The sequence below is a fragment of the Oncorhynchus gorbuscha genome, linkage group LG11 (assembly GCF_021184085.1).
Source record: "Oncorhynchus gorbuscha isolate QuinsamMale2020 ecotype Even-year linkage group LG11, OgorEven_v1.0, whole genome shotgun sequence".
In the NCBI taxonomy this organism is placed as follows: Eukaryota; Metazoa; Chordata; class Actinopteri; order Salmoniformes; family Salmonidae; genus Oncorhynchus; species Oncorhynchus gorbuscha.
In genome coordinates this window covers 49,443,766-49,578,593 of record NC_060183.1, presented here as the reverse complement: position 1 = coordinate 49,578,593, position 134,828 = coordinate 49,443,766, and the positions used below count along the sequence as shown (strand labels likewise).

General features: G+C 43.7%; 5 protein-coding genes across 11 annotated transcripts in view; all 5 read right to left on the bottom strand.

Moving 5' to 3' along the window:
• Positions 1-4,275, bottom strand: part of slc5a1 (solute carrier family 5 member 1) — a 16,043-nt gene extending 11,768 nt beyond the window's left edge. The window contains exons 1-5 of the mRNA XM_046370001.1: positions 4,039-4,275; positions 2,385-2,456; positions 1,732-1,836; positions 867-926; positions 639-743 (exon numbers count right to left, since the gene is read on the bottom strand). Coding sequence (XP_046225957.1) covers positions 639-743; positions 867-926; positions 1,732-1,836; positions 2,385-2,456; positions 4,039-4,170 — 474 coding nt within the window. The 5' untranslated portion in view covers positions 4,171-4,275. The remainder of the gene's footprint in view (positions 1-638; positions 744-866; positions 927-1,731; positions 1,837-2,384; positions 2,457-4,038) is intronic.
• A 5,718-nt stretch (positions 4,276-9,993) lies between these two features.
• ywhah (tyrosine 3-monooxygenase/tryptophan 5-monooxygenase activation protein, eta polypeptide) lies at positions 9,994-12,972 on the bottom strand. The gene is given in 3 exon segments (XM_046370000.1): positions 9,994-11,020; positions 11,022-11,498; positions 12,515-12,972. Coding segments are annotated over 3 exon segments (741 nt in total). The 5' UTR covers positions 12,602-12,972; the 3' UTR covers positions 9,994-10,843.
• A 3,835-nt stretch (positions 12,973-16,807) lies between these two features.
• depdc5 (DEP domain containing 5, GATOR1 subcomplex subunit) lies at positions 16,808-49,326 on the bottom strand. Of its 6 annotated transcripts, XM_046369994.1 has the most exons (43): positions 49,210-49,306; positions 48,861-48,925; positions 48,666-48,753; positions 48,533-48,579; positions 48,290-48,375; positions 48,103-48,186; positions 47,940-47,989; positions 47,758-47,827; positions 47,552-47,630; positions 47,314-47,375; positions 46,901-46,970; positions 46,730-46,802; positions 46,462-46,565; positions 46,275-46,349; positions 46,029-46,163; positions 44,301-44,362; positions 42,806-42,879; positions 42,535-42,604; positions 42,405-42,441; positions 42,189-42,306; positions 41,862-42,094; positions 41,511-41,711; positions 38,423-38,558; positions 38,224-38,327; positions 37,907-37,966; positions 36,130-36,313; positions 35,505-35,665; positions 35,156-35,276; positions 34,706-34,873; positions 33,184-33,421; positions 32,875-33,008; positions 32,649-32,748; positions 32,211-32,273; positions 24,915-25,045; positions 24,712-24,792; positions 24,271-24,403; positions 24,041-24,149; positions 23,427-23,666; positions 20,728-20,897; positions 19,814-19,985; positions 18,002-18,062; positions 17,569-17,651; positions 16,808-17,412 (listed from the first exon to the last, which is right to left on the bottom strand). In XM_046369994.1, exons 2-43 carry the CDS (start codon positions 48,913-48,915, stop codon positions 17,114-17,116), a joined length of 4,821 nt encoding a protein of 1,606 aa, XP_046225950.1. In that variant the 5' UTR covers positions 48,916-48,925; positions 49,210-49,306; the 3' UTR covers positions 16,808-17,113. The 6 variants fall into 6 exon arrangements, with proteins under 6 accessions (XP_046225950.1, XP_046225952.1, XP_046225951.1 ...); XM_046369996.1 differs by having other exon boundaries at positions 23,487-23,666; positions 48,861-49,325; XM_046369995.1 differs by having other exon boundaries at positions 36,130-36,286; positions 48,861-49,325.
• Positions 49,327-54,309: 4,983 nt separating this feature from the next.
• On the bottom strand, positions 54,310-58,654 carry rab36 (RAB36, member RAS oncogene family). The gene is made up of 11 exons (XM_046368178.1): positions 58,128-58,654; positions 57,474-57,593; positions 56,462-56,553; positions 56,267-56,341; positions 56,067-56,168; positions 55,883-55,947; positions 55,588-55,639; positions 55,402-55,483; positions 55,126-55,216; positions 54,586-54,702; positions 54,310-54,384 (listed from the first exon to the last, which is right to left on the bottom strand). Exons 2-11 carry the CDS (start codon positions 57,549-57,551, stop codon positions 54,323-54,325), a joined length of 816 nt encoding a protein of 271 aa, XP_046224134.1. The 5' UTR covers positions 57,552-57,593; positions 58,128-58,654; the 3' UTR covers positions 54,310-54,322.
• An 8,960-nt stretch (positions 58,655-67,614) lies between these two features.
• On the bottom strand, positions 67,615-117,730 carry gnaz (guanine nucleotide binding protein (G protein), alpha z polypeptide). 2 transcript variants are annotated; one of them, XM_046369992.1, is made up of 4 exons: positions 117,432-117,730; positions 83,332-83,565; positions 82,124-82,948; positions 67,615-69,693 (listed from the first exon to the last, which is right to left on the bottom strand). In XM_046369992.1, the coding sequence occupies exons 3-4, from the start codon at positions 82,844-82,846 to the stop codon at positions 69,349-69,351; spliced, it is 1,068 nt and encodes a 355-aa protein (XP_046225948.1). In that variant the 5' UTR covers positions 82,847-82,948; positions 83,332-83,565; positions 117,432-117,730; the 3' UTR covers positions 67,615-69,348. The 2 variants fall into 2 exon arrangements, with proteins under 2 accessions (XP_046225948.1, XP_046225949.1); XM_046369993.1 differs by lacking the exon at positions 117,432-117,730 and adding an exon at positions 83,768-84,100 and having other exon boundaries at positions 82,124-83,565.
• Positions 117,731-134,828: the final 17,098 nt, after the last annotated feature.

Here is a 134,828-nt window from a genome sequence, read left to right as displayed (position 1 = left end):
ACTGTCATAAACGAACAGCTGACTGGGACCAGATGGCCGAACATTCTTGAAGTTGAGTCAGTTTCTACGTACATAAATTAACATGGACTTTTAACAATGTGATGAAACTTTCTTGCCCCTTGCTGAAACAAGCAATAAAACTGGCCTTCTTTAGACTAGTTGAGTATCTGGGGCATCAGCATTTGTGGGTTCGATTACAGGCTCATAATGGCCAGAAACAAATAACTTTCTTCTGAAACTATTCTTATCCTGAGAAATGAAGGCTATTCCATGCGAGAAATTGCCAAGAAACTGAAGATCTGGTACAACGCTGTGTACTATTCCCTTCACAGAACAGCACAAACTGGCACAAACCAGAATAGAATGAGGAGTGGGAGGCCCCGGTGCACAACTGAGCAAGAGGACAAGTACATTAGATTGTCTAGTTTAAGAAACAGACACCTCACAAGTCCTCAAATGGCAGCTTCATTGAATATTACCCGCAAAACTGTTGTTTAAATGGACATATAATTAGCTTTTCTTTCAAAAACAAGAACATTTCTATGTGACCCCAAACTTTTGAACGGTAGTGTATATATACAGTGTACCTTGTTGTTTTCAACAGTAATATACAATGAACAGTGATATGAGTGACTCACTGAGATCTTAGTGAAGACATAGAGGAAGAGTGAGAGCACTGAGAGATAGATGCGGATGCGCTGGCCTCCGAACCTCTTCCTCAAGTACTCTGGCATGGTCACCACCTAAACAAATCCAGTAGACATGATTACATTGTGGAATAGCACTAGATTATATGCTACAGAAATGTACGAAATGGCATGGTATAATGGTAATTACACTGTAATAGCAGAAAAGGTTGTTCTCACCCCAGCTTTGATGTAAATGGGTACAAAGAGCCATCCAAGAATGATCACCACCACAAGGGCCTGAAAAACACACATCCTAAGGGTTCAGATGGGGAATTCATGAAATGACAGATTTATATTTTACTAGACGTTTTACTGCTTTCGCCCACTGCTGTTCTCTTGTATCGATCATATAGTGACATTTAACCTACACGCTTGATAATAAACGTGTATGAAAAAAGAGCACCTTTTATACAAATAATTGCAGAGTGCAATAGAAATAGAGATGAGATGATAACAGAGATAGAGATGAGATGATAATAGAGATAGAGATGAGATGATAATAGAGATGAGATTAGATGATTATAGAGATAGAGATTAGATGATAATAGAGAGAGAGATGCGATGATAATAGAGAGAAAGATGAGATGATAACAGAGCTCAAAATGAGATGATAACAGAGATAGAGATGAGATGATAATAGGGATAGAGATAAGATGATTTCAGAGATAAAGATGAGATGATGACAGAGATAGAGATGAGATAATGATAATAGAGATATAGATGAGATGATAATAGAGATTGAGATGAGATGACTACAGAGATAGAGATGAGATAATGATAATAGAGATATAGATGAGATGATAACAGAGATTGAGATGAGATGATAATAGAGATTGAGATGATTACAGAGATAGAGATGATAACAGAGATAGAGATGAGATGATTACAGATGTAGAGATGAGATGATAACAGAGATAGAGATGAGATGATAATAGAGATAGAGATGAGATGAGTGATAATATCAGGTACGTTTCAGAGGTTATGATGATGTTTGCAGGAGAGGTTATCATGGTATTTATTTACATTAGACGTGGCCACTCACATTCCATTCGAATCCGCCAATGGCAAGTCCACCTGCAGCCGCAGTCCCTGCGATGCCAACAAAATGCCCACTGCCAATGTTGCTCGCAAAGAGGGATGCCCCAATCTGGAGAGGAAGGACAGAGGAATGTTCATGATCAATTTATACAGAAAGTAATTATATTATTTCACAGTTTCTGGATATGGAAGGTCATTGAGAAGAACTTCATTCATAAAGGAACATTTACAACAACAACAACAGGTGTACCATGTAAGATAATGGGGCAAAGGTTGCCAAGTACATGGTCCATGGAAGGGATATATGCAATTAAGTTAGACACCTCATGTGTACGGGTACAATCAGCATCAGTCATTCTTGAGTCATTAGGAGCAGTCTCAAATGAAGGGCATATGATTTATGGGCTTCCAACACATCAAGATAAAAGATTATGACCTTGATTTAAGTATGAGCTGGACACTTCCATGGAATACAGGCACGGTTTAGGATAGTTCAGGGGAACAGGGTGTGTCTTTCCAAATATGTGTCATAAACAGTGGCCAGTAAATTAGAGCGAGTTCGATGCCTTTGAACGTAATAATGTATCAGCATTCAGGGCTCAAACCACCCAGTTTATAATATGTAATAGACTGTCCTGAGAGAAGACTTATACTCACTGGCCACCACACCATGCTTCTTCCTGCCAGGAAGAATCCACCTACGGTGGCTCGGTTTGTGCTCACCATAGCCTGCAAAGAGAGACTGGTTAGTTGAGTTGTTTTGAGATACCATATTCATGTATCAGGGATCATGTTGATCAATAACCTTGTTACATGATACGGTCATTTGCACCTTTTTCAGTTATATATATACATGGTCAATATACATTTTTGTTTATATGGTATTTAATTGGAGTCTGTTAGTTTCACACTGATGGTTTACTACATCTTGTAAACATTGTTTGGGTCAATCATCAATCAGCACTAACCACTGAGCACACACTGGTTGAATCAAAGTTGTTTCCACATCATTTCAATGAAACTACATGTACGTTGAACCAATGAGGAATAGATGTTAGTTTGACGTCTGTGCCCAGTGGGTGCTTAGTAGTTAGTATTGTATCGACTCTCCACACATCTGAAACAATATGACAAATGCAAATGTATTCCTCAGCAATTTAATTCAAACATACTTGGTGACTTGTTCTATAAATGTCTGTCAATATTATACATTTTGCAGCTGGGCATAAATTGAAGCAATCCAGGTACTTCAATGAGATGTCAGTACACTTGGTATTCATAGGCTACTTAACACTTGGTCTCCATAGGCTACTTAACACTTGGTCTTCATAGGCTACTTAACACTTGGTCTCCATAGGCTACTTAACACTTGGTCTTCATAGGCTACTTAACACTTGGTCTCCATAGGCTACTTAACACTTGGTCTTCATAGGCTACTTAACACTTGGTCTTCATAGGCTACTTAACACTTGGTCTTCATAGGCTACTTGACACTTGTCTTCACAGGTTACTTGACACTTGGTATTCATAGACTACTTGATATGTGGTATTCATAGGCTACTTGACACTGGGTATTCACAGGCTACTTGACACTTGGTATCCATAGGCAACTTGACACTGGGTATTCATAGGCTACTTGACACTGGGTATTCATTGGCTACTTGACACTTGGTATTCATAGGCTACTTGACACTTGTATTCATAGGCTACTTGTCACTTGGTATTCATAGGCTACTTGACACTTGTATTCATAGGCTACTTGACACTTGGTATTCATAGGTGACTTGACACTGGGTATTCACAGGCTACTTGACACTTGGTATCCATAGGCTACTTGACACTGGGTATCCATAGGCAACTTGACACTGGGTATTCATAGGCTACTTGACACTTGGTATTCATAGGCGACTTGACATACCCCTGAGGAGAATTTCTGCATAATGTACCTGGCACAGGTTGGATAATATCTGCAGCAACAAGTGTACTGCATGAGTCCAGCCATTAACCCATCAGTGATTATGTTTTTTGGAGGCCATCTGAATAACTTTGTATAGAAAGTGTAGAATATCATAATTCATATTTTATGTTTGTAAACATAAGGACATATTATCACTCAGAAGGAAACTCATCGAAACACTATGAAGATGCTTCTATTTTTTTATTTAAAAAATATAATATTCAGAATAGAGAAAACAGCTTTTTTCTAGATTCAACTAAAACATGCTCTCTGTTCCTTTCTGAGGGATTAACTATTCACAGACACAGAGTTGTTTTAGTGTCAATGTGTCAATGGAAAGATTAAGGAACTCACCCATACTCCGACTGCCAGGACAACCACAAAGTATACTACAATCACGGAGATATCCGCCGGGTTGTTGACTGCCACTGTGCCATTATTAGGCACACTTCTAACTAAGGAGAACCCAAAATAATCCTGTGTCATTTTGTCTGTTCTGAGCTGCAGAGGTGACCAGAGGACAGGTGTATTGTAGAAGCCTCTCTCCTTTACTGCTGTGCTACTGACTCCCCTGTCACCTGCAATGCTACTTATGTACTACTGACCCCACAGATAGGTATGTGTGTGCATGTGAGCACGCATGTACGTGTGCGTGTGGACCAGTGGAGGCTCCTCAGAGGAGAAAGGGGAGGATTGTCCTCAACAGTGAATTTCAGAAAAATGTAAATAGTGAAACATTTATAAAGTTATCATTTTTAGATGACATTATACTAACTATATTCACATCACCAAATGATTGATTAAAACACACCGCACTTGCAATGAAGGTCTACAGTAGCCGCAACATCACTCTGTAGGGTAGCACCATGGTGTAGCCGGAGGACAGCTAGTTCCGCCCTCCTCTGGTTACATTGACTTCAATACAAAACCTAGGAGGCTCATGGTTCTCACCCCCTTCCATAGACTTACATAGTAATTATGACAACCTCCAGAGGAATCCTCCAAATTGTCAGAGCTCTTGCAGCATGAACTGATATGTTGTCCACCCAATCAAAGAATCAGAGAATGAATCTAGTACTGAAAGCATAAGCTATAGCTAGCTAGCACTGAAGTTCATAAAATGTGGTGAGTAGTTGACTCAAGGAGAGAGAAAAACAATAGTTCAACAGTTTTGAACAAATTAATGTATTCATAAATGAACGAGAAGCAAGAGAGAGAGAGAAAGAGGGAGATGTTTTTTTTTTTTTTTTCATTTTCACTTACCTAGCTAGTTTAGCCTACTCAAACACCCTGCTCAAACAGAGATGAATGCTATGTTAGCTAGCTGGCTATGGTAGCTAGCTGGCTATTGCTATCCAACACTGGAACTTTTTGAAGTCAAGGTAAGCTTTTTGTTTTATTAATTTATTGCCTGCCAGTGTAACTACTAAACTCCTTGCTGACTGTACACTGTAATGCATGATCGTAGTGAGTTTACGAACACCTTAGTTCTAGTAGCTATGTTGACTATGACGTTATTTAATCTGGTGACAACGATGTAGGATCGGTGTAGCGGTTAGTGGTTATGATGTGAAGGTTTGGTTTGGAAAGGTTTTTCATTTGGTCACAGACAGCTGATGTGTTGTGCACGGAAGTCTACTAGCGCAGGAAAAAGGTGAGAAGAGGGGAGTGCGTAGATGCGAGAAGCAATTCTACAATGATCAAAAGGATGATGCTGTTTGTATGTGGCTGCAATGAAAGTGAACTCTGTTTGCGTGTGATCAGGGGTGTATTCATTCCGCCGATTCTGTTATAAAAACATATCTTAAACGGAAGCAAAAGGAACAAAATATGAGAAATGTACATTTAACATTTACATTTAAGTCATTTAGCAGACGCTCTTATCCAGAGCGACTTACAAATTGGTGCATTCACCTTATGACATCCAGTGGGACAGTCACTTAACAATAGTGCATCTAAAACTTAGGGGGGGTGGGGTGAGAGGGATTACTTATCCTATCCTAGGTATTCCTTAAAGAGGTGGGGTTTCAGGTGTCTCCGGAAGGTGGTGATTGACTCCGCTGACTCCGCTGTACCTGAATATGTCCTATAGAAAAATCTTGTTTGCAACTGTTGGACAAATGATTACACACTAGATCAGCTAGAGGCAACAAGAGTGTGCAAGGCAGTGTCGAATGTGTCAATGTCTGTCACCTTGATAACTCAAATTTCTCTCCACCTGTGCTCCTACATTGTAAGCTTTCATTCATAGGTTAGGTTGTAGCAAGCTCATGATGTGTATAGGTAAAATTCAACTATCATGTAGTAGCCTAAATCTGCCGATGTTACATTGAGCTGGGTTAATTGTATATGAATGACAGTCATCCAATGTGCTGTAGTAGAAATAAGGCCAAGCTCATAAAAAAAGATTGTTGTCCCTCATCTTAAACGGCACGAACCACCACTGGTGTGTTGGTTAATAGTATGTTTGAGACAATGCAAAGAATGTGCTTTATGGCAAACAAAGGGTAATTGAAAGGGAAATCAACAGTTGCTACATCCATTTTTGGACTTATAAATGAATTATATGTACCCATTGATTCTTGAAGAATGTACAGTAACTTATGCCTTATGAGCTTAGTTCAACTGTTGTACCCTATCAGAACCCCAAATATAATCTTGTTTTACTCGAATGTTTGTGAATAAACACAATATAGCATAAAAACGATCATTTTGATATCATGGTTGGTCAGTCCTTGCATCCATAGCTCTGTCTTGGAATTTGAGAATGGTTGCATTTCTCCAAACCCATCCCTCAGCTTTTTACCAAAACAGTGGCAGGCAGGCAGTAGCTTTGTTATTGTTTCTACTTCTGATTGACGCTTTAACGATCAGCTGAACCGAAAATACTAAGAAGGGAAAAAAAATCCTATGAAAGACAACTCGTAAGCCACTCCACTTTCAGAACTACACTAACCCCAGTCCTAATGGAAACGGCTGATTGATAAAACTCTGAAAGTAGGTGACTACTGTTGGTAGATACATCAACTGTGAAAGTGCTGTGGCAGCAGGTGAATTGTGGACTCCTGGGAGAAAGAGCACACCAAAGAGCATACAGGAAAAACACTATATTGGGTTTTTGATAGAACACAACCATTAGGAAGGTTTTTATTGGCTATAATGTTTAACGGGGAAATATAGTAATACTAGCATTAAATGTATGTTCATGGACATGGCTGTTGACTGTAAGCCCAGTCCATGAACTCTTCTGTCAATATTAAGACTTATTTCCACAAGGAAACAAATTCTGAATCAAGGTAACAGTCAATCAAAAAGGTACTTTCTTCACAAAACGACCTCACTCACAGAGTAAACACACAGATAGTGGGTTAATGATTACTCTGCCCCTCCTCCATTCCTCTTCAGGTTGCTGGTGAAGACTTGAGTGTGCGTGTGATAAGGGGCTATCCATAAAATTGTATTAATCTCTCTCATCACAGCTTCGAACAATCTTGTTCACATACATTTACATCAGCCATTAGTCTCTACGGGTATATAACATTTACAATGTCACTGTATGATCTTACCCTTGTACTGCTCCAAGGGTTGGGTAGGTTACTTTTTCAATGTAATCTGTTAGAGTTACTAGTTACCTGTCCAAAACTGTAATCAGTAACGTAACTTTTGGATTACCCAAACTCAGTAATGTAATCTGATTACATAAAGTTATTTTTAGATTACTTTCCCCTTAAGAGGCAATTGAACATCTATTGCAGGATAAATAAACGTTAAAGTTTACATAGCTGGCCATATATGGATGTACAATTTCACTTTATGGGCTGGTTATGTAGGCTTCTTCTAACCCATCGCTTTTTACTACCTATAATAATACAATTAAATTCTATCTTTACATTAAAAACCATTCTATCAGAATTCCAGTCATTCCAATAAATGTTATACCCCTTCATCTTCAAGAATAGGACTTGGAAATATGGTATATATAGATTAGCCAAGTTGTTTTACCTGAGTATATCCCCAAAACTAAGGATTTATTCATCTGTTATTTCTGATTTTGTTGTCATGGAAGACTGATTGGACTCATTGATTCGAGTTGAAAAATAAATGCTGCGCTCATGGAGTGGCATGCTTTGAGAACTACTGAAAAGTGCTATTAACATGTGAAAAATGTATGCCATATGCTGCATTTGCTATAGGCCTATTGTTGAACTTTTTTTTCATACCTATTTGATATCTTGATAATATGCAGCTGTTTAAAGGGTAAATCCAAAGATGAAACAATAACAAAACGGTCGCCCCGACCTCTGCTTTGGTAAAAAGCCAGGATGGGCCTGGAGAAATGTAGCCACTCTGAGATGAATAGACAGAGCTATAGATGCAAGGATCCATGATTTCAAAATGTTTGTTTTAACGTTATAAATTAGATATACACTACCGTTCAAAAGTTTAGGGTCAGTTAGAAATGTCCTAGTTTCTTAAAGAATAGCACATTTTTTGTCCATTAAAATAACATCAAATGTATCTGAAATACAGTGTAGACATTGTTAACGTTGTAAATTACTATTGTAGCTGGAAACGGCAGATTTTTTATGGAATATCTACATAGGCGTACAGAGGCCCATTATCAGCAACCATCACTCCTGTGTTTCAATGGCACGTTGTGTTAGCTAATCCAAGTTGATCATTTTAAAAGGCTTATTGAGCATTAGAAAACCCTTTTGCAATTATGTTAGCCTAGCTGAAAAATGTTGTCCTGATTAAAGAAGCAATACAACTGGCCTTCTTTAGACTAGTTGAGTATCTGGAGCATCAGCATTTGTGGGTTCGATTACAGGCTCAAAATGGCCAGAAACAAATAACTTTCTTCTGAAACTCAGTCTACTCGTCTTGAGAAATGAAGGCTATTCCATGCAAGAAATTGCCAAGAAACTGAAGATCTGGTACAACGCTGTGTACTACTCCCTTCACAGAACAGTGCAAACTGGCTCTAAACAGAATAGAAAGAGGAGTGGGAGGCCCAGGTGCACAACTGAGCAAGAAGGCAAGTACATTAGTGTCTAGTTTCAGAAACCTCACAAAATAGTACCCTCAAAACACCAATCTCAACAGTGAAAAGGCAACTCCAGGATGCTGGCTTTCTAGGCAGAGTTCCTCTGTCCAGTGTCTGTGTTCATTTTGCCCATCTTAATCTATTATTTTTATTGGCCAGTGTGAGATATGGCTTTTTCTTTGTAACTCTGCCAGCATCCCAGAGTCGCCTCTTTACTGTTGACGTTGAGACTGGTGTTTTGCGGGGACTACTTAATGAAGCTGCCAGTTGAGGACTCGTGAGGCATCTTGTTTCTCAAACTAGACACTATTGTACTTGTCCTCTTGCTCAGTTGTGCAATCTGATTACAATATTGTTGCTGGTAACGTAATGGATTACAGTTACACTTTTTTGTAATCCCTTACATGTAACAGATTACATTTTACTCCCCACCCTTGAATGCTCCTATATCATCATCACCTGATTCTTCTTCCTTGACCCTGAGCTTCTATCTCAGCAATTTCAAAGCCTGAACTATACCCAACCTCACTCCTCCCTGAGATGATCAAGATAAGCCTGTACCAATATAAAAGACTGACAATTTTAATTGATAGAACATGATTATTTTCTACTTCTTTCATCCTTGTATTCCTTGTAGTGGGATGTTTGTTATACCAGTCTCAGCATAGACCTATAAATCAATGATAAAGTCAAAAGATTGCAAAAAAAAAAATCCCTTTAATGGGGCTGTTACGTTATTATGGACCCTGTAGTCGGGAGGGTAAAAGTACCAAACAACCACCAGGCAAGTATCGGGTCTGGAGCTTAACATGGTCAAATGCAGCACAACAAAGAGCCAGGAAGGTTAAAGTTTTTTTTTAAGTGGTAAAACAAGCCAGGGTGGTGTTCAATTGGGCATATAGAATCAAAAACATTTGCAACAGAACACTAAAATGGGTCATATTACACCTACTACTAACCTACTGTCCATTTCACTTCAATAGAAGTGTGCAGCTAATTCATTGGAAATGTATACTGCACCAAGACCCCATTCTGACTTTGTCCATCAGGGGGGAGGAATACAATGAGAACATTCTCACAAAAAACACAATACAATCCTACACAGTGAACTAAATGTGTGTGTAATACAGAGATAATCTGAATAATTAAATACACGTACAGCAGGAAACATCATGACCGCAGGGCCACAGATTCACTCATGGCGACTGATGCGCATGCTGTTCATCCAAGCATTCACACAGAACAGGGTATAAACCCACAAGTTCCCAGGGTAGGTAATGTTTTAATGGCATTATTTTAATGACCACACATTATTCATAATAATAAACAAATGTACTTGCACAACTGAAAACTCCAGACACTGTCCCATCAACCTTCAAAAGGTGGACATTTCAAAATGGTATGATTGCTGGCACACACATTCACAGGGGCTAGCAATGCACACAGAGATCAGAGGGCAGAGTGGAAAGGGCAACAGACAGGAAATAGAGAGGAGGAACAACAGACAGACATTTTACAGTGACAGGGGGCATAGAAAGGGTTCAAGTCAAGGAGGAGATCACAACCACATTCTGGTCAATAGTAACATTTCCACTATGCTGTGTAACGTAATGAAATACATTTTCCCTAATTAGAATTAGACATCCACTCATGATCGATACTAAATTGTCCTCACGAGAACATCCTGTGGAAATGTCACTTGAATACCAACTAGTCAGTTAATTATCAGCAACTATGGAAGGGAGGGGATGGAATGGATCGAAGCAGAAAAAATACCACCTAGCGCACAGGAAGTGGGCCAGGGACAGAAAGCCTTGGAGGACAGAAAAGAGGGAGAGAGTTGAGGAGGACAGTATGAGAGGGTGAATGCAGCAATGGAAGAGGTGAGAATGTAGGACAAAAACGACAGGCCACTAGAGAACAGATTATTCCTGATGAGGCCTTAATTGAGCATGATAATGGCACAAAGAGACAAGCGATGAGGAAGAGATTAGAGAACAAAAGATCTGAAACTAGTAAAGAATGTGTGGGGGGTGGGGGGGGGGCAGTGGGAAGGGGAGTGGCTAACTCTAGCTAAAGACTATCAGGGGTTAGGAGTCTCAGGGTTGGGTCTCAGGGTTGGGCCTCTCCCCCCTCGCTGTCCTGCTGGTCGCTGGTCCACAGGGTCAGGTTGTCCCGCAGCAGTTGCATGATGAGGGTGGAGTCCTTATAGGAGTCCTCGTTCAGATTGTCCAGGTGTCCGATGGCCTCATCAAAGGCCTCCTTGGCCAGCTTGCAGGCCTCCTCGGGGGGCGTTTTGGATCTCGTAGTAGAACACAGAGAAGTTGAGGGCCAGACCTAGGCGGATGGGGTGGGTGGCCGCCATGCTCTTGCTGATCTCGTAGGCCTCCTTGTAGGCTCCCTCAGAGGACTCCACGGCAGAGGTCTTCTTCTCGGCCGTGGCCACCTCGGCCAGGTAGCGGTAGTAGTCGCCCTTCATCTTCAGGTAGAACACCTTGCTCTCCAGCTGGTCTTCTCCGCAGCTCTTGATGAGGAACTGGTCGAGCAGGTTGAGCACGTCCTGGCAGACCGTCTCCAGCTCCTTCTCGATGGTCTCCCGGTAGGCCTTCACCAGCTCCAGCTTCTTGTCATTGCCGTCAGCCATGGCCCTCTGCTCGATGCTGGAGGTGACACGCCAGGAGGACCGCCTGGCCCCCACCACGTTCTTGTAGGCCACGGAGAGCAGGTTGCGGTCGTCGTTACTCAGAGGCTCACTCAGCTCAGTCACCTGGTGAGGACATAGAAGTGTTGCAAAGAATGGTGTCAGGATGTGAAAATGCTACCGTATCATAAACCTTCCATTTATTAAAAAAAAATGTACCATTGACCTAACATTCCTATCCTGAATAAAACCTCTATAAATTGACCAATGACAAAGGTGTGACGTTACAGGGTGCATGCACGCCTAGCTGGAGAAAGCCTAGACTGTGCTGTGTTTGTGGCTGAAGCTGTGCTTGATTCTTAACTGTGAATATAAAACCCTATTTTTTTATATAAAGGTGCTTGTCTTATGCCTTATGAGAAACAGGCTACATTTAAGTCATAAGCAGAATATGTATCCATCATCGTCGATCCATCAAACTGCAGCCATTTCCACCCTTGCAGACAGGTTTGTGGGTACGTAAAAGGAGCAAAACCTGGTCGCCTATAAACTTCCTGCATCATATTTGTTCGTAAGTTAAGAAATTGTACCTCTGTCTAGCATACATTTGACGACTATTCTGTATATTAGTCTATTACAGGAAAGGTAAAACCAGCTTTCAAGCTTGGAATATCTAGTTTTATTCAATCGGCCCAAAGTGCTGTAGTGAACGAACGCACCCAACGTGTGTCCCTGTTCAGCCTCTAGGCTAGTGCTGCATCATAGACAAGCCGTAGCCACGAAACCAGACCACCACCAGTTTCATTGTTAGCTCAGCTAGCCCTTTAGCTACCACATTCACTTCTAAAAAATACATGGCAAAATAATATAGCAACAGAAGCGAAATAGCCAACCTTGGTATTGTGTGCACCAGGTTTCACATTGATTTATGATATTACACAGAATTCTGGAAATTATTTATTAGATTAAGACGATAATCCCAGTTACTATAGTTAGTTAGCTAGTTAGCAAGAGGCTACATTGTCTGACTAGTGAATAATGTAATAATATATTACTTTTGTTACAAACTGATATGAATTACTGTCACATTTGGCCATTCTTCCAAGTGAGCTGCATTGCACATTATGCAAAATGATGTCTACCTGTTTCATCGCTGAGGCCATGTCATCATACCGCTCCGCCTGCTCAGCCATACGGGCTCTCTGGATCAGTTGCTCTCTATCTGCCATTGTCGCTGTTGATGTGCCGAAGGTCGGGAAGTCAGTTCCAATATACGGGCTATTGACGATAGCTAGGTGTATTCGAAAGCAATGTGTATTTTCCCGATGACGTCCTACGATACACACAGCACATCAAATGTCACTGCGGATTATCTCTAAAAACCCACGTACAATACTAGCGAAACAATACGCTTTTTAATGCTGCCGAGGCGCAAATTAGAATTAAGATAATCAGTGGCTCCCCTCCAAACCTCGCTCCAACCCCGAACAGACTATCTCAACAACCGGTGGCTAACTAGCTACTGCGGCCTCCCACTGCTATCGACATGGGGTGCTGTTCCAAGAGTCCTGTCTATCCGGGGCGGGGGGTGAAGGCTGCTGCTGATATTTCAAGATGACGTCACTTTCTAAAAATAGAAACGTACGCTGCAGGCGTGCACCTGCGCAGTGCAACGTACTGCATCGGTTGCAGCAACTGAGAGCGCGTGCGTGTAGGGTTGCAGCTAGCGTGACCTCACAAATGGCATACAAGTAATGGTTCCAAGCATAGTAGGATGGAGATGTGAACATATAGGACATAAGCAGTGCCTTCCCTTACATCTACCCAGTCCCAAAGCCATGATAGTATTTATGCCAACCGCTGTAATGTACAAAACATGACACTGAAAGGTGCAGAAGACCTCTGTGTTGCTGACAAGTGTTCCCTCCCCTCATCCCAAAAAGAAAATCACTCCCCATTCCAGCGTTGCATCATCTCTTCCCGGTAACTGGGCAGGAGTGTGTGACACACTTCTGTATATTATCAGGAATGTGATATTATTTCAAGAATGTAGCAGAACATCTAGCTAGCAGCAGTGTTGGGGAGTCGTGAGCTAAATGTAACTAAAATATAAATGCAACATGTAAAGTTTTGGTCCTATGTTTCATGAGCTGAAATAAAAATATTGCAGAAATTTTACATACACACAAAAAATGTATTTCTCACAAATTTGTTACATCCGTTAGTGAGGATTTCTCATTTGCCAAGATAATCTACCTACCTGACAGATATGGCATATCAAGAAGCAGATTAAACAGCAAGATCATGGGCTCCTGAGTGGCGCAGCGGTTTAAGACACTGCATCTCAGTGCTAGAGGCATCCCTACAGACCCTGGTTTGATTCCAGGCTGTATCACATCCGGCCGTGATTGAGAGTCCCATAGGGCAGCGCACAATTGGCCCAGCGCTGTCCTGGTTTGGCCGTCTTTGTAAACAATAATTTATTCTTAACTGACTTGCCTAGTTTAAAAAATGAAACATTACACAGGTGCACCTTGTGCTGGGTACAATAAAAGGCTGCTCTAATAATGTGCTGTTTAGTCACGTGCCACATATGTCTACATTTTTGCAATTGGCATGCTGACTGCAGGAATGTCCACCTGAGCTGCTGCCAGAAAATGTAATGTTAATTTCTCTACCATAAGCAGACGTTTTCGAGAATTTGTCAGTAAGTCCAACCGGCCTCACAACCACAGACCACGTGTAACCACGCCAGCCCAGGACCTCCACATCTGTCTTTTTCACCTGTGGGATCATCTGACACCAGCCACCCGGATAGCTGATGAAACGGAGGAGTCTGAAATAAAGCCCCCCCCTGGCTCCCCAGTAGGTGGGCCTATGTACAATTTGCAGACTGCAGCAGCTTGGTGGTAGTTGAACTAAATTCAAATCTAGGTAGTGTTTATTACTTTTTTTGCCATGTAGCGGTGTAGCTAACTGAGATTCCCTCAAAATCTCAGTTAGTTTGTAGCAAGTTAGGAGAATTTAGGTTAAGGTTAGGACAAGGATTAGGGAAAATGGTCTCCTAACCTTTTACAAAGTAACTTTAGTTACACTAAAGCTACCCTTAAGAAAAATATAGTTTATCTTAACGTCTTCCAGTGTGAAGTAATTGGTAGCTTGGTAAACTATATTATCATAGTAGCTTCCCCAACATCAGCTACCAGTCACTGAGAAGGGAAACTAGCATTATATTATCCCCATGCAATAAAACATCCTGAACAAACCCCAAAACCTCTTGATATTTATTTTGTATTCATTTCTGCAACAAATTAATTCTCCTCAAAGTTTTACATTTCACTAGTATCACTGCCTGGTATGGCAACTGCACCGTCATCAACCGGAGGGCTCTGCAGAGGGTGGTGCAGTCTGCCCAACGCATCACCGGGCACAAACTACCTGCCCTCCAGGACACCAACAGCACCCGATCTCACAGGAAGGCCAAAAAGATCATCAAGGACATCAGCCACCTGAGCCACGGCTTGTTCACCCCGCTATCATCCAAAAGGTGAGGTCAGTACAGGTGCATCAAAGCAGGGACCGAGAGACTGAAAAACAGCTTCTATCTCAACTGTTAAATAGCCATCACTAGCCAGCTTCCACCCGGTTACGCAACCCTGAACATTAAAGGCTGTTGCCCTATATACAGTTGAAGTCGGACGTTTACACACACCTTAGCCAAATACATTTAAACTCTGTTTTTTCACAATTCCTGACATTTTGTCCGAGTAAGAATTCCCTGTCTTAGGTCAGTTAGGACCGTCACTTTATTTCAAGAATGTAAAATGTCAGAATAATAGTAGAGAGAATGATTTATTTCAGCTTTCATCACATTCCCAGTGGGTCAGAAGATTACATGCTAATGGAGTGTATCTGGTAGCGTTGCCTTTAAATTGTTGAACTTGGGACAAACTTTTCAGGTAGCCTTTCACAAACTTCCCACAATAAGTTGGGTGAATTTTTGCCCATTCCTCCTGACAGACCTGGTGTAACAGAGTCAGGTTTGTAGGCCTCCTTGCTCGCACACACTTTTTCAGTTCTGCCCACAAATTTTCTATATGATTGAGGTCAGGGCTTTGTGATGGCCACTCCAATTCCTTGACTTTGTTGTCCTTAAGCCATTTTGCCACATCTTTGGAAGTATGCTTGGGTCTTTGTCCATTTGGATGACCCATTTGCAACCAAGCTTTAACTTCCTGACTTATGTCTTGAGATCTTGCTTCAATATATCCACATAATTTTCCTACCTCATGATGTCATCTATTTTGCAAAGGGCACCAGTCCCTCCTGCAGCAAAGCAACCCCACAACATGATGCTGCCACCCCTGTGCTTCACGGTTGGGATGGTGTTCTTCGGCTTGCAAGCCTCCCGCTTTTTCCTCCAAACATTACAATGATCATTATGGCCAAACAGTTTCATCAGACCAGAGGACATTTCTCCAAAAAGTACCGTAGTCTGGCTTTTTATTGGTGGTTTTGGAGCAGTGACTTCTTCCTCGCTGAGCGGCGTTTCAGGTTATGTCGATATAGGACTCGTTTTACTGTGGATATCAATACTTTTGTACCGGTTTCCTCCAGCATCTTCACAAGGCACTTTTCACACCAAAGTACGTTCATCTCTAGGAGACAGAACGCATCTCCTTCCTGAGCGGTATGACGGTTGTGTGGTCCCATGGTGTTTCTGCTTGCGTACTATTGTTTGTTCAGATGAATGTGGTACCTTCAGTCGTTTGGAAATTGCTCCCAAGGATGAACCAGACTTGTGGAGGTCTACAATTGATTTTCTGCAATCTTGGCTGATTTCTGTTGACTTTCCCATGATGTCAAGCAAAGAGGCACTGAGTTCAAAGGTAGGCCTTGAAATACTTCCACAGGTACACCTCCAATTGATTCAAATTATGTCAATTAGCCTATCAGAAGCTTCTAAAGCCATGACATAATTTTCTGGAATTTCCCAAGCTGTTTAAAGGCAGTCAACTCAGTGTATGTAAACTTCTGACCCACTGGAATTGTGTCAGTGAATTATAAGTGAAATAATCTGTCTGTAAATAATTGTTGGGAAAATTACTTGTGTCATGCACAAAGTAGATGTCCTAACCGACTTGCCAAAACTATAGTTTGTTAACAAGACATTTGTGCAGTGGTTAAAAAAATAGTTTTAATGACTCCAACCTAAGTGTATGTAAACTTCCAACTACAACTGTACAGACTTGGAATTACCGGCCACTTTAATAATGGAACACTAGTCACTTTAATAATGTTTAAATAAAGTTTACATACTGCTTTACTCATCTCATATGTAAATACTGTATTCTATTCTACTGTATTTTATTCAATAACGTCTGCTAAATATGTGTATGTGACCAATAAAATGTGATTTGATGTAGAGGCGTATACCAGGTTCAGATTAGTTATTTTATTATTCACTTGATGTGAAGAAAAAGTAGCAGCTTAGTAGCAGGACCAGAGGAAGCAGAGTCTCTGCCCCTCATGCATAGTCTTCATGTTAACTGTCATAGCACTTGACCTGCCACCTTGACCTAGATGCAAAGCACAAGTCCTGCCACAGATGGGACATAGCACACTTATCAAGGTGTTGTTGAGGAGAATTCTTCCCAAAAACCTCAACACTGCAGCCACTGCATTCCCATGTCAATAGATTTGTCTGTCTCTCTTCTCAGTTTCACCTCTCCATCTCATCTTCATGGAGCACTAGCGTTCATTTTCTCCTGGCAGCTGTCCCAAAAGTTCACCAGCCTCTTGTCTTTGTTGGCGCAGAAGTCAGTGAAGTCTCTGAGCAGGCGGTCAGCCAGCTTCTCATCCCCAAGCACACCCGTCCTCCAAGCCTTGGTCAGCATGGTATTGTAGGCCCAGTAGTAACCCACCAGCTCTTCCGAGCCAAACAGGCCCTGACTGGCTGATGCTGTTGAATTCCTCCTCCTCCGCTGCTGCCCGCTAGAGTACTTCCTCTTGGAGTAGGGCAGCTGGAGGAACACTGTGCCTAGAGAGGGAGGTAGAAGGGGAGCAAGGAGGACAAAAATAGAGAAAGATGGGCAGGAGAACAGTACTGTGAGGGAGGGTGTTAGCAAAGGGCATATTGGAAAAAAAATGTGACAGAATTAGAAATTATGCTCATCTTATGTTAATATGTGCCTACCTGTTACGTGGATGTATTGGGGTTTGTTCTCTGACGGGAAGTTGAAAGCAGAGGCAGAAAACTTGTCTTGGACAAAACCGAATCTGAGCGAGAGAGGTAAGTGAGAGAATCTTTGGATAAATACCTAAACACCCTTTGCAGCACATATAGTGCCTCAGAGTTTATTTATAGACATCTCCATCCCATGTTTACAGAGAACAACAAAAAGTTTCACTGTCACACACCAGATAGGTGGAGTGAAATGTGTAGTTTTACAGGGTCAGTCATAGTAGTGCGTCGCCCCTAGAGCAAATTAGGATTAAGAGGCTTGCGCAATGGTTTTGCACCTTGTCGGCTCGGGTATTCGAACATGCAACCTTTCGGGTTACTGGTCTAACGCTCTAACCGCTAGGCTACCTGCTGGCCTCTAAACTATGTATAGAGAATCACCTACCGGTATAGTATGGCTTCCTGAAAGAGCTGCATTCTATCCCAATACGTCTCTGGTTCAAACCCTGTCAAACAATTATCACAGGGGAATAATATTGACAAGCATGAACACCCAGCAACACCCAATAAGTTGTTTATGCTTATGCCCCTGTACATTTACTTACAATCTATGTTAAAGACAGATGCTCTATAAAACGGAGACAAATTGTGTATAGTCGTGGCCAAATGTTTTGAGAATGACACAAATATTAATTTTCACAAAGTTTGCTGCTTCAGTGTCTTTAGATATTTTTGTCAGATGTTACTATGGAATACTGAAGTATAATTACAAGCATTTCATAAGTGTCAAAGGCTTTTATTGACAATTACATGAAGTTGATGCAAAGAGTCAATATTTACAGTGTTGACCCTTCTTTTTCAAGACCTCTGCAATCCGCCCTGCCATGCTGTCAATTAACTTCTGGGCCACATCCTGATTGATGGCAAACCATTCTTGCATAATCAATGCTTGGAGTCTGTCAGAATTAGTCGGTTTTTGTTTGTCCACCCGCCTCTTGAGGATTGACCACAAGTTCTCAATGGGATTACGGTCTGGGGAGTTTCCTGGCCATGGACCCAAAATATCGATGTTTTGTTCCCCGAGCCACTTAGTTATCACTTTTGCCTCATGGAAAAGTGCTCCATCATGCTGGAAAAGGCATTGTTCGTCACCAAACTGTTCCTGGATGGTTGGGAGAAGTTGCTCCCGGAGGATGTGTTGGTACCATTCTATATTCATGGCTGTGTTCTTAGCCAAAATTGTGCGTGAGCCCACTCCTTGGCTGAGAAGCAACCCCACACATGAATGGTCTCAGGATGCTTTACTGTTGGCATGACACAGGACTGATGGTAGCGCTCACCTTGTCTTCTCCAGACAAGTTTTTTCCGGATGCCCCAAACAATCGGAAAGGGGATTCATCAGAGAAAATGACTTTAACCCAGTTCTCAGCAGTCCAATCCCTGTACCTTTTTCAGAATATCAGTCTGCCCCTGATGTTTTTCCTGGAGAGAAGTGGCTTCTTTGCTGCCCTTCTTGACACAAGGCCATCCTCCAAAAGTATTTGCTCACTGTGCGTGCAGATGCACTCACTCCTCTTGCCTGCTGCCATTCCTGAGCAAGCTCTGTACTGGTGGTGCCCCGATCCTGCATCTGAATCAACTTTAGGATACGGTCCTGGCGCTTGCTGGACTTTCTTGGGCGCCCTGAAGCCTTCTTCACAACAATTGAACTGCTCTCCTTGAAGTTCTTGATGATCCGATAAATGGTTGATTTAGGTGCAATCTTACTGGCAGCAATATCCTTGCCTGTGAAGCCCTTTTTGTGCAAAGCAATGATGACGGCACGTGTTTCCTTGAAGGGAACCATGGATGACAGAGGAAGAACAATGATTCCAAGCACCACCCTCCTTTTGAAGTTTCCAGTCTGTTATTCGAACTCAATCAGCATGACAGAGTGATCTCCAGCCTCCTCGTCAACACTCACACCTGTGTTAACGAGATAATCACTGACATGATGTCAGCTGGTCCTTTTGTGGCAGGGCTGAAATGCAGTGGAAATGTTTTTGGGGGATTCAGTTCATTTGCATGGCAAAGAGGGACTTTGCAATTAATTGCAATTTATCTGATCACTCTTCATAACATTCTGGAGTATATGCAAATTTCCATCATACAAACTGAGGCAGCAGACTTTGTGAAAATTAATATTTGTGTCATTCTCAAAATTTTGGTCACAACTGTACAATGACAGTGGTGTAAAAAGCTCCTTGTGTTTCCTCACCCTCAAACAGGTTGTCGCTGCCGTCCCTCAGCAGACGGTGGATGTGGAGAGGAATGAAGAGCTGGGCCCGCAGCGGGTCACCATATAGGTAGGAGGGTAGGGCAAAGGGCACCTCCAGGACAGGCACCAACAGGAACCCACAGGAGGCAGCCTTTCTGTGCCAGCCTTGGACCTGTCGAGATGGGAGTATGGTGGAGAGTCCAAGATAGACATGGTGGAGAGTCAAGATAAAGATGGGTCTTGTTGTCAAACTCTCTCGTCCAAGCAAGCATACTGTCATGTGTAGTGTTGTGATGTCGGGAATTAGTGAGCTGTTTTGAGACCTTATGGTTTAATTATTAGCTGGCATGCCTTGTATGATATCCTGAAATATTTAATTCAGCCGTTTACTACATATCTGTGGCAACATCAAGAAATGTGTCAGTAGGTCTTAAAAAGATCTTACATTAAATCATTCTGACAGGAAGTCTTAGTCTTTGTCTTAATGTGTCGAGTGCTGGACTAACTTTTTCCACTGGTGGCACTACCAAAGTTTTCGGTCGATGGCACTAGCACATGATTTGGTCGCACCAATTAAAATTGGGCCGTTTTTTTGGGAAGCATTTAGAAATGTAAATTCAAACAGAGCATGATGAATGAACTGCGCATCGCAAACATTCAACCAAGACTTTGGACCAAACCTTTTGAATACCTGGTTTGCATACCCATTGCTGTTTGAATACATTTTTCTAAAAGCACATTGTGAACCAAAAACAAATGTGACCAGATAACAAAAACTTCACTGGCACCCTAGCGACCAATAAAACATTGTCAAGTCAAAGGGTCGCAAATGCGAGCATTTTGGTCACAGTTTGAAGCGCTGAGTGTCTCTAGTGAGTCAATGGACATTCCCCCTCTGTCTGTCTTTGTCTTACCATCTCAAAGAGAACAGCTGCAGTGACGGCCATCCAGTGCAGCTTGACCTCGAAGGCAGCGTTGAGGGAGAAGTTGCCATGGTAATAGCAGCTGCACCACTCGGTGCGGTCGCTACGATTGTTAACGTCCACATCCAAGGTGGCTGTCTTCTGCTCTGGTACAGTGGCAGCTGAGGAGAGAGACAAGGAGGGAGGGGAGCGAGAGAGCAAGGGAGTAGAGGGACAGGCCCAGAGATCAGGCCCAAAGGGAGAGATGGTTGTAGAGATGGACAGGCAGGAAGAGGACATTTACATGGATATTATGAGATTAAGAGGGTGCGAGTTGTTGGAGTATACGGCACAAATGTTTGTGATGGAGTTAGAAACGTCACAAAGAATGTTAGTAAGTTATCGAAAGTCAGTGAAGCCACAATATTCAACCATAGCATCCTCTCTTGCCCTGAAATACCTCTTATGCTCAGAATTTCTCTCCAGGGTTGGGTCAATTCCATGTCAATTCAGGAAGTACACTGAAATTCCAATTCAATTTCTCTTCAACACCTTTCAGTTAGGACAATTTGGAATTTGTTTTACCCTCTGAATTGACTGAAATTGAAATGGAATTGACCCCAAACCTGTTCTGTACTGATTATGTGCGAATGATGCATACATTTAGAATGCTACTCCAAATTACATCCTAATTCTTTAGAAATCACGATTTGTTTGTCCATATGGTTATTTTAATTCTGAAAAGGTGAGTGTGTTATTTAATAAAAATAGGCCTATAGGTTTTAAATGACCAGTACACTGTTAATCACTGGAGACAACACAAACATGGTCATCATGACAAACATACGCATACAATAAATTATGTCTACAGCTAGATTCTGGTGTCATTGTTTCATGATTTCCTGGAGAGGAACCATTGAGTTTATGTATAAATGACTTTATTTTAAGGTACTGCATTATGATTCACAACTCGTAATCTCACAGAAATGTGTCCAAATAAACCAGATTTTATGGGAGAAAAGTTTAGCATTTATGTTTTCAGCAATGTTGGGTATAATGACCATATCGGTTTTCTGAGCAGATGGGGGCATAGCCTACAGTTGGAGGTGTTTCTCTCCCAGTGTTAGACATTTTCATGGCAATAATCTGGTTTATATAAACCAGAAATCAATTCCAAACTCATCAGTAATTTAAAGGGGCAATCCTTATTTGAAACCATTACAAAGAGGTCACCCTGCTTTGGAAAAAGCTGAGGGATGGGCCTGGAGAAATGTAACCACTCTCAAATGAATAGATAGAACTATGGATGCAAGGATTGACCATCCAAGCTATACAAATGATAGTTTCAACCATATTTTGAGGCTATACAGTGTTTTTGACAAAACAAGCTTATATTTTGGTTTCTCATGGGGTATGACAGTTGAACTAAGCATGAGTCATTTAGAAGTGATATTCTTCCAGAATAAATGGGTATTTATCATTACAAAAGTGGCAGCATAAACAGCATAAAATCACAGTTAGAAAAATCACAGTGAGACAGAGAAAGAAGGATTGGTCAAGAATCCCTAAACGCATTAACATTCTCACAACATTTTATAGATGAAACGCATTAAACAGTATAGAGACAGAAAGCAAAGAGGACAGTGCACTGCACACCACTGCACTACTGTACACAGCCACTGCTACCACAGCATGCACTAAACACTACCACACCAACTAGTTCTCTAATTGGACGGAAAAGAGAACTACCACACCGATTACTGCTCTAATTGGAAGAAGTAGATGCAAATCACATCCATCAGCGATCTGATTGGATGGAGTTGTTTTCAAATCAGTCAACAGTGGCACGAGTACTACCATTAGATGTAATATGTACTGTACTTTACATACTGACATGCCAATTCAAGCTCCAATTGGAGGCAGAGGGGGTTTGGGATGCGAATGGGAAGAGGTTTAGGTGTGCCACCAACCCAAGCTCTGCAAGCTGGAGTAGATAGATCACCAGCAATCACATGCAGCCCTGTTGCTGCCCGTATGGGGGATGGGTACTGAGGTCCAATGCCTTGTGTCACACAGAAGGAACAATGTCACCAGGATAATTATTAGTTCAGATGGCAAGTCATTGATTCAATGATGTGAGAGCAACATTGTGATGGTGAGAAATTCAAGTCATGGAAAGTACTTAATGAGTCAAATTGGCATTAGTATATAATGAATCATAGGCCAATTATTCAAACCTAAGAATAAATGAGTGAGTTTGATGGTTTTGATGGATGTTTGTAAGTTCCCTGAATGCCTCAATCAACTAGAATAGAAGCTCCTCAGTTATGGAATGGTAAGTTAGAGATCAGCTTTTATTAACAAGTTGCTAATGATTTTTGGGAACTTATTGTCAACAATACAAACCAAGTTAATGGAGAAATGTCTAACCGGATCTCAACCAACCATGTCCCAATCTGATGACCAAGTTAGCACCACTTCATATTTGCATACAGAGGCATGCAGGAATCTTGTCTGGTGGCTCTGTGTGACACCTGCTATGGGACCCTCCCTCCCAAACCCCTGAGGGCCTGTTCCAGGGTGTGTGTCTGACTGGGAAGGGATGGGGGAGGCATGCTCATTCTGATTGTGGGGGGAGATGCCCATTTTGGGGTGGGGTTAAGGTGGGTGGGCTGAGGCTCAGCTCTGGGGGAGGAGCAGCCTGTGTGTACCTAGCAGTGCTGCGGCCTGGCTGCGTCCTCCAAAGCTGCGGCTGAAGGAGCTGTGCCTACTTGCATAGGAGGCGGGCCGGCTGGGCAGCCAGGGCAGAAGGAAGGCCGGGAGGTCACAAGTTCGACGCTCCTCCAGGACGAAAGCCACCTCAAACCACTTCCTCTGAAACAGGGCAAAGTCCTCCAGGGCTGCCGTTGACCAGCCCTGTGCCACAGGAGGGGGCAGCTGGGATGTAGGGCCTGGAGTACAGTAGAGATGGAGAGATAGTTGTATGGTTATTATTGAGTCTGGTTAGTTGTTCTCGAAATGAGAACAATCAATATCGGCATGACTGAGAATCAATGACTGGAAAGAAGTCAGTGTGTGGAGCAGGCAGGGTTGGGGTCAATTCTATTACTATTCAGAAAGTAAACCAAATTCCAAATTTGCTGCATTGAAAAGCAAAAAGAATTAGAATTTCAGTGCACTTCCTGAATTGGCTGGAATTGAAATGGAATTGACCCCATGTCTGGTGGGCAGCATGGAGGACTACCTTGTCCTAGGAGAGCAAACCAACGTTTTTAAAATGATACGTTTTCAGATTAGCTTTGTGCAGACTAAGTGTCGCTCGAACCTCGATCACCGTCTTTCTCTGCCACTATCCTGTAGAAGTAGAAGCCATAGACAAAGGTCCTCATGGCATCCCCCGATGCATGGGTAACCAGGCCCTCATCCAGCATCTTCTACAGAAACAGAGGGGACACAGCAATACTGTTAAAAACACAAACACACAAATGCTGGCTTCACTTCATACAGTGTGTATCCGGCACATGCTTTAACAAAACCAGATAAACATATACCTACCTGCATGATGTCAACAGCCATGCCTTGTGTGGCCACACCCTCTACGTTGTTGACCAGCCAATGGACGATCTCAGCACTGATGAAGCAGTTAGGGGGCAGGCCCTTCTGCTCAGGTAGAAGCTGCACACCTGTTCTATATATATCACATAACAGAACAGTAGCTCAAACACACCCATCTAACTGCAGGGACAACAACAAACCACAACTAAAACACTTGAGGTATGTGTTGTGGTGCACGCCAACACACACATGTTTTACCATCCTTGTGGGGACAAAACAATTGATTTCCACTCTCCTAACCTTAATTCTAAGCCTAAAAAAACTATTGTTTTCTTATGGGGACCAGCGAAATGTCCCCACTTGTCGGAATTTTCCTGGTTTTACTATCCTTGTAAACACCCACCCACCCACCCACCCACACATACACACACACATTCTTACGTGGGGTGTTTGATGGCCTCTAGTATTTCCATCAGGGTGGAGGATGAGGACAAACATAAGGCTCCAGTACCAGACTGTCCACTGTAAACTCACAGACATAAGTCTGGTTAACTATGACTAATGTCATCATCGTTAACATAACACTTTCCAATAAGAAACATTCTGAACACTATACATCTGAAAAACAATATTTCTTTCCTCACCTGGTTTCTGTGGCTAAGCTGGGTCCTGTATCCCCTGTTGTCTGGGCTGCAGCCCCACCGGTCGCCACCACCCCAGCCCCTACCTGACCACCTTTGTCTGTGGCCCCTCCTTCAGCAGGATCTGTAGAAACCTACAGGCCAATCACCAAAGGTTAGAATGAAGTCAATCTCAGGCAGTCACTATGCTGCCTTCTATTTATTTCATTACATTACATATCAATCACCTCTGGTCTCATGATAGTTAGATACTGAAGAGGATAACTCGCATCTGAGATTCATTACCTTGGTTGACTTGGCTTAAATCTGCCAGGTACTAGTGTAATGTGTGGTCTCTTCACAAACAACAATGATGTGTCTATGGTAGACACATGCAGACATGCAGATTTCATGCCAGAAGGACAGTGCAGGATGCAAGTTAACAAAATAGCTACAAGGACTGAGTTTACCTTGTATCTTTATTAACCTATGAATGTGCACACTCACAGGGCCCTACATAAACTTACACACGGTCATTCCAACACACACATAATATGCACATACATTTACACTGACTCTACAAACCCGCACACCCACTCACATGTCTGCTGCCACTTTGTTTATCTATTATCCTGATGCCTAGTCCCCTTACCCCAATACATATCTACCTTCATCACTCCAGTATCACTGCACATGTACAGTACATTCAGGCCACTTTAATTATTTCACATTTTGTTATGTTACAGCCTTATTTTAAAATTGATTAAATATTTTTTTCCCTCATCAATCTACAAACAATAACCCATAATGACAAAGCAAAAACAGGATTTTAGACAATTTTGCAAATGTATTAAAAACAAAACACAGAAATACATTATTTACCTACGTATTCAGACCCTTTGCTATGAGACTCAAAATTGAGCTCAGGTGCATCCTGTTTCCATTGAAACATCCTTGAGATGGAGTCCACCTGTGGTAAATTCAATTGATTGGACATTATTTGGAAAGACACATAGCTGGCAATATAAGCTCCCACAGTTGACAGTGCATGTAAGAGCAAAAACCAAGCCATAAGGTGGAAGGAATTGTCCATACGTACCAAAACATTCTGCAGCATTGAAAGTCCCCAAGAACACAGTGGCCGCCATCATTTTTAAATGGAAGAAGTTTGGAAGCACTAAGACTCGTCCTAGAGCTAGCCGCCCAGCCAAACTGAGCAATCGGGGGAGACGGGCGTTCGTCGGGGAGGTGACCAAGAACCCGATGGTCACTCTGACAGAGCTCCGATGGGAGAACTTTCCAGAAGGACAACCATCTCTGCAGCACTCCACCAATCAGGACTATATGGTAGACTGGCCAGATGGAAGCCGCATCTCAGTAAAAGGCGCATGACAGCCCGCTTGGAGTTTACCAAAACACACCTGAAGGACTCTCAGACCATGAGAAACTAGATTCTCTGGTCTGATGAAACCAAGATTCAACTCTTTGGCCTGAATGCCAAGAGTCACATCTGAAGGAAACCTGGCACCGTCCCTACGGTGAAGGATGATGGTGGCAGCATCATGCTGTGGGGATCTTTTTCAGCGGCAGGGCCTGGGAGACTAGTCAGGATTGAGGCAAAGATGAAAGGAGCATAGTACAGAGAGAGATCCTTGATTACAGGCAACATCCTGCCGCTAAAGCTGCCGCTTTCAAAGAGCGGGACACTAATCTGGGTGCTTATAAGAAATCCCGCTATGCCCTCAGATGAACCATCAAACAGGCAAAGCGTCAATACAGGATTAAGATTGAATCCTACTACACCGGCTCTGACGCTCGTTGGATGTGGCTGGGCTTGAAAACTATTATGACTACAAAGGGAAACTTAGCCGCGAGCTGCCCAGTGAAGTGAGCCAACCAGACAAGCTAAATGCCCTTTTTGCTCGCAAAGAGGCAAGTAACACTGAAGCATGCATGAGAGCACCAGCTATTCCAGACGACTATATGAACACACTCTCCGTAGCTGATGTGAGCTAGACCTTTCATCATTCAAAGCTGCGGGGCCAGACGGATTACCAGGATGTATACTCAAAGCATGCGCAAACCAATTGGCAAGTGCCTTCACTGACATTTTCAACCTCTCCCAAACAGAGTCTGTAATACCTACAAGTTTCAAACAGACCACCATAATCCCTGTGCCCAAGAAAGCAAAGGTAACTTGCCTAAATGATTACTGCCCCGTAGCACTCACGTCGGTAGCCATGAAGTGCTTTGAAAGGCTGAGCATGGCTCACAACACCATCATGCCAGAAACACTAGACCCACTCCAATTCGCATAGCACACCAACAGATCCACAGATGACGCAATCTCAATCCACACTGCTCTTTCCCACCTTGGCAAAAATAACACCTATGTGAGAATGCTGTTCATTAACTACAGCTCAGCTTTCAACACCATAGTGCCACCAAAGCACATCACTAAGTTAAGAAACCTGGGATTGAACACCTCCCTCTGCAACTGGATCCTGGACTTCCTGATGGGTCGCCCCCAGGTGGTAAGTGTAGGCAACAACACATTTGCCACGCTTATCCTCAACACCGAGGCCCCTCAAGGGTGCATACTTAGTCCCCTCCTGTACTCCATGTTTACTCATGACTCCAACACCATCACAGTGGAAGGCCTGATCACCGACAACAATGAGACAACCTATAGGGAGGTCAGAGACCTGGCAGTGTGGTGCCAGGACAACAACTTCTCCCGCAATGTGGGCAAGAGAAAGGAGCTGATTGTGGACTATAGGAAAAGGAGGGCCGAACAGGCCCCAATTAACATTAAAAGGGCTGAAGTGGAGCGGGTTGAGAGTTTCAAATTACTTGGTGTCTACATCACCGACAAACTATTATGGTTCAAACATACCAAGACAGTTGTGAAGAGGGCACGACAACACCTTTCCCCCTCAGGAGACTGAAACAGCTGCACCAGAGAGCATCACCGACATCTGACCGTAAGGTGCTACAGAGGGCATTGCGTATGGCCCAGTACATCACTGGGGCCAAGCTTACTGCCACCCAGGACCTAAATTCAGCAAAAGAAGGACCCTGTCGTTCAAAGATCATTTGTAAAAATCCAAATAACTTCACAGATCTTCATTGTAAAGAGTTGAAACACCGTTTCCCATGCTTGTTCAATGAACCATAAACAATTAATGAACATGCACCTGTGGAACGGTCGCTAAGACACTAACAGCTTACAGACGGTAGGCAATTAAGGTCATAGTTATGAAAACTTAGGACACTAAAGAGGCCTTTCTACGGACTCTGAAAAACACTAAAAGAAAGATGCCCAGGGTCCCTGCTCATCTGCGTGAACGTGCCTTATGCATGCTGCAAGGAGGCATGAGGACTGCAGACGTGGCCAGGGCAATAAACTGCAATGTCCGTACAGTGAGACACCTAAGAGACAGGCGCTACAGGGGACAGGACGGACAGTCGACTGTCCTCGCAGTGGCAGACCACGTGTAACAACACCTACACAGGATCGGTACATCCGATCATCACACCTGCAGGACAGGTACAGGATGGCAGCAACAACAACTGCCCGAGTTACACCAGGAACGCACAATCCCTCCATCCATCAGTGCTGACTGTCCGCAATGGGCTAAGTGAGGCTTGACTGAGGGCTTGTAGGCCTGTTGTAAGGCAGGTTCTCACCAGACATCACCGGCAACAACGTTGCCTATGGGTACAAACCCACCGTCGCTGGACCAGACAGGACTGGCAAAAAGTGCTCTTCAATGGCGGGTCAGGGTTTTGTCTCACCAGGAGTGAAGGTCAGATTCGAGTTTATCATCAAAGGAATGAGCTTTACACCGAGGCCTGTACTCTGGAGCGTGATCGATTTGGAGGTGGAAGGTCCATCATGGTCTGGGCCGGTGAGTCACAGCATCATCGGACTGAGCTTGTTGTCATTGCAGGTAATCTCAACACTGTGTGTTACAGGGAAGACATCCTCCTCCCTGATGTGGTACCCTTCCTGCAGGCTCATCCTGACATGACCCTCCAGCATGACAATGCCCCCAGCTATACTGCTCGTTGCGTATGTGATTTCCTGCGAGACAGGAATGTCAGTGTTCTGCCATGCCAGCGAATAGCCTGGATCTCAATCCCATTGAGCACATCTGGTAACTGTTGTATCTGAGGGTGAGGGCTAGGACCATTCCCCCCAGAAATGTCCAGAAAGGTGCAGGTGCCTTGGTGGAAGAGTGGGGTAACATCTCTGGTGCAGTCCATGAGGAGGAGATGGACGGCAGTACTTGCAGCTGGTGACCACACCAGATACTGACTGTAACTCATGATTTTGACACCCCCCCCCCTTTTGTTCAGAGGAAAGCCCATAAAATTGTTCTCTGCTACCGCACGGCAAGCTGTACCGGAGCACCAATTCTAGGACCAAAAGGCTCCTTAACAGCTTCTACCCCCAAGCCATAAGACTGCTGAACAATTCATCAAAAAGCCACACTGACTACTTACATTGACCCCCCTGTTTTTACACTGCTGCTACTCGCTGTTTATTATCTATACATAATCACTAAAGAAACTACCTCGACTAACCTGTACCCCCACACATTGACTTGGTACCGGCACCTCCTATATATAGCCTCGTTAATGTTATGTAAATATCTTATGTTAATTTGATATATTTTTACTTTAGTTTATTTATTAAATATTTTCTTAACTCTTATTTCTTGAACTGCATTGTTGGTTAAAGGCTTGTAAGTAAGCATTTCACTGTAAGGTCTACACCTATTGTATTTGGCACAGGTAACATAACATTTGATTTGATGAAAACCTGCTCCAGAGCGCTCAGGACCTCAGACTGGGGCAAAGGTTCATCTTCCAACAGGATGACGACCCTAAGCACACAGCCAAGACAACGCAGGAGTGGCTTCGGGACAAGTCTCAATGTCCTTGAGTGGCCCAGCCAGAACCCAGACTTGAACCCGATCAGACATCTCTGGAGAGAGCTGAAAATAGCTGTGCAGCGACAAAGGAGTGGCTTGGGGACAAGTCTCTGAATGTCATTGAGTGGCCTAGTCGGAGCCCGGACTAGTCGGAACCCGATCTAACATCTCTGGAGACCCCTGAAAATAACTGTGCACCGACACTCCCCATCCTACCTGACAGAGCCTGAGAAGATTTGCAGAGAAGAATGGGAGAAACTCCCCAAATACAGGCGTGCCAAGCTTGTAGCTCCATACCCAAGAAGACTCAAGGCAGTAATCACTGCCAAAGTTGCTTCAACAAAGTACTAAGTAACGGGTCTGAATACTAAAGTAAATGTCTTTTTTTCCCCATTTGCAAACATAAAAAAAAAAAAATTTGCTTTGTCATTATGGGCTATTGTGTATTAATTGATGGGGAAAAGAAACAATTTAATCCATTTCAGAATGAGGCTGTAACTTAAAATGTATAAAAAGTCAAGGGGTCTGAATACTTTCTGAATGCACTGTAAATATGGCATTGGACTTTTTAATATTTAATGTACGGTACCAGTCAAAAGTTTGGACACACCTACTTATTCCAGGGTTTTTCATATTTAAAAAAAATATTTTCTACATTGTAGAATAATAGTGAAGGCATCCAAACTAAGAAATAACACATATGGAATCATGTAGTAACCAAAAGGGTTAAACAAATCTATATATATTTTACATTTGAGATTATTCAAAGTAGCCAACCTTTGCCTTGATTCCAGCTTTGCACACTCTTGCCATTCTCTCAACCAGCTTCATGAGGTAGTCACTTGGAATGCATTTCAAATAACAGGTGTGCCTTGTTAAAAGTTCATTTGTGGAATTTATTTCCTTAATGCGTTTGAGCCAATTAGTTGTGTTGTGACAAGGTATACAGAAGATGGTCTTTTACCAAATATGCCTATGTCCATATTATGGCAAGAACACCTCAAATAAGCATATAGAAACGACAGTCCATCATTACTTCAAGACATGAAGGTCAGTCAATCCGCAAAATTAACTATTAACTTTCTTCAAGTGCAGTCGCTAAAACCATCAAGCGCCATGATGAAACTGGCTCTCATGAGGACTGCCACAGGAAAGGAAAACCCAGAGTTACCACTGCTGCAGAGGATGAATTCATTAGAATAACTGCAACTCAGACTGCAGCCCAAATAAATGCTTCACAGAGTTCAAGAAACAGACACATCGCAACATCAACTGCTCAGAGGAGACGTGATCAGGCCTTCATGATCAAATTTCTGAAAAAAAATGAAAAAAAAAACACTACTAAAGGATACCAATCCTTTAAAAAAGTCTATCTTGGGCCAAGAAACACAAGCAATGGACATTAGACTGGTGGAAATCTGTCCTTTGGTCTGATGAGTCCAAATTTTAGATTTTTGGTTCCAACCGCCGTGTCTTTGTGAGACGCAGAGTAGGGTGAGCGGATGATCTCCAGATGTGTGGTTCCCACCGTGAAGCATGAAGGAGGAGGTATGGTGTGGGGGTGCTTTGTTGGTGACACCGTATGTGATTAATTTAGAATTCAAGGCACACTTAACAAGAATGGCTACCACAGCATTCTTTAGCGATACACCATCCTATCTGGTTTGCGCTTAGTGGGACTATCATTTGTTTTTCAAAAGGACAATGACCCAACACACCTCCAGGCTGTGTAAGGGCTATTTCACCAAGAAGGAGAGTGATGAAGTGCTGCATCAGATGACCTGGCCTTCACAATCACCCGACCTCAACCCAATTGAGATGGTTTGGGATGACTTGGACCACGGAGTGAAGGAAAAGCTGCCAACAAGTGCTCAGCATATGTGGGAACTCCTTAAAGATGTTGGAAAAGCATTCCAGGTGAAGCTAATTGAGGGAATGCCAAGAGCGACCATTGCAAAGTTGTCATCAATGCAAAGGGTAGCTACTTTGAAGAAAATATATTTAGATTTGTTTAACACATTTTTGGTTACTACATGATTCCATATCTGTTATTTCATAGTTTTGATGACCACTATTATTCTACAATGTAGAAAATAGTAAAAGGAAAGAAAACCCCATGAACGAGTAGCTGTGTCCAAACTTGTGACTGGTACTGTATATAGTAGGCTTACTACTTTGTGTATTTCATATTGCTTATTCTTATTTCTCACCTTTTTTCAAGTTTTACATTGTTAATGATTAGTGAAAAGTTGGGTTTTGAGTTCGCAAGAAAGGCATTTCACTGTACTTGTGCATGTGACATTAAAACTTGAAACAGGACAACACACACACACTTCTACTCTAACAGATGCAGCGGCATCCAGTGCCCCTAGTTACTGACCTGTGTGTGATAGATGTAGGAGGAACGAGGGCTACGTATAAAATCCAAAATGAAGGCAGCATCCTGTTAGCATAGGAAGAGGGATACACCAAAGGACGAAAAACCCAATGTCCATCAACAGGAAAAGAAGGCAAGGAGAGAAAGTTGGGGAAGGAGAGAAGGAAACAAAAGCAAAGCGAAACCCCACAATAAGGAAGCAAAGATAAACCCCTATAAAACGGCAAACCAACTTTCCATACACACCAACAACAAAGAATGCCCTCAACCAAAACGCCCCAATTGAGCTCCCTTTAACCCAGGCCAGAAATTGAGATCCCTTTTACCCAGGTCAGAAATTGAGATCCATTTTACCCAGGCCAGAAATTGAGATCCCTTTCACCCAAGACAGAAAGCCCTTGATCATTGTGTTCCTTCCCAAAACCACACAAAGACACCCACCTTGCGAGGGCTGTCCACATATGTAGTGGTCATGGTGACAGTGGAAGACTCACTGGTGGCAGCTGAGGGTTTCCCCTGTTGTTGCTGCTCCTCTAGAGTCCTGCAGACAGGAAATGCATCCTCATTGTAAGAACGGTAGCATCAATGTCAGATACCCTGTGCTTCTAATAATTTGGAAACACACAAGGTTCCATTGAAAGGACACAGACAGGACAACTACACTCACTTTTGGTTCTGCTCCAACTCCAGGAGAGCTGATAAAGCGGAGGTGCCTTTCTTGCCCAGAGGGGGCGCTACAGGCTCCGGAGGGTAGGCAGAGAGAGGACCAGTCACCTGCAAACCCTTCATCGCCGGTCCTTTCTACAGACAGAATGAGAGGGGAAGACAGTACAACATGAAGCTTAAAACAGCTCAAGACAACAACATTGGCATAGGATCATTGTTCCTGGCAATCAGTTTCTCTCTTAGCTGGGTTTGCAAGACTGCAGTTTTTTTAGTCTTCTGAAATGAGTAAGACAGTGTTTTAGGGTGTTACCCTGATAATCCTGTCAGAGCGGTGGCGTCTGCGGATGCGGTTGAGTCCCTCCAGGAAGCGGATGAAGCCATCCAGCAGGGCCCAGTCCCCGGTGCCAGTCATGCCCTCTCTGCCCGCCACCGTGCCCACTCCCTCCCCGTAAACGTCCCAGTGTCCCTCCCCGTCCGCCACACGTCTAGCCCCCCCGGCCGGCAGCAGCAGGAAGCGGGTCCGCCAGAACTTCAGAGAGTCTATCAGACTATGGCACACGGCCAGTAGAAATAAGAGTTATTTGGAAGTGTGACATACATACATACATACATACATACATACATACATACATACATACATACATACATACATACATACATACATACATACATACATACATACATACATACATACATACATACATACATACATACATACATACACACTGAACAAAAATATAAATGCAACACATACATTTTTTACATTTAACCTTTATTTAACTAGGCAAGCCAGTTAAGTACAAATTCTTATTTACAATGACGGCCTACCCCGGGCAAACCCGGACAGCGCTGGGCCAATTGTGCGCCGCCCTATGGGGCTCCCAATCACGGCCGGATGTGATACAGCCTGGAATCGTACCAGGGTGTCTGTAGTGACACCTCAAGGATTAAGATGCAGTCCCTTTGACTGCTGCGCCACTAGTGTTGGTTACATGTTTCACAAGGTGAAATAAAAAAAATCACAGAAATGTTCCACACACACTGAAATCTTAACTTTCAAATGTTGTGCACAAATTAGTTTACATTCCTGTTAATGAGCATTTGTCCTATGCCAAGCATATCAAGAAGATGATTAAACAGCATGATCATTACACAGGTGCACCTTGTGCTGGGGACATTAAAACGCCACTCTAAAATGTGCAGTTTTGTCAAACACGATTCCACAGATTACTTAAGTTTTGAGGGAGAGTGCAATTGGCATGCTGACTGCAGGAATGTCCACTAGAGCTGTTGTCAGATAATTTAATGTTAATTTCTCTACCATAAGCTGCTTCCAACGTCGTTTGAGAATTTGGCAGTACGTCCAACCAGCCTCACAACCCCAGACCACGTGTAACCACACCACCCAAGGACCTTCACATCCAGTTTCCTAACCTGTGGGATCATCTGAGACCAGCCACCCGGACAGCTGATAAAACTGAGGAGTATTTATGTCTATAATAAAGCCCTTTTGTGGGGACAAACGTATTTCTCCCCAGTGGGTGAGCCTGGCTCCCAAGTGGGTGGACCTATGCCCTGCCAGGCCCAAACATGGCTGCACCCCTGCCCAGTCATGTGAAATCCATAGATTAGGGCCTAATACATTTATTTCAATTGACTGATTACCTTGTGTTGCATTTATATTTCTGTTCAGTATAGTTGACTCTGTACACTCAGTGCTGGCTATGGCAAACTCTTTTACAACAGAAAGGGGTCCAAATGAATGTGTTAAAGCCTTCCCTGGGGCTGAACATGGCTCTGTATGTAACTGTGTGTTTGCTGAGCATAGGTACCTGAAGTCCTCAGAGCCAGCAGAGCAGATGTACTGGTCCAGGTAGTTCCACTTGTACTCCTCCAGTCTCTCATGACCAAACTCCACCCAGCAGGACAGGAAGTGGGCGTCAGAGTGAGGGGGACACAGACTGTAGGTGTACTGGATCTGGGCCGACTCATACGGGTACCTGACACACACACACACACACACACACACACACACACACACACACACACACACACACACACACACACACACACACACACACACACACACACACACACACACACACACACACACACACACACACACACACACACACACACACACTCTACAGGTGAGTGACATGCAAACAGTACAGTCTGATGATTAGCTGGGATATCAGTATAGATATATAAATACATTTGATTTGATTTGATTTGATTTGATTTGCTGGGAGTATAGATCTAATGTAATGCTGGAGACTTACTTCGGAAGGTAGCGGGTAACAGTGATGATTTTATCCTTCAGGCAGACTTTATGGAAGGTACGGCCCATACTGAGCCAGTACAGACTCTCCTCCTCTTCTGGCCTGCGCCGAGAGACCAGCCCTGAGAAGGAGGAAGAGAGAGACAGAGGGTACATGACTGCACTTGGTCCAAACTGAGATTACTGTAATTTACCAAATGATTAAATTATGCAATTCAATATGCCGTATAACAGACTCATTAGCCTCTCTAAGTTAACAGTGTCAGTCAGTAGCTAACTGTGACTGTGGTGTTATTAGGTAACTGTGTCAGAGCTGAGCCACACGCCAGGACAGAGACAGTATAGAACACCTCTGGTGTAGAGTGGACTACTGCTGAGGGGCGGGGCCACAGCAGGCTGGGGTTTCCTTTTGTTAGGTTGGACAATGATCTGGTAGCCCTGCATCAGCCGCTGACAGATAAACTCCTCAAACACCTGAGGGGCACTCATCACCGGGGCCTCATCATCCCGCCTGAGACAGAGAGAGACAGGGTGAGAGGGGTGGAGCATCTGAAACAGCTGCATGTACCTGTTGATCAATTAGATGCTATATATTTCTCAGTAGACCATGCAGTCAGTCAGTGTTGCAGTAGTCATTTTGTATACTACGTGAGGTGTGTGTGTGTACTCCCCGTGTTAGATTTTCTACCCCTCCAGGTTAGTGTATGGCAGCATATTGTACCAGCCCTCAGTGTAGTCGTTCTACAGCGTGTCTGTGTGTATTTTTGGTTTTACTATCCTTGTTTTGACCAGTATAAAATTTGAACAAGTGGGGACATTTCACCAGTCCCCACAAGGAAAAGGCTATTTTAGGATTAGGGTTCCAATTAGGCTTACAGTTAGGGGATAGGTTTGGGGTTAGGGAAAATAGGATTTTGAATGGGAATCAATTGTTTGGCTCCCACAAGGATAGTAAAACAAACATGTTTCCTGTACCTCTCCAGGTCAGTGTGTGGCAGCAGGTCGTAGCAGCCCTCAGTGTAGTCGTTCTGCAGGGTCTGCCATTCAGGGAAGTAGTCAGTGGTGAGAGGCAGACAGGCGGGTGTGGTCAGAGACTTCCAGTCTACCCCCACCGTGCAACAGAAGCTAGGCACTGTCGGGGGGGCAGACAGCAGCAGGGCTTCAGGGGAACCCCCGCCACACACACGGTGCCAACCAGACAAAAATACCACACACACACACACACACACACACACACACACACACACACACACACACACACACACACACACACACACACACACACACACACACATACATACATACATACATACATACATACATACATACATACATACATACATACATACATACATACATACATACATACATACATACATACAAACATACAAGAGACAGACACAAACAAACAAGTGCCCCGTGGAAAACACACATACCACCCAACAGGGTGCATTTTGTGGATGAGGAGGAGGTAAGGAAATAGGAAAAGGACAAGCAAAAGAGAGAAATACATTTGGAATGAAAGGAAGGTGTGCAGAGGTGGTTGATAAAGTAGGAGAGGAAAGTGTGGAACAAAGATACAGGTTGGAATGATAAAAAGAGTGGCGCGGGAAAAACACAGCCAACGACAGACAGAAACAAACAAAAATAAAAAGTAGAGAAAGAGAGAGAGAAAAGAGGGGGAAGGAAAAAAAGAGCAGAGGGTTATTCTCATTGCCTTCATTACACCTGATGATGATGATTCCAGTGTCACTGACAGAAGTGGAGCTCTGATCAACACATGCAGGAGATTGAGGCTCTGTGACAATCGACCTGGCAATCTGTGATGATGTGATAAGCATGTGATAAGCAGTGATCTCATCAGCAGTGTGATTACAACATGCACGCATATATGGCTCATACAAACACACACACACACATATATGTTATATATACACACACAGTACATGCAAAACAAACACACTACACATGCCACAGAAAAATGGACAGAAACTCGTGCGTTTACATTTTAGTCATTTAGCAGACGCTCTTATCCAGAGCAATTAGGGTTAAGTGCCTTGCTCAAGGGTACAGACTTATTTGTCACCTAGTCAGCTCGGGGACTCGAACCTTTCGGTTACTGGTCCAACGCTCTTAACCGCTAGGCCACCGGCCACCCATGCAGACAGTCAGGAGTCACACACACACACACACACACACACACACACACACACACACACACACACACACACACACACACACACACACACACACACACACACACACACACACACACAAATAACTGGAAGAGGCTAATTAAGCACATACACTTGAGAGCAGAGACTAATATTATTATGTATGATAGAGTAAAAGATAGGAGATACATTGAGGAGAGAGGTATAAAAGCCTGAGGGAGAAAATGGAGAAAGAGCTAGAGAAGCTGGAAGATAAAGAACGGAAGTGAGAGATACTCAGAGGTAGAGAGAAGGACATTAGAGAGAGGGGGGGTAGATGCATGACCCAAAAACGTGTGACCCTTTATGAACCCTTCTTTCCCTCACAGACAGACACCAAACGGAGGATTCAGCCAATCAGGGGTTCAGCTGAATAAGCTCTCATTTCATCATGTGAGGGCTTATTCCAATTATCAGTTCGGCTGTCAGGCAATATTCACAACCAACCTGATAGGATATTGTGTACATGACATGTGTGACTGTGTCAAGCGTGTCTGTGTAGTGAGTGTGTTTTCTTTCTTAGGGCAGCACAGACTCACTTGGATCCGGACTGCCAGAGGAAAAGTCCTCCAACGAGGAGCCACGGTTTACCGGTGTTCCTGCACAAACATTGTCAGCATTAAAACCAACAGCATGACCATCAACCATACAACATTAAGAGAAAAGATAGTTGGCAGGGCTTGTGTGTGATGTATACAATGCTTATATAGTGAGTCAGATGCACTAGTGTGTGTGTGTGTGTGTGTGTGTGTGTGTGTGTGTGTGTGTGTGTGTGTGTGTGTGTGTGTGTGTGTGTGTGTGTGTGTGTGTGTGTGTGTGTGTGTGTGTGTGTGTGTGTGTGTGTGTGTGTGTGTACCAGTGCTGTTGCTGCTGGCTGGGCTGCCATGAGTATACTCCTCCATTCCTCCGCTGGAGTACAGGCCATTTTCTCCTGCCTGTCGTCTCTCTGAGGCTGTCCGTCTGAACACACAGTCCACGGGGGGGAAATAATCAATAGACAACTATAATTACATTTAATGAAAGAGGCATGACCTTCCCCCTGGGGCGTGTCTAACCTGCCAGTGGCCTCGTGATAGGCCAGTTCCAGGAGCTCGGCGGAGGTGTGGGCGGGGTCTCTCTGCTCGCTGCCCTGCAATTCAGCCATGTTCTGTCTGGTCTGGTGGTGGATCTGGATGGCCTCTCCTGACGGACCTGGAACACATCCATGACACATTAATTACGTTCCTCGTGAAAGATATCCTGTACTGGAACGTACGCATTGTACCTGTAGCATCATGACTGCCCTGTGCTTGTGGTACACTGATACTTCTATTTGGTATTTTTGTCTCAAAATGAGCATCAGCCAATTAGAATCGTCAATGTAGTTGGACGTGCTAAAATGCTACATGTTAGCTGTTCCCATTACATAACCTCGCACATTTAGCCCTATGCTAACCTAACCAGGTGGCAGTGATTATTTCCTGTAACAAATTCCACATCAGGCTATCAAAGATCTTAGACTATATATCCACCAACCCAACGGCATTTCTTAAAATTGGTTAACTTGGCCACCAGAGATACTTGAAACCTCCAAACGTGACTTTTGTTTCACTTGGTCGGTCATAAGTGTAATGTGTCAATATTTCATGATACATCCTTGACTTACAGTGGGGCAAAAAAGTATTTAGTCAGCCACCAATTGTGCAAGTTCTCCCACTTAAAAAGATGAGAGGCCTGTAATTTTCATCATAGGTACACATCAACTATGACAAACAAAAAAAAAAAAATCCAGAAAATCACATTGAAGGATTTTTAATGAATTTATTTGCAAATTATGGTGGAAAATAAGTATTTGGCCACCTACAAACAAGCAAGATTTCTGGCTCTCACAGACCTGTAACTTCTTCTTTAAGAGGCTCCTCTGTCCTCCACTCATTACCTGTATTAATGGCACCTGTTTGAACTTGTTATCAGTATAAAAGACACCTGTCCACAACCTCAAACAGTCACACTCCAAACTCAACTATGGCCAAGACCAAAGAGCTGTCAAAGAACACCAGAAACAAAATTGTAGACCTGCACCAGGCTTGGAAGACAATCTGCAATAGGTAAGCAGCTTGGTTTGAAGAAATCAACTGTGGGAGAAATTATTAGGAAATGAAAGACATACAAGACTACTGATAATCTCCCTCGATCTGGGGCTCCATGCAAGATCTCACCCAGTGGGGTCAAAATGATCACAAGAACGGTGAGCAAAAATCCCAGAACCACACGGGGGGACCGAGTGAATGACCTGCAGAGAGCTGGGACCAAAGTAACAAAGCCTACCATCAGTAACACACTACGCCGCCAGGGACTCAAATCCTGCAGTGCCAGACGTGTCCCCCTGCTTAAGCCAGTACATGTCCAGGCCCGTCTGAAGTTTGCTAGAGAGCATTTGGATGATCCAGAAGAAGATTGGAAGAATGTCATATGGTCAGATTAAACCAAAAACTCAACTCGTTGTGTTTGGAGGACAAAGAATGCTGAGTTGCATCCAAAGAACACCATACCTACTGTGAAGCATGGGGGTGGAGACATCATGCTTTGGGGCTGTTTTTCTGCAAAGGGACCAGGAAGACTGATCCGTGTAAAGGAAAGAATGAATTGGGCCATGTATCGTGAGAATTGGAGTGAAAACCTCCTTTGATCAGCAAGGGCATTGAAGATGAAACGTGGCTGGGTCTTTCAGCATGACAATGATCCCAAACACACCACCCGGGTAACGAAGGAGTGGCTTCGTAAGAAGCATTTCAAGGTCCTGGAGTGGCCTAGCCAGTCTCCAGATCTCAACCACATATAAAATCTTTGGAGGGAGTTGAAAGTCTGTGTTGCCCAGCAACAGCCCCAAAACATCACTGCTCTAGAGGAGATCTGCATGGAGGAATGGGCCAAAATACCAGCAACAGTGTGTGAAAACCGTGAAGACTTACAGAAAACGTTTGACCTCTGTCATTGCCAACAAATGGTATATAACAAAGTATTGAGATAAGTATTTGGTCAATAACAAAAGTTTATTTTCCACCATAATTTGCAAATAAATTCATAGAAAATCCTACAATGTGATTTTCTGGATTTTTTTTTCTCATTTTGCCTGTCATAGTTGAAGTGTACCTATGATGAAATGTACAGGCCTCATCTTCTTAAGTGGGAGAACTTGCACAATTGGTGGCTGACTAAATACTTTTTTTGCCCCACTGTAGTTACTAACGTTAGAATAAAATTAAACATTTAAAAATGTAAAATGACAAAACCCCACGTTTTTCCTTATCCGTTTTACAAACATTTATTTGCTTTTACGGGAAAAAGATCAAGGCGGTCTATACAACAATAGAGTTTATCGTCCATCAAAGAACCTCATGGTCTTGTCAAATAGCTGTCATGTACCTCCACTACAATCACTGCCAGGTGGCATACGCCGCTAAACAGTGAATTTGCAGGGTACAGTAACCGCGGGTTCGAGGCTCCCTCACATCCAAGCTTTTTTGCTAAAGGACAAAACATTTCACTGCTGGTCCTCGATGCTCAATTCAAATAATGCACTTGATTATTAGCAGAGCTTGTCTTCAAGACTGAAGAAAGATACAGCTCCTTATTAAATGTATTCTTAATCTTCATTTTCAATGTGTTGGATGCACTTCCCTTCGCAACACACAATAAATGTAATTCTACATTTCAAAGGAAAAACATACGGTCTCTCACCCGGGATTCGAACTTGCGGCAAACAGCTAAAATGACCAGGAAACAGGCTCGCTACACTGTGAGCTAATCATCCAGTTGACATTTTGTGTGTTTGATTAGCAGATGTTGCCGTTTGACCTCTGTTAAGGACACTCTTATGACAAAAATTATATCACGTCCAACTACGTCAACATTAGTAATTGGTCGAGGCAGAATTACAGAAAACAATCATGCCCAGCTGGTGTTGTCAGAACAGAGCTAAGTGTGCCATGTTATTTTAAGGGAAAAGCTAACATTCAGCGTTCTATCACAAGAACTACGTGAAAGATTTTAATTGGCTGATGCAGATTCTGAGACGCAGAAAAAGTTTCAACTAGCGGGTTTCAGTCTGTGTTTAATTCTAAGTGGATGATGGTGTGTGTGTGTGTGTGTTTGTGTCCTCACCCACAGGGAAGGTGTGCATCCAGCGCCTGCGGTTGGAGGTGAGCTTCATGGGCATGCGTGAGGGGGCAAAGGGGTTAATGAGGGCCCTCTGAGGGGTGTAGCCCCCTGGGCGCACATGGAGGGTGGACTCAGCACTTCCCACAGTGAACCTCCCTGGAGCACTGGAGTCCCGCTGAGATTCCATCATCTTCTCCAACAACTCTGAGAGAGAGAGACAGATACAGAGAGACAGACAGAGACATTAGCACAGTTGAAATGAACACTTATGGCTACTCAGCACATGAATCGATACCACACCCTCACGATTAAACATCACACTAATCACTCATACAAGGGGTTTATTCCTGGTACCTCTGGTGCTGGTGTAGCCCAGGGAGCTGCTGACCTCTCCGTACTGGGCTGGGGGCAGACGGGGGATCAGCAGGATGTTGGACACCCTGCCCAGGCTGTCATCAGAGGCCAGGCTCCGCTGCTCGTCAGGCCCACAAGAGCGGACAGGGGGGGACACACCGCCCCCTAGAACCCCACTCACATCCGCAGACCCCCAGCTTCTCCTTCCACTCACTTCCCTCTCTCGGACCACCCTAGAAGACCGTCACACTGAGTTACTCCTATCCTTACTCTTAACTCTATTTATTGGAAGTGTGCAATAAATGTGTGGCTGTGTTTGAGCGGCACCTGAAGTTGGTGCTCCTCTGGGCTCGGGACGGCCCGGGGAGTCTGAACACCTGTGCATCATGGGCATCGTAGTCCACCTGGATGGGAAGGCTGTTCTCGTCCTTCGGAGCCCCAAGAGCTGAGAGGCAATGAAGAAGAGGCACAGTTTGTTAGAGAAGAAAAGAGAATGATAGTTCATCGTTGGGGGGTTTAATCAATAAACACATCCTCTCTTACTGTGCTCTTTGTTGTTCTTGAATTTTTCTGCATGGAGCTAAAAGTAAACAAATGGAGAAAATAAATGACAGGTGAGCTGTAAGCCAAATTCAAAATATTGGCTGCATCTGGATTAGGTCTATACATGTACCTTGCGTCCTGCCAGCTTGATGCGAGGAGTGAAGCAGCTGCAGGAGTTCTGGCTTTTGGATGTGTAAAAGCTGTGGTCATGGTAACAGAAAGAGATAACATTAGAAAAACATCCCTTCCTTCCTTCCTTCCTTCCTCTAAAACCCATTCATTTCTTCACCAGGAATATTCAACAGTCTCCCATCCTGAAATATATTAACCTCGCTTATCCATATTACCCTTCCTCTGTCCTCCTCCATCTCTATCCAGAAGCTGTGTCTGTCTGGTCTTACCTGTGGTTGATCCAGTGGGGCAGGTTGTAGTCATCACCCAGTCGTGAGTCTCCAGGCACTGTCCTGTTGTGCAGCTTGTCAACATCACAGGGAAAATACAGTAATAATCCAATACAAAGACGGTGACATATAGTAGAAAATCATACCTCAGAAAACGGTAGCAATAACAGACATTCTGTATCTGCACATCAAACCCGGGAAGAAAATAGTTATATTTTGTAGTTTATTTGAAAATACCAACTCTTCAAATACTCAAAGTCAAATATAATTTATATACAGTTTCAACTAAAAGGCAGCTATTTTCTTTGATATTCAAATAAAGGTCTCAGAAAACCAAATCATATTTTAAGCTATTTGAAAATATGAAAGTTATTTGAAAACTACAACAGTTAGTTGAATTAGTCTGAATATAATAAAACACATGGTTCGGATGGCTCATAGAAATTAATATAGCCTATAGCCTAGAATTAAATACATGGAGGACATGGAATCACCTCAAAATTAGAGAAGACCATTTTAGCAGCTTCAAAATGATTGACAAAAGTAAATCAGTAAGGTAGTACAGTAACACTTGACATCAAGTTCTTATACATGTGTAGTAACTTAGTGATTATTAAAAAAGCGAAGTTGTTATATAGGACTTTGGAAACTGCTTTATAATAATGGAGTTATTACATAATTGGAATAAAGAACAGTAACTATGCCTTGTGTACAGTAGTTACAAAACTCAGCTCATTGCAATGCAATTCAAATGCATTGACCAAAGTATTATGTATGCTAATAAAATGTTGCTCAAAACGTAATGAGATTTTTATTAAAACAGGCACAAGGACAGTTAAATGTTAATGAAAATGCTAAAAGTAACAAATATGGCTATTATGTTTTGAAAGGAAACTAAATATCCCAAAACTGCCTTCTGCTTATTTTTTTTTAAAGTAGTCACTTTCTGAGATCTGTATTTAAATCGTTTTAAAAAGTAGTCCTTTTTGAGGATCTGTTTTCAAATAGATGAGGTCACCGCCAAAGTAACTTTTTGTTCCCCTCCCACAAAGCCGTTAAAACAGGTCTGCTGCACATCGACTCGAGTCCAAATCATTTGGTCATAATGAGGATTGAGGCATTTCCAGGGTTTCAAGAAAAAAAAATGTATCCATGACTGAAACGTAAGTCCAACTCAGGCAAACTTTTTGGCTCGAGGGCAACATTGGGAGGGTCGCACAGATTTTTTTACAATAGATTTCTTTGTCAGAATTTATTTGCGGGCCAGAAAAATGGCAATTATTTGAAAACATATAGGGCCATTATAATTTATCCAAACTTTCTAGTTTTAGATGTTCAAGTGTGGCTGGAGCTTTAAAAATAAATAATAATAATAATAATAATAGAAAATACAATTGTTTACTAAAACCCTCATGCGTCATCCATATTAAGAAATCCGTTGCAGTGATGGAGAACTTTAACCTCTGAGCTTATATTTGGGTTCAGTCCATCTCACCTTAAATAGAGGCACTGCATGAAGTGGCTGCTCTCCCATACACACCAAGTCTACACCGATACCTGGCAAAGGAAAACAAATGTCAGAAAAATCACTTTAGTCCTATCACCTAATAGCAAATCATTTATGAGCATCAACAATGTACAGTGCTTTCGGAAAGTATTCAGACCCCTTGACTCATTCCACATTTTGTTAGGTTACAGCCTTGTTCTAAAATTGATTACATGTTTTTTCTTTCATTAATCTACATCCAATATCCCATAATGACAAAGCAAAAGCAGGTTTTTATACATTCACAAATTTATAAATAAAATTTTAAAAAACCTGAAATATAACATTTACATAAGTAGTCAGACCCTTTACTCAGTACTTTGTGGAAGCACCTTTGGCATCAATTACAGCAACGAATCTTCTTGGGTATTAAGCTACAAGCCAGGCACACCTTTATTTGGAGAGTTTCTCCCATTCTTCTCTGCAGATCCTCTCAAGCTCTGTCAGGTTGGTTGGGGAGCGTCGCTCCACAGCTATTTTCGGGTCTCTCCAGAGATGTTTGATCAGGTTCAAGTCCGGCCACTGGCTGGGCCACTCAAGGACATTCAGAAACTTGTCCGAAAGCCACTCCTGCATTGTCTTGGCTGTGTGCTTAGGGTCATTGTCCTGTTGGAAGGTGAACCTTCAGCCCATTCTAAGGTCCTGAGCACTCTGGAGCAGGTTTTCAACAAGGATCTCTGTAATTTGCTCCTTTCATCTTTGCCTCGATCCTGACTAGTCTCTCAGTCCCTGCCTCTGAAAAACACCCCCACAGCCTGATGCTGCCACCACTATGCTTCACTGTGGGGATGGTGTCAGGTTTCCTCCAGACGTGACGCTTGGCATTCAGGCCAAAGAGTTGAATCTTGGTTTCATCAGACCGGAGAATCTTGTTTCTTATGATCTGAGAGTCCTTTAGGTGCCTTTTGGCAAACTCCAAGCGGGCTGTCATGTGCCTTTTACTGAGGAGTGGCTTCCGTCTGGCCACTCTACCATAAAGGCCTGATTGGTGGAGGGTTTCAGAGATGGTTGTCCTTCGGGATGGTTCTCCCATCGCAACAGAAGAACTCTGGAGCTCTGTCAGAGTGACCATCGGGTTCATTGTCACCTCCCTGACCAAGGCCCTTCTCCTCTGATTGCACAGTTTAGCCAGCCGGCCAGCTATAGGAAGAGTCTTCGTGGTTTAAGAATGATGGAGGCCACTATGTTCTTGGGGACCTTCAATGCTGCAGAAATGCTTTGGTACCTGAGCCTAGACACAATCCTGTCTCGGAGCTTAGTTTTTGCTCTGACATGCACTGTCAATTGTGGGACCTTATATAGACAGGTGTGTGCCTTCCCAAATCATGTCCAATCAATTAAATTTACCACAGATGGACTCCAATCAAGTTGTAGAAACATCTCAAGGATGATCAATGGAAACAGGATGCACCTGAGCTCAATTTTGAGTAGCATAGCAAAGGGTCTGAATACTTATGTAAATACGTTTGTGTGTTGTTTTTTTTTCGTTGTATAAATTAGCAAAACATTTCAAAACCTGTTTTCACTTTGTCATTATGGGGTATTGTATGTAGATTGCTGGGGATTAAAATAAGGCTGTAACGTAGCGAAGTGTAGAAAAAGTTAAGGGATCTGAATACTTTCCCGAAGGCACTGCATATGACTGTTCATCCTATTACTGTTGTTATAACTACCTACCATTGTCAATCATGCGCTGCTTGGTTAGGATCATGAGCAGTCGGTCCACTTCAAACACGCCCACCCCCGGGGTGATGACCACAGACATCTGACCGGTGCGGTCAAAGTTGCGGTTGATGTAGTGCTTGTCAAAGACTGTAAAAGGCACAGGACCGTATTTTTGAAAGGCATAAGGAGACAAGATAATATGTGGCTCAATATGAACACTGAGAATCACACAAAATAATGAGTAGATGACGCACTCACCGTTGAAAGACAGGTTAATGGCCTCAAGGTAATTCCCCTGAGCAGCAGTAGAGTTATGGCCGGAGGGGAAACCAACTATCACAAAAATAACCACATGTGAACAAGTAAACAGACATATAATATGTTAACGTTCAAGTGCCCTGCTCATGACGTTAAATGTACAAAGTGTCTGTGTCTGATTCATTACCCGCTTCTTTTAGCCGCACCAAGACAGGATACTGGATGAAGAGCTTCTTGATGGTGACCAGTAGAGAGGTCCACTCATCACGTCTCTCAGTCTGAGCCACTACCCTACAAAGACACAACACAAGAGAAACACCATGAGTCAGTCAGACCGTTGACAGATGAGGGAAAAAGTTCCAACTGGTAACTAAAACTAGAAATAAGTAGACATACAAAAACGGACATTGTGAAAATATAATTGAAATAGACAATGAGGCTGGAAGACAGTAAACCTATAGAAATCTTCATAGAAACGGCCCTCGTGGTCCTGTCTGATGGAACCTCTCAATATCTCAGGAAACTCCTCTACAGAAGATGGGAAGAAAAACAGAACATTTAATCTAATAATAGCTAGCATGTGATATTCCTGATGTCTCATGAAAACAGAAATAAAAAGGGCTCACCCAAGGTTTTAGCGTTGTAGAAAGTACGTGAGAAAAGCACCACTGTCACTTCATGGCTGCAATACCTCTCCTGAAAAAGTCAACAAAATCTCACTAGGATAAATACCTTTAGAACTGCATTGTTTAATGCAGGGGTGGGCAACTCCAGTCCTCGGGGCCTGATTGGTGTCACAGTTTTGCCCCAGTCCCAGCTAACACACCCAACTCCAATAATCACCTAACCATGATCTTCAGTTTAAAATGCAATTTTATTAATCAGCTGTGTTTGCTAGGGATGGAGAACAAGTGTGACACCAATCAGGCCCTTGAGGACTGGAGTTGCCCACTCCTGGTTTAATGCCTAGAAATGTGTTGATTAAGTTTAATTAATGGTTTAAGCATTGCAAGTGTAACACAGAACGTAAGTCACAAACCTTCCATTTGGCAAAAAGATCAGACAAAAAACCACTGACTGCTTTCTCAAAGTAGAGATCCCCTGAAAACAAATGAAAACTTTATTTTCCTCCTCATTGACAAACTACAGGGCTCACTGCTCAATGCCTATCTCAGTAAACCACCCACTCACTCACTCAAGACAGAAGAAACACAGCCTCAATCTCACACACTCAACAATACCAACACCTGATAACCTGGGATAGAAGAGAAACTAACCGTAGATATCAAAGTCCCACATTTCGCAGCTCATCTGGATGAAGATGTACACCATGGCAGAGGTCGACCTGAACACCACCTGCATTAAACACCACAAATATGAAAGGCACTCTATCGTAGGGAGACTGGAGAGCATATTTAGTAACTACATACAGTGTCCTGCAATATCTTAATAGACAGTTACTTTTGAAAGTGACATTGCTTACCCTGGTGTCTTCACTGATGTAGCCACAGGTGACCTTCTCTCCTTTCACCCATAACTCACTGGCCTGGGCTCTGAGGGTAACAGAGACAGGATACAACGTAAGGGACATAATAACATAAAACATATTTACACATGAAATAACATATTTATTATTATTAATATGTTAAGAATGGTATTGCATACCTGATCCCTGCAAATTCCACTTTCTGGGTCACATAAGCACAGGTACTCACCTAAGATAAATAGAATGTTAATAAAGTTCTAATAGGCACAGATTCAAGAAGTAGGCTACCTTAACAAAACACCAACAGCATATACAAAGGTATTCAAACAGACTCCCTCTCACCAGACTCTTCTTCAGTCGCCACATGTCTCCCCTTCCAATGTATTGGTCTTTGAACGTGAGCTCTACGAGGTCCAGAGTTACATCCTAACACAGAAATCCATATACAGCATGAGCTCTCTTTAAAAATCAGCTTGAATACTGTAATTCAATCAAATACTATTGGAAATATGATTCATAGAAAAAACACCTTTGGATCCACAATGTTTACAACGACATCCTGGTATGCCCGGAGTTTGAAGGCTTGCGCCACCGTCTGGTCCACACTGATTGTCTCTGGAGGAGAGGATGAATGCATTGTATTCAGGCTACAGATTTACTGATGAGCGTTCCTTGTGCATGTCATTTACAATCAAATGGGATATTGATCAGTTCACTAGCTAGGTTCTATAGGGGCTTCCTCTAAATCTGGAGGAAATTCGTCAGGCTTTACCTTTCTGGAGGTCTTCTTTGAGACTCTTCACCTGCAGCAAGAGAGGGCTGTTGGAAAATGAGGAGAATCTATCATAACTTTGGACCAACATATAGACCGAGGCAAAAGATAACTTCTTGGCATGCATCCTCACCTGTATTCATCTGTGGGGTGTGCAATCTCAATTATGTCCCCAAGGGAAACTTGAGGGAACACCTTGGGGTTCACCACAAGCTCATCATCTGTGTATGAGGTGTTATTGTCAACGAAAAAACAGCATTAATTTCACCCAACACATGATAAAACACTGCGAACCGTTTTACACCGTCACTGAAAGGAATTCACTCACCACTGCCTCCAAAGCCTTTCTTGTGCACCACAAGTTTGTATGTTTTATTCTTCATGATGAACAAGCTAAAGAAGGCACACCGAATGCATGTTACCAAGAACACATGTTATATAACCTTTCGGTTACACCCAACTCTATCAATCCGAAGAAACGAGAAGTTTTGTAGACACAAATAACACCCTTTTAGTAACACAGAGCTCCACGCATGGGACACCACTGACTTGACGGTCTCGTGATGGTGGCTAACGTTAGCTGCTACAGCTAACTTGTAACTTGCTAAAAGCTCACATCTACCTGGAAACACAACGTGAGACAATGCACACAAAAATTGGATGAAGTTCAGACTTGCCTTTACAACGCATTAATATGAAAAATAGGTTAAACGTTATTGAAATGAGACGTGTCGTATATTGTTGTTTTTACTGCACAGCGAGGGTTCAACTTCCTGCAAAACATGGAGTATAACCGCCCACAGATTATAAAGTCATTCAACGATTGGTTTATTGTCAGTTGTTGACGCTAGCTGATTGGGTGTTCGCAATACAGCGTACCAAGTGGTACTGGCTACTGGGAGTGCGCTCGTAAATTCACTCAGCCCATTTAGTCCGTCTTCAGAGCACTCTCGTTTTATTGTGGCAGAGTGTAGAATGATGAATTTACGAACGCTCAACACCGATTGAATACGACCGGTGTCGGTAAACGTCATTAAATTGTTGCAGCACAGTTACAGTCACCAACTCTCTGGATAACATGAAACAGCCTAAACCACTTCTGCACGGGAGAGTAAAATGGTCAGAGTGAATTATTCTCTAATTTGTGTCTTGAAGTAGCTAGCAAGCTAGCCAATGTTAGCTTGGTTGCTTGACTGCCATTGTGAGGTTAGAACGCCCGGATCAACCCTACTCCTCGACTAGTGTCCAGTATGCGCTCTGAATGCTCTGAATTTACCAATGGACAATCTGACAACGCTCTGGATTTACGAACACCCGCTCTCTGGCACTCCATAATGAATTTACGAGCACACTGTTGGTGTGCTTACTTTTAATTCCCGTGCACTTTAGCACAGATTATTTATATTAACCACATACTCTAGTGTTCGCTCTAACAATGGAAATACGTTTATTCAACAATGGAAGGCAGTATGGAGGAGGCAAGACCATTCTAGACAATGTGAGGAGAGATACTCGTGTGCAAAACTGTTTCCACTAGTTACCACAGCCAAAAGTTATACTTGGCTATATCGTAAATATTTATGGAAACAGAAAATCACATTTTTTATTTTAATTCAAGGTTAGGGGCAGGCATAAGTTTACCAGTGTGGTTATGTTTAAAATCATATTTTAAGAAGAGAAACTATAGAAATAGGCGGGAGTTATGACTTTGTGGCTGTGATAACCAATGACGAGATGGCACAACTCCTATATAACGTGTTTTTTCGTTTTATATCAATACGCTCGTAACAACCTAATCATTAGGAAACTTCTATTTGGGCAAATAAGCCACAAGTAGCAAATAAGCCATTCATTTTTTTGTTAACCAAATTCGACACACTCTCATAGATCTCCATAAAAAAACGCCACAATTACGCCACTTTCTGGAGAAGACAGATTTTGGACAGTTATCGCTTTCACTTCCTCTAGTCTCGGTTGGCCAGGGATGGGGACTCAATTTACTGTTGCGAGGTAGAATACACAATATGTAATTTTGAACTTTGTTTGTGCGTCAACAGTTTTTCACTTTTCTCTTGTGTCTGTCACTGATAGTCACTCAATTAGCCCATGGCAGCTAAACATTTATAGATTGGTAAATCCGCCAGCTATCTAAACTTGTAGTAATCAAGGTCGAATTAGAGCCCCCATTGATTTGTTAGTCAGTTTCACTCTCTCCGCCCTATGGCATAATATGTAGAATAGCAGGAAATTTGCTGTAAAACTGCATATTTCCTCTCTGCCCCATGGCAAATTAGTATAATTGCACTAAATTAAACATACAACTTCAAAATGTGCATGAAATTAGTTATAAAGTTGCTAAATCTTCTCTCTGCCCCATGGCAAAATGTGTGGAATTGCAGCAAAATAGCTTTAAAACAGCAACATCTTCTCCACACCCCATGGCAAAAGTGTAGAATTTACACAACATTTTTTAAAAATCTATCTGGGTGGCAACTACGGCCTCTGGTGATGACTTCAGATCATTTGTGGCCCCCACCTACATCAAAGTAGCTCATCCCTGCCCTGTGCGGACGTGTTTCCTCCAATGGTTGCTTCCTACCACACTGGGCGGATACGATTATGCCCAACCGCGGGACACCGGTCTATGGCCCATTACATCAGCGGGCGAAAGAAGGGAGGGAGGAGCGCTCTTCTCAAATCGAACAGTATTATGTGCCTGTCGGCCATTTTGTCAACAAGGCATCATGATTTCATCATCCAGAAAGATACATCTCTACCATAAAATAAATGTTAGAATTGTCTGACTATTTTTCATTGGGAAGGCAGATAGTGTTTTTTATCAAAAGCAATCCCTTGGGAAAACACAGAACTCTAGTAATTACTACACATGCTTAATTACGTCACTTTTGTTTTGAGCAGACTTCGCTGTGGGCTTTGAGCAGGGTACCTGGCTTAGGTCTGGGAGGCAAGCCCGGTTCAAAATGGAATGCAATCAACATTCATCCGGTGCAAAATCTACCTACATGTGCTCCCGAGATCCCCCCGGGGTGGGGGTTCGATTGATCTCACCCGGGCACCCATGTAGGCATGTTTTGCTTCGATTTGAAACCGGGGTGCCACCCGAAGGCCAGGTGCCGGTGATGTGACATAATTAAGCATGTGTAGTAATGAGCAGGATTCAGTGTTTACTGCTTTCACATGCAAAAGTGATGGCTTTTGATAAAAACAGTTATCTGCCTTTCCAATGAAAACTAGTTTGAAAATTCTCACATTTATTTTATGGAAAAGAGATGTTATATGTTTCTGGATGATGGCTTTTTGACAACATGATCGAGTGGCGCAGATTACAGTTCCATTTAAGAAGGGCGCTCCTCCCTCCCCGCTTTCTAACCCCCTCACTGGTGGAGTTCAATTGGCATAACCCCCTCACTGGTGGAGTTCAATTGGCATGGCCTGGGTCAGTGTAAATGTCCCTTAAGGACCAATGGAGTGGTCTAAAATGACCCACACTCCAACTACCGGGGCACCAGGCCATGCAAAACAACCCCGATCATTGTTGCAGCCATAAAGATCCTCATTCCTAATTATATGGTTCCAGCATACACTTCTGTTTGAGATTTCTTAGACTAATAGCAGCAGTTTGGGCTCCTGAGTGGCGCAGCAGTCTAAGGGACTGCATCTCAGTGCTAGAGGCATCACTACAGACCCTGGTTCGATTCCAGGCTGTATCACTACTGGCCATGATTGGGAGTCCCATAGGGCGGTGCACAATTGGCCTAGTGTCGTCCGGTGTTAGTGTTTGGCCGGGGTAGGCCGTCATTGTAAAGAAGAATTTGTTCTTAACTGACTTGCCTAGTTAAATAAAGGTTAAATATATATATTTTCTAACATAGTGATGTCCTACTATTCTACTAATGAATAAGATATTTAACCTCAAGTAATCATACAATAAAAAGTTTCTAGTGTGACAGGGTAGGAACCATTTTGGGGACCATGCTGTCAATTGTTAGGCAATTGTTTTGTGTGTGGTCAAATTTGTTCATAAGGTATGCTTGTTTCTCTGTATCAGTGTTTGTTTATTCAAATTGTACAGAATATGTATCCCATAACAAGTTATGCCACTGCAGTAATGTCTTGTTTGCAGTTCATTTTTTGCCGAGTACCAGCACCTCAAATGTTCTCCTGCTGGAGCTCCTGTTCCTCTTATAGAATATTAGCAGAAAATTATTATGGAGCTCCTGCAGCTAAATGTAAACAGTACCGGCATCCAAAATGAGTTCCAGCATCTATTTTAGTCCAAGTCAAGCACTGCATATCGCTATTACAGCTTTGCACAGAAGGAACCTGTGCTTGGCGATACTTTCTTCATTCTCAATTTAGAAGAAATGTGTAACTTATCAATAGTTTATAACTGTCTGTGTCCAGTTGCATGTGGTCCTTCCAAAACCAGATAAAATTCAGAATGATATTAAATCCATTTTTTTGCACAGAGTGATAAGTTCCCTAGCCAATTTAGCTGTCAGACATCTTACATTTCCCAACATCTTTCTTCTTTGATGACGTTTAAGTGTTTGGCATCTAATAAATGTTTCATTACTGCCACCTACTAGACTGGAGTATAACTCCCTTATACATTGCTTGAAAAAACATGGGGGAAAAAAGAAAGAAATCAACAAATACCCTACCATCGACCCTACACTTACTGAAAACCCACCAGCCTACTCCACTATGTCCTTCACAACATCTTTGCAGGAACAGGACGTTTTCATGCGCTGCGGCCAAGGCCAAATTAAGAAGTAGATGACATCTCGACCAAAACAAAGATCTACACACATGCAAGAGGCAAAACATGGATTTAATATAATTCTGAATTGTGTCTGGTTTTTGGAGAACCACCTGCAACTGGACACAGACATTTATAAGATACACTTTTCTTTCTGAATGGAGATAGAAGAAAGTATCCTCGAGCACAGGGTTAGTTGAACAGCATCACATATCTTGTTACACAATGTTGTAGCTTATTGAACCTGTCCTCTATTGAGGTGATTCTTTAAGTTCACGCATTTGTATTTCTTGAATTTACTGTTTGTGTAAATGCAGTGGCTAACTGTTCTTTCTTGCTGAATTGTTTTGTCACTGTTTTTGGTCAGTTGTGAACTCGGTCAGTAACTAGCTCTGTAGCACTTTACTAAGTTAGAGTCATCCAGTGAAAGGAACTGAGATATTTAGATGTCATGAAGACCCATACAAAAATATGAAACTTTATTTTGATTAGGGGTAATGTCATCACCATCCAGCTCTGTCTCTGTGCAGAAACAATTCAGCCTAGGAACGAGGTTAGCAGTAATAACAAAAATACGCAATCAAATTATTGTAAATGTATCTGCAGAATGTTAGGACTACACAATACATAATGATAATACAGTATATTACATAAACTATCAAACCACTTCTACAAATGAGTCTGAAATGCACCCTAATTTCCCAAATTTGACAAAATACTGAATTCATAAAATACTTTACAATGCATATAATAAAGGTCATTGATGACCGGGTTAAAATCAAGGAAGTTGATACATTACATCCCAAAATGGCAGTACTAAATGATGATTATAAAGGCTGTAGACAGTTGTGTGTCCACGTATGAATGATACCAGTGAAGACTGAGAAAAAGAGGCACATGTCAGTCACAGCTCTTTCCACTTTTAAAATCCACTATTTCAATATCTTTCTACACATCTCACTCTCCTTCCTTCTCTTGACTCCTACTTCAAGTCCTCTTCTCTTTTCTCAGCAGCAATTCGTATTCACTGCTCTGGACTGGGGCTCCTCCAGGTTGGCTCTGTCAGATTCTAAAGGGAAAGATACCAAGAACATAAATACAGAGTATTGCAATTTCCAACCTCAATTCAAGTCCATCTGAGAGATGAGCAACTGACAACATATTTATTCCCAAAGCTTTAAATATACATTCACTATTTTCCTCTATATATTTCCCTCCACCTACACTCTCTGACCCAAACCCCTCTGTTGTCCTTTGAGTTGTCTCTTACTAATGCTGTCTCCTCCTCCTATTCGAGTGGAGGTGATCCCTTTCTCCATGTCCTTCAGTACAGAGTCTTCAAAGGCCAGAGATGCCACCCGGAAGAAGAACCCCTGCACGTTCTCCCCTACAGTCACACCGATAGTGAGTGTCATTATCATATCATCAAAATGCTTATTTACAGTAACAAGACCAGCAGCTGCATTGATTGCACATGGCCCAGACACACTCCATACAGTGAAACAGCTTAACCTCTGATTACACAATAAGCACATTGCACACCTGGAGACCATCTCTATCCTGTGGTCTCTAAAACCACAGCTATTATTGTGTGTATTAGGTTATTGTTGGGGGAATTGTTAGATTACTTGTTAGATATTACTGCACTATCGGAACTAGAAGCACAAGCATTTCGCTACACTCGCATAAACATCTGCTAATCATGTGTATGTGACCAATAACATTTGATTTGATATGCTATCGTCAACATGAACATCGCAATGAAGTCATGGTGTCATGTTATAATAGGGGTTTTTGCTCCGGTCTGTACCTGTCTTGGCCGAAACAGACCAAAACTCAGCTTTCATTTTAGTTGCTATCTTGATGGCGTCTCTCTCAGTCCTCTGGCGCTCCTCTGGAGCCTTGGGCACAGAGAGAAAAGATTAATTAATTGTATTTGAAAGCATAGAAAGGAGCCAAAAGACAGAGCTAATGGATATGGTTCTTCATTACGGATGTGGGGGGGGGGGCATATTATACACCTATGTGTGCCCATCTACAATATCTATCTATCTGCCAAGAACCATGTCCATGTTTGTGCACTCACAAGTAGGTCACTCTTGGTTCCGACCAGGAAAACAGAACAGGAGCCAGGTTCATTCTCCCTCATGGCCTCATCTAACCACTGCCTGTGAGAGATAGAGATATTTCATTTGAGAGGATATTTTACTTTGATTGTTCTGATTTATCTTTGTGCTCGTTCTTGATTTCATATTATATTAAATAAACCTACCATGAGTGCTCCAAGCTCTTAATGTCTGCCATGTCAAATACTGTGATTATCACTGTAATAAAAACACAGAGGCTTGGATACAGCAACAGTGAACTCCTCAGGGTTTCCCTAGTCTACAATGGCTGCTTTTTACACAGGCAGTAAAAATCTGATATTTTTTTTATTTGTACTAATTAGTAATTTGACCAATCATATCAGATTTTTTCAGAGCTGTGAAACTAGTGAAAAAAAGATCCGAATCTGGCTCCCTGTGTAAACGCAGCCAAAGGCATCTCATTGGCTGTCTCTATCTTACCCTGAGCTCCTCTGTAGTATGCTGAAGCGATGCATTTGAATTTTTCCTGGCCAGCTGTGTCCCAGCTATGTAAGAGAAGGAGCAGGGGGGGAAAATCACCTTCGAATACAAGTAAAGAATCACAACTTTCTAATAAAATAATAAAGCACATATTCAAACAAACCAGAGCATGACCCTCACTCACATCTGAAGGGAGAATGGAGCTCCTGAGAGCTCAAACCTCTCGATCTCAAAGTCGACTCCTATGGTAGCCTTGTAGTCTCTGTCAAATACATCTTTGCAGAACCTGAAAATGCAGAACAGAATACACAAACATGTTAGAAGGCTGTTTACCACCTAAAAGGAACATGATATAGCAGCCAGGTCGCAAGCAGAATACTTTACCGGTTTATTAGGCAGGTCTTGCCCACATTAAGGTCACCAACAACCACTGCTTTGGACATCTTCAGTCTGTCCCATCTTCAAAGGAAATATTGAACAGCTAAATCCAGTGTTGCTTTTTCCAGATACATCCAATACCAATCAATAAGTGAATCAGCCAGACATTAATCAATCAATACATCTAACCAGGCAACTCACCCCTGATGCCTGTCAGTTCTTTCTTTGCAGGCAGCCTTGGCCTGGGCATCCCAATCCTCCTTAATCTGCAGACAGGCCTGTGGAGTATAACACTGGAAACAACAGTCGCTTCAACATTAATAACAGACATCACTCTCTGATGTACAATCACACAGAAGCGTTTAAATGCATTGTTTGGTATCTGTAATGAAAACAATAATGCAGCACTGATGTTTATTTTGTTATGAGCTTCCATCTGACATACTGAAGGCTTTTGTAATGGTGTGTCATGAAATTACCAGCTGTCTACAAAGTCTTGCTGTTCCAGTGATTCCTGCTGACATTACTGTAAAAGCTCTCCTCATATGCAGGCTTGAAAAATGTCACTCAAACTCCCCTGAACTTTTAATTGAATCTACTTTTGAAACGGCACCAGGAGACTGTGGGGGGAAATAGCTAAATCCTTGCATATTAGGAACACAGTATGTGTGCAACATCCTTTGAAGCTTTTACAGCCCTGGCAATTTACATCTTCACTACTTATTTGACGAGACAATTTAAAATACACAAAATGTTACATCAGGATACATACATCGGGGATACATATACAAAAAAAGTCAAGACACTTGCTTCTATTGTGGTCCTATATTATCTACTCAGAATACTGTCCTGACCAAGGAGAGTTTAGGTGTCACTGCATGCTGTTAGAACGTATGAGTTGGGCCTACTCAGCAACAGCTGACAGAGAGGCTTCATTGGGTACAGTAGGTTACTAGACAACATTAACTTTATTAGTGCTGTTTTCAGAAATAGCCAGCCCTGTGATCACACACACTCAGACAACTGTAAGCCCCTGTGTGGATGTCACACGGTTTCAATAACATCAACCACATACTTTTGACCCCTCCATTCCAACCAGCACTTGTGACTTTTAACAAACGGTACACCAGAGCCACTAAAACATTATGATAGGTTTGAGTTGATCCAGATGGCTAGCAGGCTGGTAGCAGGTTGCTGGTGTGTGCTCAGGTACCTTTGGGAACTTGGATATGACCCGGTCTCTGCTCACAGGTGGTGGGAAGTGCATCATCCCGTTCCTCATCTCCTGCATGTTGGTAAGGCTGTGTGGGTGGTCTGCCGGTGAACTAGAATCCTGGCCATGACCAGGGCAATGTACTGATTAGCTATATTAATTCCCATGCCATAAGTCTGCAGGCTCCTGTGAAGGGTGCACCCCCTTCTCTAAAACACTGCAGTATGATGTGTGAATAACAATACTGGAGTGTTTTAGGGAAGGGGTTCACATTCATTATTATGTAGGCCGTGCACAAATTATGCTTCAGCGGCCTAATGTTTAAACTCCAGTGTCCTTATAATATTTAGATAGCCTACATAAAGCTCTGAAGATGACTCAACGATAACATTTCTCGGATGAACAAAAAAGGGATGTTCAGCGACAGTGATAATAAAAAAAACACTATGAAGTGTGGTGAATCTAGACTTGTGTGTGCAAGTACTGCGGTGGAAACTAGCTATGATGACTGTTTACTCTTCTATATTCTAGAACACAAAGTGGCTACGCTACAATATAGCAGGACGCAATGAGATGGCAACATTTGGCCAATGAAAGTATCCGCAACATAGTACCGTGTACATTGAAATCAATAATGATGTGTAAACTACTCACGGATTCTTGTCAACTGTTCCGTCGTTGCTGCTAAAAAAAATCGTTCACTTGAATCTCGAGCTGCAAGCATCAGATCTACCCCTCATCTCCATGACAACTACCTTTCAGTGCCCTACGGGGATATTTGTCATGTGATAAAAGCATGGCAGCCAGGCAGAAACGCGTAAATTCAACGATTGTTAGGCTATTAACATGTCACATGTATCGAGTGGAATGTGGCCATTCTAACAAACATGTTTTGGATGTTCCAGTAGCTGGAATCATGTAGAATTCTAAATGACGTTAGGTCAATGCGGGTATGCTGCTCCTGTGAAAACAAGGGCCGTGTGCAGCTAGCTGCAGTCTATTCCATCTATTCGCATTGATGAGAAATCCTGGCAAGTACACTAAAGAAACTGAAGTATGTGTTTGATTTTGTTGCTAGTATTATGCACTTCCTGTAGTAAGAATAATGGTCTATCTCTTTCTCCCCCCTCTTCTCTCGTCAGCATGTTTGAACACACAAGCTCTCAAAACGACACAGAGAACAAATGTAATTGATCGTTTTAGACCTCCAGGTGACTGCAGATGAAACTGTCTGTGAGAAGGCAGTTAATAAGACCAATCATTGAAATGATCCATAGCTCTGAGAGGTTTAATTTCCCTCTCTCATTAAGAATGTATTGGCTCATCAGCTGGAAGAGTCTCATGGGGAGACATGTAGAGGCCACTCACTGCTAAGCACTTTTTCTAAGTGCGCACAGGTAGGCAATTATCTGGCTGGTGGGGGGTGGGCAATGTTACATACATTTATTAAATAGTATCCCACCTCTGTTCTCAGACAGGTGTCTTCTCAGTATGCCGTGAGCTGCTGCAAGTTCCATTCTCAGCCACTGGGAGGCAGCAGAGGTCTAGATACAGAACTACCCATGCATACTGCTGGCTGTGTCATGCAAAACTGGTTTGATTTTTACCCCACTTACTACCTACATTATCTTCCTATCTTATTAATATAAAGGATTGTCCAACTGTCAAGTAGGTCCCAGGCCTGGAGCCTTAACAGGATCTCTGCCAAAGTGTTGTCAGTGCCAAGTAATGTCCTCATGTCCACTAACCAAATGCATGTGGGACAATAGCTCCCTTTCACCCAAGGTGTAATTCCATTTCATCACTGATCAATAATGATGGACTGTAAGGCAGTGTATGAGGCTTAATTGCACCCCTCACCTCCCGAACATTAATGCTATCCTGTTGCAAGGCCATTTGGGTCTATCAGTGACAGACAGGACAGACAGGTGGCAGATAGGCAATTTAGTAGAGGACAATATCACACCGTCTTGAAGATGACTTTTCAATCGACATTCATGTGTCCCCTCTGCTTTTCAGCATAGAACTTGGGCCTGTCATTGTGTTTGTTTCCTGCAAATATTGTGTATGTTCAACACCTCTGTTGGCAAATGGCATTTTCAGTCATTTTCTATTTCTACTGCACTTTACTGTGATCATTTGAGCACAGAGTCTTTTGAGGTGTCTGTCATAAGCTGCAAATTGCACAGAAATCTATATAAATCTAGTTGTGATCCTATGGAGTTCCAACGACAAGATTACAAAGCATATAAAAGATATGAAGCCATTTGCTTTTCAACACCAGTAGATGCCTTAAGAGCATTTCTGGTGGAAACACAAAGCATGCTCCAGAAACATTGCTCTAGACTCTCAAATGTTATCATTCCCAACCATTCGTGCGTGCAAAACGTGTTTCCATGTGTGGCTGCTCGGTTTGTTCCGCATTGTTTCCACTTTGCCCACCAACAACATTATGAACATTCATACTATAGATGGTCAGTCTGCTGTGGCTACCACAGTGGTTCTTGCCTTTGCAATGGGATCTACTGTAAGACATATTGAGTTTAAAAAAATATATATTTCCTTGATGGATGGATAATATTGAACATTGATGGTCCTGTCTGTTCTCCATACACTTTCAATTATACACCCATAACCACCTCTCCTATCATCCAGTAACTCAAATGTTTTCTGTAGGGGAGAGTGGGGTAAGTTGAGCCAAACGGGTAAGTTGAGCCACCCTTGTTTCTAGGAAACCATAGCGAAAATTCTTAATTTGACCAAATGTTTAGGAAGAGGCCGTCATTTCATGTAGTCTGTGAAGGAAGAAACCAAATGGAAAAAGTGGTACGCAAGTCAAGGTGGGAAAAAAAGTAAAATAAGTCAAATACATTTATTGTGTTGGTCTGTTTAAGCTTCAATATGAGGTCCTGAACCTAGAATGAAAGTGCATCCTTGTAGTTGTGTGGGCTAATATAGTCAAAACATTTGCCTTTGCCTGAGGAAGTACAGTTCCCGCTCAGCCCAGTCAAAACTGTTCGCTGCTCTGGCTCCCCAATGGTGGAACAAACTCCCTCACGACGCCAGGACAGCGGAGTCAATCACCACCTTCCGGAGACACCTGAAACCCCACCTCTTTAAGGAATACTTAGGATAGGATAAAGTAATCCTTCTCACCCCCCCCCCTTAAAATATTTAGATGCACTATTGTAAAGTGGCTGTTCTACTGGATGTCATAAGGTGAATGCACCAATTTGTAAGTCGCTCTGGATAAGAGCGTCTGCTAAATGACTTAAATGTAAATGTAAGTTGAGCCAATGGTTGAGCCAATAGCAAGTTGATCAAATTGAAGTGTTTTCTTCTCAGACTTGTTGCTGGGATATGAGGTAACAACAGGGCCTAGCCTATGTTAAAAGTGTAAAAAATAGTACAAAGTCTGTTAGGTGTTAAGTCTGTGTTAAATATGTTTAAAATCCTTAAAAGACAAAAAGCTATTGTGATAGTATTCAATTGTGTTTGGGAAATAAAGATACACATGCTTTAAAAAAAGGTTGTGGTAATATTTCATACAATACATACATTTGTAGGCAGCTTAACTTATCCAATACATGGGGTAAGTTGTACCAAGAGACCACTTTTTTGGGGGGACAAGCTATGTTTTCAAAACTGTGATGTGTAAATAAATTCAGAATATTTTCTGGGTTACATTTTAGTCATTTAGCAGACACTCTTCTCCAGAGCAACTAACAGGAACAATTGGGTTTAAGTGCCTGGCTCAATGGCACATCAACAGATTTTCAACTAGTCAGCTTGGGGATTTGAACCAGCGATGTTTTAGTTATTGGCCCAACGTACTTAACCACTAGGCTACCTGCTACCAAGGAATATACACATCCTGAAATAAAAAGTGCATTTGGAAAGTATTCAGACCCCTTCACTTTCTCCACATTTTGTTAAGTTACAGCCTTATACTAAAATATATATATATTTTTTTAAACTTCCCCTCAATCTACACCCCATAATAACAAGCAAAAAACGGGTTTTTAGACATTTTTGCTAATTTATACAAGATAGAAAACTGAAACTTAACATTTACGTAAGTATTCAGACCCTTTATCAGTACTTTGTTGAAGAACCTTTGGCAGTGATTTCAACCTTGAGTCTTTTTCGATATGATGCTACAAGCTTGGCACATCTGTATTTGGGGAGTTTCTACAATTCTTCTCTGCAGATCCACTCAAACTCTGTCTGGTTGGATGGGGAGTGTTGCTGCACAGCTATTATCAGGTCTCTCCAGAGCTGTTAGAATGGGTTCATGTCTGGGCTTTGGCTGGGCCATTGGGTTCTTGGTCACCTCCCTGACCAAGGCCCTTCTCACCTGATTGCTCAGTTTGGCCGGGTGGCCTGCTCTAGGAAGCTTCTTCAAAACTTCTTCCATTTAAGAATGATGGAGACCACTTTGTTCTTGGGGACCTTTAATGCTGCATAAATGTTTTGTTACCCTTCCCCAGATCTGTGCCTTCGACACTCTGACATCCACTGTCTTTTTTTAAACTCTGACATCCACTTGTCAATTGTGGGACCTTAAATAGACAGGTTGTGCCTTTCCAAATCATGTCCAATCAATTGAATATACCACAGGTGGACTCCAATCAAGTTGTAGAAACATCTAAAACTCAAACAACTGGCCACTATTACTATTCCTCCATAACCATACTCACAAAATAGGAGTATTGATGGAGACTCTCTCTCTCTATAGATGAGGCTTTGATCTCAACAAGGTTAAAACCATGTGTGGCTACAGGGTCATTAGGTCAGGGTTGAGATGAAGGAATCAGATTCTTACAGCCACTGTCCAGTCCCCAGTCTGGAATAGTAATTTCTGGTCATCTGCTGAGGGTCAGACTGAGCATCTGCTCCCTCAGAGCTGCATAGCTCAATCAGCATAATTTGAGATGTAGAAATTAGGGATGGATATATATCGTGCTCCCACCCATCCAGGACATCTACTCGAAATGGGTGCCTGAGGAAGGCACGCAGCATTATCAAAGACCCTACACACCCCAGCCACGAGCTGTTCACTCCCTTACCGTCGGGCAGACGGTATCGGAGAATGAGGTGTGATGCCAACAGGCTCTAAGGCAGTTTCTATCTACAAGCCATCAGATGTTGGAACACTTGAACTGGACTGACCAACTGCTCTGATTCTACGCACCTGAGCACACATGCACTCACACATGCACACACCGACACAGACATATACACACACACACATATACATTCATGCTACACACACATCACAACTTCTGCTACCATACTCTTATTATATTGATCACTGGCCCCCATTGATCACTGGCCCCCCCTTCCCCAATACACGTGTAAATACTATAAATTGTTCCTTCCTGTATTATACTTATGCTAAAATGTTTATTCTGTTCAAATGAGCCACTTATTTTATGTTTGTATTCATATCTTTTTTTATTTCTTATTGTTGTCTTCTTGTTGTTGCAATCAGTGACAACGCCGGAGAAGATGGCTGACGTTTTATGTGTTCCTAATCGATTGTGTTTTTATGTTAGTTTTTTTGCATTGTTTCTAACTTGTTTTTAAACTTATTTTGGACATAATGTTGCTGCTACCGTCTCTTATGACTGAAAATAACGATTACTCAACACGAACTGGCAGAATCATTTCTTTCTACTTTAACGAGTCCAACGTGAATGCCGTACTGCTTTCCCGGGAACAGGCACAAATCCCCGTCATTTGCGTGAAGAGACGTCGGGAAAGAAAGAGGACGGAGGTCGGGCTGCTTTCTGAGAATTCGTAGGCGATCGAATAACCTCCCCCCCCCCTGCCTTCCGCTCTTCTAGCTTAACGTGCAATTATTGGAAAATAAAATTGATGACCTACGGGGAAGGTTAAACTACCAATGGGACATTAAAAACTGTAAAATCTTATGCTTCACGGAGTCGTGGCTGAACGACGACATTATAATCAGCCAACTGTATGTTCATACACTGTATCGGCAGGATACAACAGTGGCGTCTGGTAAGACGGGGTGGCGGACTATGCCTTTATGTAAACAATAGCTGGTGCACGATATCTAAGGAAGTCTTAAGGTTTTGCCCACCTGAGGCAAAGTATCTCATGATAAGCTGTAGACCACACTATCTACCTAGAGAGTTTTCATCTGTATTTTTCGTAGCTGTCTAAATACTACCACTGACTGATGCTGGCACTAAGACCACACTCAATGAGCTGTATTCCTCCATAAGCAAACAGGAAAACGCTCACCCAGAAGGGGCACTCCTAGTGGCTGGGGGACTTTCATGCAGTGAAACTTAATTCGGTCTTACCAAATTTCTATCAGCATGTTAAATTTGCAACCAGAGGGGAAAAAAACTCTAGATCACCTTTACTCCACACACAGCGACACATACAAAGCTCTCCCTCGCCTTCCATTTGGCAGATTTGACCATAATTCGATCCTCCTGATTCCTGCTTACAAGCAAAAATTAAAGCAGGAGGCACCAGTGACTCGGTCAATCAAAACGTGGTAAGATGAAGCAGATGCGAAGCTACAAGACTGTTTTGCTAGCATAGACTGGAATATGTTCCAGGATCCTTCCTATGGCATTGATGAGTACACCACATCAGTCACTGGCTTCATCAATAAGTGCATCGATGACGTCGTCCCCACAGTGACCGTACATACATACCCCAACCAGAAGCCATGGATTACAGGCAACATCCGCACTGAGCTAAAGAGTAGAGCAGGACTCTAACCCGGAAGCTTATAAGATATCCTGCTATGCCCTCCGGCGAACCATCAAACAGGCAAAGTGTCAATACAGGACTAAGACCGAATCGTACTACACAGGCTCCGATGCTCGTCTGATGTGGCAGGGCTTGCAAACCATTACAGACTACAAAGGGAAGCACAGCTGAGAGCTGCCCAGTGACACAAGCCTACCAGACGAGCTAAACTACTTCTATGCTCGCTTCGAGGCAAATAACACTGAAACATGCATGACAGCACCAGCTGTTCCGGACAACAGGGTGATCACACTCTCCGCAGCCAATGTGAGTAAGACCTTTAAACAGGTCAACATTCACAAAGCCGCAGTGCCATACAGATTACCAGGACATGTACTGCGAGCATGCAGTGACCAACTGGCAAGTGTCTTCACTGACGTTTTCAACCTCTCCCTGTCTGAGTCTGTAATACCAACATGTTTTAAGCAGACCACCATAGTGCCTGTGCCCAAGAACACTAAGGTAACCTGCCTAAATGACTACCGACCTGTAGCGCTCATGTCTGTAGCCATGAAGTGCTTTGAAATGCTGGTCATGGCTCACATCAACACCATTCTCCCAGAAACCCTAGACCCACTCCAATTTGCATACTGCCCTAACAGATCCACAGATGATGCACTCCACACTGCCCTTTCCCACCTTTACAAATAGAACACCTATGTGAGAATGCTATTCATTGACTACAGCTCAGCTTTCAACACCATAGTACCCTCAAAGCTCATCAATAAGCTATGGACCCTGGAACTAAACACCTCCCTCTGCAACTGGATCCTGGACTTCCTGACGGGCCACCCTCAGGTGGTAAGGGTAGGTAACAACACATTCGCCACACTGATCCTCAACACAGGGGCCTGTCAGGGATGCGTGCCCAGTCCCCTCCTATACTCCCTGTTCACTCATGACTGCACGACCAGGCACGACTCCAAAACCATCATTAAGTTTGACGATGACACAACAGTGGTAAGCCTGATCACCGACAACGACGAGACAGCCTATAGGGAGGAGGTCAGAGACCTGGCCATGTGTTGCCAGGACACAACCTCTCCCTCAATGTGATCAAGACAACGAAGATGATTGTGGACTACAGGAAAAGGAGAACTGAGCATGTCCGCATTCTCATTGACGGGGCTGCAGTGGAGCAGGTTGAGAGCTTCAAATTCTTTGGTGTCCACATCACCAACAAACTAACATGGTCCAAGCACACCAAGACAGTCGTGAAGAGGGCACGACAAAACCTATTACCCCTCAGACTGAAAATATTTGACATGGGTCATTAGATCCTCAAAATGTTCTAAAGCTTCACCATCGAAGGCATTCCGACTGGTTGCATCACTGCCTGGTATGGCAACTGCTCGGCCTCCGAGGCACTACAGAAGGTAATGCGTAAGGCCCAGTACATCACTGGGGCCAAGCTTCCTGTCATCCAGGACTATACCAGGTGGTGTCAGAGGAAGGTGCTATCGTACCGGTACCCCCTGTATATAGTCTCAATATTGTTATCTTACTGCTGCTCTTTAACTACTAGTAACTTTTATTTCTTATTCATATTTTTTCAACTGCATTGTTGGTTAGTTAGGGGCGTATAAGTAAGCATTTCACTGTAAGATCTACAACTGTTGTATTCGGAGCATGTGACTAATACAATTTTATTTTATTTTTGATTTGTTTGAGAAGGAATCTGCAAGTGAGCATTTCATTGTACGACGTCTGCCATGCGTATCATGCACATACAACTAATAATTACACTTGACACTTGATACATTATTGACTCAAATGCATTGCATTTTAAAACATTTGAATGCATTGATATTTGATGAGCTGGAAGAGAAATTACTTTTATTTTTCAGCAACTTCTATCATTACATGTGAGCTTACTTCATGAAGCAATAATGCATCGATTCTGCTGCTATACATGTTAAGTAATCGCCGGTTAATACTTGGTCTAACGACATGTTTATAGACAATTAGAATGTGACAAGTGTTGCTGGTCAAAACAACATTTAATTTATACTCCGGTGGAATGACTGTAGATTGTCGCTGCAACTGTCCGTTTCCTTGTAGCACTGACATGAAAAAAAGTTAAATGGCTGGTTTACAGTCCGTCTCTCGACATGTAGACAATTGTAGTGACATCATGAACATTCTATTGTCGTCCGACACCAAATTTATGAACGTTATGAAAAAGTATAAGCAGCCAGGTGCTCCAGATAGCATCATTTCTCTATTTTAACACCAATAAACCCATCTCCTTTAAAAAATGAATTTGGTAAATGTCAACCAATCATCAAGCCAGGCAACTAAAAGCAATGTTTTGGTTCGTTATTAAATACTAGTTAGCTAGCTGGCTAGCCAGTTCAAATAATGACCAGAGGGTAGCTGACAATGTCTTAACTTTAGCATATTTATATTCATTATTACAAGAAAGTAAACCCAACAACATTATTATTTGCAAGGTAATGGCGAGTTTACAGAAAATCCCTTACGGCCACAGTGTGACTAAATAAAAGTAGCTCATTCTATCTGATCATTTTAGAACTGTGGCAGTCCGGTAACCACGACAATGGACGTTGCGACAGTCGCAGACTTTTTTCATGTCAGTGCTACAAGGAAACTGACAGTCACAGCGACAATCTACAGACATTCCACCAGAGTATAAATGAAATGTTGTTTTGACCAGCGACACTTATCGCATTGTAATTGTCTACAGACGTGTCGTTAAACTGGCCTTTCATAATAACAATGACAAGTTTGATGTCGGAAGACAATGGAATGTTCATGATGTCGCTACGACAATTGTCTACAGACATGTCGATAGACAGACTGTAAACCAGCCATAAGAAGCAGGCGCTGTGGCCTGCCAAACAATGACCCGTGGAACCATTAGCAGTAGGAAGGGGGTCAATCAAGGTTTGTGCTCTGAGTTGAATTTGTGGCTATCCCAACCACCTCTGCCACCCTGTCAAAGCTCTGCTGCAACAATTTACTCGTAACTTAATTGTCTACTCGAATTGTGTGTTAGTTATTTGTCCCTCCCTTGTAGTGTAGCATGGTAGCTCAGATAAGAACAGGCTCTTTTAATTGTGATTTTAGGAGAGAGAGAGAGAGAGATGGCTTAGGAACAGCATGTCCCACTCAAATTAGAAAATACTTTTTTTGTTGGCGGGTGTGGTGTTAGATTAGAATTAAAGGCATACGAGACAGCAAAACATAATACCAGTGCTTCATCAGCATGGTGTGGAGCCTGTTCTCATAAAGATCTGAAACATAGTAGTGTGTACTGCATTTCCCTGTACTCCCATTTTACCCATGACCACCACCCAAAAACACATACTCTGCACAACCAGAATTTGCATAATTCATTTTATTTATTATTTTTATTGTTTGGCTAAATTGGTTGTTTTTTGTTGAAGTGAACATCCTGTAAAGTCAAGCCTGAAGCCCTTAGCTGAGTTGTTTCCTCTTAGCTGAAAAGGTGAGGGTTGGAGGAGAGAAGTAGAGCAGGGCTTTCTCTCTCTCTCACACACATTCTCTCTCTCTCTCACACACATTCTCTCTTTCTCTCACTCTCACATTCTCTCTCTCACTTACAGTATTCCAGCTCAACCTTTTATTTATTGTTTTAACAGAGTGAACCTTACAGTATATTTACACATCATACCCACTGTATAACAATTACCATGTAGATAGCGCAAGGAGGATTAAACTGAAGCGTTTGTTTTTTCGCATTCATATTTTTTGCAGTCTTCAAACTTTTTTCCCTTTAACCCCCCCTGACCCACTCTATCATCTCATGCTGGGTTTGTAATGAGCTTGTCATTGGCGTCATCATCGTCACCATCTTCATCATAATCTCAATTTATAGTACTCTTTTCAATAAATTCCTCTTAGACAACAGCTGTACAATCGTACACAGTGTTTGACTTGTATATATATTTTAGGGAATATATTAGTTTAACCTAAAATAACAGAAAACAAATCCAAAATAAAAAATGATCAATATCCCAATTAACAAAATCATGCATGTTTTAATGTTTCTGTCAATAAAACCAACATTTATTGATGGGATCTGTTTTTATTTACACTAAAATTGGCACTGTTTTTGATGTCTTTGTTGCTGGAAACTGGAATGATCTTAGAGAACACCATCCACTCTATGGAGTGTAACACTCTCCTGGCAGGTCAGAGACCTGCCCTAAGGGGCAGGTTTGACAAACGTACATTTAAAAAGAAAAAAAAAATGAAGAGGGACAACAGATAACCTTGAAGAGCCATTTAGCCCTCAAGAAATGAGATACAGTGTGTGTAGAAAATACCCTTTACTTCAGCTTTCAACTGTGGCAGTTTTCTCATTTGGATAGAAACCCTGTGACATAAGTCATGTCCTCCAACTATTTTCCCAGGACACCTGTGACTCACCATCTCCCTATACCTTGCCAGGTAAACCCGCTGTCCAGCTTTTTAGGGGAAAATCCACAGGAATTTATTGATTTTCGCAAAGCAGCATTAATTGACTGAGGCAAATCAAACAACCTAAAATGACAAACGTAACTCTGAAACTGCCAGTCAAGAATTCCTGCTCAATACCAGGTTTGGCAGGCAGAGGGTAGGGGTTGTCTTCAGTTTCCATTGTTTCCACGCCAAACAAGTGCTTGACAGTTGATCCCAAGTCCTTGTCTGTGAGCAAACATAAGCATGTGTGTGTGTGTGTGTGTGTGTGTGTGTGTGTGTGTGTGTGTGTGTGTGTGTGTGTGTGTGTGTGTGTGTGTGTGTGTGTGTGTGTGTGTGTGTGTGTGTGTGTGTGTCTCTACATACTCATATATTCAGTGCAAACACATTTATGCTGACCTTGGGTAAATCCCATCTTGACCTTTGACCCTCAACTCTAATATGTCAAGCAGATCAGTTGATCCTATAGCCGTCCCTGACAATCCCAACCCCCTTGCTCCACCTTGCAGGTTCTCTCTTTCCTACACTTCCTCAAAGAGACTGACAGACAGGCTCTGTGTGTAACGGGCCTGGTAGCGAATGGATATACTGCTGCCATGCAGCCCTCTCTCCCCTCCCCACCCTATCCCCAGTCCTAGCACAGCCCAATGTACTTGAGATTGTTCTGGATGATCACGTCCGTGACGGCGTCGAACACAAACTGGATGTTGCTGGTGTCTGTGGCGCAGGTGAAGTGCGAGTAAATCTCCTTGGTCTCCTTGTTGCGGTTGAGGTCCTCGAACTGCCGCTGCACGTAGACGGCCGCTTCCTCGTAGGTGTTCTGACCTCTGTAGTCGGCGAAGCACACAGTCAGAGGGATGCGCTTGATCTTCTCGGCCAACAGGTCCTTCTTGTTGAGGAAGAGGATGAGTGAGGTGTTGGTGAACCAGTTGTTGTTACAGATGGAGTCAAACAGACGCAGGCTCTCTGCCATACGACTCTGTAGAGAGGAGGGATGGAAAGGGAGAGAGAAGAGGCAATCATGAGAAAATTGTTGTTCCCTCACGTGAGACACACCCTATTGACATGTAAGAGAAAGAGGCTGACGTTGGGCTAAAGCTGAAGATGACGTTAAATTAGTCATTTTTAGTGATCGTGAGTATGATTTGCTGTAACTGCTAAATCTTCCAAAAAATAAAATATGTTTCCAAAAAAACGAATTGAAAATGAGAACACAATTTGACCCTGTAGTGTAGATTAAAAAACTCCACTCGAGCAGCCAAAGGTGTGGTTCATATGTTGTGTAAACATGGGCTGGAGACTCAGTCAACGACCTGCACTTGAACTCTCAACCCGGAAACAAACAGAGCAGGTCTTCTCTCACTTCAAGCTTAGCATGAGTAGAGAACTGTTACTGCCCACATGATGAGCACTTAATGAGTTACTGGAACTGTGCACAGTTAAAAAACACATCAAAGTCTTGTTTTTGAGGCCAGATGATGTACAGATGTACAGATAGCCTTGCCCTCTCTGACGCAAGACAAATGGGTGAAATGAGTATGAAATGTAATACCGTTGATTTGAAATACGTTTCAGGGAATTTCCATGGTATTTTACACTGAACATAACCATGAACAGGAACAATTCTCAGTGTGTACAGATGGACTAAGCGACAGAATAAACTTGATAGGTTGAGTACATCTCTTAAGCCCATCCCAGGGATGACATATTTACTCTACTTTTGAGCTTTAGCCATGGGAGCAAATGCATAGCCTGCCTAACATTGGCTTTGCCCAAAACACAACTTCACTGCCTGTTTTCTTTCTATGATTGCAAGATTGTGTTTTTGGAGGCATATTAAATTAAGCAATATACAATCTTGTGGTTCTTCGCTTTCTGCTACCAGACCAAGGCCCATTTGTTTGTGCTGCCTCGGAGATGTCAGCTGTGTATTAGCCAAACCCCTAGGATAAATGTTCTTTTCCTCCTAGGATGTTTTCCAAATTCATGAATGGGAGCCAGTTCTGTTCAAATGTGTAGCCATGAGGGCCACAGTCATAACTGTCAAGATCACATGCTCCCAAAAATGCAATTTGTTGTGAAGGTTTGTGTTTCAAACCTCTAAAACACATGAAATACAAAATGAAAAACCAAAGAGGACCGTAGACGTTTACACTTGTACCCATATACGTGTTGAAGATGGCAGATTTGGTCCCTGATAATCGCCTAAATTGGAATGCAGTGGCTGTACAGTAAAATGCTATAAATTATGTCAGAGCTCATGCTCTGCACTTCACAGCGCTGTAGGAGTTTGTCTGACAGCTGTTCTGAACATGAGCACCACACGAGACAAGTTGCCCCATCACTCCCGCTAATTGAGCAACTTTTGGACATTTTTGTCATCTGAGTGAAGGAAATGCTGTAAATGAGACGTTAAAGATTATAATAACTACTGCTTTGATGTCATACAACAGGCTAGTCTCAGATTAGACATAAACAAATATCCGGGACACTAGTATGATATGTTATGTTTGGTATGGCTGGTCCTTGTGTAGCTCAGTTGGTAGAGCATGGCGCTTGTAACGGCAGGGTAGTGGGTTCGATCCCCGGGACCACCCATACGTAGAATGTATGCACACATGACTGTAAGTCGCTTTGGATAAAAGCGTCTGCTAAATGGCATATATTTTATTTATTTATAAGACAGAATTTAACTTAAGAAGAAAAACATGAACGTCTAACAACCCAAAGGTTGCATGTTCCAATCTCATTTACAGAGAGCTTCAGCATTTTTTTTGTGACCTTACAACTACTTACTACTTTTTAGCTAACTTCAACTACTTAGCATGTTAGCTAACCCTTCCCTTTAACCTAACTCCTAAACTCAACCCTAACCTTACCCCCAACCCTAACCCCTAGCCTAGCTAATGTTAGCGTTAGCCATCTAGCTAACTTTAGCCACAATAAATTGGAATTCGTAGCATATCGTTTGCGTATTGTAAATTCGTAAATACTGTACGAATTGCAATTAGTAAAATACTCTATCATACGAATTGGAATTTGTAACATATCATACCAAATGGATGATAGACATCCACAAATTAATACATACCATAACAAACGTAACATATCATACTAATTTGAGTGTCCTGGATTTTCGTTTACTATGTTATGTCTACCCCTGAGTCCAGATCGCAGTCATACAAGCATGCCAAACACCCATGAGTCCAAATGTGCACTTGACATTTCCATATCATGAAACTAATGTCATATACAGTGTCAATGTTTATGATGACTTTGTTTGATATACAGTTACAACATTAAATGGTGTCATAGCCTGGGTTGTTCTGAACACAATGAGCCTATGTTTGTCTGTTTGAAGAAAATTTGTCTCAGAACGTGCACCTGAATGCACTCATGACTCCTTTCTATGCGCATCACAATTACGTTCCGTTTCTCTGAATTGCCTTGTGAAAGCCTAACACTATAACATCGTATTTTAGAATTTAGCTAGTCATGTTGGCAGTAGAACAAGCTTTCAAATTATGCTCACCTGACCCAGATTGCTAATTAATATTGGGCCGTTTTTGGATTGTGTAAACAACAACAGTAATTGTGTGATGGTGGGGATACAGGTCTGTGTTCAAAACAATTACAAGTGTGCTTGCTCTAGTTCCTCAGAGGCACAGTTAGGAGAGCTCAAAAAAGCACCTTATAGTTGAAGATTCTTCTTTGTGTCATACAAGTGCATTGAAATGACTCAGGGACTGTGCACACTTTGGAGAGGAGTGCGGCCACTTGGAGACCTCAGTTAGTCTTCTCACTCAAACCCTTGTTTTATGAAGGTGGTTAATTAACACGGTCAAGACCTTTCCTTCCTCTGGAGGCCGCCAAACTATATATGCATGCTATATATCTCACATCTGAGATGTTGCCTCACATGCTGGTCACAAGCAGGAGTTACTATCCTGAAACCAATTGAATCACTCTACAAACAAACACTTAAGATTTTTGATAACAAACCAAACAGTTACCACCATTGTCATATCATTTACAAACATAATTTATTTAGTCTGGATAGCTTTAAGCAGAATGTAGATGCAAGCCTTGTCTTTAAGATCCTGCATGGTCTTGCCCCTCCACCCCTATGCCGGTATATCATGCTCAAGGAAAGCACCTCCGGGATAACAATGGCAGTAACTAGAGGGGATTGTGTTGTCCCTTTTCAACACAGTCAAATCGGCCTTCTCTGTTAGAGCTACAGTATACTGGAATGCAATGCCCAGGGGGATTGTGTTGTCCCTTTTCAACACAGTCAAATCGGCCTTCTCTGTTAGAGCTACAGTATACTGGAATGCAATGCCCAGGGGATTGTGTTGTCCCTTTTCAACACAGTCAAATCGGCCTTCTCTGTTAGAGCTACAGTATACTGGAATGCAATGCCCAGGGGGATTGTGTTGTCCCTTTTCAACACAGTCAAATCGGCCTTCTCTGTTAGAGCTACAGTATACTGGAATGCAATGCCCATGGGGATTGTGTTGTCCCTTTTCAACACAGTCAAATCGGCCTTCTCTGTTAGAGCTACAGTATACTGGAATGCAATGCCCAGGGGGATTGTGTTGTCCCTTTTCAACACAGTCAAATCGGCCTTCTCTGTTAGAGCTACAGTATACTGGAATGTAATGCCCATGGACTTGAGAAGCTGCACTGATTATTGTAATTTTACATTTCAATTGAAAACATGGCTCAAATCTATCCAAACCTGTACACAATCAGTCTTGTGTCAGGTCAACTGTTGTGTCCTGACCTTTGGTCTAATAATTTCCCCATAATCTCCAAACTGTTCCCTTTCAATTGCTACCATGGTTATGCATATGCTTTTCATATTTCTTCTGTAAGAAACATTTCAATTTAGCCCTATCTATATACAGTAGGCCAATTCCCATGCGTGTAAAAAGTTAACAGCTCCCTAAATCACTGTCATACTGAAATATATATTCATATATTACTGGGGAGAGGAGTTGTTATATATCAAAGAAGAACAAGGAAACAGTTGTTGGTCATGCAGTGAATCATAGTTTGAGCACAGGGGAGTGCTGGGCAGTTGGTGAAGCCAAATGTGAAAAGAACAGTCTGACTGACATCAGTACAGATGCAGCAAGTAGAGCTCTGTCAAGCATGAGGCTTTTCCCAAGATGTACAATATCTATGAGATTAACAAAAATCTGTGGCCTGATAGATTTCATATTCCATGAAAAGTCCCCGGTACTAAAATGATTAATACTAGACATACTGCAAGAGAGAGTGTGTGTGTGTGTGTGTGTGTGTGTGTGTGTGTGTGTGTGTGTGTGTGTGTGTGTGTGTGTGTGTGTGTGTGTGTGTGTGTGTGTGTGTGTGTGTGTGTGTGTGTGTGTGTGTGTGTGTGTGTGTGTGTGTGTGTGTGTGTGTGTGTGTGTGTGTGTGTGTGTGTGTGCGTGCGTGTGTAAGAGAGAGAGATATGGGAGGCTGCAGGCATGTGGTGTGAATCCAGTAGCTTGTGACTGAGTGAGGAGTTCAGTTTGAAGACTGGACGGCTGTTTAAAAGGTTACACAAAACATCATGGTGCTCTGAGCAAATCACAAGATATGCTCAGAGAGAGATTGAAGGAGAGAGAGAAAGAGAGAGCGATGGGAGGAGAGAGAGCGATAGGTGGGCAAGTGCAATTAAACATAGTTTAACGACAAGAGGGTTGTAAGTTATAAAGTCTCTGTCTCATTTACTTGAACTATAAACCATCCACACTTATTTGTTGTTGCGTATAATATGTAGTGTTTTGCAATGTTAAACAAGGGACTAGGCAAATTAACTCATTTGTATACTGTAAATTCTATGTTCTATGTAAGTTCTAGGAACCAATCATATGAATATACAGACTTGTTATGCATCCGGTGCTGTGGCGCGAGACGCAAGCCTCTTTTCTCTGGCATAAGTAGGCATCCTTAGGGACTGAGCTTAGGACCCTAAGCAGTGTACACTAAATAAGGTCAGAGCCAGAGGCTCCCCCTCCATTTGTTCTCAGGGTGTCTACACCAGAACCCTGCTGCATGGAGAGGAAGGCAGCAGCCCACCCACTGTGCTTTGGGACTCTCTACACTCCTTACCTGTTCAATCCGTCATCGTTAGAGTTACAGAGGGAGAGAGGAGGGAAGAGGGGAAGGAGGAGTAGATACTCGGGTAGCAACACACAGCAGGAAGCTCCCCCTCCCCTAGACCCTGAACACACCATCCCTCCCCGTGGCCTATGGGCAGAGCCCCCCTCACCATTCCACCCCGTGGCCAACCGGCAGAGCCCCCCCTCTCCCTGAGCACTCTAGACACACAGGCCTTAATTAAGATGAAGTATTAATGAGGAGGTTCAATCCTGTGTTAATGCTTTGTTTCAAGTAAATCCAAATCTCTGGAGTGAGTGAGGAGCCACCCCTACATAATTCAATTAAGGTTCGATTCGAATGGCACTACCTTATATACTGAAGAAACATATAAACTCAACAAGCAACAATTTCCATGATTTTACTGAGTTACAGTTCGGAAATCAATCAATTGAAATAAATTCATTAGGCCCTAATCTATGGATTCCCTAAAAACTTGAGACATCTGTGGCATTGTGTTGTGTGACAAAACTGCACATTTTAGAGTGGCCTTTTATTGTTCCCAGCACAAGGTGCACCTGTGTAAGGATCATGCCATTTAATCAACTTCTTGATATGCCAGGCCTGTCAGGTGGATGGATTATCTTGTCAAAGGAGAAATGCTCAAAAACAGGGATGTAAACAATGAGAGAAATACGCTTTTTGTGCGTATGGAAACTGTCTGGGATCTTTTATTTCAGCTCATGGAACATGGGACCAACACTTTACATGTTGAGTTTATATTTTTCTTTATTTTTTAAGACTATTTTCTACATTGTAGAATAATAGTGAAGACATCTAAACTTTGAAATAACACGTGGAAAAAACACATATGATAAAAATACAAATAACAAAATAACACATGGAATCATGTAGTAACCAAAAAAGTGTTAAACAAATCAGAATAGATTTTAGATTCTTCAAAGTAGCCACCCTTTATAAAGAAAAACCCTTGAATGAGTAGGTGTGTCCAAACTTTTGATTGGTACTGTATATCCACTGTACATTAAGGCATGGGACACAAATAATACAATTGCCTCAAGAATATCATACACAACGTTTTCCATTATTATTTTTCATTATAATTGCCAGAGCCTCAAAAATAGGTATCTCTATATACACTACATGTTTATTTTAATCAAGGTATCGCTCTCTCCCTGCTTTGTAATGCTACCTGAATATTTTGAGCTGGCATTACTTCACATGTTTTCCTCCCGATGCTCTGTAGCTGTCTTAGTGCTTGTTACTCCACCCCACCCCTCTCTCCTCTCTCTGTGTCTGTACGCTGTGCTGCTGCTGCTGCTCACTGCAGCCTCCTTCAATCTCTGGGCTCTGCAAGATTCAATTAAATGTGCAGCCTATAAACAACATTTCATTCCAGGATAAATTCAATTCAAGAAGCTTCCATGATTAATTTGAATGGATTCAACATTTTACTGTGATGGATTTCCCCAATACACCCCCCCCCCCCCATACCATAACAATTGTGATTTACAATGTATACATTCCTCAAGGACCCTAAAGTCGAAAGTGTCTATCATAGTCCATAACGTGTATTCCTACACACACCAGTGTTCTAGAATATTGCACCGTTTGTCATGTTTGTCATTTATTATCATGTCTTGTCCCTGTGCTCCCCATGCTATTCGTTTCCCTCTGCTGGTCTTATTTGGTTCTTTCCCTCCTATCCCTCTCTCTCCCCCTCCCTCTCTCACTCTCTCGCTCTCTCTTCTCTCTATCGTTCCGTTCCTGCTCCCAGCTGTTCCTATTCCCCTAATCATCATTTAGTCTTCCCACACCTGTTCCCGATCCTTTCCCCTGATTAGAGTCCCTATTTATTCCTTTGTGATCCGTTCCTGTGCCGTCGGTTCCTTGTATTGTATTCACCATGCTGTGATTGCGTTTCGCCCTGTCCTGTCGTGTTTTTGCCGTGATTGTGTATCACCCTGTCCTGTCGTGTTTTGTGCCTTCATCAGATGCTGCGTGTGAGCAGGTGTCTCAGTCGACTACGGCCTGCGCCTACCCGAAGCGACCTGCAGTCTGTGGTCGCTTCTCCAGTTGTTTCCCCTCTACAAGTCTAGAGGATTCCTGTTATTCCGTTTTGGACTTTAATAAACTCTGTTTCTGTTAAGTCGCTTTTGGGTCCTCTTTCACCTGCATGACACCGTTGGCATTCAAACTTTTCGAATTCTCAGCGCAGCTCAAGCAATTTCTCCAACTGCCAACACATTCAAATTAATAGAGTACGCGTTCCAGAGTCGAGGTTGGTTTACTGCAAGATGCACATTCGATGGTGGTCTGAGTGCTATGTCACAATGGGACGCCGGACTGTCGCGTCTCAGTGTCTGTGGACTATGATTTATGCTTTACTCTCACAGCAGCCTGGTCTCACAGACAAGACTTAACATAGCAAATGTAAATTCAGGACACCCAAATTAGTATGATGTGTTATGTCTGGTATGGTAACATAAGGCATGTGGTTAGTTAAGGCAGTGGTTGGTCGGGGTGGATGGGTGGTCGTATAACGCAAGTGTCTAGCAACCTAAATGTTGCGAGTTTGAATCTCATCACGGGAAACTTTAGCATTTTTGCTAATTAGCCATTTTTCAACTACTTACTACTTTTTAGCTACTTTGCAACCACTTAACATGTTAGCTAACCCTTCCCTAATCCTAACTTTAACCCTTAACCTAACTCAAAGACTTAACCCTAACCCCTTAACCCTAACACCTAGCTAGAATTCATAACATGCAGTGCATGACCAAAAGTATGTGAACACCTGCTCGTTGCCACAAGAGCATTATTGAGATCTTAAACTCTGATGTTAAATTCTGTTTAAACACCTCATAGTTGGTGAGCGTTTCAGTAGCTAACCCAAGAATGATCCTACTCTGTCATCCTATCTGCTGTGAAACCCAGTTTCCAATTAGACACAATTCCCCATTCATTAACATGAAATTCTATTAGCTTAACTTTGTCAATTATGACTTTCATATTAACAGCGTGAGAAAGTATGCTTACGCTTGTTAGGAGATTTTAGAAGTGTAGAACGTGTGGTCCTATTTTGGATCCTCTGGAGTCACGGGACACTGTAATTTAACACCTCTACTATGTCTATGGGGCTTAGAGTGCAATCACATGTCACTCTGTGAAATGTATGTCCACTGTACACCACTCCAACCAGAAATCACTTGTACTTTGTTTTCTCCTCACATACACACAGTACACACTACCGCATATAAACATTTATTCGCTTACAGTACACGCACGCACGCGCGCAGGCAGAACACACACATGTGGATGCACGCGCACACGCACCCTCCCTAAGTCACAGCTCACTGTCAACAGCCCAGGATTATTAGGAGCATTTGACTCGTCTGTTACTAGGCAACTGAAGCCATGGCAACCAATTCATTATGAAGACAGGGATGGGACAGGAAAAATGCATCAGGGAATGGGTGGGTGGGGAAAGAATTGCAAGACTTTGATTTTTCCTCACAAAGACAGCCATCCTCTCTAAAAACCCTGTGTAGCATGTCCTACCAGTGATCCAGTACTACACTCCATATGATGGAATAAGAGAGAGCCGAGTCTCTTTTCCTAGTTCTATGGTTACAGTACTCTTGATTCTGCCCATTCATTTCCTGCTGGTTTCTCAGGTGGTGATGTCATTCAGCCTTCTATTCCATGTTAGTATATTATAATCTGAGGTCATCATGTGTTCCCCTAGACTCCTGTATTTTTTTTACATTTTACATTTAACAGCCAATTGCGCATGTTAAAACAGATTTAAGAGTTTAAGTTTAAGGCCACCATTGCAAATGAGTCCATTTTGTTATAGAGCATGGCTGAATGATGACTGTGGTTAGTGAGTTATGGAGGTTGTACTATAGGGCCGTACGATCTCCATTAATTAAGTAATTGTAGATCCAGAGCTTTTTCTCAGTGTAAAAACCTCAGCACTCTTCTCCCAGTTATGCTACACTCTAGGAAGCTTTATCTTGCTCCTATTTGTCCTTCCCTTTCCCTATCTCTCACCTAATCAGTCCAGGTTTCAAATACATGTGTATTTGATTATTTGTTGTATAAAATAGCCTACTATTTGAAAGTAAAACCTAAACCATAAAACATACTGACACAAATCTGTCTCAGACAGTCCATCAAGGATACACACAAAAAAAGAGTACCTAAAATATATTAATGTTTAAGACTCAATTATTCAGGCCCTCTCTGATCCCCCCCTTTCTGTTGTCATGCATGAGAGTCGAGAGAGAGAGAGAGAGAGAGGAGAGAGAAAACTCCATTTGAGACTGAGTGGCATCAAGTTGAGAGCTCATTGAGTAATCTAATTCAGAGGCTCACCACAGCCCCTTTCTCCATGTCTCCCTCCCTGCCTCTCTGATTCCCTCTCTGACTCCCTGCCTCTCTTATTCCCTCTCTGACTCCATGCCTCTCTGATTCCTTCTCTGACTCCATGCCTCTCTGATTCCCTCTCTGACTCCATGCCTCTCTGATTCCCTCTCTGACTCCATGCCTCTCTGATTCCTTCTCTGACTCAATGCCTCTCTGATTCCTTCTCTGACTCCATGCCTCTGATTCCCTCTCTGACTCCCAGCCTCTCTGATTCCATCTCTGACTCCCATGCCTCTCTGATTCCCTCTCTGACTCCATGCCTCTGATTCCCTCTCTGACTCCATGCCTCTGATTCCCTCTCTGACTCCATGCCTCTGATTCCCTCTCTGACTCCCATGCCTCTCTGATTCCCTCTCTGACTCCCATGCCTCTCTGATTCCCTCTCTTACTCCATGCCTCTCTGATTCCCTCTCTGACTCCATGCCTCTGATTCCCTCTCTGACTCCATGCCTCTGATTCCCTCTCTGACTCCATGCCTCTGATTCCTTCTCTGACTCCCATGCCTCTCTGATTCCTTCTCTGACTCCATGCCTCTCTGATTCCTTCTCTGACTCCATGTCTCTCTGATTCCCTCTCTGACTCCATGCCTCTCTGATTCCTTCTCTGACTCCATGTCTCTCTGATTCCTTCTCTGACTCCCTGCCTCTCTGATTCCTTCTCTGACTCCATGTCTCTCTGATTCTTTATCTGACTCCATACCTCTCTGATTCCATCTCTGACTCCCTGCCTCTCTGATTCCCTCTCTGACTCCCTGCCTCTCTGATTCCCTCTCTGACTCCATACCTCTCTGATTCCATCTCTGACTCCCAGCCTCTCTGATTCATTCTCTGACTCCATGCCTCCCTGATTCCCTCTGAATCCCTGCCTCTCTGATTCCATCTGAATCCCTGCCTCTCTGATTCCTTCTCTGAATCCCTGCCTCTCTGATTCCCTCTCTCCCTCCATGCCTCTCTGATTCCCTCTCTGACTCCCTGCCTGTCTCCCTGTCTTCAGATGCATTCTCATCTTCCTCCGAGGATTTAAGAGACACATTGAGACATAATACTACATTGAGTCAGACACTAATACTTCTAGAGCTGTTTTTGTAATTTCTAACATAGTGTGTGCTTGAAGGCTTGAAATACACCAGAACTTAGTTTGCACCAGAAACAAATGTTTCTATAAACAGAATACTTCATATAACGCTGATTGGGGCACTAGGCCACTGTGTAGGCCACTGTGTAGGCCACTGTGTAGGCCACTGTGTAGGCCACTGTGTAGGCCACTGGCCACTGTGTAGGCCACTGTGTAGGCCACTGTGTACGCCTATTACATAGCATCTAATTAACAATGAAATATTATTCATGGTCATCACGCAAACCTTCATACCACTTTGGGTTGAAAAAGCCTCTTGCAATAATGGGGAAAGCTGTGGAAACTGTTCCAACAGACATTTCACTAATAAGGGCCCAAATCAGCCGTGGCTGCCAACCACACCCGGAGTTCAGAAATAATGTCCAGACAAGGGGAGGAAAAGGGTGGGGCCTCTGATTTCCTCCAAACAATCCCCTTTTTTTCCTTCTCCATTCCTCACTTCCTCTCCTTCTCTCTCTTCACCCCCCTCTCAGTCAATTGTTTGTGCACCTGTGACGTCCTACTGCTGAACAGTGCCATCGCAAGCTGCTAATTCTCACAGGTACACCCTCACACTATGAACTCAATTTACACCTAACTGCAATATCCTCTCAATAAATTATTTATAACTCGCTAAAAAGGGCAGCCGGTAGCTTTAAGAGCGTTGGGCCAGTAACTGAAAGGACGCTGGTTTGAATCCCGGGGCAGAGTGGGTGAAAAATCTGCCCTTGATCAAGGCAATTGAGCCTGTGAGTCGCTCTGGATAAGATGACTAAAATGTAAAAATTGATTTCATGTACTAAATCAGCGAGTGCCTAATATATCTGGTCTTATTTATGTTATATGTGAATTATTAGGCCACAGGAAGGTATATACACTACCGATCAAAAGTTTTGGAACATCTACTTATTCAAGGGTTTTTCTTTATTTTTACTATTTTCTACATTGTAGAATAATAGTGAAGACATCAAACCTAGGAAATAACACATATGAAATTATGTAGTCACCAGAAAAGTGATTCTTCAAATAGCCTTGATGACAGCTTTGCACACGCTTGTCATTCTCTCAACCAGCTTCACCTGGAATGCTTTTCCAACAGTCTTGAAGGACTTGCCACATATGCTGAGCAATTGTTGGCTGCTTTTCCTTCACTATGTGGTCTGACTCATCCTTAGATGCAGGAAATGCAGAAGGTTGTAAAGAGCGGTATAGAGTAGTGTTGACGCAGCAGAGATAACATCAGGCTCGTGCTCTTGCATGTGTTATCTGCTCCTAATGCTTCTCACAAAAGGTAGCCCTTTTCTTGTGCAAATAAATACAACTAAAAATAAATACACTTTTAGCCCTCTATCTAGGAATAGTCTTCCCTTTTCATGCTTTCATGGGGTAAAGCTATCATATCCACACAGAATGTCAGATGCAGTATATTCCTCTTTGAAGGGTTAGTTAGGGTTTGTCACTTGATCATTTACCTGTTTTTAACTCCAACATTTTGAGGACACATGCTAGAGGTCGACTTGGGCCCCTGCCATTTTAAGTCACATGATGTCTATTAAACTCTGCAGAAATGAGTAGTGTGGCCCTAGATGTAATGCACCCTGAGAAGTGTGAAAAGGAGAACACCACAGTGCCATATCTAACAGCAGGCCCCAAGGGTGTGATGACAGAGTGTGGACAGGATCTGGCTGGTTGTGTAATGGCTAATGTTGCATGTGTTGCCCAATGGCTTCCCTTACCGTCTGGTTGTCCTCGTATAGCTTGAGGTCATAGCCACTTAGCTCCACACAGAAAATGATGGCGGTCACGCCCTCAAAGCAATGGATCCACTTCTTCCTCTCCGAGCGCTGCCCCCCCACGTCCACCATCTTGAAGGTGAGCTCCTTGAAGGTGAACTTGTTCTCCACGATGCCCGTGGTCATGTCGCGGGAGCACAGGATGTCCTCCACGGTGGGGATGAACTCGTTGGAGGAGATGCGGTCCAGGTCGTTCAGATAGTAGGCAGTGTTATCCTCCAGGTGGTACTCGTTGGAGCGGCAGAAGCACTCCTGCACGCCTGAGTCGGCCCACAGGCGCTTCATGACCCCCTGCAGCTCCTCTGTGATCTCCCCTTTGCTCTCGGCCGGCCCGGTTAGGGCGAAGAGCTGCACGGCGTCATAGGCGCGGTCGGGGTTGTGGAAGTCGATCTTGAGCGTGGCCAGGGCACGGATGATGCGTGTGAGCGAGTCGATGGCGTTGTAAAGGATGAGGGGCTTGTACTCCTTGCAGGCGTCCAGATTGAAGCCTCCACTGTGGATGATCTTCATCTGCTTGACGATGGTGCTCTTGCCAGAGTTGCTGGTGCCCAGCAGAAGGAGCTTGATCTCACGCCGCTGCCGCTGGCTCTCCGAGCGCAGGTGGCGGTCGATCCGCCGGGAGCGCCGCGCCGCCTCCTTCTCCTCCGAACTCTGCCGGCAACCCATGGTCGTCTGCCACGCGGTGAACACCGAGGAAAACGTGGTGATCACAGAGGAGAACGTGCCGGGTGGCAAAAGGGGGCGCGTCCGGGGTCAAACTAAAATAATCTGGAAGATCAAAAGGAACAGAGATAAGAGAGTAACGAAGAGAGGGATGGATGTCAGAGCAGGAATAGGATTACGTTTGAATCTTCAAAGCTGCAGGGGCTTGATGGGAATCAAGAGAGACACCTTCCACTCAGAGCAAACAGAGGGAAACGAGAACCACAGAGCAGGAATGACTCAGGAATATTTCATTCTCCTCGTGATCTAGAGGCTGTGCGTTGGTCCTCTGTGGGTTCATCCCAGGATTTGGGACTGGCGTTGGCACAGAGCTCTACCAGGACATGGTGGGATGCCCACACAGAGCCTGGAGCTGGGGCATGGGTTGGACTGCCTAATTCCACAGGTGCTGGGGGTCATATCAGGGGTCACCCCCTGAGGAAACTTACGGAGCAGGAATGGGGATGGAGGTGTTAGTGAAGACAGTGTTCGGGGATGATGTGTAGGTGCAGCAAATCCCCCTCGCTCTCCTCCCTCATGGCTCTCACGTCACCGCTCCCTATCTTGGTGACAGCAGTCATCCAGGGCAGTCCTTCACGCCTTGTCTGCCTCCTCTCTGGGCTATATTCTGCTCCGTTTCCTCCTCGCAGTGGTGCGTCTCAGGAAACTGAAGGTCCCCGTTTCTGCCAACAAAAGAGGGAGAGGAGAGACATGATCAATGAACACAGTCAAGATGAATCAGAGCATAGGAGCCCGAGAGGAAACCGAGAAGTGGAGTTGAGCTGCTTCATTTATGTCTCACAAAACACAAAATGCAGATACTAAAATACACACTCAAACAAACATGTAGAGAGAGACACACACAAGGGACACAAAATATCATACCCCCAAAACTGACAGTGTATTTCCACTACAATGCATGTGGAGCACACAGCACCCGTTCTCTTGGTCAAAGCCCAGACCTGTATCTCAGATCCTCAGCTGTGTCGCCATACTGTCCCTCCCAGTGCTCACTTCCTCTTTACTGTTTCTTTCTAACAGGCATTTCTCCTATCTCCATCTGCAGCCCTGTGTTACAATAGACCTAGTTTGAGCTGAGTCATACACAAGAAAACACACACACACATACACACAAACACGCATCCCCACACACAAAAGCAAACCCAAAAGATATCCAGGGTGTGAAACGGAAACTCCCCCCTAGCCGCTCTCCCCTCACTTTGCCCCTGGACTCTCCCGCTCTCCTGTCTACCTAAGGCTCTGCAAGCTGATGTCATGTGAGCTGTTTATTTACTATCACAGTGGAAATAACTGCCTCAAGCCGACAGGTGCCTCTCACTGTTTCATTCCACCGCAAAGCCTGATCTCTGCCTCAACCTCCAATTTGTGATCCTGCAGGTGCATGTTTCAAAACTGTCAGGAAAAAAATCACAGCTTTGGATATTAAGCAGAAAACAAACAGATTTCCTTACAAAAAGACTGTCTACAAAAATGCTGAAAACATTTTCCACCATGTGAATTTTTATGAATTATTAACATTTTCTTACGTCATATAATCACTGTGTGAATGCACTGCATTTAATGTGTTGGAATACTGCAGGTAGTCTGGCACAAAATGATTGGCGCCCTTGATAAAGATGAGCAAAAAAATACTGTAACAAATCAATAATAACGACACTGAGTGAACCAAACACAAGGAACATTTGCTCTTTCGATGACTTAGACTGACCAGGTGACAGCTATGATCCCTTATTGATGTCACTTATTAAATCCACTTCACTCAGTGTAGATGAATGGGAGGAAACCTGGCATGGATTGTGTATGTGCGCCATTCAGAGGGTGAATGGGAAAGACAAAAGATGTAAGTGCCTTTGAACGGGTATGGTAGTAGGTGCCAGGCGCACCGGTTTGTGTTAAGAACTGCAATGCTGCTGAGTTTTTCACACTCAACAGTTTCCCGTGTGTATCAACAATGCTCCACCACCCAAAGGACATCCAGCCAATTTGACATAACTGTGGGAAGCATTGGAGTCAACATGGGCCAGCATCCCTGTGGAACGCTTTCAACACTTTGTAGAGTCCCATGGGGTGCAACTTAATATTAGGAAACCATTCCTAATGTTTTCCACAGTTGTGTCAAGTTGGCTGAATGTCCTTTGGGTGATAGACCCTTCTTGATACACACGGGAAACTGTTGAGCGTGAAAAACCCAGCAGCGTTGCAGTTCTTGACACACATACCCCGCTTAAATACGCTTAAATATTTTGTCTTGCCGATTCACCCTCTGAATGGCACTCAAATCAAATCCATGTGTCAATTGTCTCAAGGCCTAAAAATCCTTCTTTAACCTGTCTCCTCCCCTTCATCTACACTGATTGAAGTGACATCAATAAGGGATCAAGGCTTTCTCAAGGATTCACCTGGTCAGTCTAGGTCATGGAAAGAGCAAGTGTTCCTAATGTTTTGTACACTCAGTGTAGCTCAGTATTTGTATTATTTATTGTATACAGTGTTTTTTGCTAATCAGAACCAAGGGGTGCCAATCATTTTGGACCTGACTGTATATTACAGTGAATGGACTGCATTCTGAGCTCGGACTCTGGGACTCTAGGACTCTGGGACTTTGGGACTCTGGGACTCTGATAAATAGATGCACATTGTGACAGGACAGACCGTATGCTATTGGTTGTGTAACAAATGTGAAATCACACTGTGGCCTAGTTTTGTTGGCCAGACTACACTCTTCAGACCTGTCACACACACACAGAGAGAGAGACAGACAGACGAGGAGAGACAGAGAGAGAGGGACCGAGAGAGAGCATTCCCCAAAGTTAGTGAGATCCACTCTTAGAAAGACTCGGAGGACTGTCTGACACAGCAGAAGCACCACACAACGCAAACAGGAAAGACAGTATTATTCTTCTGCCTCGGGCACCTGATTGCCCAAGCTCTCAAAATGGCGGAGCCTGCCAAACCAGTTAGAAAGCTGCACATCACTGATTTTCAGAGGCCATAAAAGGAGTTATTACAACGAACGGTGCATGAGCTCATTTCAATGTGCAATTTCAGCGTTCTTCAGCATTGCCATACTGCCTCAGAGGTAATGCTTCTTTAGATAATTGCTGAGGAGGTGGTGGGATGTGTATTTCTTCCTGATTACGCAACAATATCCCCACATTTAACGCAGGCTCTTGTGAATGATATGACCCATTTCCCTCTCTGAATGTACAGACTGTCGTACACTTAATGGTGGGTTTATTTGTTCCGTTAGATTAGATAGATTGACGGTTTAGGTATTAGTTGAATGGCGAACTAGCATGGTATTTGTCTTTTGGTGTTAACATTACACTTTTGCAAGCATTTAAAGGCAAACGTGCAACTGAGCTAAATGATCAAAGCTGAAACACACCAATGGGCAAATGATTTTGATCAGTTCAAGTATCACTTTACTCCCTGTCTCTGCATTTTGGCTTGTTTCCGTTGTTCAGTTGACCAGTTAATTCTACATGTAGGCCATTTACTTGATGGCATGACAAGGTATGAGTTATGTTAGTGTGGAAGCACAAACACCAGGGGCAAGATAAGGCCCGAGGTCGTTCGGCAGGCCTTCCACTCTGAACACTGCAGATAGTCAGGTATAATGGGCACAGTGGAGCGCCTCCTCTGCTTACGGAACTACAGAACTGCTTGCACTCTTTCTCGTAAGGCACGTGCCAAGTGAGAGGGGGGCATATGGGGTTAGTATCACTTCACAAATATTATTTCAGGCAACTACAATACCCCACCCTTTTTGTGTCCAAATGAAACCGTACTTTTTGAAACCGTGTAACTGGATGCACTTTAAACCTGGTTACCCAGAGCACACTTCACCAGTTCACTGAATCAAGGAGAGTAGTTGTGATGTGGAGAATAATGGCGTTGTGTGACGTAGTGAGGGCGTGTCCCTTTGAAGAGTACGCGAGAGGAGGGAGAGGGAGCGCGGAAGGGGCCGTGGAGAGAGGCCAGGCCAGGCTCATGTTTAATGAGCACTGAGGTAATGTGATAGTCAGGGTGAGACCAGCTCTGTCACTCTCTCGCCTCTCCTTCACTACTTGTTGCACACGACACCAATGGCTTCCTCTCCTATTTCTAATTCGACCATGCCGAATTACAATATCTAATCATTATTAGAAATGAGCAGATGTACTACTGTCACGGTAGTGTAATGGGCTATTTCTGTCATGATAGTGGAAAGCACCAATTTGCCATCAGAAAAAAGTCAATCATTTTAGATTGGGAGGTGATGGTAATCCTCAGAGGGAAATCGAACATTCCTGGTTAACGGACAGAATGCACGCACAGGCCTTTATTACCTGCATGAACAATTCAAATGTACATTATGTACAAATTGTGTAAAACCCACACATGCATGACATTGCATCAGCATGTGTTCAAATGGAAATCGAAAATGGTATGTATGATGTTCTTGAAGCAGTTGTGTTATTTGTGTCCCATGTCCTAATGTACAGTGGAGATACTGAACAAACATAAAAACGCAACGTGTAAAGTGTTGGTCTCATGAGCTGAAATAAAATATCCCAAAAATGTTCCATAGGAAACAAAGATATTATTTCTCGCAAATGTTGTGCACAAATGTGTTTGCGTCCCTGTCGGTGAGCATTTGTCCTTTGCCAAGATAATCCACCTGACAGGTGTGGCATATCAAGAAGCTGATTAAAAAGCAAGATCATTACACAGGTGCACCTTGTGCAAGGGGAAATAAAAGGCCACTCTAAAATGTGCAGTTTTGTCACACAACACAATGCTACAGATGTGTCAAGTTTTGAGGGAGTGTGCAATTGGCATGCTGACTGCAGGAATGTCCACCAGAGCTATTCGCAGAGAATTTTATGTTAATTTCTCTACCATAAGCTGCCTCCAACATTGTTTTAGAGAATTTGGTAGTACGTCCAGCTGGCCTCACAACCGCAGACCAGACCACGTGTATTGCGTTGTGTGGGCGAGCGGTTTGCTGACGTCAACGTTGTGAACAGAGTGCCCCATGGTGGCGGTGGTGTTATGGTATGGGCAGGCATAAGCTACGGACAACGAACACAATTGCATTTTAACAATGGCAGTTTGAATGCACAGAAATACCGCGACGAGATCCCAAGGCCAATTGTGAGGCCCATTTTCTGTGACCAACAGATGCATATCTATATTCCCAGTCATGTGAAATCCATAGATTAGGACCTAATGAATTTATTTCAATTGGCTGATTTTCTGATATGAACTGTAACAAATTGTTGCATGTTGTGTTTATATTTTTGTTCAGTAACGTTATATGATACCAGGAGTATCCACACATCACCACTCTTTTCACATGTAGTGTGGACAGTATCTTTTCCCAATAAATAAAATAGGACTATGAAAGAGGTTGCAATGGGGTCAGTCTGTTGGCCTTCCTTTATCCGATGGGCTGGGCTGAATTAAATATAATTAATCGAGAGGCACATACAGATTGTAGAGCGAGACATTGAAAGCCAGACAATTTAAGAATTGAGGAACAGGCAGGTGCTGTTTTTGTGCTCGTGTCATGTTTAGTGATGATAGAGTTGCTAGACAGAGGAGTAATGTTGTTCTCGGGTCATTATTTTTTCAGAGCGGAGTGTGTGATGAGTATGTTTTTTGTTAACTACCAATGGTTTAAAAATGAGGTGAACAGGTGTGTGTGTTCATGTTTTGTATTAAAAGAGGGATCATGTTGGGTGTTCAAAGTAGAGCAAACATACTGTACTGTCCATTGTCCAAAGGTTTCTGACACAACAGCCAGCTTGACATGTGTTGAAATAAACATAAATAATCAAGTAGAAATACAGGTATACAGGAGTATGATTTTCAAAATCAAAAATACACCTGAAGAGTTGTGTTGTTTTAGATATGATAAACTCTGCATACTAGTTGTTCCGAGAGCATGCAGCAGCTCCCCCAGGCCCAGGGTTACCATGCCTACCTTGTATGCCACTGCTCCATCTCTCCTGCCACTGAACAGGCCTGGCTCTGGCAATAAATAGATTATGTAAGTCCTGACAAAAAGCACAATGGCATCTCTGTCTTATTGATGAATACCGTTATTACGTAAAGCATCTCACCAGCAGTTGCATTGTGCGATATGCCCCAGTCCCTCTTCACTCATGTCTACACACACACACATGCATGCCCCCATGCCCCCATCCTCACGCGCACCCCCATCCACACGCGCATACCACATGAACACACATGAACACCCCAGGCCTCTTCCCAACAATCACAGTCACTGGTTACTTTACATCATGCTGAGGTTACTTTCCCCCTCTCCCCTCTCCCTCTATTCCCTCTCCCTCCTCTCTCTCTTTTTCTCTCACACTCTCTTTCTCACTCCCTTTCTCTCTCCCATCTTTCTCTCTCAACGGTCCTCCGTGAACCTCACAGACAGTAAACTGTGAAATAGGGATTGTTTTGCACACGCTTATGTTTCTAATGTTCCATTTACCCATTGGTCCATGACAGTGCAGGGACAGGGACAGTGGTTTTTGGAGAGAGGGAGGGTAGGGGGTTTACTACCTGCTGGAGGCTGGGGTTCCTGTGGTAGCAGAGCAGCCTGGCAGACTGAGGGTACTGAGGACACCCGACTAAATATTCAGTCAGTTACAGTTACTCTCCCTGACCTAGCTTCCCCAGTAGACATGAAGACAGTTGAGTTGTGTGACATATTAGCCTATAGTGTTTTCAACCAGTGAAGGCTGCTGAGGGGAGGACGACTCGTAATAATGGCTGAAATGGAGTCAATGGAATGGGATCAAACACATCAACGATGTGGTTTCCAAATGGTTGATACCATTCCATAGACTCCAATCCACCCAATATTATGAACCATCCTCCCATCAGCAGCCTCCACTGTTTTCAACCAACAAAAATATTGTTAACGAACAATAATGACCAACTTCCTGGCATTGACAATTTCAATGGAAAGCTACTGAGGATTGTAGCTGACTCTATAGCCACTCTTATATATGTCATATCTTTTATCTGAGCCTAGAAGAAAGTCTTTGTCCTCAGGCCTGGAGGGAAGCCAAAGTAATTCCGCTACCAAAGGGTGGTAAAGCAGCCTTTACTCTTTCTAATAGCAGACCTATAAGCTTGCTACCAACTCTTAGCAAACTATAGGAAAGAATTGTTTGACCAAATACAATACTATTTCTCTGTAAACAAATTAACAGACTTTCAGCATGCTTATAGAGAAGGGCACTCAAAATGTATTGTACTGACACAAATGACAGATGATTGGTTGAAAGAAATTGATAATAAGACAATTGTGGGAGCTGTACTGTTAGATTTCATTGCAGCCTTTGATATTATTGACCATAACTTGTTGTTGAACAAACTTGTGTTGTGTCTTTTCGACCTCAGCTCTGAATCGACGATACGGCAATCAATCAAATAGAACTCAAGGGGTTTTCTTAAATAGAAGCTTCTCTTATGTCAAACATGTATAGTGTGGTGTACTGCAGGGCAGCTCTCTAGGCCCTCTACTCTATTCTATTTTCTATTTTTACCATTGTATGCTGATGTACACATCAGCAACCACACCTAATGAAATCACTGAAACCCTTAAAGAGTTGCAGTCTGTTTTGGAATGGATGGCCAGTAGTAAACTGTTCCTGAACATCTCTAAAACTCAGAGCATCATTCCCTAAGTTCTAGACCTCAGCTGAATCTGGTAATGAATAGTATAGCTGTTGAGCAAGTTGAGTAGTGTTATGACATTGGCCTATGGGTAAGGTTTATGACCCTCCCATAAATACCTTTCTTGCTTCCCTCTCTCTCTGACTCTACTGAAGGACTATTGAATAGCCTTTGTTAAACATAGAGAGTCTGGGAACATCAAATAAGTGGGGGAAAGGAACCATACTGTATTTCGGTAATAGAACCAGTTGAAAATATGCGGTGGTACTTAATGAATAAGATGTCAGTTCGGTTGACATCTGAGACATTATGACTGATGACAGTACGACATAAACTGTATCTGGGAAAGTCTACACATTCTAGTTATCAGATTCACATGAAATTGTTGTGCAATTTAAATGTTTAAATATGACACTATTTGTGAAAAGATTAAATGTAATTTTAGCTTCCAAATGAGAGATTTGGGTTTTCATAAAGTTAGATCTCTGCTCAATCAGTGGCCCGCCCCTGTGAAGAGACATGGGTTATAAACTATGAAACACACCCTTCTCTCCCTCCACTATATAAGCCCTTGACGAAAATGTAACTATCTGTTCCGAGGACGATAGGACGACGGTCCATACGTTGAAAAGGACTAACATGTCAACTACAAAACTAAGCCAACCTCAGCGTGAGCTTTGGTTGTGAATGGTATAAACTTTGAACTCTTATTCACTACAGAAGTGAGACATCCTAGCCGTTGAGTTAGCAACAGCAGCTGTAAACGTGGGCTAGGAAAGGACGGACAATGTATCCAGTCTAACACACAACAACGATACTACAACGTAATCCAATTTACCACCAGTGACATTCTTCCGAGGACAGGAAGATCTCTGTTGGCCAACACGGCCAGCATCTACGACCAACCTACCGAAGCGCAGCTCAGAGTAAATATTTATTGCATTTTCCTTTTCCAAATGTGCGGTAATTTAGAATGCATAAGATACTGTATTTACGATAGCAGAGCTTCTCCCTTTGTTCCTCAGTCTTCCCGCTCTTTCACTCAAATCCAACCCCCTTTTCTTTGTGAAACCAGCTGTCATATCTGTTCCGTCCGTAAGGGACGTTTTCCTTTATGACATAATTTGTAATCAAGTTATGATTCATTCTGTGTATATGTAATTCGGTGTGATTAGTTAGGTATTTAGTTAATAAATAATTAAACCCAATTTTGTATTGCTGATTCAACTTGTTTGTGAAGATAACCAAGAATTATACGATGTTCAGATGAGACTGAAATAAGGTGACGATTAATATTGACTGCTATTGATGTAAAATATTACTAGGTCTTTCAGAGTTTATTCGGAAGATAACAGCTCTATAAACACTCTTTCGTGGTGGCCCAACTTTCTAGTTAATTACATTTACATAATTACCTCAATCAGGTAATATCAATTACAGAGAAAGGATTTTACAGAATAGCATGTCATATCACTTAATCCGGCATAGCCAAAGACACAACAGTAGACTAAATTACTTGGCATTACCTTAGATTATAAACTGTCATGGTCAAAACATATAGATTCAATGGTTGTATAGATGGGGAGAGGTCTGTCCATAATAAAGCGATGCTCTGCTTTTTTGACACCTCACTCCACAAAGCAAGTCCTGCAGGCTCTAGTTGAGTTTTATCTCGATTATTGTCCAGTCGTGTGGTCGAGTGCTGCCAGGAAAGACCTAGTTAAGCTGCCGCTGGCCCAGAACAGAGTGGCACGTTTTGTTCTTCATTGTAATCAGAGGGATGATATGAATACTATGCATGCCAGTCTCTCTCGGCTAAGAGTTAAGGAGAGACTGACTGCATCATTTCTTCTTTTTATAAGAAACATTAATGTGTTGAAAAGACCAAATTGTTTGCATAGTCAACTTACACACAGCTCTGACACACACACTTACCCCACCAGACATGCCAGAAGGGGTCTTTTCACAGTCCCCAAACCAGAACAAGAAAGAAAGCGTACAGTGTGATGTAGAGCTATTATTGCATGCAACTCCATTCCGTCTCATATTGCTCAAATAAACAGCAAGCCTGGTTTCAAAAAACAGATAAAGCAACACCTCGCGGCACAACGCCTCTCCCCTATTTAACCTAGATAGTTTGTGTGTATGTATTGATATGTTCCTTTTAAAAAACATTTTTTTATGTAGTTCTGTCCTTGAGCTGTTGTTGTCTATTAATGTTACATATTTTGGGTGGATCCCAGGAAGAGTAGCTGCTGCTTTTACAACAGCTAATGGGGATCCTAATAAAATACTAAAATACCATAACAAGAAAAGCAGCGCAACCTAAATAGGTTGTGAGTAGGCTTGGCTTGGTGAACGACATTACGGGAACAGAAAGTTGGGAGTGAGAAGAGCTGACCTGATGGGACTCGTGATCATTTAGACAGATAAATGTTGGTGTGCGTGAGGCTGTCCAAACGGCCTTTATCTGGCTTTGACGTTAAATACAGCGGCATGTGAATCAATGACTGCCCTGGTGCAGTTGTACTTGGAAATGAGATCCAAGCAGCTTAACATGTCCTTTAATCTATTCTTTGTCGTCATCGTCAAACTAAAAGTAAGATGCCAATCAGATTGTTTCCATATTGAATAAAGTGATTGAATTAGACCCACTCCCACTCAGCAACGGTAGTGGTTAATGGCGTTTTTACGTTCTCTTCTGTGTGCCTCTCCTCCATGTTCTAAGTGGTTAGTACATGGTACCCCTCCTGTCTCAGCCTCCAGTAATTATGCTGCAATAGTTTGTGTTGGGGGGGCTAGGGTCAGTCTGTTATATCTGGAGTATTTCTCCTGTCTTATCCGGTGTCCTGTGTGAATTTAATTTAATTTAATTCTAATTCTCTCTCTCTCTTTCTTTCTTTCGCTCTCTCTTTCTTTCTCTTCTCTCAGTGGACCTGAGCCTAAGGACCATGCCTCAGGACTACCTGGCCTGATGACTCCTTGCTATCCCCAGTCCACCTGGTCGTGCTGCTGCTCCAGTTTCAACTGTTCTGCCTGCGGCTACGGAACCCTGACCTGTTCACCGGATGTGCGCTACCTTATCGAGGACCTGCTGTTTTCAACTTTGTCTCTACCACACCTGCTGTCTCTAACTCTGAATGATCAGCTATGAAAAGCCAACTGACATTTACTCCTGAGGTGCTGACCTGTTGCACCCTCTACAACCACTGTGATTATTAGTATTTGACTCTGCAGGTCATCTATGAACGTTTGAACATCTTGGCCATGTACTGTTATATAATCTCCACCCGGCACAGCCAGAAGAGGACTTTCTCCATCCGGGCCGTCAGTTTTTTTCGACATGGCATCTTGCAGTCTGGTTCTAGATATGCCATCAGGGCTTTGAAGCCGACATCCTCTACCAATGACAATGGCTGCATTTGAACTGCAATCATTTCTGTAATCAGCACTGTGATTACCTGTCTAATGTCTGTTGTTGGGGGCCTGTGCTACTGCCAGCAATGGTTTGGGTCTCACAGTACCTCCCTGTACTCTGATTTACATTTTGTGTAAAACCCCATCAAAAAACGTTTTTTTTCCTAGTTGTTAACTATCCCAATTTATTTAAAATGTTTAACACCCGTAAAGGACACGGAGATGATGGCTTGCCAGCCTTGTGACCAACCAACTGACCAATGAAACCATTGTCAACAAACTAGTAATGCAATAAAAAAATGTAAATCAAAACATTTCCCATGAGACGGATCTGGGCCTTCATTTTAGCCAACACAGGCCTTTTGTTCCGATAAATCAGAGGCACATAAAGTATATGTCGTTCAATTACTTTGAAAAAGCAGGGCCCTGGAATTTTCTGGTCTATAGAGCATTTATTTGATTGAAGACACAAGTTTTCTATCTTTCTCCGCAACAAGCTAGGGATTCTGAGGCACACTGTGACATCTGACTGATTGAGACAGTACACATGACTTAAATCAGCCAGTTAATTGTTCCTGATAACTCCAGTTCAGAGCAAAGCACTCTGGGACAGGGAGGCAAAGGAAGATACATATAGAGTTTAGAGAAAGACAGAAGGGTTGATACATTTTTTGTAAGAGAAAATCAAGTCTGAAATTTCAAAGTGGAAATTCCAAACTTCAGAATCTTTTTAAAACCTCAAATACACTACAGCTTTTACATTTCCTGCATTGCAGGAAAGTTCTAGTGCAACAGGTTGATCAAATTAAGATCCTACATCTGTATTACTTACACAAATCCCACTGACCTTACCAAGCAGTGGTCTTAGTTCTAGAGCCGGGTTGGGGAAAAACACCTTTAAGTGGGTGGTCACTATTTGTGTTTAAAGGGGCAATCTGCAGTTGCTACATCCATTTTTGGACTTATAAATTAATGGGAATTTATTTGTGAAGAATAGTACTTACAAATGCCAAATGAGCATAGTTCAACTATCATACCCCCATCAGAACCCAAAACATGAACTTGTCTTACTCCAATGTTTGTAATCAAGGTGAATGTAAACAAACACTATATAGCCTCAAAACATGGTTCAATCATGGTTTGCCAGTCCTTGCGTCCATAACTCTGTCTATGAATTTGAGAGTGATTACATTTCTCCAGCCCCATCCCTCAGCTTGTTACTGAAACAGGGGAAAATGCTTTGTTATTGTTTCTGTAATATTTGTTCTACTTACCCAGAGTCAGATGAACATGTGGATACCATGTGTATGTCTCTGTGTGCCGAATGAAGGAAGTTATGGTACGTATTAATAGAATACAAGGTGGGCGATGAAACTACAGAAAGCCATTCATTTTCAATGGAAGAGAAGCAAAGTGGGCGGGGGACCGTTGGGCGATGCGAGCATAGGCAAGTAATCGCAACAAAGGCAGGACCTAAATTTGGGAAAACTGAACTTTATGCAAATACTCTTCAATATCGCAGAGCGATTGACTAATCAAAGCTCACTTTATCGTCAAGTCCCTACTGGATCGGCTGTTGATACCAAGCACTACCTAGCATGCTTGCTAGCACATACATGAGGGCGAAGCTAGCATGGCGATTCGAAATACAAGGGAATTACAGGGGATTACATTACAGGGGATGACCCACTATCTAATTCTAGCAAGCTGGTCAATCGCACAGCGATATCGCTGAGTATTTGTGTAAAATTCAACTTTCCCCAATTTAGGTCCCACCCAATTCACGCTGCCTTGCCCATGCTTGCATTGTCCAACAGGGGGGGCCCACTTCACTTTCCTCCATTGAAAATGAATGGGTTCCATTGTTGCATCACCCCCTATCATGTTTAGTGGAGAAGTACTGTAAGTGGTAGTTTCACGTGCTAATGCTAACTAGTGTTTGTGCGTGACTGGTAATCTATAGGCTGGCCTAATCTAGCATATGCTACTGTACCTGTAGACTTCCATTCATTGCACTAGCATTGGCTCGCGAAACTACCTCCAGCTTCCTCCATACTGCAGACAGAGACATACAAATGGTATCCATGAGTTCATCTGCCTCTGGGTAAATAGAGAATGGCTTAATTGCCAGAATCTCGCAGTATCCCTTTAAAGGTACAAAAGGTCTAGATTATTAAGAACATAATGCTGGTAAGATTAATATTCAATATTTGGGGGGTTAACCTCACTACAGTTTAATAACAGATTAGGAGCTGTGCTGGATCTCGGGAATTTAGAGGGAGCAAAACCCGAAAATTGATTTGATCTGTAGTTATAAGACAATAAGATCAAGTCACAAAATAATAACTGATTCAGAGTGAAAAGTACTGAGATTGAGATTGTGGTGGAAACTTTCAAAGATAAACTCGCTGTTACTGGAACACTGAGAAATTACTCATTATCGATGCATAGCCTGCAATTCAGTAACTGGAGATGATTGATTTACAGTATTTGGTTAAGAGCTGGTGGAGAAATGACCCATGACCACCCTAGATGTTCTGAGGCGTAATTCAACTTTGGTTTCATTAGTGTTGGATTGTATAATAATTCAAAGTGTATTGAATTTGATCCAATAAAGTGGAAGTGCTCACTCAAAAAAAATGTGTTAAAATATAGCTTTAAAATGAGGCAAAACACACATACCAAAACACACATACCAAAACACACATACCAAAACACACATACCAAAACGCAGATACCAGCAGGCTGCCTTCAAAAAACTCAGACAACAACCAGGAAGTCAATATAATGTCCCCCAGGCAGCAGAGAAAAAGATCAATGTCACTCCACTACAACCTTCCATCACAGACAGCACAATGTCCTCCTGCCTCCAAAAATTATGACTGGCTTCACATGTTCAATAAACATGTACATTTCATGAGAATGCTTTGCATGCTTGAGGCAAATGTTTCAACCTAAAAAATGTCCTGTATCGCTGTAGTGAGTCACTGCCGGTGAGCTCACTCATACCATCCTACGTCAGAGCCATAGTAGATGTAGGTCGCAGACTGAGTGATCTTCAGGACTCAGCACTTTGTGTTGCATTATGCAAGATTGAGAGGTTGGCCTGAATAGAGTTGTTGCTTCAATATGCTGGTTAGTTGGTTCCCTACTAGCTCTGGGTTTCCCATAATAACCCAGATCTGATCCCAGTTCACAATCCTGACGTCCTCAATGTCGTTTGTCCTTGAGGAATGAAATGCTGCTAAAATAGATCAACCCGTTAGAAACAGGCCTCTAAACAGGCCTCTATATACAGTATCAGAGCACATTATCAGACATTAGTGCAATTGTCAGACACCCAGAATATGTACAGATAGAATACTTCATTTGACTAGACTGTACATTTAGAGCACCAGTGACTTCTCAAAGAGCCCCAAATGAGTCCAACATCAGAACTGGGTCTGTGTTCGCTCTCCACATGACAGTGATTAGGGGGAGAGAGAGGGGGAGTGTACATGACAGTGATTAGGGGGGAGAGTGTATGACAGTGATTAGGGGGAGGGTGTATGACAGTGATTAGGGGAGAGAGTGTATGACAGTGATTAGGGGGGAGAGTGTATGACAGTGATTAGGGGAGAGAGAGGGGAGAGTTGCATGACAGTGATTAGGGGGAGAGTGTGACAGTGACATGACAGTGATTAGGGGGAGAGTGTATGACAGTGATTAGGGGGAGAGTGTATGACAGTGATTAGGGGGAGAGTGTATGACAGTGATTAGGGGGAGAGAGTGTATGACAGTGATTAGGGGGAGAGAGGGGAGAGTGTACGACAGTGATTAGGGGGAGAGTGTGTATGACAGTGATTAGGGGAGTGTAGACAGTGATTGGGGGAGAGTGTGTATGACAGTGATTAGGGGAGAGAGAGAGGGACAGTGATTAGGGGGAGAGAGGGAGAGTGTACGACAGTGATTAGGGGAGAGTGTATGACAGTGATTGGGGGAGAGTGTGTGATGACAGTGATTAGGGGAGAGAGAGGGGAGAGTGTACGACAGTGATTAGGGGAGAGAGAGGGAGAGTGTACGACAGTGATTAGGGGAGAGTGTATGACAGTGATTAAAGGGGAGAGATGACAGTGATTGGGAGTGTACGACAGTGATTAGGGGAGAGTGTGTGATGACAGTGATTAGGGGAGAGAGAGGGGAGAGTGTACGACAGTGATTAGGGGAGAGAGTGATTAGGGGAGAGTGTACGACAGTGATTGGGGGGTAGTCTATTAGGGGGAGTCATGACAGTGATTAAAGGGGAAAGAGTGTATGACAGTGATTAGGGGGAGAGAGTGTATGACAGTGATTAGGGGAGAGAGTGTAGACAGTGATTAGGGGGAGAGTGAGGGGAGAGTGTACAACAGTGATTAGGGGAGAGTGTATGACAGTGATTAGGGAGAGTGTATGACAGTGATTAGGGGAGAGTGTATGACAGTGATTAGGGGGAGAGAGAGGGGAGAGTGTACGACAGTGATTAGGGGAGAGTGTATGACAGTGATTGGGGGAGAGTCTACATGACAGTGATTAAAGGGGAAAGAGTGTATGACAGTGATTAGGGGGAGAGAGTGATTAGGAGGAGAGTGACAGTGATTAGGGGGAGAGTGTATGACAGTGATTAGGGAGAGAGAGAGGGGAGAGTGCATGACAGTGATTGGGGGAGAGTGTATGACAGTGATTAGGGGAGAGTGTATGACAGTGATTAGGGGAGAGTGTATGACAGTGATTAGGGGGAGAGTGTGTATGACAGTGATTAGGGGGAGAGAGTGTATGACAGTGATTAGGGGGGAGAGTGTAAGACAGTGATTAGGGGTGTAGACAGTGATTAGGGGAGAGTGTATGACAGTGATTAGGGGGAGAGAGTGTATGACAGTGATTAGGGGGAGAGTGTATGACAGTGATTAGGGGGAGAGAGTGTATGACAGTGATTAGGGGGAGAGTGTATGACAGTGATTAGGGGGAGAGTGTATGACAGTGATTAGGGGGAGAGAGTGTATGACAGTGATTAGGGGGAGAGTGTATGACAGTGATTAGGGGGAGAGAGTGTATGACAGTGATTAGGGGAGAGTGTATGACAGTGATTAGGGGGAGAGAGTGTATGACAGTGATTAGGGGGAGAGAGTGATTAGGGATGACAGTGATTAGGGGAGTGTATGAGATTAGTGTATGACAGTGATTAGGGGGAGAGAGTGTATGACAGTGATTAGGGGGAGAGTGTATGACAGTGATTAGGGGGAGAGAGTGTATGACAGTGATTAGGGGGAGAGTGTATGACAGTGATTAGGGGAGAGAGTGTATGACAGTGATTAGGGGAGAGAGTGTATGACAGTGATTAGGGGAGAGTGTATGACAGTGATTAGGGGGAGAGAGTGTATGACAGTGATTAGGGGAGAGAGTGTATGACAGTGATTAGGGGAGAGTGTATGACAGTGATTAGGGGAGGGTGTATGACAGTGATTAGGGGGAGAGTGTATGACAGTGATTAGGGGGGAGAGTGTATGACAGTGATTAGGGGGAGAGTGTATGACAGTGATTAGGGGGAGAGTGTATGACAGTGATTAGGGGGAGAGAGTGTATGACAGTGATTAGGGGGAGAGTGTTATGACAGTGATTAGGGGGAGAGTGTATGACAGTGATTAGGGGGAGAGTGTATGACTGTTATGCAGGTGAATGAGGACCCAAAAGCGACTTGGCGAAAACAGAGTTTTTAATCCAGTAAGATACTTAACAAAACAAAAGGCATAATACTACTCGTAAAGACGAGAACAGACTGGAGACTTGATCAAGAACTGCAGGTTGCCTCGGGAAGGCACTTGAACCTAGCAGACTCAGACACCTGCTCACCACGCAGCATCTGAGGGAAACACGACACGACAGGGCAATACATAGACACAGCACGGTGAATATAGACAAGGATCCGACAGGGCAGGTACGGAAAACAAGGAGAGAAATAGGGACTCTAATCAGGGAAAAGGATCGGGAACAGGTGTGGGAAGACTAAATGATTGATTAGGGGAATAGGAACAGCTGGGAGCAGGAACGGAACGATAGAGAGAAGAGAGAGCGAGAGAGTGAGAGAGGGAGGGGGAGAGAGAGGGATAGAAAGAGGGAAAGAACCTAATAAGACCAGCAGAGGGAAACGAATAGAAGGGGAAGCACAGGGACAAGACATGATAATCAATGACAAAACATGACAGTACCCCCCCACTCACCGAGCGCCTCCTGGCGCACTCGAGGAGGAACCCTGGCGGCAACGGAGGAAATCATCAATAAGCGAACGGTCCAGCACGTCCCGAGACGGAACCCAACTCCTCTCCTCAGGACCGTAACCCTCCCAATCCACTAAGTATTGGTGACCCCGTCCCCGAGAACGCATGTCCATGATCTTACGTACCTTGTAAATAGGTGCGCTCTCGACAAGGACGGGAGGGGGGGAGGGAAGACGAACGGGGTGCGAAGAAAGGGCTTGACACAGGAGACATGGAAGACAGGATGGACGCGACGAAGATGTCGCGGAAGAAGCAGTCGCACAGCGACAGGATTGACGACCTGGGAGACACGGAACGGACCAATGAACCGCGGAGTCAACTTACGAGAAGCTGTCGTAAGAGGAAGGTTGCGAGTGGAAAGCCACACTCTCTGGCCGCAACAATACCTTGGACTCTTAATCCTGCGTTTATTGGCGGCTGTCACAGTCTGTGCCCTGTAACGGCAAAGTGCAGACCTCACCCTCCTCCAGGTGCGCTCACAACGTTGGACAAACGCTTGAGCGGAGGGAACGCTGGACTCGGCAAGCTGAGATGAGAACAGAGGAGGCTGGTAACCCAGACTACTCTGAAACGGAGATAACCCGGTAGCAGACGAAGGAAGCGAGTTGTGAGCGTATTCTGCCCAGGGGAGCTGTTCTGCCCAAGACGCAGGGTTTCTGAAAGAAAGTCTGCGTAGTATGCGACCAATCGTCTGATTGGCCCTCTCTGCTTGACCGTTAGACTGGGGATGAAACCCGGAAGAGAGACTGACGGACGCACCAATCAAACGACAGAACTCCCTCCAAAACTGTGACGTGAATTGCGGGCCTCTGTCTGAAACGGCGTCTAACGGGAGGCCATGAATTCTGAACACATTCTCGATAATGATTTGTGCCGTCTCCTTAGCGGAAGGAAGTTTAGCGAGGGGAATGAAATGTGCCGCCTTAGAGAACCTATCGACAACCGTAAGAATCACAGTCTTCCCCGCAGACAAAGGCAGACCGGTAATGAAGTCTAGGGCGATGTGAGACCATGGTCGAGAAGGAATGGGAGCGGTCTGAGACGACCGGCAGGAGGAGAGTTACCCGACTTAGTCTGCGCGCAGTCCGAACAAGCAGCCACGAAACGGCGCGTGTCACGCTCCTGAGTCGGCCACCAAAAGCGCTGGCGAATAGACGCAAGAGTGCCTCGAACACCGGGATGACCAGCTAACTTGGCAGAGTGAGCCCACTGAAGAACAGCCAGACGAGTGGAAACAGGGACGAAAAGGAGGTTACTAGGACAAGCGCGCGGCGACGCAGTGTGCGTGAGTGCTTGCTTAACCTGTCTTTCAATTCCCCAGACTGTCAACCCGACAACACGCCCATAAGGAAGAATCCCCTCGGGATCAGTAGAAGCCACAGAAGAACTAAACAGACGGGATAAGGCATCAGGCTTGGTGTTTTTGCTACCCGGACGGTAAGAAATCACAAACTCGAAACGAGCGAAAAACAACGCCCAACGAGCTTGACGGGCATTAAGTCGTTTGGCAGAACGGATGTACTCAAGGTTCTTATGGTCTGTCCAAACGACAAAAGGAACGGTCGCCCCTCCAACCACTGTCGCCATTCGCCTAGGGTAAGCGGATGGCGAGCAGTTCACGGTTACCCACATCATAGTTGCGCTCAGATGGCGACAGGCGATGAGAAAAATAAGCGCAAGGATGAACCTTATCGTCAGACTGGAAGCGCTGGGATAGAATGGCTCCCACGCCTACCTCTGAAGCGTCAACCTCGACAATGAATTGTCTAGTGACGTCAGGAGTAACGAGGATAGGAGCGGACGTAAAACGTTCTTTTAGAAGATCAAAAGCTCCCTGGGCGGAACCGGACCACTTAAAACACATCTTGACAGAAGTAAGAGCTGTGAGAGGGGCAGCAACTTGACCGAAATTACGAATGAAACGCCGATAGAAATTAGCGAAACCTAAAAAGCGCTGCAACTCGACACGTGACCTTGGAACGGGCCAATCACTGACAGCTTGGACCTTAGCGGAATCCATCTGAATGCCTTCAGCGGAAATAACGGAACCGAGAAAAGTAACGGAGGAGACATGAAAAGAGCACTTCTCAGCCTTTACGTAGAGACAATTCTCTAAAAGGCGCTGTAGAACACGTCGAACGTGCTGAACATGAATCTCGAGTGACGGTGAAAAAATCAGGATATCGTCAAGATAGACAAAAACAAAGATGTTCAGCATGTCTCTCAGAACATCATTAACTAATGCCTGAAAAACAGCTGGCGCATTGGCGAGACCAAACGGCAGAACCCGGTACTCAAAATGCCCTAACGGAGTGTTAAACACCGTTTTCCACTCGTCCCCCTCTCTGATGCGCACGAGATGGTAAGCGTTACGAAGGTCCAACTTAGTAAAGCACCTGGCTCCCTGCAGAATCTCGAAGGCTGATGACATAAGGGGAAGCGGATAACGATTCTTAACCGTTATGTCATTCAGCCCTCGATAATCCACGCAGGGGCGCAGAGTACCGTCCTTCTTCTTAACAAAAAGAACCCCGCCCCGGCCGGAGAGGAAGAAGGCACTATGGTACCGGCGTCAAGAGACACAGATAAATAATCCTCGAGAGCCTTACGTTCGGGAGCCGACAGAGAGTATAGTCTACCCCGAGGAGGAGTGGTCCCCGGAAGGAGATCAATACTACAATCATACGACCGGTGAGGAGGAAGGGAGTTGGCTCGGGACCGACTGAAGACCGTGCGCAGATCATGATATTCCTCCGGCACTCCTGTCAAATCGCCAGGTTCCTCCTGAGAAGTGGGGACAGAAGAAATGGGAGGGATGGCAGACATTAAACACTTCACATGACAAGAAACGTTCCAGGATAGGATAGAATTACTAGACCAATTAATAGAAGGATTATGACATACTAGCCAGGGATGACCCAAAACAACAGGTGTAAAAGGTGAACGAAAAATCAAAAAAGAAATAGTCTCACTGTGGTTACCAGATACTGTGAGAGTTAAAGGTAGTGTCTCAAATCTGATACTGGGAAGATGACTACCATCTAAGGCAAACATGGGCGTAGGCTTGTCTAACTGTCTGAAAAGAATGTCATGTTTCCGAGCCCATGCTTCGTCCATGAAACAACCCTCAGCCCCAGAGTCAATCAAGGCACTGCATGTAGCACCCGAACCGGTCCAGCGTAGATGGACCGACATAGTAGTACATGATCTAGATGAAGAGACCTGAGTAGTAGCGCTCACCAGTAGCCCTCCGCTTACTGATGAGCTCTGGCCTTTTACTGGACATGAATTGACAAAATCTCCATCAAATCCGCAATAGAGGCACAGGCGGTTGGTGATCCTCCGTTCCCTCTCCTTGGTCGAGATGCGAATACCTCCCAGCTGCATGGGCTCAGTCTCTGAGCCAGAGGAGGGAGATGGTTGCGATGCGGAGCAGGGAAACACCGTTGACGCGAGCTCTCTTCCACGAGCTTGGTGACGAAGATCTACCCGTCGTTCTATGCGGATGGCGAGAGCAATCAAAGAGTCCACACTGGAAGGAACCTCCCGAGAGAGAATCTCATCTTTGACCACTGCGTGGAGTCCCTCCAGAAAACGAGCGAGCAGCGCCGGCTCGTTCCAGTCACTAGAGGCAGCAAGAGTGCGAAACTCTATAGAGTAATCCGTTATGGATCGATCACCTTGGCATAGGGAAGCCAGGGCCCTAGAAGCCTCCCTACCAAAAACTGAACGGTCAAAAACCCGAATCATCTCCTCTTTAAAGTTCTGGTAATTGTTAGAACAATCAGCCCTTGCCTCCCAGATAGCTGTGCCCCACTCTCGAGCCCGGCCAGTAAGGAGTGAAATGACGTAAGCAACCCGAGCTCTCTCGCTAGAGTATGTGTTGGGTTGGAGAGAGAACACAATATCACACTGGGTGAGAAAGGAGCGGCACTCCGTGGGCTGCCCGGAGTAGCAAGGTGGGTTATTAACCCTAGGTTCCGGAGGCTCGGCAGGCCAGGAAGTAACAGGTGGCACGAGACGAAGACTCTGGAACTGTCCAGAGAGGTCGGAAACCTGAGCGGCCAGGTTCTCCACGGCATGGCGAGCAGCAGACAATTCCTGCTCGTGTCTGCCGAGCATGGCTCCTTGGATCTCGACGGCAGTGTTACGAGCATCTGTAGTCGCTGGGTCCATTCCTTGGTCGGATCCTTCTGTTATGCAGGTGAATGAGGACCCAAAAGCGACTTGGCGAAAACAGAGTTTTTAATCCAGTAAGATACTTAACAAAACAAAAGGCATAATACTACTCGTAAAGACGAGAACAGACTGGAGACTTGATCAAGAACTGCAGGTTGCCTCGGGAAGGCACTTGAACCTAGCAGACTCAGACACCTGCTCACCACGCAGCATCTGAGGGAAACACGACACGACAGGGCAATACATAGACACAGCACGGTGAATATAGACAAGGATCCGACAGGGCAGGTACGGAAAACAAGGAGAGAAATAGGGACTCTAATCAGGGAAAAGGATCGGGAACAGGTGTGGGAAGACTAAATGATTGATTAGGGGAATAGGAACAGCTGGGAGCAGGAACGGAACGATAGAGAGAAGAGAGAGCGAGAGAGTGAGAGAGGGAGGGGGAGAGAGAGGGATAGAAAGAGGGAAAGAACCTAATAAGACCAGCAGAGGGAAACGAATAGAAGGGGAAGCACAGGGACAAGACATGATAATCAATGACAAAACATGACAATGACAGTGATTAGGGGGAGAGTGTATGACAGTGATTAGGGGGAGAGAGTGTATGACAGTGATTAGGGGAGAGTGTATGACAGTGATTATGGGGAGAGTGTATGACAGTGATTAGGGGAGAGAGAGGGGAGAGTTGCATGACAGTGATTAGGGGGAGAGAGAGGGGAGAGTTGCATGACAGTGATTAGGGGGAGAGGGTGTACATGACAGTGATTAGGGGGAGAGGGTGTACATGACAGTGATTATGGGGAGAGAGAGGAGAGTTGCATGACAGTGATTAAGGGGGAGAGGGTGTGTGTGTGTGTATGACAGTGATTAAGGGGGAGAGGGTGTGTGTGTATGACAGTGATTAGGGGGAGAGAGGGGGAGAGTTGCATGACAGTGATTAGGGGGAGAGGGTGTACATGACAGTGATTATGGGGAGAGAGAGGGGAGAGTTGCATGACAGTGATTTGGGGGAGAGGGTGTACATGACAGTGATTATGGGGAGAGGGTGTACATGACAGTGATTAGGGGGAGAAAGTGTACATGACAGTGATTATGGGGAGAGGGTGTACATGACAGTGATTATGGGGAGAAAGTGTACATGACAGTGATTAGGGGGAGAAAGTGTACATGACAGTGATTATGGGGAGAGAGAGGGGAGAGTGTACATGACAGTGATTAAGGGGGAGAGGGTGTGTGTGTGTGTGTGTGTGTGTGTATGACAGTGATTAGGGGGAGAGAGGGGGTGTGTGTGTGTGTGTGTGTGTGTGTGTGTGTGTGTGTGTGTGTGTAGTGATTAGTCCCCCAGAATGACCCAGGATTCCTGTCAGATGAGGTGAGGGGAGGGGCCTCTGGCAGCCTCAGATCCTATATGGATAAATTAATCAGTGCTGTAACCATATCTGGGCCCAAGTTCAATAAATGTATTATAATCATTCATTTCCTAAACAATCTGGGGTACATCAGAGGTCGCCCATAAGTTTCTTTCTGTTGTCTCCTGACTCGTGCCAGAACTTTTAATTGGCCTCAGGAAATCCCAGGCGTCCTCCCATGTTCTGGGAGCTGGGTGTAGGATGTGTGGGATTGGGTCATCGTGAGAGCATTTACTCCCCTATTGAGGCTGCTGGGGTAGGACTTCTGGCCAACTTCACAATTACTCTTTATTACCAGGGATAACATCATGGAGGGAATATGGCCATTGCTGAAATGACACTTGTTCTGTCATAACATGTTTACCGCACAGACTAACAATGTGAAATACTGTTGTCATGAACTGTTGTTAGACTTACAATTCAAGTATAACTAAACCGTGTTCATGATTATCTTATGTAGGGATTAGGATGAAACATTCAAATAAAGTGTTACCAAACCCATGTCTTAAACTAAGAATATAAAAAATACTTTTGTTGTCCTTGCCTCACCCCACACATCCCAAATATGGACACACACACAGAAAGCACACAGTATAAAGGAATGCTTCCTCAGCCAGTACTCTGGCTCAGCTTCTCTCAAAACACCCACTGCATGCTGGGGGCTTTTGCGCCACACATATCCCCAGGAGCCGTAATAATAGTTATTTAACTGAATTATTTGATAAATGTTTTGGTTTTTAACCCCGACAATCATTCAGTTGTTTGAGAACATTTGTGCATGGACCACTTAAAATTTAGACTGAAGATCTGGCCTTGACCATTGTGTTTGTTCATGATTTGGTACACTCACTCTCTCGCTTTCTGGCCCTGGGTGGGAGGCAGATACTAGGTTTTGATTGATTAGGATCCCAATTAACCGACACCAATGTTGACAGCTAGTCTTACTTGGGTCTGACACATAATGAAAAATACATTACAGACAAAAAACTTTACATTTTCCATACATTTAAAAACATTAACATGTAGTGTGTGTGTGTGTGTGTGTGTGTGTGTGTGTGTGTGTGTGTGTGTGTGTGTGTGTGTGTGTGTGTGTGTGTGTGTGTGTGTGTGTGTGTGTGTGTGTGTGTGTGTGTGTGTGTGTGTGTGTGTGTGTGTGTGTGTGTGCATCTATCAGTTACACATACATGACAGTACATACACACAACAAGTAGGTCACATGGGTACACTGTTCCTACATCATGGTAAACAATGAAAGGCAGTGTTCATTTTTCATCCCTCCAAAACAGTGGGCTGTAGAGAGGGTTGGGAGCAGGGTAGTGGTGGGGGCTCAGTGTAGTTACTAGCAGATCCTATGTGATAAGGGACTGTGTTTGGTGTGCCTCGCCTCAGCGCCTGCCTGTGCCCCTCTGCCTTCCCGTCCCGTCGATGGAGCGGGTCACACTGAGTCACAAGGCCAGCCGGCGCTGACAATGGCACATTTGTGCACAGACAGAGCCGTGAGCCAGCCCACTCAAGGGAAAGGATGGTAGAAGGTGGAGCAAGTCCAGCAATCTGTGTGTGCGTGTGTTGTGTCTGTCTATATGTGCCTGTATCTATGTCTGTCTGTCCATTTACGTGTGTGTGTGTGTGTGTGTGTGTGTGTGTGTGTGTGTGCGTGTGTGTGTGTGTGTGTGTGTGTGTGTGTGTGTGTGTGTGTGTGTGTGTGTGTGTGTGTGTGTGTGTGTGTGTGTGTGTGTGTGTGTGTGTGTGTGTGTGTGTGTGTGTGTGTGTGTGTGTGTGTGTGTGTGTGTGTGTGTGTGTGTGTGTGTGCGTGTGTGTCAATGTCTGTGAAACAAAACTGGGATAGTTATTTGAGTGACAAAGCAAACACTCTGCTTTGTAGCTTATTCACTCTTCAACCTGCTCAGTTGATAGTATTCCTATTTAACATAATCATATTTCAGGACAAGGCTCAGGCTACTTATCTTTCCACTAACACAGGCACAAACACAGTTATATTTTTCTCACGACCAGTGGAGGCTGCTGAGGGGAGGACCGACTCCCCTGGTTTCCATGTGTTTGATTCCAGCCCATTATACTCAATTCCAGCTATTACTATGAGACGTCCTCCCCTCAGCAGCCGCCACTGTTTTTTTGGAACAGAAGGGAAACTATGGGTGAACAGCCATTTTGTGTCTGCTGTAAGCCACTGACTGTTAGTTAACATCCTGCAGTTGGTGCTTTCATCATTGGGTCAGGATGAGGAAACTTAGCTGGAATACACTGCAATAGGAAACGCCAGTATAGCAACAGGGTCATCAATATGGGTGCCGTATTGAAAGAATACTGGTCAGTGTAGGGCAGTCTCTCCACACAGCTGCCGCGCCACGAGTCTGGCAAGCAAGACTATGGAAAAGACTGCAATGTGCAGTATAGGTTACTGACGAGCAGTATCTGTCACACTCTGACCTTAGTTCTGTTGTTATGTCTTTGTTTTAGAATGGTCAGGGCGTGAGTTGGGTGGGTTGTCTATGTTCCTTTTTCTATGTTTTGGGATTTTTGTGTTTGGCCTGGTATGGTTCTCAATCAGAGGCAGCTGTCAATCGTTGTCCCTGATTGAGAACCATACTTCGGTAGCCTGGTTTCACTTTTGAGTTGTGGGGGATTATTTTCCGTGTCCGTGTTTGTTTCCACACGGAAATGTTTCGGTTTTGTTTTTTCACGTTGTCGTTTATTGTTATGTTCAGTGTTCTTATTAAAAACCAAGATGAACACTTACCACGCTGTGTATTGGTCCGATCCTTGCTACTCTTCCTCAGAAGAGGAAGAGGAAAGCCGTTACAGTATCAGATATGTATAAATCAAATTTATGGCATGTTAAGATACAGGGAAACTTTGCACCATATACACCAACTCACAAAAAGCGTATTACTCCACAGTGGATAAGCCCTCAGTCAAATGTATCCATAAGTACTTCCATAGATCATGCTGACAGCAGATGCTATCAGTCATAAGACAAGGCTATCAGTCATAAGACAAGGCTATCAGTCATAAGACAAGGCAATCTGACATACTTTGTTTCCTCCAAACCTTGACGTTTTTAAAATTCTGATGCAGACAAAGAATGATATGATGTCATTATCCAATTTAACGTAGTGTTCAAGGGTATCTATACACATGCACGTGTGCACACACACACAAACACACACACATACACACAGTTACAGACTTCTGTTGGCCCATGACCTCCACATCAACTTAATAATTACTACTTAAAACTTACTAGACCTGCAGACAGTGGTGTCCTTGCAGACTTGCCACCTTCCATCAGTATGCAGGCTTCATGTGTTGTTCTGGGACACTTTGGATGTGCTGTCGAGGTTCCTGACCTAAAGCCAGTAGCAGCTATGGTCACAGCACACACAAACATAGTGTACACACCCACATACACATACACATACTCAAACACACACACTCAAAAACTGTCACCTCTCAAACCCTCTCCAACACCCCCAATGGTCCTTCAGTCCAGAGCATCCCCCATACCTCCCTTCCTCCTCCTCCTCCTCCTCCACCACATCCTCCCCTCCACCACCTCTACCACCTCCTACTCCTCCACCACCACCTCCTCCCCTCCTCCACCACCATCTCCTTCCCTCCTCCTCCTCCCCCACTCCCCCACTCCTCCATCACCTCCTCCTCCTCTGCCACCACCTCCAACACCTCCTCCACCACCTCCTCCACCACCTCCACCACCTCCTCCTCCGCCACCACCTCCACCACCTCCTCCTCCGCCACCACCTCCACCACCACCTCTTCCCCTCTTCCTCCACTCCTCCCCTCCTCCATCACCTCATCCTTCTCCACCACCACCTCCCTCCACTCTTCCCATCCACCACCACCTCCTCCACTACCTCCTCCTCTCCTCCATCACCTCTTTCTCCCCTCCTCCTCCACCACCTCCTCCACTACCTCCTCCTCTCCTCCACCACCTCTTTCTCCCCTCCTCCACCACCTCCTTCTTCTCCCCTCCTCCACTACCTCCTCCCCTCTTCCACCTCCTCCACCACTTCCTCCTCCACCACCTCCTCCTTGTACTCTATCATATGACTGATGTTATGTGTGAGGAATGGAACACAAAGATGCTCTGTTAGTTCCTTTGCTCTGCCCTCAGTAATTAGTGCTGGGAAGAGGGCCCATCGTCCTCAGGCACACACACAGGGTCCTACTTCTGAGCGCCAGCACAGATTAGAGAGGGAGAAAGAGAGGAGGGAAGGAGAGAAAGAGAAATTCATTTCTGTAGATTCGCATAAAACTCAACGATAACCTAATCCTTACTTACTGTAACGTTACTACAAACAGATAAAGCCCCACCCTAATTTGGTTCAGTCCAGTTGACAGTCAGAAATCTAGGAAGCCAGTCAGCATGATGGGTCACAAGAGGCTTGGCACAGTATTGGACCTAGTAGAATAACAAATAATAAAGGTATATCCTGCTCAAAAAAGGGTTCACGGTAGTCGTTATTTCTGTGTTTATTGCATTCCAGAGTAGGTTATCAGAGTTATTCAATTGCTAAAGGAATTAGCAGAACAATTTCATAGAGGCCAGTTTGGTGAATATTCCCACAACCTGCAGGCCTAGAGTAATATGATACAGTATAACATGAAATGTGTCCACGTAAATCATTGTTCTTAAGTGTAAGAGGAGATGGACATATTGTATCATTTCCCCATACTATAATATAATCAATTTAAGTGGTAAAGTCAGCCAAGTCTTCTAACCTACAAGGGCATAGATGAGGGAAGCATATGATACAACCCCATTGTCCTTCTCAGACCAAAAAACATAGAGACAAACCGGCCACTGTCACTATAAAGCTACAGCTGTCCCAAGCCATTATGTCTCACAATGGAGGGGCAGAGGCAACCTTACAGAGGGTTTAGGAGGGGTCAAAATGAACTTAACCATTGTTTTTCCTACTGGATATGTTCTTTGGGGAACTTTACTGGCATGTTATTAAAAGCCCCATTCAAAATGGCAGAAATGTGTTGTGCTATGCTAGTACTGCTGTGCCCAAATTCCAAGTATGTGATATATTGTAGAGCAATATGGCAATTATATTAGTTTGTGTCTTGTATGACACCACATGGGCAATGGCATCATGTGAGTGTGTAAGTTTAACCAATTTGTGTCAGCAAAACCTTAGAGAGCGCTCAATGAAGGGATGTGATTTACTTTGATATCATCCCTGTCATCCATTCTTACAGCCAAGGTTACCAGAGACCTCTGACTTTGTGTTAAGCGCCATAACTGCCCTTTCCAATTCCCTCTCCTCTCAGTCCAACTTCAGGCTTCAATCCCACTCTAATTGCATGGGTTATCAAGCTACATCATATTAGAGTGTCATCTAGGCTGTTAGCTTGAAAAGCAAATCTGCAAATAGAAATGGGAAAATGGGATATGTGAGGAAATATTTTTCAGATCTCTGACCTGTGGTCCGGTAGTTATTTCCTGAGATATACTTATTATTGCGTAACAGAAAATACAGACACAGAATGCTGGGTCCTAGGCTACATGACGTTTTTGTTTGAGATGATATGATGTACTGTAGGACTGATTAGGCATGTGGTTCTGTCTTTGATGGACATCTCCCATAGTGTAGAAGGAGCTGTGTCTGACATGGCAGCACCAACCTTCCAAGAAGTGACATCACTATGGGTCACATTTCTTCTCTGTAGAGTTACCAGTTTAAATTGTTGACATATCTCCATAACGTAAAGCACACAAAGATTTTAAACTATGTGAAATGTCTGACCTGACGTTATTACGTTTGCTTGGTCCACGTCTAATTTTTACCCTACCCGGTCCTTCTGTGTGTTCTAGTACCTTCTACGTGTAAACTGAACCTTATGATAGTTTAATCTTCAATGTGTAAGAAAGTATGTGATAGCCATATGATAGCCATTTAGATTTAACATGAATATCTGAATATCTACACTAGACATAGAGTACTAGTCAAAAGTTTGGACACCTACCCATTCAAGGTTTTTTCTTTATTCTTACTATTTTCTACATTGTAGAATATTAGAAGACCTCAAAACTATATAATAACAAATATGGAATCATGTAGAAACTAAAAAACTGTTAAACAAATATTTATATTCTTCAAAGTAGGCACGCTTTGCCTTGATGACAGCTTTGCACACTCTTGGCATTCTCTCAACCAGCTTCACCTGGAAGGCTTTTGCAACGGTCTTAAAGGAGTTCCCACATATGCTGAGCACTTGTTGGCTGCTTTTCCTTCACTCTGCGGTCCAACTCATCCCGAACAATCTCAATTGGGTTGAGGTCAGGTGATTGTGGAGGCCAGGTCATCTGATACAGCATTCCATCACTCTCCTGCATGGTCAAATAGCCCTTACACAGCCTAGAGGTGTGCTGTGTCATTGTCCTGTTGACAAACAAATGATAGTCCCACTACGCGAAAAACAGATGGGATCGCTGCAAAATGCTGTGGTAGCCATGCTGGTTAAGTGTGCCTTGAATTCTAAATAAAGCTAAGCACCCCCACACCATCCCACCTCCTCCTCCATGCTTCACGGTGGCAACCACACATGCGGAGATCATCCGTTCACCTACTCTGCGTCTTACAAAGACAGCTGTTGGAACCAAAAATCTCAAATTTGAACTCATCAGACCAAAGGACAGATTTCCACCAGTCTAATGTCCATTGCTCATGTTTCTTGGCCCAAGCAAGTCTCTTTTTATTAGTGTTCTTTAGTAGTGGTTTCTTTGCAGCAATTTGACCATGAAGGCCTAATTAACACAGTATCCTCTGAACAGTTGATGTTGAGATGTGTCTGTTACTTGAACTCTGTGAAGCATTTATTTGGCTTGCATTTTCTGAGGCTGGTAACTCTAATGAACTTATCCTCTGCAGCAGAGGTAACTGTGGGTCCTCCTTTCCTGTGTCAGTCCTCATGAGAGCCAGTCTCATCATAGCTCTTGATGGTTGTTGCGACTGCAACATTCAAAGAAGAAACGTTCAAAGTTCTTGAAATGTTCCGTATTGACTTGGCTTGGCTTGATTAAACTACCAACGGGACATTCAAAACTGTAATCTTATATGCTTCACAGAGTCATGGCGGAACGACAACATTATCAACATACAGCTATCTGGTTATATGCTGTATCGGCAGGATAGAACAGCGGCATCTTTTAAGACAAGGGGCGGCGGACTATGTATTTTTGTAAATTTCGAAGGAAGTCTTGAGGTTTTGCTCACCTGAGGTAGAGTATCTCATGATAAGCTGAAGACCACACAATCTACCTAATGAGTTTTCATCTGTATTTTTTGTAGCTCTCTACATACCACCACAGACTGATGCTGGCACTAAGACCGCACTCAATGAGCTGTATTCTGCCATAAGCAAACAGGAAACCGCTCACTCAGAGGCGGCGCTCCTAGTGGCTGGGGAATTTAATGCAGGGGAACTTAAATCGGTCCTACCAAATTTCTATCATCATGTTAAATGTGCAACCAAAGAGAAAAAATCTGTGGACCACCTTCACTCCACACACAGAGATGCATACAAAGCTCTCACTCGCCTTCCACTTGGCAAATCTGAACATAATTCTATCCTCAAGATTTCTGCTAACAAGCTAAAATTAAAGCAGGAAGCACCAGTGACTCAATCAATAAAAAAGGGGTCAGATGAAGCAGATGCTAAGCTACGGGACTGTTTTGCTAGCACAGTCGGGAATATGTTCCGGGATTCCTCTAATGGCATTGAAGAGTACACCACATCAGTCATTGGCTTCATCAACAAGTGCATCAATCACGTCATCCCCACAGTGACTGTCACAGTGACACAACCAGAAGCCATGGATTACAGGCAACATCCACACTGAGATAAAGGCAAGAGCTGCCACTTTCAAGGAGCGGGACTCTAACCCGGAAGCTTATAAGAAATCCCGCTATGCCCTCCGGCGAACCATCAAACAGGCAAAGCACCAATACAGGACTAAGATCAAATCTCTGACGCTCGTCGGATGTGGCAGGGCATGCAAACCATTACAGACTACAAAGGGAAGCACAGCCAAAAGATACCCAGCGACACGAACATACCAGACGAGCTAAACTACTTCTATGCTCGCTTCGAAGCAAATAACACTGAAATATGCATGAGAGCACCAGCTGTTCCAGAAGACTGTGTGATCACGCTCTCCGAAGCCGATGTAAGACCTTTAACTTCTTGGTGACAGGGGGCAGTATTTTCACGTCCGGATGGAATGCATGCCCAAATTCAACTGCCTGCTACTCATCCTCAGAAGATAAGATATGCATATTATTAGTATATTTGGATATACTCTGAAGTTTCTAAAACTGTTTGAATCATGTCTGTGAGTATAACAGAACTTATTTAGCATGCAAAACCCCAAGGACAAACCATTCAGATTATATTTTTTTGAGGTCACTCTCTTTTCAATAGTTTTTCACTGGGAATCCAGATTTCTAAGGGACATTCTTGCAGTTCCTATCACTTCCACTGGATGTCAACAGTCTTTAGAAATTGGTTGAGGTTATTCCTTTGTGTAATAAAGAAGTACGGCCATCTTGAACGTGGGTCACTTGAAGTGTACTGTTAGATAGAGGCGCGTGACTAGAAAGCATGCTACAGTTTGTTTTCCCGTCTTCAATTTTATCGATTATTTACGTTAAAACATACCTAAAGTTGTATTACAAAAGTAGTTTGAAATGTTTTGGCAAAGTTTACAGGTAACTTTTGAGATATTTTGTAGTCACGTTGCGCAAGTTGGAACCGGTGTTTTTCTGGATCAAACGCGCCAAATAATTGGACATTTTGGATATATATTGACAGAATTAATCGAACAAAAGGACCACTCCAATTTGCATACCACCCTAACAGATCCACAGATATGCCATCTCTATTGCACTTCACAATGCCCTTTCCCACCTTGACACAATGAACACCTTCATTATGTGAGAATGCTATTCATTGACTACAGCTCAGCATTCAACACCATAGTGCTCACAAAGCTCATCAATAAGCTAAGGACCCTGGGACTAAACACCTCCCTCTGCAACTGGATCCTGGACTTCCTGACGGGCCACCTCCAGGTGGTAAGGGCAGGTTACAACACATCCACCACGCTGATTCTCAACACAGGGGTCCCTCAGGGGTGCGTGCTCACTCCCCTCCTGTACTCCCTGTTCATTCATGACTGCACGGCCAGATACGACTCCAACACCATCGTTAAGTTTGCCGATGTTACAACCTGATCACCAACAACGACGAGACAGCCTATAGGGAGGAGGTCAGAGACCTGGCCGTGTGGTGCCAGGAGAACAACCTCTCCCTCAATGTGATCAAGACAAAGGAGATGATTGTGGACTACAGGAAAAAGAGGATCAAGCATGCTCCCATTCCCATCGACAGGGCTGCAGTGGAGCCGGTTGAAAGCTTCAAGTTCCTTGGTGTCCACATCACCAATATGGTTCAAGCACACCACACAGTCATGAAGAGAGCACAACCAAACCTATTCCCCCTCAGGAGACTGAAAAGATTTGGGGTGGGTCCTCAGATCCTCAAAGAGCACCATCGAGAGCATTCTGACTGGTTGCATCACTGCCTGTATGGCATTTGCTCAGCCTCCGACCGCAAGGCACTTCCGAGGGTAGTGTGAACGGCCCAGTACCACACTGGGGCCAAGCTTCCTGCCATCCAGGACCTCTATACCAGGCAGTGTCAAAGGAAGGCCCTAAAAATTGTCAAGGACTCCAGCCACCGTAGTCATAGATTGTTCTCTCTGCTACCGCACGGCACGAGATACCGGAGCACTGAGTCTAGTTCCAAGAGGCTTCTAAAAAGATTCTACCCTGAAGCTATAAGACTCCTGAACATCTAATCAAATGGCTACCCCCCCCCCCCCTTTACACCGCTGCTACTCCCTGTTATCATCTTTGCATAGTCACTTTAATAACTGTACCTACATGTACATGTTACCTCAATTACCTCGACTAACCGGTACCTCATCACATTGACTCTGTACCGGTTCCCCCTGTATATAGTCTCGCTATTGATATTTTACTGCTGCTCTTTAATTACTTGTTACATTTATTTCTTATTCATATTTCTTATTATTTTTTTATTTTTAAACTACATTGTTGGTTAGGGGCTCGTAAGTAAACATTTCACTGTAAGGTCTACACCTGTTGTATTGGGCGCATGTGGCTAATAAAATTTGATTTGATTTGATCTGTCTTCCTCCAGAGATCCCAAAGCAATTGTGGGATTTTCTTCCACTATTTGTGCCTCCATTTTTAGATGTCTGAGGGCCTGGATGTTGGCTGTTTCACTTCATTCTTTCGGACTATCGCACGCAGCCAGTTCTTTAGTCTGCATCATCCATCATCTCCGGTGACACTCGGCTAAACAGCCCTGTCCCCTCAATGTTTCTCATTACATTCTCTCCATCTCTCCTCTCTTGTCCTGTTTTCCTCCTGTTTCCCAATCTTGTTCTCTCTCCGTTTCTCTCTCTCTCTTTCCCCATTTCTCTCTCTCTCTCTTTCTCCACTGCATCAACCTCATCTGCCTCCCCGCTGTTAAACCCCCTAGCCCCTCGACCCCTCCCTGCGCAGGTTATCACTCTCTCTCTCACTCACACATACACACAAACACACACAGACAGACTCCTGGCACTGCACTGCTGACTCTGACCCCTCTCCACAAACCCCAGTAATGCCTCATTAGAGATATAAGGGATTTTTAAAATAAAACAAATGACCCTCAGTGCTGTGGCCGATGGAGAGCAGCGAACACACACACTCTCTCACTTTGTTAGAATCACACTCATGCACACACATCACAAATACACCTCCACACACACCCATCCTGTGTCAAAACGGTTATCGATCGAAGTGCTGATGTTATTGTTGATGTGGGCTGGCAGGCGGAGTGCTGCTAAATGCCGATGTGAAGCCAATGTCCAGTCCAGTGCCTGCCTGCAGAGCAACGCTCCACGGGGTGTGTGCTCCTCCCACCGCAGTGTCACATTCACTGTCTAACTAAGGCAGTCATGAGAGCCATACAGCAGATCCTACGTGACAGTGCTTTTACTGGCTCTCTTCTCTCTCTTTCATGGTCACTGGGATGGACAGAGCATGCACACATACACCTTTGAGGTATCCTTCCCATTTCACGTAAGCCCAACATTACAGACAACCATATGTATCAAGGAGGAGATGTGCACCACAGACAGGCAGACACCAGCTCTCCTAGTACATGTCTAGGTCTACATAGAGAGCAGGCAGGGTGGAGGAGGGGACAGGAGAAGCAGCCTTGCCTTGGCTCCATCTCAGAACATCACCATCCTGAGCTCAGCTGGGAGGAAAAATGTTCTGTTCCTCCGTATTATGAATACAGTCACATAGCAATTCCTCACCCCCCCCACCCCCCAGAAAAACAAAGGTGGCCCAAAGGAGGCCAACTTAGCAGTGATGACAGAAAAAAGGGTGTGTGAGAAAATAAAGCAGGCAGGCTTACCGTTTCACCATCCAGCATCCATTCACCAGGGATACTGCAGACAAACACTTGCTGGAAGAGAACGGCTGTGTGCACTCCACCCTTAGTCCAACATTCTCCTGTCTTTCACACCCTCTCTATCTCTTTCTATTCCCCTCTTTCTCGCCTTTCTTATTATTGTCTGTGTTCTATTTCCTCTCTTGTTTGCTCCAAGGCAGTTGAGACACTGCAGCGGTGGGGGAGGAGGGTGTGTGTGTATGTGTGCGTGCGTGTTTGAGTGTGTCAGAGAGCAGAGGGAGAGAGAAATGAAGGGAGGAGTCAGCGGGGATAGAGAGAGAAGGGGAAAATGGACAGGATTAAATTATGAGAGAAACAGAGAAAGAGGTAAAAGGGAACCAAGCTAAACAGAACACTGGGCTGTGACAAAAACAGGATACAATAGACGCTGTCTGCTGCATGCAATGAGAAGGGGAAACAGACAGAGACCCCTATGAGAAGCAATGGAAAGGACAGCTTATGTGTGTGTTTCAATGTATAACAGCCCTGCTTATTCTATTTCTCTGGTCTATGACAAGTCAACAGCAAGATTGGTTGTGATTTCATTGATGGCTGAAATAGCATGCACGATAGAGAGAGAGAGCAAGAGAGTGGGAAGAAGAGAAGAGAGGAGAGGAAGGGAGGGAGAGGAGTGATGACGATATGGGGCTGGGAGGGGGATTGGATAATGGTGTAATGTGCTGTTTCCGTGCCAACTGTTTCTGTGACAGAGGGACCACTTCCTTTACTGCTATTGGCTCTAACCAAGAACAAATAGATATGCTGACAAATAAAAAATCCTACCTACTATGCAATGTGAAGGGGTAGGGCTTGCTGTTCTCCTGAGCTCTCATCTATCTTTGGTAAAAACGGGACTTTTGTGGCCTGTTTATACCCATAATAAGGTAACACACACACACACACACATATACATACAGGTTATAGTGCTTAAGCCGCTGCATGAGGCTAACTGTACATCCATCAATAAGGATATGGGTTGTGTGTAAGGAGCCTCCTCCCGCCACACACATACCCCTGGTTAGGGGAAATAAACCCAGTATCAGATTGCTGGGGGTGTAGTGAGGAAATGAGAACTGTAATTAGAACACCTATGCCATGCTATCAATAAATTATATTACACTGAACAAAAATAAAACGCGACACCTAAAGTGTTGGTTTCATGAGTTGAAATAAAATATGCCAGAAATGTTCCATGTTGTGCACAAATGTGTTTACATCCCTGTTAGTGAGCATTTCTCCTGAACCAAGATACTCCATCCACCTGAAAGGTGTGGCATATCAAGAAGCTGATTAAACAGCATGATCGTTACACAGGTGCACCTTGTGCTGGGGACAACAAAAGCCACTCTAAAATGTGCAGTTTTGTCACACAACACAATACCACAGATGTCTCAAGTTTTGGGGGAGCGTGCAATTGACATGCTGACTGCAGGAATGTCCACTAGAGGCCAGAGAATTGAATGTTAATTTCTCTACCATAAGACTCTACCAACGTCGTTTTAGAGAATTTGGCCTTACGTCCAACCGGCCTCACAAACGCAGACCACATGTAACCACGCCAGACCAGGACCTCCACATCCAGCTTCTTCACCTGCGAGATTGTCTGAGACCAGCAACCCGAACAGCTGATGAAACTGTGGGTTTGCACAACTGAAGAATTTCTGAGCAAACTGTCAGAAACCGTCTCAGGGATGCTCATCTGCGTGCTCGTCGTCATTACTAGGGTCTTGACCTGACTGCAGTTCGGCATCGTCACCAAATTCAGTGGGCACTCACCCTCGAAGGCCACAGCCACCTTGGAGAAGTATACTCTTCACGGATGAGTCCCGGTTTCCGTAATGAGATACTGTGACGAGATCTTGAGGCCTGTGGAATCCCATTGTGACGTGGAGGGGGACACTATTTGGCATGCCAGGCCCATTGTCGCGCCATTAATTTGCCGCCATCACCTCATATTTCAGCATGATAATGCACAGCCTCTGATAATCCAGCCTGACAGGCAGATGCTGTGACGGGGACCAGAAGCTTGAGTTATGGATCATTAATGAGCTAATGCTAGCTACTCGACCTTATCAGACAGTTTCTCTCTAGTCTCTCTCTCTCTCTTTCTGTCTGCCTCTCACTCTCACCCTGTAAGGAAGACTGAAAGTGAGGAATTTCATCTTCTTCATAATCCTTCCCATTTAAGAATCAGTAATCTGTCAGTGTTTTGAGTTCAAAAGAGGTAAAGCGGCAGAGAGCTAGAAATGAAGAGGAAGAGACAGGCTCAACCTATTTCTCTCTCCTAGAAAGTTATAACCTCCAATAAGACAATGTGATGTGGCAAAACCTAAATATAGAGAGGGCATATGGTCCAATCCACAGTTTAGAAAAGTTTGTGGTCATACGCACATCTTTAAAAAACATAGGCTGGGCGAATAAAGAATACTAGTATAGAACAAGAAGGCCCCCACACTGTTAAAGCTCCCAATTCACCACCTTATGACAACGTTTCGAAATGCCAATGAAGCGGTGAATTGGGATCTTTAACAGTGTGGGGGCCTTCTTGTTCCATACCCAATCCACAGTTTGCCACCAAAATTGGCCCTGTCATTCCAATGTCTCTCGAGTAATGACATGAACAATTGGCATGAAAAAGCCTCTCTGAAGTTGCCTCATAAGTAATCTCACGCACCAGTCGGCTCGCGCTGGCAATTCAAGCCGGGAGACGAGGTTACCTCATATGAAAACAATGTCTTCGTGACCCAATTCATTGCCACTAGCGTGCAGCTTTCACCACAACACGTTCACCAGTTACAGGAGGCTGCTGAGGGGCGGGTGGCTCCAGCCATTACCATGACCCAGTTCTCCCCAACAAAGGTACCACCAACCTACAGAACCCGGTCTTTGTGACAGTCTTTATGTATGTATAGCATCTTGTCATCTTACACCTAATGGGATTTAATAGATAAGTACATTTACACATACAGTTGATTTGACATACAGTACAATGCCTGATCTATCACACATTGCCACTGGTGCAAAGTGCGTAGCCTACAGTTATTTGCATTGAGGAATAAAACACAGATGTTGACCAAAAAGTATATAAAGGTCCCGAAAATGCCTAAGACAGTATTGTGGTCTATCTTTGTTACTTTAGTTCTGATCTCACCTGAAAATACAAGGTATACAATATTTGCTCTGGTGCCCATACATACAGTACTTCCTGTGTCAGTTAGTCACGTGGTTTTCTTCAATCTACAGAGGAAAATCGGTTATGCAAAATGGCTGTCATTGAAAGATTTACTGTGGATTTACTGTAAACTACATTTAGAATGTCTAGATATTTGCCCTTATGAGTAAATTAAAGTGTGTGTGTGGGAAAAAGACTGAGACATACAGTCTTTGACAAAGTAGCATTTTGACCAAGAAGCATATCTGATCATATACAGGAAATATATCTTTAACCAGTTCTGCATATCTTGTGTTTATCCTCTTGGCGGAGCTCTCACTTTCTCAGCATCATCTCCAGTAATAGAGGATGAACTGAAAGGGCAAATGATCACCAGCTATCAATGTCATATCATTGACAGAAGCATTTTGCCGCACCGCAAAGCACAAGCACACATCCAGCTAATGACAAAAAAATGAGTGGCCTTTTCCAACTTGTAGACTGTAAACATTTTTTCACGTATTTCCTGACAAACTGTCAGAAACATGAATTTACTATTATTGTTTATTTAAAAGCCAGAGGTAAACCTTCTCAATATTGTTTGTCATCATGACCCTCTGTGTGCCTTCTGTGCACCGCTGCTCTCATTTAGGGACAGATACAAGTACTAGATACAGATTCATAATAATGATTGTCCCTTCCAGTGTCCCTCGTGACCCATCCCCCCTCTCCCCTCTGTCTCTCTCTACCCTCTTTAACACTATTGCTTCATCTCTCTCTCTCCCTCTCTCCCTCTGATTCTGTCTCACCCTTCCTCTGTCTCTCCCCTTCTCTCTCAGATGGCCTCTATGCCGCTCTCCCAGCTTCCTGTCTCTCTAATCCTTAATCCTGTGGAAATCGGTCAGGCGGAACGGGGCAGCTTTGATCAGGCTCTCATATCAGACGTGGTAACAGTGTTGGCTCCCCCGGATCCCACAGAACCCTGGAGCCCAGCAGTACGGAGCCAAGCAGAGCAGAGTCGAGGAGCTCTAAGCAAGAGGACACACCCAGCCACCCAGCCCGCCCAGGGAGACAGGCAGACCGCCACCTCAGCCACAGCACCAGGACACCAGCCTCTCCGTTTCCAAACATTGCATCATCACAACGGCATCAGTGACAACTGAGTAACCCTGTTGTATCATTTCACTATGTGATATCTGCATTGTTTTTCCACTTAAGGCAAGCAGTGGCTTTCAGTTTCGAAGAAGATCTTCCATCCCCAGACAATGTGACTCAAATCTGTATGGATCTCGTAAAACAGCCACTGCTGTTGTCGATCCCGTCCCTGAGAATGAGTTTGTGGTGTCTGGTATTGTGTGGCACAGCCAGTGATAATATCTGCTGCCCGCCCCGTGGCAGTGATGCCACCCAACACCTGTTTGGTAAGGTGGCACAAATGTGACAGGAACCGGAAAGCTAGACTCCTGTAAAGGTCAGGTTTGCTCAAGACACCCACCAGAGAAAGGTCCAGACACGACACAGCTTGTACTGTGTCAAACGGCTTCCCCCTGACACCCACACTCTTCCCTGTCTCGGACTCCTGTCCTTATCAAGAACCTCAAGTACTCCGTACCTCTGCACATTGATCAAGTACTGGTACTCCCTGTATATAGCTCAATTCTTGTGTATTTTATTTTTATCCCTTGTATTAGTTACTATTTATTTTTTATAATATTTTTTTTTACACTCTGAATCATTGGAAAAGGTCAGTAAGCATTTCAGTTTTGAAGTCTACAGGGCGGCAGGTAGCCTAGTGGTTAGTGTGTTGGACAAGTAACCGAAAGGTTGCTGGATCAAATCCCTGAACTGACAAGGTAAAAATCTGTTGTTCTGCCCCTGAACAAGGCAGTGAACCCACTGTTCCCTGGTAGGCTCTCATTGAAAATAAGAATTTGTTCTTAACTGACTTGCTTAGTTAAATAAAAAGTCTACAGAAGTTGTATTTGGTGCATGTGATAAATAAAACATGTACTAGTACTATGGAAAATAAACAACTTTTCTTTTTTTTCTCTCAAATTTTTGTCAGGCACCCAATGCTGCTGTAAATGGGTAATGCATGTCTTCCGATAACATAAAAGGTTAAAGGTCTGGGATATGTGGTGTAAAAGAGCATAATGCTATCAGACAGAGGAACATAGGGCGTGGCAGTGTTAACAGGGATGTCACTCCCCTTACTCTACATGATCGGCGGGCTGGAGCTCTCTCCCTGCACCCACTACAATACTGACACTGCGTTCAGACCCCATTTTAATAATCCGTTCAGAAATGTAATCAGGTGTTTTGAATCAGCCTGAGAGACTGTCACCCAGCTGTGAACAGGATGTGCAGCATCTGATATGACCCACCACCACAACTTATTCTACATCTCCCTCTCTCACTCGCTCTCTCTTCAGATTATTTTCAAAACACTGCTCATTTCCTTCAGGGGGGGGGGTTGAAACAGAAATGAGCACAGTGCAGTTGGCGAGATGATTACATATTTGACTAACACATTTGATCACCCACCAGTTCTCCAAAAAATTAGCTGCATTGGTATAACTCTGATTGTGCTTCTCCTTCGAGAAGTTCATCCCTGTGCCCTTGGCCTTCAGTAGACGGAGAGAGCGATAAAGATTCTTCCACATGAAATGGTTAAGAGCGATACATCCCCAACCAGAGCTTGGATGCTCTACATCATGGCAGCTAGGACAGATGTACTGGTGATGAATGGGTATTTAATGAAGCAGGGATGACACGTGAAACAATGAGAGCAGAGAGCAGAGGCAGTGGGTGGCAGGCCTGAGTAACAGAAAATGTTCAATCACAGATTTGGTACACAGGCGTGCATCAGAGAATGAGCACTCCCCCTGTTGACCTAGATAAAATCTAACAGCAGGCATCGCTCTATCTCTATCTCCCGCTTCCTCAGTCTTCTCTTCTCTCTGTTTGTCTCTATAGCTCACTTCCTCACTGAAAAACATGTATTTAGGCATAAAAAGGAAAATAATATTCAGATTACTCTAATTGGTAGACAGACAAGCAGATGATGCAGCAACACATTGGTGGCTCTCCTACAAGTCCCTGATGTTGCATTGTGTTTGTGGGGTCGTTTTCTGTGTGATGTGAGAATGTAGATGGGTGTTGAGATGATCAATGGCAGCGGTTCAGGTAAAAATCATCACTGAATGGATCTTGTCCTCTATGGTTCCTGTGCTATCTTCCTCTGCTTTGATTCCTGCTCCACCCTGGTTTGAATGTAAAGCCCGACATCTAGTGGCCAAATATAAGAATGTATCCTATCGAAATATTTTATTTTTTCACCCTACTATATCAAATCTTAGAACATTACATTTACATTTTACATGTCAGAAACTGGCACTAAGTGAATATAGGAGAGGGGTCATATAGCTAGCTATGACAAACGTTTTCAATAATCATTTTCTGAAAGTCTGCATTACATATTTTTTGTCATTGTATTGCACTCTAATCCCCTTCTGAATTTGTTTTGCGATGCATCAAAACAGACGTATCTAACTTAAATTACAACACTATTACCGTTCTACAGTTTGGCCCCAAAAAATGCTATTGCATTAACAAAAATAGGAATGTATTATATACTGTAGGCTTACTATGAATTACAGCTGCCATGCATTTGACTTGCTGCACCATATGCATATGGCAGTCATGTATCTCACAAAGGGCCAAAGCCTTGTGCAAACAAACAGAGCTTTGAGCTTATCTCTTTCACACACACAACCGCAAAGTGTAAAAACACCTACAACAACATCCCTTTAATGCGTACTACAGGTAGTGCTTCATGTCAATGTTACCAACGGTGACCCAAGCATCAGGGTCACAAAAACTGTAACTGGGTGTTATGAAAAGTTTACAACCTTCTAACAATCAGTAATGTAACAAGAATGGAGATTGGTTACTTGTATATTACATGAAACAGCCTCTTGAATAACTGAGCCTGAACAGGAAGTGTAAAAAAAAGATGTTATAACATGTTGAAAGATGTGCTAGAATGTAGATTCTAACTCTCTGACTGTTCCCCTTTCCAATAAATAAGGACATTCATTTTAACATCAATCTCTGAAATAAAATTTAAAATTGTATTAGTCAAATGCGCCGAATACATTACAGTGAAATGCTTACGAGCCTCTAACCAACAATGCAGTTTTTAAAAATACAGATACGAATAAAAAATAAAAGTAACAAGTAATTAAAGAGCAGCAGTAAAATAACAATAGCGGGGTACCGGTACAGAGTCAATGTAAGGGTTTTCCTGTGGTGAAGTAGAGGCGGACCAAAATGCAGCGTGGTGGTTATTCATGTTCTTTAATGAAGGAACTATACATGAAATAACTAACAAAACAATAAATGTGTGAAAACCAAAAACAGTCCTATCTGGTGCAAACACAGAGACAGGAACAATCACCCACAAACACACAGTGAAACCCAGGCTACCTAAATATGGTTCCCAATCAGAGACAATGACTAACACCTGCCTCTGATTGAGAACCATATCAGGCCAGGCATAGAAATAGACAAACAAGACATCCAACATAGAATGCACACTCAGATCACACCCTGACCAACCAAAACATAGAAACATACAAAGCAAACTATGGTCAGGGTGTGACAGTACCCCGCCCCCACCAAGGTGCGGACTCCGGCCGCAAAACCTGAACCTAGTCAATGTTTAGCTGTTTAGTTGAGGTAATATGTACATGAGGGTAGAGTTCTTAAAGTGATTATGCATAGATGATAACAACAGAGAGTAGCAGCGGTATAAAAGCGGGGGGGGGGGTCAATGCAAATAGTCTGGGTAGCCATTTGATTAGGTGTTCAGGAGTCTTATGGCTTGGGGGTAGAAGCTGTTTAGAAGCCTCTTGGACCTAGACTTGGCGCTCCAGTACCACTTGCCCTGCAGTAGCAGAGAGAACAGTCTATGACTACGGTGGCTGGAGTCTTTGACAATTTTTAGGGGCTTCCTCTGACACCGCCTGGTATAGAGATCCTGGATGGCAGGAAGCTTGGCACCAGTGATGTACTGGGCCGTTCGCACTACCCTCTGTAGTGCCTTGCGGTCGGAGGCCGAGCAGTTGCCTTACTAGGTAGTGATGAAACCAGTCAGGATGCTCTCGATGGTGCAGCTGTAGAACCTTTTGAGGATCTGAGGAACCATTCCAAATCTTCTCAGTCTCCTGAGGGGGAATAGGTTTGGTTGTGTCCTCTTCATGACTGTCTTGGACCATGTTAGTTTGTTGGTGATGTGGACACCAAAGAGCTTGAAGCTCTCAATCTGGTCCACTGCAGCCCCGTCGATGAGAATGGGGGCATGCTCGGTCCTCTTTTTCCTGTAGTCCACAATCATCTCCTTTGTCTTGATCATGTTGACGAAGAGGTTATTGTCCTAACACCACACTTCCAGGTCTCTGACCACCTCCCTATAGGCTGTCTCGTCGTTGTCGGTGATCAGGCCTACCACTGTTGTGTCATCGGCAAACTTAATGATGGTGTTGGAGTTGTGCCTGGCCGTGCAGTCACAAGGGAACAGGGAGTACAGGAGGGGACTGAGCACGCACCCCTGAGGGGCCCCAATGTTGAGGATCAGCATGGTGGATGTGTTGTTACCTACCCTTTCCACCTGGGGGTGGCCCATCAGGAAGTCCAGGATCAAGTTGCAGAGGGAGGTGTTTAGTTCCAGGGTCCTTAGCTTATTTGTGAGCTTTGTGGGCACAATGGTGTTGAATGCTAAACTGTAGTCAATGATTAGCATTCTCACATAGGTGTTCCTTTTGTCCAGGTGGGAAAGGGCAGTGTGGAGTGCAATAGAGATTGCATCAGCTGTGAATCTGTTGGGGTGGTATGTAAATTGGAGTGGATCTAGGGTTTATGGGATAATGGTGTTGATGTGAGTCATGACCAGCCTTTCAAAGCACTTCATGGCTGCAGACGTGAGTGCTACAGGTCGGTAGTCATTTAGGCAGGTTACCTTAGTGTTCTTGGGCACAGGCACTATGGTAGTCTGCTTAAAACATGTTGGCATTACAGACTCGGACAGGGAGAGGTTGAAAATGTCAGTGAAGACACTTGCCAGTTGGTCAATGCATGCTTGCAGTACACGTCCTGGTAATCCTTCTGGCCCTGCGGCCTTGTGAATGTTGACCTGTTTAAAGGTCTTACTCACATCGGTTGCGGAGAGAGTGATCACACAGTCTTCCAGAACAGCTGGTGCTGTCATGCATGTTTCAGTGTTATTTACCTCAAAGTAGTTTCGCTCGTCTGGTATGCTCGTGTCACTGTGCAGCTCTCGGCTGTTTTACCCTTTGTAGTCTGTAATGGTTTGCAAGCCCTGCCACATCCGACGAGTGTCAGAGCCGGTGTAGTATGATTCAAACTTAGTCCTGTATTGGCGCTTTGCCTGTTTGATGGTTCGTCTGAGGGCATAGTGGGATTTCTTGTAAGCTTCCGGGTTAGAGTCCCGCTCCTTGAAAGCAGCAGCTCTAGCCATTAGCTCAGTGCGGATGTGGCCTGTAATCCATGGCTTCTGGTTGGGGTATGTATGTACAGTCACTGTGGGGATGACGTCATTGATGCAGTTGTTGATGAAGCCAATGACTGATGTGGTGTACTCCTCAATGCCATCAGAGGAATCCCGGAACATATTCCAGTCTGTGCTAGTAAAACAGTCCCGTAGCTTAGCATCTCCTTCATCTGACACCTTTTTTATTGATCGAGTCACTGGTGCTTCCTGCTTTAATTTTTGCTTGTTAGCAGAATCCGGAGGATAGAATTATGGTCAGATTTGCCAAATGGGGGACGAGGGAGAGCTTTGTATACATCTCTGTGTGTGGAGTGAAGGTGGTCCAGAGTTTTTTCCCTCTGGTTGCACATGTAATAACATGCTGATAGAAATTTGGTAAAACGGATTTAAGGTTCCATACATTAAAGTCCCCAGCTACTAGGAGCATTTTCCTGTTTGCTTATGGCAGAATATAGCTCATTCAATGCTGTCATAGTGCCAGCCTCTGATTGTGGTGGTATTTAAACAGCTACGAAAAATACAGATGAAATATACAGATGAAAACTATCTAGGTAGATAGTGTGGTCTTCAGGTTATCGTGAGATACTCTACCTCGGGTAAGCAATAGCTCAAGACTTCCTTAGATATCGTGCACAAGCAGTTATTTACAAAAATACATAGTCTGCCTCCCCTTGTCTTACCAGACACCGCTGTTCTATCCTCCAGGTGCAGCGTATAACTAGCCAGCTGTATGTTGTTAGTGTCGTCGTTCAACCACGACTTCGTGAAGCATAAGATACAGTTTTGAATATCCCATTGGTAGTTTAATCTTCCGCATAGGTCATCTATTTTATTGTCCCAAGATTGCACGTTTGCTAGCAGAATGGAAGGAAGTGGGGTTTATTCGATCACCTATGAATTCTCAGAAGGCAGCCCACCCTCCGGACCCTTTTTCTCCGCCTTCTCTTCACGCAAATCAAGGGGATCTAGGCCTGTTCCAGAGAAAGCAGTATATCATTCGCATCTGGCTCGTCAGACATGTTAAAGGAAAAAAAAGGATTCTGTCAGTCCGTGGTGAGTAATCGCAGTCCTGATGTCCAGAAGTTATTATCATTGTCATAAGAGACGGTAGCGGAAACATTATGTACAAAATAAGTTTAAAAAATAGAGTTTGTGAAGATGAAAAATGGTACTGGGCCGAGGACACGCACCTCAGGGCGAGTGTGGGGAGGAGGAACAGGGAGTACTGGGCTCTGGACACGCACAGGAAGCCGCCTCAAGGCAGAGCTGGAGGCAGCCAAAGTGGAGAGGCGGTGGTTTGAAGAGGCAGCACGGAAGCAGGGATGGAAGCCCGAGAGTCATCCCCAAAAACGTTCTTGGGGGGTGCACACAGGAAGTGTGGCGAAGCCAGGTAGGAGATCTGCGCCAACTCTCCGTGCTTACCGTGGAGAGAGGCGGACCGAGCAGACACCGTGTTATGCCGTGAGGCGCACGGTGTCCCCAGTGCGCAGGCATAGCCCGGTGTGGTACATAGCAGCGCCTCGTATTGGCCGGGCTAGAGTGGACATCGAGTCAGGTGCCATGAAGCCGGCTCAGCGCATCTGATCTACAGTGCGTCTCCTCGGGCCGGGGTATATGGCACCAGCCCTACGCATGGAGTCCCCAGTTCGCCAGCACAGCCCAGTGCGGGCTATTCCACCTCGCCGCACTGGCCTGGCTACGGGGAGCATTCAGCCAGGTAGGGTTGGGCAGGCTCGGTGCTCGAGACCTCCAGTGCGCCTTCAAGGTCCGGCCTATCCAGTGCCACCTCCACACACCAGTCCCCCCGCACCAGGCTGTCTCTCCGTCTGCTCCCTACAGGTGCTCCCGCCTGTCCAGTGCTGCCAGAGTCTTCCTCCTGCCCAGAGCTGCCAGAGTCTCCCGTCTGTCCTGAGCTGCCAGAGTCTCCCATCTGTCCTGAGCTGCCAGAGTCTCCCGTCTGTCCTGAGCTGCCAGAGTCTCCCGTCTGTCCTGAGCTGCCAGAGTCTCCCGTCTGTCCTGAGCAGCCAGTCTCCCGTCTGTCCTGAGCTGCCAGAGCCGCCTATCAGTCAGGAGCTGCCAGAGCCGCCCGCCAGTCAGGAGCTGCCAGAGCCGCCCGTCAGTCAGGAGCTGCCAGAGCCGCCCTTCACTCCGGAGCTGCCGGAGTCTCCCGCCTGTCCTGTGCTGCCGGAATCTCCCGTCCATTCAGGACCCGTGGCTAGGGGGTCCAAGGTCGGTGGCGAGGATCGCCGCTCTAAAGAGGCCATGGAGGCGGTTAAAGAGGTGGAGAAAGACTATGGTGGGGTCCATGTCCTGTGCCAGAGCAGCCACCGCGGACAGACACCCACCCAGACCCTCCCCTATAGGTTCAGGTTTTGCGGCCGGAGACCGCACCTTTTGAGGGGGGGGGGGGGTACTGTCACGTTCTGACCTTAGTTCTTTTGTTATGTCTTTGTTTTAGTATGGTCAGGGCAGGGCGTGAGTTGGGTGGGTTGTCTATGTTCCTTTTTCTATGATTTGGGATTTCGGTGTTTGGCCTGGTATGGTTCTCAATCAGAGGCAGCTGTCATTCGTTGTCCCTGATTGAGAACCATTCTTAGGTAGCCTGGTTTCACTTTTGAGCTGTGGGTGATGGTTACCTGTGTCTGTACCACACGGGACTGTTTCGATTTTCGTTTGTTCATTCAAGTTGTTATTTTGTATTTTTGTAGTGTTCGGTTTTATATATTAAAATGGACACTTACCACGCTGCACATTGGTCCGACCTCTCTTACTCCTCGTCAGAAGAAGAGGACAATCGTTACATATCAACTCTTCTTTCATCCCCAGAAAAGGCACCATACCTGTCACTGTGGCCACCTATGGCTGTTGCATTCACTGTCTTTAAGTTGACTAGGGTGAAATTAACAGGTTGTACTACAGTTCAAAAATAGCATACTAGGCATCAGCTATGGCATGAACCACCTCAGATCTCTGCTCAGTTCAAGAGTTCAAGGCTAAACAACATTTCCTCTTCAATAATCTGAACATCGATTGATGATCATAGAAAGGACACTTTCTTTCTTAAGGATGAGATACAGTAGATCAAAATATATATGCTCCTCACATAATTGGAGTGGTGCTTGCAATGTAAGTCGCTCTGGATAAGAGCGTCTGCTAAATGACTTAAATGTAATGTAAATGTCTCCCGTTCACTCACTTGACTACACTGGAATTGTGCACTTACTGATCAGAAATATGACTGCCTCATTTGGAGGTACCGCCACCTATGTGAAAACATCTCAATACTAGGTCCATAGTTCTGTACAATGATTAAAATGCAGTGTTAGTTCATTCATGCAATTGACTAACAAAGAGTAAAATGTCACATATGGTTCAAGTGGTATTGAGGTGCATTCACCCACGTGGTATATCCGCTGCTTCCACACTGCTAACTAGCGAAAGATCCCAGTTCAAGTTCCATTGTACTTCAGTGAACACACGTTACTTGTGTAATCTGTGTGAAACTAGCCTCAATACGTTTTTGCCACAATAATGACATTTGCGGTTTGCCTTCAAAATAAAAGTCCTAATTGAAACTGATAAAAATAGTGGAACATGCCATATTTGGATTAGATCAGGGGTGTCAAACTCATTCCATGGTGGGCCTAGTGTCTGCAGGTTTTTTAGTTTTTCCTTTCAATTAAGATCTAGACAACCAGGTGAGGGGAGTTCCTCACTAATACATTTCCGTAATTCATCAATCAAGTACAAGGGAGGAGCGAAAACCTGCAGACACTTGGCCCTGTGTGGAATTTGACACAAGTGGACTAGATAATGATTAACAAGGTTGGAATGTTATATAAATTAAACAAAAGACAATTAGTTAATTTGAAAAACAAAATGTATATATATATATAGATATCTGTTGATATTGCACTGTGGATATATTACACTTCAAAACTGCATTGGGGGCATACTTATATGCACTGTACTTATATATCCAGAGTCATATTCCTGTTAGGCTGAGAGAGGATCTCATGTCATATGATGTGGAAGTAATATGGCTACAGGTTCATCTGCCTCACCTTTAAATGCTATTCTCATTGGAAGTTGCTATAAACCCCCATGTGCTAAAAGTCAGTATTTGGACAAGACAGTATGTGCTCGATAATGTACAGTGGGGCAAAAAAGTATTTAGTCAGCCACCAATTGTGCAAGTTCTCCCACTTAAAAAGATGAGACGGGCCTGTAATTTTCATCCTAGGTAGACTTCAACTATGACAGACAAAATTAGAAAAGAAATCCAGAAAATCACATTGTAGGATTTTTTATGAATTTATTTACAAATTAAGTTTATCTCAATACTTTGTTATATTCCCTTTGTTGGCAATGACAGAGGTCAAACGTTTTCTGTAAGTCTTCACAAGGTTTTCACACACTGTTGCTGGTATTTTGGCCCATTCCTCCATGCAGATCTCCTCTAGAGCAGTGATGTTTTGGGGCTGTTGCTGGGCAACAGACTTTCAACTCCCTCCAAAGATTTTCTATGGGGTTGAGATCTGGAGACTGGCTAGGCCACTCCAAGACCTTGAAATGCTTCTTATGAAGCCACTCCTTCATTGCCCGGGCGGTGTGTTTGGGATCATTGTCATGCTGAAAGACCCAGCCACGTTTCATCTTCAATGCCCTTGCTGATGGAAGGAGGTTTTCACTCAAAATCTCACGATACATGGCCCCATTCATTCTTTCCTTTACACGGATCAGTCGTCCTGGTCCCTTTGCAGAAAAACAGCCCCAAAGCATGATGTTTCCACCCCCATGCTTCACAGTAGGTATGGTGTTCTTTGGATGCAACTCAGCATTCTTTGTCCTCCAAACACGACGAGTTGAGTTTTTACCAAAAAGTTCTATTTTGGTTTCATCTGACCATATGACATTCTCCCAATCTTCTTCTGGATCATCCAAATGCTCTCTATCAACTTCAGACGGGCCTGGACATGAACTGGCTTAAGCAGGGGGACATGTCTGTTACTGCAGGATTTGAGTCCCTGGCAGCGTAATGTGTTACTGATGGTAGGCTTTGTTACTTTGGTCCCAGCTCTCTGCAGGTCATTCACTAGGTCCCCCCGTGTGGTTCTGGGATTTTTGCTCACTGTTCTTGTGATCATTTGACCCCACGGGGTGAGATCTTGCGTGGAGACCCAGATCGAGGGAGATTATCAGTGGTCTTGTATGTCTTCCATTTCCTAATAATTGCTCCCACAGTTGATTTCTTCAAACCAAGCTGCTTACCTATTGCAGATTCAGTCTTCCCAGCCTGGTGCAGATCTACAATTTTGTTTCTGGTGTCTTTTGACAGCTCTTTGGTCTTGGCCATAGTGGAGTTTGGAGTGTGACTGTTTGAGGTTGTGGACAGGTGTCTTTTATACTGATAACAAGTTCAAACAGGTGCCATTAATACAGGTAACGAGTGGAGGACAGAGGAGCCTCTTAAAGAAGAAGTTACAGGTCTGTGAGAGCCAGAAATCTTGCTTGTTTGTAGGTGACCAAATACTTATTTTCCACCATAATTTGCAAATAAATTCATTAAAAATCCTACAATGTGATTTTCTGGATTTTTCTCATTTTGTCTGTCATAGTTTAAGTGTACCTATGATGAAAATGCCAGGCCTATCTCATCTTTTTAAGTGGGAGAACATGCACAATTGGTGGCTGACTAAATACTTTTTTGTCCCACTGTATGTGATATCAACAGAAAGGTATATTTTCTGGGTGACCTAAATATTGACTGGTTGTCATCAAGCTGTCCACTCAAAAAGAAGCTGTAAGCTGTATTTGATGCCTGCAATCTGGTTCTGTAATGATTTTCCTCCTCTTCGTCTGAAGAGGAGAGGCGAGAAGGATCGGAGGACCAATATGCGGCGTGGTAAGTGTCCATGGTATTTATTTAAACACATAAACTGAACACTCCATACAAAAACAATAAACGTAATGCGGAAACAATCACCACCCAAAAAACAGTGAAACCCAGGCTACCTAAGTATGATTCTCAATCAGAGATAACTAACGACACCTGCCTCTGATTGAGAACCATACTAGGCCGAACACAGAAAAACACCCTAGACACACAAAACATAGAATGCCCACCCGACTCACGTCCTGACCAACTAAAACAAACAATTAACACAATAACTAGGGTCAGAACGTGACAGGTTCAGGTTGTCTGTCAACCTACCAGGGTATTTATAAACAGAACAGTGATCATAATATAATAGCCATATCTAAAAATTACAAATAAAAGCTCCAAAGACTGGAGCTAAAATAGTGTATAAGCGATCACACAAAAGGTTTTGCAATGATTCGTATGTGAAAAATATTTGTTGGTCTGGTGTGTGTAATGAGGAACAACCTGACGATGCACTTGAAACATTCATGATATTTTTTTTCTTCTGGTTACTGATAGACATGCACCTATCAAGAAACTGACAGATAGAACTGCCAAATCTCCATGGATAGATGATGAATTGAAAAACTGTATGGCTGAGAGAGATGAGGCAAAGAGAATAGGAAATAAGTCTGACAACACAGCAGATTGGCAAACACACAGTAAATTGAGAAAACGCGTAACTACTCTAAACAAAAAGAAGAAAAAACTTTTCAATGGAACCAAGATAAATTATAAAAAAGAATACCAGAAATTAAATTCTTGGCCAAAAAGCGAACTCAGCTTCATCCTTCATTGAGGCAGATGGCCTTTGATGTTGCGAGCCACTTGAATATTTTTTTTGTTGACAAGTTTAACAAATTTAGGCATGACATGCAAACAACAAACACTGAGCTTTCATATTCATGCATATCGTACTAAATAATGAAAGACTATTATTGTAGTTTTGAGTTCCGCAAAATTTGATGTGGAAGAGGCTAACAAAATGGTTGCTATCTATAAATAAGGATAAGCCACCTGGTACTGACAAATCTGGATGATAAATTGCTGAGGTTGGTAGTGGAATACATTGCGACTCCTGTTTGCCACATCTTCAATTTATGCCTAGAAAACAGTGGGAGGCAAAGGTCATTCCGCTGCCAAGAATAGCAACGCACCCTTTAATGGTTCAAACAGCTGACCAATCATCCTGTTATCGATGCTTAGCAAACTTTTGGGAAAAATTGTTTTTGACCAAATACAATGTTATTTTACAGAAAACAAATTGGCAAAGGACTTTCAGCATGCTTATAGGGAAGGGCACTCAACACGCACGTCACTTACAAAAATGACTGATGAAATGTAAGAAATGTATAATAAGAAGATTGTGGGAGCTGTTTTGTTAGACCTCAGCGCAGATTTTGATATCATTGATCATAACCTATTGCTGAAAACCTGATGTGAATTTACATCCTCTGCCTTATCATAATATATATAATAATATATGTATTGAGAGTTACCTATTTAATAGAAGACAGAGGGTTTTATTTAATGGAAGCCTCTCTAATGCAAATAAGGTTGAGTGTGGTGTACCGCAGAGCAGCTGGCTTGGGAAATTTTTGTTTTCTGGTTTTACCAATGACATTCCACTGACCTTGAATAAAGCAAGTGTGTCTATGTACAGTGCCTTGCAAAAGTATTCATCCCCCTTGGCATTTTTCCTATTTTGCTGCATTC

Excerpts from the sequence above, each read along its gene's own strand:
- gnaz (XM_046369992.1), bottom strand. The coding sequence starts at position 82,846 with ATGGGTTGCCGGCAGAGTTCGGAGGAGAAGGAGGCGGCGCGGCGCTCC. Across the intron at positions 69,694-82,123 it reads TATACGAGGACAACCAGACG|AGTCGTATGGCAGAGAGCCT; the intron begins GTAAGGGAAGCC and ends TCCTCTCTACAG.
- rab36 (XM_046368178.1), bottom strand. The coding sequence starts at position 57,551 with ATGCAGGAGATGAGGAACGGGATGATGCACTTCCCACCACCTGTGAGC. Across the intron at positions 56,342-56,461 it reads AGAACTGACAGGCATCAGGG|ATGGGACAGACTGAAGATGT; the intron begins GTGAGTTGCCTG and ends TTTCCTTTGAAG. Across the intron at positions 54,703-55,125 it reads GTCTGTTTCGGCCAAGACAG|GGGAGAACGTGCAGGGGTTC; the intron begins GTACAGACCGGA and ends GTGTGACTGTAG.
- depdc5 (XM_046369994.1), bottom strand. The coding sequence starts at position 48,915 with ATGAAGAATAAAACATACAAACTTGTGGTGCACAAGAAAGGCTTTGGA. Across the intron at positions 46,164-46,274 it reads CATTAACCTGTCTTTCAACG|TCTTTGACAAGCACTACATC; the intron begins GTGAGTGCGTCA and ends TGCCTTTTACAG. Across the intron at positions 24,793-24,914 it reads AGCTTAGCCACAGAAACCAG|TGGACAGTCTGGTACTGGAG; the intron begins GTGAGGAAAGAA and ends GTGAGTTTACAG.